Source organism: Carettochelys insculpta, chromosome 7, assembly GCF_033958435.1.
Source record: "Carettochelys insculpta isolate YL-2023 chromosome 7, ASM3395843v1, whole genome shotgun sequence".
In the NCBI taxonomy this organism is placed as follows: Eukaryota; Metazoa; Chordata; order Testudines; family Carettochelyidae; genus Carettochelys; species Carettochelys insculpta.
Genome location: NC_134143.1, coordinates 1,701,914 through 1,842,398, shown reverse-complemented (window position 1 = coordinate 1,842,398; position 140,485 = coordinate 1,701,914). Strand labels below are relative to the sequence as shown.

General features: G+C 52.5%; 14 non-coding genes and 2 pseudogenes across 14 annotated transcripts; 5 read left to right on the top strand and 11 right to left on the bottom strand.

The window, feature by feature from the left end:
* Nucleotides 1-11,997: 11,997 nt before the first annotated feature.
* Nucleotides 11,998-12,071, bottom strand: TRNAT-UGU (transfer RNA threonine (anticodon UGU)). Its single transcript has one exon. It is a non-coding gene; the product is annotated as a tRNA-Thr (tRNA).
* A 3,112-nt stretch (nt 12,072-15,183) lies between these two features.
* On the top strand, nt 15,184-15,256 carry TRNAF-GAA (transfer RNA phenylalanine (anticodon GAA)). Its single transcript has one exon. It is a non-coding gene; the product is annotated as a tRNA-Phe (tRNA).
* Nucleotides 15,257-26,374: 11,118 nt separating this feature from the next.
* Nucleotides 26,375-26,456, top strand: TRNAS-AGA (transfer RNA serine (anticodon AGA)). The gene has a single exon. It is a non-coding gene; the product is annotated as a tRNA-Ser (tRNA).
* Nucleotides 26,457-32,243: 5,787 nt separating this feature from the next.
* On the top strand, nt 32,244-32,315 carry TRNAH-GUG (transfer RNA histidin (anticodon GUG)). Its single transcript has one exon. It is a non-coding gene; the product is annotated as a tRNA-His (tRNA).
* A 10,803-nt stretch (nt 32,316-43,118) lies between these two features.
* Nucleotides 43,119-43,190, bottom strand: TRNAH-GUG (transfer RNA histidin (anticodon GUG)). The gene has a single exon. It is a non-coding gene; the product is annotated as a tRNA-His (tRNA).
* Nucleotides 43,191-50,763: 7,573 nt separating this feature from the next.
* TRNAS-UGA (transfer RNA serine (anticodon UGA)) lies at nt 50,764-50,845 on the top strand. Its single transcript has one exon. It is a non-coding gene; the product is annotated as a tRNA-Ser (tRNA).
* A 1,393-nt stretch (nt 50,846-52,238) lies between these two features.
* TRNAH-GUG (transfer RNA histidin (anticodon GUG)) lies at nt 52,239-52,310 on the bottom strand. Its single transcript has one exon. It is a non-coding gene; the product is annotated as a tRNA-His (tRNA).
* A 9,903-nt stretch (nt 52,311-62,213) lies between these two features.
* TRNAS-AGA (transfer RNA serine (anticodon AGA)) lies at nt 62,214-62,295 on the bottom strand. The gene has a single exon. It is a non-coding gene; the product is annotated as a tRNA-Ser (tRNA).
* A 4,173-nt stretch (nt 62,296-66,468) lies between these two features.
* LOC142016255 (small nucleolar RNA U3) lies at nt 66,469-66,668 on the bottom strand (annotated as a pseudogene).
* An 11,153-nt stretch (nt 66,669-77,821) lies between these two features.
* Nucleotides 77,822-77,893, bottom strand: TRNAP-UGG (transfer RNA proline (anticodon UGG)). Its single transcript has one exon. It is a non-coding gene; the product is annotated as a tRNA-Pro (tRNA).
* An 11,422-nt stretch (nt 77,894-89,315) lies between these two features.
* Nucleotides 89,316-89,515, top strand: LOC142016254 (small nucleolar RNA U3; annotated as a pseudogene).
* An 8,008-nt stretch (nt 89,516-97,523) lies between these two features.
* On the bottom strand, nt 97,524-97,595 carry TRNAH-GUG (transfer RNA histidin (anticodon GUG)). Its single transcript has one exon. It is a non-coding gene; the product is annotated as a tRNA-His (tRNA).
* Nucleotides 97,596-102,624: 5,029 nt separating this feature from the next.
* TRNAL-UAA (transfer RNA leucine (anticodon UAA)) lies at nt 102,625-102,706 on the bottom strand. Its single transcript has one exon. It is a non-coding gene; the product is annotated as a tRNA-Leu (tRNA).
* Nucleotides 102,707-111,494: 8,788 nt separating this feature from the next.
* Nucleotides 111,495-111,567, bottom strand: TRNAF-GAA (transfer RNA phenylalanine (anticodon GAA)). Its single transcript has one exon. It is a non-coding gene; the product is annotated as a tRNA-Phe (tRNA).
* Nucleotides 111,568-120,921: 9,354 nt separating this feature from the next.
* Nucleotides 120,922-120,994, bottom strand: TRNAK-CUU (transfer RNA lysine (anticodon CUU)). Its single transcript has one exon. It is a non-coding gene; the product is annotated as a tRNA-Lys (tRNA).
* Nucleotides 120,995-135,170: 14,176 nt separating this feature from the next.
* On the bottom strand, nt 135,171-135,263 carry TRNAK-UUU (transfer RNA lysine (anticodon UUU)). The gene is given in 2 exon segments: nt 135,171-135,206; nt 135,226-135,263. It is a non-coding gene; the product is annotated as a tRNA-Lys (tRNA).
* Nucleotides 135,264-140,485: the final 5,222 nt, after the last annotated feature.

Genomic DNA, 140,485 nt, shown 5'->3' with positions numbered 1-140,485 from the left:
CGCCTGGAGCCCAAAGCTCGGCCCCACTCGCTCCTCCTGCTCCCAGGGACTCGGCCAGAGCAGCAGCTGCAGCTTTTGGGGGTGTAATGGCCTGAACGCCCAGCAATCCCCCTTCCCCTGGCGGTGGGTCTGTGCACACCCGAGCCCTCCCTCCCCGGGGGGGAACAACTCGTCTGCAGTGTGGGGTGTCCCTCCCAGCTCCCTCACTGCCTGAAGCCCAGGGGTTAGTGATTGTCCCCTGGACTCCCCTCAGCCTGTCAGACCCACACACTGTCAGGCCAGGCAGCCCTTGCTGTGTCCTGCTCTGACCTCCTGCCCATGGCCGGTCCCAGGGCTTCACCCCCCTGTAGCTCAGGGGGACCTGTCACTGGTCACTTGTACCCCCCAGCACCCACTCCCACTGCACCCACCGTCAAACGCGGGAGGAGGAGGAGGGGCAGAGACGGGGCAGGGAAGGGGCAGAGCAAGGCAGGAGGGGACGGGGCTGGAGGCAGAGGAGCAGCTGTTCCAGCCCTTCCCAGGGCTGTGGTGCATGTGGCCAGTGCTGCCCCGATCCCCCTTCACCAGTTGCCTCTGTGCGGTGGAATGGAAAACCCTGAGACAAGGACCTGGGCAAGGTCTGCACCAAAGCTCCCTGTTCCCCGGCTGTGGTGCCCGGCCCTGGGAGCTGCACAGCCCACCCATGGCCATGCTCTGCTCTGCTGCAATTCCTGCCCAGCGGTATCAGTGAGGGAAAAACCTGCACGTAAGGGCAGGGACACAGTTTCTGGGCACTGGCAGCAACACATCTGCTGGGCGCTGCTGCCCAGAGCAGGGTGGGTATTCTCGGCCCACCTAGAGCTGCAGCTGGGGACCAGGGTTGGGGTCCTCTACTCAGCCCAATGCTGCATCCAGGAAGCCAGGCTGGGTGAGGGTCTTGCCCTGCTCTGCCTCCCTGGTGCTGCAGCTGGGGAGTGTACAGCCCCCTTCTCCCATGGCACATGGCATTTCATGTCAGAGGGCACCAGAGCTGGTCCCTGGGAATGCCACGGAGGGAAACGCTTCCAGCCCTGGAGTGCGTGGTGAGCACTGCCCCTATAACTGAGAGACAAGGGAAGCACATCTAGCCCGAAGTGGCTAAGAATGGGGTCAGGGAGCAGGTGGTTGTATATGGGACTGTTGAGGGGCAGGGGAGAGGTAGGGGGGTTTATGGGGTGCTGGGGAGCAAGGGACAGGTGTGAGATCTGTGGGGTGGTGGGGGGCAGGGGGAGGTGAAGGGTTCTGGGGGGCTGGGTGACAGGGGACAGGTGGGGGGGTCTATGGGGCAGTGGGGGTGGCCAGGCCCATCTCTCCACCATGGCCCCCAAAGCCAAGGGATGTCAGCACCCCTGGGCTGGGACCAGGTGGGGGGGACATGAGGGACAGAAACTTGGGGGGGAGTCCCAGGCCCGATCCCTACCCTAATCCAGGCAGGTATGTGCGGCTCAGATCCAGCCCTGGTACTGCCCATGCCTGGCCTGGACCAGATCCCTGCACACCACTGCACACCCCACATAGAGCAGCCTCTTCCTGCCCCGTGAGCCCCCGAGCCATGGCCAGCAGCCTGCTGTGGGGGGCGCCTGCAGCCTGGCAGCCCGTGGTGCAGAGTGGCGAGACCTGGCAAGGAGGGGCTGGGACTAGCAGTGGGGCAGGGGCTGGCCTGGGGGTCAGAGCCAGGCTGTGAGCTGGGGGTGCTGGGGACTGGGTGTGTGCCAGGGTGAGCGCCACCCGGGTGCTTTGCATTTCAGGGGAGGGGCAGAAGGACCCAGCTGACATTCTGGGGTGCACTGGTTATCCAGCTGTCTCGCCTGCAAATGTTCCCCAGCTAAAAACAGGAAGAAACACAATATCTCCTTCTATCCTGGCAGGTGTTGCTGCTTCTCTGGCTGGCCGGTGCCCCAGCATTCCCTGCCCCTCTGAGTGCTGACCAGCAGACAGCCTGGAGAGCCTTTCCGGGAGGAAGGGAACACGTTTGGAGTTAAGGAAACAAAAACAGCAGGCAGCAGACTTGGGCAGGTAGCCTGTCCTCTCCTCCCTGGCTGCTATGGGCAGAGGGGCAAGGAGGGAAAGGAAACAGGCCAAGTGCCTGGCAGGGAGCAAACTAGAGCCCTGATGGGAGGAGACTCCAGCATGCACAGGGGCGTGGATGGCAGCCGTTGGGAACGGCCTTTGACCACCTCCTTCCTTCCCGTCACTCATGTGGAAGTATAACATTGTATAAGTATAACGTTGTATAAGGGGACATGCTGGATACATTGTATATGAGAGGGACATGCCAAAACATGTTACAAAGTATCTGAGGGAGCACACGTAGGGACAGTTAGCTTTTGAATGGAGAAGCAATTAAGATGGAGCCAGCCTGTCTAAGCAGCAGGCATCAGAATGGAAGGTGTGAAGAGCAATTAGTTAAGTTAACTGGAAGCTGTTAAAGGAGATTGTTAAGGGTGGCAGGTAATTGAAGATACGTGACTGGTCTCAGGGATCTCGAAGGGTGGTGACTAAAATATTTTTCTTCTTTTGTCTGTAACTTGTCTGTAACTTGTTCTCCAAAAAAACTGTATAAATTAAGAGACACAAGCCCCACTCGGGGGGCTCACTTCTAAATGTATTAGCAGAGCGGCTTTGCTAATAAAACAGAGTGGTCTGATAAATTGTGAGTCTGAGTCAAACTTTGACACTCAGCTACTTCCTTCACCCTGGGACTGAGAAGGACCAGGCCCTCCACGCAGCCTAGCCAGTCCTTCCCCAATGGCCAGAGAGGGTGTTGATCAGAGGGTTCTCCTCTGTGCCCCATTGCATTGACCCCATGACCCAAATTCTTGATGCCCAGGTACACCTCATGACAGGCAGGCTCTCCAGCCCACGTGGCAGATGAAGGCTTCATAGTCACTACCTCAGCCTGAGGTAGAGGCTTCTTAGTGGACCCGGGCCAGGTGACGCTCAGAGATCCCTGGAGCCAGCCTCCCAAAGCTGAGAGACAGTCACCCTCAGCCCACACTGCACGGCACTCCTCACACAGGAAGGAGCAGCAGGAGAACTCTCCCAAGGGCCCTCAACAGCAGCTCCATTGGCTTTCTCTGCTCCTCATTTCCTTGCCCGGCCTTCTGGCCTCAAGGGCTCCCTCTGTAGGAAGTGGGGAAGTCATAGAAACAGGAATCCAGTACCTCAGCCAAACGTGCACGGCCGCACTTTAGCAGCGACTCTTGTGGCACCTCGAGATCCCATTCAGCCCAGGTGAAGTGCCTCTGGGTATGTCTGTGCTACAAAATTAGGTTGAATAAGTTCAGGTCAATTTTGTGGTGCTGGTTGAAGTAAGAGGGAGACCAACGTTGGAGAAAAGAGAGACATTTGCAGCCTGACAATAGTGGGCTGTCGGGAGAGAGGAAAACCGACAGTGGGAGAGTATGGACATGGAACCGACTCCAGCTCACCAGCTAACATCCCACATACGCAAGCAGTTTGAGGCACCAGCCATGGAAAGTGAAGGCTCAAGAGTTTGAAGGGGAACAGTGTCAGATGGGTGTGGTGGCCACACGCTGGTTTGGGGATGGCCTAGGTGAGTGGGGTCTGCCCCACACTGGCTCTTTATGGAGGCCCTCCGGCAGTCAAGGTCCCCCCTGCATTCCCACACACTGCATTTATGTCAGTGACCCAAACCTCTCAGAGGCTGAACTGCCGTCTGTCTCGTTCATCCAACATAAGGCCTAAGCCCCGCTCCTAAATGTGCATCTGGATGGAGTAGCACAGGCCTGGGAGAGCCAGAGATTTGCAGTGAACCATCACAGCCCTCAGAGATCCCACTGAGATTTGACCTCAGATTGCAGAATTCAGAGCCCTGCTCATTACACCAGGGGACCTGCAGTTGGACTTTTCTTGGAAATCTGTGACTCTTGGCAGGCTGGTGCCCTGTGCTCCTTGCCTCCCTCCAGCTGCTTCACTTCCTGCTCCTTCTCTGCCACTCTCCTCTTCCAGACATCAACCCCAGCCCTTCTCGCTGCTGATTCCACCTGGCTGCAGGGCCACATTTCTCTGACGCCCCAGAGTGACGAGAAAGGGCCATTCTTCTTTTACAATAACCAACTGGAGACAAATAACGGAGTTGCAGAGACTGGAAAGGTCGGTGGTGATTGTCAAGGAATATCCGGCCGAGGGAGGAGATAATGGCCGTGGCTGTGAATTCACAGAGTAACTGACATCCTCTCTGCACACACATGTACAATGTGTGGAGATACCATGCAGCTGAATGTGAGACATTTGATAGACTCTGAATGATCATCCACCAAAACAAGAGCAAGCTGCAGACTTCACAAGGAACCACACAAAGGTCCCACTGAGATCTGAACTCAGATCGCAGGATTCAGAGCCCTGAGTGCTGACCATTACACCAGGGGACCTGCACTTCCAGGCCTTTCTGAGCACATGTAACTTGGCAGGCTGCGACCCTGCACTCCCTCCCACCCTCCAGCTCTGTCACCTCTCACGACACTGCTTCCTGCTCCACTTCTGCTCTCCTCACCAGACGTCCATCTCCACCCTTCCTGCTGCAGCTCCCCAGTGACTAGACAGGGTCATTTTTCTTTGAAAATAACCAGCCAGGAGAGAACTAAGGGAGAAGCAGAGACTGGAGAGGCTGGTGGTGATTGTAGAGGAGTATGTGGCTGAGGGAGGACACAATAGCCCTGGCTGGGAACTCACAGAGTAATTGACATCCTCTCTACACCCACCTTTACAAGCAAACAGATACATGGGGCTGAATGTGACACATTTGGGAAGAGCCCCTCTTAATAGAGATGAGACCCAACATTGCTCATGTCACTATCTACTGCCTGTTTAGGGATGGGTTTATGAGGTTTATGTGCATTGGCACGAGGCAAATGTTGACGGCTCAGCTCCATTTAAGGAATAGAAATCCAGAGTGTGTTTGAGGAAGGGAGATCAGTAACTACCTTTTGAGGGAAGGGTTTGGATTTGAACTAAGGGCATTTGGAGCCACCATCAAATGCTAAACCATTGATCTATCATCTCTTGCACAAATTTAGCTTTGATTCACTGATCTCGAGCTGCCTACAGGACAGGCCGTTTCCCCAGCTCCTTTCCCTTCCTGAAACCACAGCGGCTTTACAAACAGGGTTTGATTAAACTTTATTTCTCCCTGTGCATACAACAGCTTGTGCCCCGCTGACCTGGCTTCTCCCAATCAAGCTGAGTCTACACGTGCACGCTACTTCGAAGTAGCGGCACCAACTTCGAAATAGCGCCCGTCGCGTCTACACGCGTCGGGCGCTATTTCAAAGTTAACTTCGACGTTAGGCGGCGAGACGTCGAAGTCGCTAACCTCATGAGGAGATAGGAATAGCGCCCTACTTCGACGTTCAACGTCGAAGTAGGGACCGTGTAGACGATCCGCGTCCCGCAACGTCAAAATTGCTGGGTCCTCCATGGCGGCCATCAGCTGGGGGGTTGAGAGATGCTCTCTCTCCAGCCCCTGCGGGGCTCTATGGTCACCGTGGGCAGCAGCCCTTAGCCCAGGGCTTCTGGCTGCTTCTGCGGCAGCTGGGGATCTATGCTGCAGGCACAGGGTCTGCAACCAGTTGTCAGCTCTGTGTATCTTGTGTTGTTTAGTGCAACTGTGTCTGGGAGGGGCCCTTTAAGGGAGCGGCTTGCTGTTGAGTCCGCCCTGTGACCCTGTCTGCAGCTGTGCCTGGCATCCCTATTTCGATGTGTGCTACTTTGACTGTAGACGTTCCCTCGCTGCGCCTATTTCGATGTTGGGCTGAGCAACGTCGAAGTTGAACATCGACGTTGCCAGCCCTGGAGGACGTGTAGACGTTATTCATCGAAATAGACTATTTCGATGTCGCTACATCGAAATAAGCTATTTCGATGTTGGCTGCACGTGTAGACGTAGCCTCACAGAGCTACAGCCCCTCAGGGAGGCAGATTTCCGGCATATGTGGGGCAGTTCTCTCCCAGCCACGTGGAGCAACATCAGTGGTTACAAAGAAGAAGGAAACAACCTACGGAAGAACACCCACCAATTGATCAGATATTGTTGGGTTTGCCGTCAGTGGCAGTAACTCCTCTCTCTGGCACACGTGGTGATCCAGCAGCCTGGCTCCCTGAGGTGCTGGACAGTAGAGCTTCTACACTGCTAAAATGTCAGCCCTAGTGACAATATGATGTGTTGTTTTCAGCAGGAAGGTGCTGGCCTGCATTGAACGTGCCCGTACCAGTGAAATTTAACCCATGTAGAGTTTGGAGTTAAATACTTTCACAATGTCACACACCTTTTAAACTGGTCTGGCTGCACAATTTCCAACAATCCCTTTTCCAGTCATATTGTCAGAGGCATGTTCCTGCTTGGAAAGGTGGAGCGGCCTCTACATAGTAACAAAACTCTCCCTGTTGTCCAGCCATAGAGAGCCTGGCTCAGTGGTGGAACATGTGACTGCAGATGAAGCTATCCCACGTGCTCCTGTTTGGATGGTTTTCTGAATGGAAATCCATTTTCATCTCTGGCTCCAGTATGTTGAGGGGTTGCACTGGATGCTTGAAGTGGATTTAAACACTTCACACTTTACTCTGCAAATGTCCGAACACCGAGCAAACCCGTCCCTCAGCTGCCTCATTTCCCAGCTTCCGAGGCTCAGGTGTCTGTTCCCATCGATCACACAAAGGTGCAGTTTGATGCACATGCTCAGGGCTCTGCTTGCCATGGGCTGCATTGGGCAGGAGAACCAGACCCACGGCCGGGGGGCTCAGGAGTCTGATGCAGAAATTCCCTTGGTGCAGGCTGACACACCTAGGCCGTGCCACACTCAGCCAGCAGCAGCAGCAGCAGGGCCTGACTCAGGCCCAGGAACAAGCCTGTGCTCTGAGCAGTAAATAGTCACCAGGCAGGGGTCAGAGCTGGGCAGAGGGCCAGGCAGAGCCCTACCAGAGAGAGAGCTGCAGAAGGGACCAATGCAGCAGAGAAAAGCACCCAAAGAGACATAACTGCTGAGTCTTACACATTGACTCAGAGCTACCTAAGCAAGACACGAGAAAGCCAGGCTGATGCCAGCCCCACAGCCATGGGTCAGTAATGCTCAACACTGCAGTGTTTAGCTCCAGGCTTCAGACTCACCACAAACCCCTCAGGACCCCTTCCCCAAATGTACCGTCTATCCCCCATCTGACACTGTGTTCTGCTAAAGCTGCCCAGCCCTGCACTTCATTCATGGCCCTGACTTCCTCTTCCAAATCCAGCCTCCTGGTCAGAGCTGTTCCCGTTCCCTCCACAGGGAGGGGAGACGTTCAAGATGCTCTCTTGGAACGACTGCCCATGTCCCACTCTGCAGCTGAACATGAGGTTCAATGTCTTTCCCCTGGGCAAGTATCTGCTCTTTTAACAGCTGTGCACTGCCCAGTCCAGCGCAGGAGCTGGGAGAGACCAGAGCCCCTGATTCAGCCTTGGGAACAGGCCCTTCCTCAGAGGCAGCTGCCCATGTCACTGGCTGCAGCTGAACCAGGGCTGCCCCCACCTGGCCCCCATGTCTGCCTGGGTACTGCACCCCTGCACCCTGGCAGTGTTTGGGTCTCTTCTTTCCCCGGGCAGCAGCACTGCAGGGGACTGAGGTGAACACAGCACTGCTGGGCTGACACTGGAGACAGTCTGGGGTCTGTGAGGCAAATGAAATCATCCCACCCCTTGCGGCCAGAGCTCAGCTCAGCCTCACACAGATGGCCTGTGCTTGGAGTCTGCCCAGCACAGGAGCGGGGAGGCAGCAGGCTCAGCTGTAGTGGAAGTGGCATCACACACTAGCCTGGAACTCAACACAGCTCAGCCGGCTGGTGACTGGAAAGGTTCGATAAGAGCTGGATTTGCACACGTGCATTCAGAGAACAATGGATTAGCAGTCCGCTGCCTTCACCGCCCAGCCACCTCACCCAACATGCCTGGAACCTTTTTGTATGGCCCAACTTCACCCTGCCAGGAACCTTTCTGCCACTCGCTGGCCGGCCGGGGACACAGGAGGGGCAGGTTTTGCCCAACAGGGCTACGCTCACTCCTGTACCCTGCAGTGCTGCTTCCTGGGGTGAGCAGGGCCCTGTTGTGCCCTGTCCTGAGAGCAGCACAGCCCGGCCATGGTCAGTCTCTGCTCTGGGGCTGGGCCCTGCACCGGCTCTCTCCATGTGTCCCTGCTGGGTGGATACGGACCAGGGCCATGGCCGGCCATCGGCAGGGTTTGCAGCCTTTGTGTCTGCTCCTGACATGCTCTGCTCCTTTCCAGCTGCTCCGTTAGCACAGCAACTCCAGCTGGCTTGGCCCCTTCTCTGCCAGGCCAGGCTGTGAGGGAGGGGGCGGATGGGGAGCAGGCTGGGGTGGGAGGCAGGTTCAGGAGCAGGCTGGGGCTGGGAGGGAAGGTGTGGGAGAGGGCAGGGGCACTTGCCTGGCACAGCTTCTGTTGGCTGAGAGGCAAAGACAGCTCTGTGGTTCCTCGCCAGGGACATCAGTGAGGGAAAAGCCTCCAGGTACGTGCAGGGACACGGTTTCTGTGCACGAGCTGCAATGCACCTGCTGGGCTCTCCTGCTGCAGAGCAGGGTCTGGTTCAACTCCTGTCACAGGGGCGCTGGGCTTATCAGAGGGAAAGGTTATGGCAGAAAGAGACGAGCCCTTGTGGGCATAAGGGGGAGCTCGAAAAACAGAGGCATTGAGGCTTCTGTCTGGTTTTGAAGGAAGGACCTTTTGTGCGTCAGGTAAATGGAATAACGACTCCACTACAGGAGCTTGACCTGCTGCTGTGTGGTACCTTGCCCTCCCCTCATTCGCATCCTGAAGCCACTGCTTGCCCTGCCACATGCAGGTGGGGGCCCTTATAAAAACTGGGGGGAGTCCTTCACCGGCTCAGCTGCTAGAGGAGAGGGAAGCAGCTGCACTCACAACTGGGACTTTCAATTTCAGCTCTTCCAGAACTGAGGTCCTGAGTGGTTATGCAAATAAGACATGCAATATTTAAATCTGCACCTCATTTGCATTTCCTATTGGCCACTTTTCCATGCCACTTCCAAAAGGGCTAGGCAGTGTAGCCACAGGCTTCGTGTGTCAATGCTCCACAGGACTTTTTGAAAGAGCTGCAGCTTTTTTGAAAAAAAAAAAGCTCTCCAGTGCAGACATAGCTGTGGGGAAAAAGGTAGAAAAGCAGAACCAGGCTCCAGCCTAAACATTTGCAACAGGTTATCACAAAGAAATGTGTGTGTGCAGAACAGAACACGAGAATTCTTTCAACAACTTCAGAACATAGAAATGTTTAAACACCAGATTTATTCTCTCTCCTCACACGTGCTTTAAAAAAAAGTAATTCTCAGCACTATGAAATCGATATCAAAACTTTCTCAGAAGAGCTGATCACTTAGGCCGTGGCTACACTTTCTAAAGGGGGATACTAATGAGCCATTTCAACAGATGCTAATGAAGCTCTGCCATGCATATGCAGCACCTCATTAGAATAATAGTGGTCACATGCGGGGAGTTGAGTTATGGTAGTTCGGGGTGCACAGGGCAGCGGGGGGGTTACGTTTCAGTGGTTCAGGTGTGTGGGAGGCTTAAGCTTGGGGCTGCAGGGCTGGCGGGGGGGTTAAGTTTTGGCAGTTTGGGGTGCACAGGGTGGGGGGGTTACGTTTCGGTGGTTCAGGTGTATGGGATGTTTAGGTTTGGGGCTGCAGGGTTGGTGGGGGCGTTACGTTTTGGCAGTTCAGGGTGCACGGGGCAGAGGGGTGGTTACGTTTTGGTGGTTTAGGTGTGTGGGAGGTTGAGGTTTGGGGCTGCAGGGCTGGCGGCGGGGTTGAGTTTTGGCAGTTGGGGGTGCACAGGACAGCGGGGGTGTTACGTTTCGGTGGTTCAGGTGTGTGGGAGGTTTAGGTTTGGGGCCGCAGGGCTGCCGGGGGGGTTGAGTTTTGGTAATTCAGGGTGCACGGGGCAGAGGGGAGGTTATGTTTCAGTGGTTCAGGTGTGTGGGAGGTTTAGGTTTCACTGGTTAATGCACCTTAAGCAAACTCAAAATCCTGGCCCCTTGGCCCTGGCTCACCACACCTGGCCTTGTGCAGTCTTAGTTCAAGCCCTTGCACGGCTCTGGATCACCACCCACCGTGCAGCTCTGACTCACCCCCACTATGTTCAGCTCCAGCTCAATCCTCTGCAGGGCTGCATGGCCCTGGCTCAACTTCACCACCTGCAGCTTTAACCGCCCCCCAGCCTTCATGCCGCTACTCCCCTGCCACGGCCCCAGCCAACAGCCAGGCTTAATCCACTTCAGCTGCCCCCCAACCCCAGGACTTACCTTTCAAAAGGAGCTCCAGGAGCTCAGATGCTCCTGCTGCTTCCCAGGCTGCAGAAGGGGCCTTCTGCCAGGAAAACAGCCGGTTCCCGACTGACGCAAACTTCACGTTCTGTGGGGGTGCTGGGAACACAATCCTGGCACAGCTGCAGAGACTGCTGGACTTGCTTAGCCACGTGATTTAGCCAGAAACCAGCTACCTGCTGTGGGGTCTGTGGTTGTGACCCCGCCCCCTTCCAAAACACCCATCCATTAAGGACCTTGCTGCCTTGATTCTCTCCGCAAGGCCACGCTGCCCTGCAGACAGCACTTGGACTATGGACTGTGGCCGCAAGTTTACACAGCCCTGTGAAACATAAAGGGGGTTCTGAATACACCACCCCTGACAAGACCATAAATATGAAAACACTATTTACTCCATACAACACGAGAACGAGCATCACTGAATGAAATTAATAGACAACAGCTCTACCAGAACCAAAGAGGAAGCATTTTTCACACAGCTCACAGCCAACCAATGGAACTCCTCACCAGAGGAGGCTGTGAAGGTCGAGATTAGTCCAGCATTCAGTCCAGGATTCAGAAGTCAGAGGAAAGCAGAAGGGAGGAGTCATCCCAGGCTGCAGCCCACCACAACTCCCCTCCTCTGGGAACCTGCAGCAGGGGGCTGCTAATGCTGACAGATCCATGGGGGGGCTTGAAAAACACAGAGTATCAAAGGTGGGGAAAGCCCTGGCCTGCAGGCCCCCAGAGAGAGCCTCCCACCCCCCAGGACCCTGCCCCCACCAATAGAGGAGCCAGGAGCACTGAGCTGTCAGCAGCTCTGCTATGAGTCCCTGTCAGCATCATGGAAATCATCAGAATGTACATTTGGGGGTCATATCTAACATGCACCAGTCCTGTTTACTAACAGTAGCTCTAGTAAGTACAGGCCTAGTATGAGGCCTGAACCAAAGTAATGGTCAAAACTTTGCTAACAGAAAGCAAAGTGCAGCTGTAAGCAGAAGGAATGCATTGCTCACAGAAGTTGGCAAGAAGAGGGTTGATGTTGCAGAAACCTATCTACTTAGCATGTTGAAAAAAGGAACATGGTACCAGAACACCCGACCCTGGACCATTCCACAGATAAGAAAGAACAGGCCGACCCATCCCAATGACAGGGGCAGAAGGGTAATATGATGGATAGAGTTTTGTTCAAACCACCATGTACAAGGTGAGAGGCGGCACCTGATTACGTAGAAGGGTGCACCTCAATACGTCAGGAGTGAGGAGTAAGTTGTTTGTAGCTGTGAATAAGAACGTAATCTTGGGAGGCAGTCTGGGTCCGGCCGAGGGGGCAGTGGAAAGTCCTGCCACTGACTGAGCTAAGTCCATTGACCGTGGGTGCATATTTGTAGTATGCCCTGACTTAGAAATCTACAGGGAACTTCTACTGTATCCAATACAGCAACGTACCTGGCCAACGTGCCTTTGCACCTTACTAAACTCTGTGGTCAGCAGGGGTTCTCTTCAAGTCTGCTGTGTCAGCTATCTGAAGAGCCAGGGCAGCACACAGAGGGAACACATTCACACAGCCAAGTGATATCAGCATTGGAGAGAGCAGAGCACCACACTGGTGGCAACTTTGACAACAGTAGCCAACCCCAAAGATGGATGGTAACCAGGCACCACTGGGACTTGAACCCAGGATCCCCTGCTTACAAGGCAGGTGCTTTGGCCAGCTAAGCCATGGCACCTGTTCTCAGATGAGTTCTCCTGTCTGCCCCCACCTCACTCCTTGCCGCCCCATCTGGGCCTGCTCAGCTCTGCTTGAGTGGAGATCCTGTCAGGCAGAGGAGCCTGTGGAGTTTAACTCCCAAGGGGGGTGACTCTTTGGACAGGTCTGGGCTAGAAAATTCGGTGGTGTCACTCCATGACTCTATGTAAAAACTGTCACCCCCCCGCAACACAATGTAGACCTCCCCCAGTGCACATATCATCCTGGCAATCAGAGAGCTTTTGTGGTCCACGTTGCTTGGGGAAGGGCAGATTTAGAACTCCTAAGGACGAGGTGATTTCCAACACAGAAACAAGAGCCGCTTCTGTGACAAATGATATGTTTTTCACAGGTCCCTCCCATGGCATCCCTGGTCAGAATCCTGCCAGCTGGTCGTATTGGGGTTAACAATAAGACAAAGTCTTCCCCTTTTTTCACACACTCTCAGGCATTGCTTTTCTCACAGCTGCACCTCACGCCCACAAGTTTGGCCCTTGCACTTCAACTCAGCTTTGTCCCTCGTCCCTCTGATGCGAAAGGAAAGAGGCCCAGGGCCAGGCTGACAAGTCAGGGGAAAGCAGGAGGGAGCAGGAGTTGCAGGCTGCAGCCCACCACAGCTCCCCTCCTCTGGGAAGCTGGAGCAGGAGGCAACTAATGCTCACAACTCCATGGGGAGGCTTAAAAACACAGAGAACCAAAGGTGGGGAGAGCCCTGGCCAGGACACAGCCACAAAGAGCCTCCCCACCCCCAGGCACCAGTAGCATGTGGGGTGGCTGCTGACACGCAGGGACCAGCATGAAGGAACACAAACAATAATTACTGACCAATAGACTTGAATCAATGATCCCTGGACCTCAGCAGAGGAGCACTGAAGTGTCAGCAGCTCTCTTACGAGTCCCTGTCAGCATCTTGGAAACCAGCAGAATGGGCATTGGGGGTTATATCTCACATCCGTGTGGTGCAATGTCCTGGCAGGTTTCCTGAAAGGGCAGTAGTTGGGCACCCCTGGGACAGGAAACCAGGGGTTCCTGTTTAGAAGGGAGGTGTTTTAGCCAGCTAAGCCATGAGGCCTGCCTCAGCCTGAGCTCTGCTGTCTGCCCACACCTGACTCCTGCCAGCCACACCTGGGCCTGCTTTGCTCTGCTGGAGTTTAGATCCTGTCCGGCAGAGGAGCTGGGGAGGTTTAGCTCCCAAGGGGGGTGACTCTTTGCACAGATCCGCGCTAGACAATTGGGTGGTGTCTCTCAGGGGTGTAAAAAACTGTCCCCCACCTCCGGAAGACCTACTGCAGTGCCCAGATTGTCATGACAACCACAGGGCTTTTATGGTCCACATTGCTTGGGGAAGGCTCTTGGCCAGTGAAGACCCAGAGGACAGGTGTCCTGGGACTGCTGTACTGGGGAAACTGTGGTCAGCGCTGGAAGCTCCCTAGAAATGGAGAACTGGTCACATCTGAAAGATTAGGTCATCATAGCACATGACCCAGGTTAACCTTTGTTTTAAAGAGAAATCGTTAAGGCCAAGGAGGCCGGGGTCCAGCAGCTTTCGAACCCAAATGGGCTGTTTCTTTGCAGGGAGCAAAATGGAGGGAAATGGAAGAGGGCACTGGAGAAGCTTCGCTCCCGGCCTGACGCGGCCTTGGAAAAGAGGAAAAAAGACACCACTTCTGTTGGAGAACGTGGGCATTTATCCCAAAGCCTCTCGCACGCTAAATGAGCCCTCTGCCAACTGAGCTAATTCCCCTGTGTCTGAACTTAATTTCTGACTCACCGATCTTATTCCACAGGCCACAGCATCCCTGTGGCTGCCCATGGCTATGGCTGAGGGACACAAAGGCTGTGTGTGCACTGCAGTGTTCTGCCTCGATAAGCGATTCCAGAAGAGGGATTCCAGAGTTGTTGATTCTGATATCGCAGAGCTACACACAACATGGGTTTGGAAATACTGCTCTGCTATTTGGACATTCAGCATCTACAAACAATGGAACCTGTTTTGAAGCCCCTTTGTCAAAAGAACTATTTGAACTAGCTAGAATCATGATCCCAGGAGATGCCCAGCCAGGGCTCTGCTCTCCCTCTCTCCCTCTCTGTCTCCTTTGAGCTTCTGGCCTTAGGCAGGAAAAGTCTCTTCTTGTCCTCAGGTCTGGAGAGGAGCAATTGATGTTTCTGTCACCCTCAGAGAGCAAAAGAGGATTTTCTTCTCTTCAGTTCCATCCTCATATGCCCCAAGAGGGCAGAAAAAAACCCTTTGCCAGCTCACCGTCCTCCTCAGCACTCTGTCGTGTCATGTCTTTCCACATCAGCTCCGTTTGTGCCCTGGACCTATAAATGATCTACACATAGCGAGGCAAGGAGGAGCTCTGAATTCGTGTTATTCACTTATACCAGGACAACGGTTTGAGCGCTCTACCACTTGAGCTAACTCCTCTGCCTGGGAACAACTCTCTTAACCCACTCACCTTGTTCCTGAGCCCATACTGGGACTCTTTCTGCCCCTGAATCTTCTCTTTGTTAAGTCATCCCATCTCCTCCTTGCAACGTGTATGCCCAGAAGAGAATCCCATGGTTGAAGAAACCACAGCTCTCTCTCCGACCTGATCTGCACAACCACACATTTATCTCCATGGTTCAATGATCCTGGATCTTTTCCTTCAACAGGGAGAATGGCCGAGAGCACTTGAGGACCTCTGGATGCTTCATCCCGATGGGTCACTTCTTCAAAGACTCTTCCTGGGGTTGCTTTGCTTTGTAACTCTTGGCCTTTACACACGAGTGGCCCTGTTTACTTATTGTCCCTCTTCAAAAGCTTGGGCACCATCCGGTCACACAATGATCTTGAGGCTAAGTGGCCAGGATGTGGTAAGATACTCTTGTGGTGAAAGGGTCAGATCCCATCTTCTTCTTTACCATCAGTATCCTGCAGTCCCCTGCGGCCACTGGGTGAACCAGGAAGTAAGGCAGAAATGGGGCAAAAGAGGAACTCAAGCTGAAGGAAGTTGCCAATATTCCTCCTGTCTCTCAAGGACACTCGCAAAGGCAACAATAGCTGAGAAAAACATTTCCAATAGTGAGGTGGTAGCTTTTGAGCAGCTGCTGAAGTAGCTCAGTTGGGAGAGCATTAGACTGAAGATCTAAAGGTCCCTGGTTCAACCCCAGGCTTCAGCAGAGGTTTTCCTAACATAGGCCCCAGAGCAATTAGTGACTACGTTGGTCCTTGCTGCTGGCAAATGCTCCTGAAAAGGACATTGTCAGACCTTTCCAGACACCTTGGTGCTTGAAGGCTTTTCATTTCTTCTCTTGCTCTTCCTCAGCAAGGGGAGGGTGAAAAGACCCCATTGTGCCCACTCTCATCCAGTCAACTACACAGAACTTGCTGAGAGTTCCCGAAAGTCCACTGCTCCACCCGCTGAGCTAGTGAAAGGCAGCTCTTAGGGCCTCTCACCACCACTTTCTCTAGGTTGGCCTATCCATGTGTCATGGCACATGCCACACAGGTGGATGGCATTGCAGGGGAGGCTCAGAGGAAGCCAGCGGAGATTCTGTGGAGCACTGGTTATCCCAAAAGTTTCCAAGCTGAAATCAGCAACAAACACAGGATGTCATTTGTGTCCTGGCATGTGTTCCTGCTTGTATGGCTGGCCTGGAGCCTGGCATTCCCTGCCCCTATGAGTGCCAGCAATCAGACAGCCTGCGGTACCTTTCAATGAGCCAAGGGAACACTTTTGTTCTAAGTGAAACAAAAACCATCCACCAACAGCCTTGGCCAGGGAGCCTGTCCTTCCTCTCTGGCTGCTATGAGCAGAGGCCCAAAAAAAAGGACACAGGCTGAGTGGCTGGCAGGGAGCAATCAAGAGACCTGATGGGAGGCGACTTCAGCATTCACAGGTGGTGTGGATGGCAAGTTAAAGGAATGTGGATTGGATAAACGGACAGTAAGATGGATAGAAAGCTGGCTAGAAGGTTGGGCCCAGTGGGACGTGATCAACGGCTCAATGTCGGGATGGCGGTCGGTTTCTAGTGGAGTTCCACTTCGGTTCAGTTCTGGAGCCTGGTCTGTTCAACATACTTATCAATGACCTGAATGAGGGGTTGGATTCCACCCTCAGCAAGTTTGTGGATGACAATGAGCTAGGGGCAGAGGTAGATATGCTGGAGGGTAGGGCTACGGTCCAGAGTGACTTCAACAAATTGGAAGACTGGGCTGCAAAAAATCTGATGAGGTTCAATAAGGACAAGTGCAGAGTCCTGCACCGGGGCCGGAAGAATCCCAAGCCTTGTTAAAGGCTGGGGTCTGACTGGTTCAGTAGTAGTTCTGCAGGAAAAGACCTGGGAGCTGAAGTGGATGAGAAACTGGACATGAGTTAACAGTGTGCCACTGTAGCCAAGAAAGCTAACGGAATATTAGGTCGCATCAAGAGGAGGGTTGCCAGTAGATGCAGAGAAGTGATTATTCCTTTTTATTCGGCTTTGGTGAGGCCGCATCTGGAGTACTGTGTCCAGTTCTGGGCCCCCAGTTATAGGAAGGATGTGGATACACTGGAGAGGGTCCAGAGGCGGCGACCAAAATAATTAGGGGGCTGGAGCATGTGACCTATGAAGAAAGGTTGAGGGAACTGGGACGGTTTAGTCTGCAGAAGAGAAGACTGAAGCAGGACTTGATAACAGCCTTCAGCTTACTGAAGGGAGGCTGCAAAGAGGCTGGAGAGAGGCTGTTCACAGTGGTCACGGATGGCAGAACACGGAACAATGGACTCAAGTTGCATTTGGGAAGGTGCAGGTTAAACATGAGGAAAAACTTTTTCACTCGGAGGGTGGTGAAGCATTGGAACGGTCTCCCCAGGGAAGTAGTGGAGTCTCCACCTCTGGAGGTGTTTAAGTCTCGTTTTGACAAAACCTGGCGGGGCTGATCTGATGGGTCTGGTCCTGCCTTGGGCAGGGGGCTGGGCTTGATGGCCTTTTTAGGTCTCTTCCATCCCTGTTCTATGGTTCTAGTGCAGCCACCCCCCCTTTGTCCTATGGATTGAACAGCTCTGATAATAGACAAACCCCCAAAGGACCATCACTCCTTTGCTTTCACTTAACCCAGCTCTGCCCTCTCCACCTCAGCTGCTGCTCTTCGCATGGAGTCTTTTCCAGGAGCACACACCCAGCTGGCTGCAGTTCTCTCCCAGAGGCCAAGGGAGGAGGGTTGATCTCACATCACAGGAGCTGAAGAGGGAGAGGGCGGGAAAGGGCCTCTGAGAGAAATCCTGAGCACGGACTTTTCTCATGTGACTGGGGAGGTTGAACTGAGGCTGTTTCTTGTGGCCAAAAAGTGGGTGTGTCAGGAGAGGAGTTTGAAGCTGTGTCTCCCGACAGACACCTAAGCACCCAATTGAGGGCAGGGGAGACACTTTGGTCAGGCACTTGTGAACACTTTGCCACATGCATTTGACTTTTACAAACTTAACTCCTTCAACTGTGTGACAGAAGGTTGGAAAGCTTTTTCTTGGGGCCTGGCTAGCTCTATTGGTTGAGAATGAGCTGTTTCCATGCAGTGTCATGGGTTCAAAGCCCATAGTGGGCAGTTTTCTTCTTGCATTGATTGTCTCATCCCACACAGCAATCTTCTCACACCTTTCACTGACATGTTGGCCTTTGGTAGCAAATGACTGTTCTTGTCCTCAGCTCTAGCAGAAGCGACTACATTACCAATTGCTATTTCCATCATCTTTGGAATGTAGAAGAGGATTTTCTTCTCTTCACTTCTGTTTCCACCTGCCCAAGGAGAGAAGAAAACCTCTCACCAGCTGACTCTCCCCCTTGGGTGCTCTGTAGCTTCATGCCCTTGTGCATTCGCTCCAGCTGTGCACAGGGGGTATAAATAAGACACACCTATCCAGGTGAGGGTAAGGAAATGTGGAGCTCACAGCTCATGTTACTCACTTCCAGAAGGGCAAGAGAGTCAGGGTTCAAACGTGTTCTGGGAAAAGCCTTATTGAGAAGGGGAAGATGATAGTTGTGTTAAATAAACATTGGTCCTGCTTGAGGGCCTGTGGCTGTCTGTGGGGCAGACATGATGGTAAACCTCTTCACAGTGTGTACCATGGATGATTTTGGGGGGAACTTTTGCACATTCTGGGAACAGGAGCAGAGAAGTCACAGGACCTGCAGCTCATAAGCCATTACCCGTGCACAGGCGTAGAGCTGGGTAGAGCAGCAAAGGCGTAACAAGCCTGCACTGCTGTGTGGAAGGGGAAACTGAGGCAGTCCTACTGAGGAGTTTACCTCAGACTGCAAGAGTCTGAGTCCTGAGTGGTGTCCATTACACAAGAGGAGCAGCTGCTTGTGCTTAATTGACACTTTTCTCCCCCAGCTTAATGTGCTCTGTATTTATGCCTTGTTTCCATCTGCTCCCTCTCCTGAGCTGGCAGGGCTGTGACTGTGCTGCTGGGCCTCCTGTGCACTGGGGATGGAGCCTGGGAACACCGTGTCTGCCTCTCCTAAGTGCTGTGGGTGCAAGCAGTGGCTAGAAGAGAATCCATTGATGGTCTTGCATTTTGGTTTCCTGTTTTGTTGAAGGAGTCCCTGGGCAGTGGCAGGAAAGAATGAGTGGATATGGAAATTGATGGTTGGAAGGTCTGGCTGTGTTTCGTCTCCTTGTGAAAAAGGAAATTGGAGAAGCTATTGCACCATTGTTATTGGCAAAGTTTTGAAAAGTTCTTGGTGCCCTTTGCTTGCCCATTCTTCAAAGAGAATCTGGCTGATGCACTGGCTCCTGAGAACATTTCAGAAAAGCACCAAACTGTCAGTGTGTGCTGCAGTGTTGTGGTTACCACTATGGGCTAACCTGTAAGTAGCCACTTGTTGAGGAACAGTGCTCTTTTCTCTCGTTTTTTCTTCTCTGGGGCCAACTCATTTCTGGAAGAATCCTTAAGAGCGCTGCCTTCCTCCTCAATGTGGTTTCTTTCCTTTCATGAAACTTTATCATCTAAAGATGGGGCAGAATAAGAGCCAATAAGAGCTCCCATCTCTTGGGTGCTTGGTTGCCACCTACTTTGCAAATATGAGCACAGAAAAATTCCACCCCTCAGTGCGGCAAACTGGCGGTTTCTTCTCAGCTAATGCCAAAGCACGTCCCAGTATTAGGTCAGGGTGATTGTGTGTAAAAACCAGCTGTGCTGGAGAAGGGCTGCTGGGTGTTGACAGGGACGTGCTGCAGTTGGGTGCAGAAAGTTGTCAACCTGACTCATAAAATATTAAAGAAAACTAGGGTAGAGTAAGTGTTGCTTTCAGCTCTGTGAGGATGGCTGAGTGGGTGAAAGCAACTGATTCGATATATTATCTTCACTTTCCATGGGTGTTCTGCTTTCTAAAGAGAAGTGTAGGTTCAAATCCCACTAATGACATCAATTTGATTTCTTTGACATCCCCAACTGGCCTCTTTTCAATGTCTCTCCTGACATTGCCCCAGCCCCTGCTCCAGGTTTCTGTGAGAGCAGTGGCAAGACTGACGCATAATTCAGACATGAACTTCTTGGGAAAGTGACGGCGAACCTCCTACTCTGGCAGTGTGACCACACAGTCAAGTGGCTAAGACCCCCCATCTGTACCAGGCTCCTGCTCTCTGCTCTGAGGACTGCACAAATGCCAGGCTTGTAATGCACCAAAGGGGTTGTATCCCCTTGTGTCACCAGCCCCACCCTGCAGTTGAGCCTTGGGTTCGTTATTTGGGCTCAGGCTGTGGCCAGAACAAGGCTATGGAAAGGGGATGGAGCCACATGCCTGTCTGTGGTGCCTGCAGCCCCCTGAGGGGAGAAAGGAAAACAGGCTCAGTCCCTCTCTGCTCACACAGGGGATGGAACTGCTGTGCGGAGTTTCATAACATCAAGGGGCTGAGAAAGAGCCAAAGGATTAACTTGATTCCATCAAACTCCCTTTTACACTTCCCTGTTTCCGTCCCTCCCCTATTGCTCTGCCGCTGGCTTTTAAAGCTGCTCACCGAGCTCAGGCCTTCCCCCTCCTCAGCCACACATGGGCAGGCTGAGCCTCAGGCTGATCAAAGGCAACCAAGGGAACAAGGGATCAAACCCTCCCAGACACACAATCCCACCTGACACCATCACTGACATGACCCCCAATCAGAGTCAAACTTCACACAGTCCAGAAAACTCACTTCACTCCCACCAGCCCATAGTACACTCACGGGCACCTCTTCAGCAGCACCATCTCCTGCTCTCCCTCTTACGCTCCCCTGGCTGCAGCCCCCTGTCCAAGACCTCATATAGAGTGGAACCCTGCTGATGGAAGGCATTGGGAGCAACCAGGGCTGGGTTCAACAGCTAGGGCTTCCTTTTCATCCATCTCACGCAGAACCAGCTTGAGCCCAACCCAGTAGGCTGGGAAATTCTCACACCCCCTGAGCACCTCGCACAGGCAATGCTTCCCCACTCGCAAGCACAGAGTCTGAGTGTAGAAAAGGACTTTTAAGAAAAGAGGCAGAAAAGTCAACTAGCAACAGCTTGGGAAATTTATCACACCCAGAGTTCATAACCAATCCCGAAGTAACTGGCCCAGGTCAACTGCCTTGAGCAATGTCCTTGGCCTCTCAGGCTCACCAGTCCAATACAGTCAAGCCACACACCGGACTTTCTCTGCACCTCCGAATTCAAATGCCCCGCTTATGACTTGGTCCAGTCCATGTGGGCACTGACACCTCACACTGATGCATTCCCTCATGTCACCTTTGCTCCCGTCCAGTGTTCTGCTTGCTCCTACCAGCCATGCGCCAGTTGTCCACTTTTTACTTCTCCTTCCAGCTGCCCACTGGTGATGCCACCTGTTTGTCCATGCGGGTCAAGCTTGAAGTAAAAGCCTCTGATTTAAGCTCTTGATATCTATAAAAACACAGCCTCATAGAAAATCACTAATACCCAACTCTATTTTATAACAGGCAAAAAAAGTTGATCAAACACAACTTTTATTTACATATACGCATATACAGAGCACCAACTTATACACAACACAAAGAACTGCATTATACTTTAATTGAAACCCCACCCGCACACAAAGCTTTAAACCAGGGAGCCCTGTGCAATCCATGTCTTAGGCAGTTACATCGACTGCCCTGTCCCCCACAATGACTTGGGGCATTGGTGAGATTTCACAATTCTTCTGCTGAGTGTTAGTATAAATTGTGATTTTACAACAATGTGTTTACAATTGGAAAAAGCTCATTGCTTCCTTGCTACCCATCAGGCTTTGTTTGCAAGGTATCACACATGCACACCTTTGCATTCTCATGCAAATGATCTCTGGGCGATACATTCCTCCCAGCCTTCAGCAGCATTGAGTTCCCACTGGCACATTCCTGAAGTAAGGAACCTAAATTGTTCTATCCAAAATCAGGCCTAATTGGTCGAGAAAACCCTGAGGGGTACCAGAAATTATCCCCTTTTTGGTGCCTTACAAAAAGAGACTTGCGGAGAAAAATCACCAACTTGAGCAAGTTCCATATTTGTGCTGCAGCCGCAGTTGGTGTTCTGTGTAAGGTGTGGGCTTGTGTGAGTGCTCAGCAGAGATTCCAATGCTTCCCATCTGGTTAGCAGAGCATGTCCACCTAGGTTTCTTGTGTCTACTCATGGTGTGCATTTGCTCAGACATAAGGTCCAGGGGCAGGGCTGGGGGGGCAACAGAACTGTGAGAGGTCTTTAGGGAAGGGACATGGGGCCATACTCCACATTCCCACCAGGGTTAGGCTGGGATTATGAGGAGGTGGGGGCAAGGGAGGGGTCCAATAAGCTTGGGTTAACTGGGGGCTGCAAGAAAGGAGGGAGGGGTTGGGGGCAGATTGGGTGGGAGCAGGGCAGCAATGTTAGCGTAACCCTTCTATTAATGCCAGATGCCTGCCAGAAAGGCCGTGTTCAACTCTTGTGGGGTTTTCCTGTCAAGGATACAACCAGCTGGCTCGAGCCCCCACCCAGTGGCCTGGAACAATTTCACCCCCGTGCTGGGTGCCTGTAAGGCAGTTCTCCCGCCACCTCACTAGCACAGAGTCTGAGATAGAAATGGCTTGTTTAATGACCATAACCTACCCCAGGTTACAGTGACAGATGCAGTGTATCTAAGCAAAGAAGAGACAAACCCCCTTCACCCAGATCCCATCCCCACATGCAGTAGAACCCAGTCTCTTGCTGGGGTCTTGGTCCTTTACCCCACACACGGTTACAGGATGTACATTCTGCCATGCAGTCCTGAACCCAGAGTCCACAGATATATCACAAGGGCAGTACTAGCTGTTCACTTGTCTGCAGCCTCCCTTTGCTGCCACCAGTCATAGCCTTCTGCTCCTCCTACCAACCATCCTCCATCATGATCCACCCAGCCCCACTGCTTGGAACTGCTCTTAGACAGAACCATGCAATTTCTGCTCTGTGTGGCCTCAGCTGCCACTCTATGATTTTAGATCCAGGTATCTTTTACATAGGCTTTCACAAACACCTGAGCAGCCAAATCTATTTTTTAACAGGTGCAGAGAATAAGTGTAATGAGGCTTATAACTATAGAGACAAAACAAACACAGGAACATAACAATCAACAAACCTGCCCAACCAACATCCCTTTTTTTTTTTCTCCCAATGCTTTAAGCCAGGGAGTCCTGTGTAATCAATGTCTTCTACAGCTATGGCGACTGCCCTGTCCCCCACAACAACCCAGAGCATTGGTGAGATCTCACAACTCCCACATTAAGTGTCAGCTTAAATTGTGATTTTACAACTACATGTTTACAATAGACCAAATCTCATGGCTTACTTCCTACCCATTAGGCTTTGCCTGAAAAGGTATCACACATGCACACCTTTGCATTCTCATGCAAATGATCACTGGGAGACACGTCCCTCCCAGCCTTCAGCACCATTGCGTTCCTTCTGCCACATTCCCTACATTAGGGACTGTGGGCGGATGTGTGGGGAGAGCTGTGGGACACTGTGGAGGACATGTTGGGCAGGGGCTGTAGAAGTGGCTGGTGAGAGAGTGGGCGGCTGGGCCAGCTGGGTGGTCACAGGCTGTGTGAGGGTGTCCAGACAGCCTGTTATCCATTTGGGCTCCATCTGACCTGGTGGTATCCCAGGTGGCTCCCAGGAGGCTGTTCAGCTCCTGGAGGTGGGGCAGATGGTGGCAGCATCATGGGCTTGGTAGTCGACTTGCCACAGTTCCTTCATTTTGCTCCATCGTTGGTCTGCTTTGCAGGTGGGGTGTCCCTTGGAGCTCAGGCTAGTCAAGAGGTAGCTGAAAACTGCAGCATCCTGGCACCAGCTTGTCATGTGGAGCAGTAACTCCTCATCCCCTCAGAGCACCAGAATTCCTTGGCCTTGGCCTCACTCCTGGCTGGGTTTCTGAAACCCCTCAGATGGGTTGAAGGGGAGGGTCTGGGGGATTCAAGGCTCCAGGTCATTGGCCATGGATTGCCACAGGATTGCTCTGGGGATCCATAGAGTGCACTGGATGGTATCCTGGTGGGAGCTTGTGCTGTCTGTGGTGCTAGCACCCTCTCAGCTTCAACCCACGGGGTTTCTGGGTCCCTGCATCTTTTAATGCAGCTGAACACACTGAACACAGAGCCCTGCTTGTGCTGGCAGAGGCATCTCCGCGTGACAGCCAGCCAGCACCATGGAGGACCCCCTCTTTCAGAAGAGCGACGCACAGCTCATCTCCATTCATTCTCTTTCAAAAGAGCCTTTCAGTGGAAGCGGCTCTTCCTGGAAGGGGAAGGGAGGAGGGATTTTGAAAGGAGCACCGTGTTCTGTCCAAATTCCTCTTCAATTTGCCCCATTGAAGCCCTATTGAAAGACTGTGTTCTGTGTGTAGATGCTCCACAGCATCCCTCAGAAGAGCCCCTCCTTTCAAAAACTATTGCAAAAGCACATGCTAGTCTATGTCTACGCATCAGCAGGTTTTTAAGGCAAAGTTGGGGCTCGTTTGAAAAATCCCACAGGGCAGCTCCACACAAAATACTTTCCTCCCATGTTAAATGAGAAGTACACAGCACTTTCCCTGGCATCCGTCTCCCTCTCCCAGATGAGGAAGAGCGCCTCTGCCAAAAGAGTCTTCCAGAAATAAGGCTGTGGCCACACCTGGCCAAAACTTCAAAATGGCCATGCTAATGGCCAGATCCAAGAATACTAATGAGTAACCCCCCCATATAGCTGTGCAGAGCCACACACGTTTGAAAGCCACACTTTACACGTGCTACAGCCAGAAGCGTGCGAATGCTAACGAGGTGCTAACCATTCAGTTCAGTGCCTCATTAGTATTCTTTGATTTGGCCATTTGCATGACAATTTCAAAGTTTTGGCCAAGTGTGGTCACAGCCAGAATGTGGGTAGATGCCTCAGGGGCCCTTTTTCCGAAAACGTTGTCCTCATGGTGCTGGATTTTTCAGTCCCTGGCCCTTTCCTTCCTCAGAGTGGGGATTGTGCGGCCACTCTCCAGAGGAAGACGGGATCAGTTATTTTGAGCCCCCTTTTTTGTGGCTCTGATTAGCATGGACGTGGCCCTCTGCAGTCGCTCAGAGATGAACCAATGCAGTGCTGGCCTCCATTAACCCCTTCCTCCATTGCAGCACTCCTAGTGGGGCGAGGTACAAGGGTTTTAGTTGGAGGGAGGTACCATGGCCCCAGTGGTGGGGAGGTACAAGGGCCCCAGTGGAGGGGAGGTACAATGGCCCCAGTGGGGGGAGAAGGAGGTACAATGCCCCTGGGCGGTGGGTAGACGTGCAATGGCTCCAGCATGGGAAGGAGGTAAGTTGTCCCCAGAGTGATGAGCTACAATGATCCCAGTGGGGGGAGGCACAAAGGCCCCAGCAGGGATGGAGGTACAGTGGCCCAAGAGGCAGGGGGAGGGAGAGGTACTATGGTCCCTGTGGGGGAGGGAGGTACAATGTCCCCAGCAGGGGAGGGGTGGAACAGTGTCCCCAGCATGGTGAGCTACAATGGTCCCAGTGGGGGGGAGGTTCACTGGCCCCTGTGGGTGAAGGGGAAGGTGCAATAGCTCCAGGGAGGGAAGGGGAGGTCCAATGGACCCAGCTGGGGGAGGGGGAGGTACAATGGTCCCAGGGGAGGACAATACCCACCCCCCGTGCCCCTAGTGTGTTGTTCTCAGACACCCCCGTTGGGCCGCTCTGTCCCTGAATGGGGGGCTGCCCAGGGCCCTGCTGCGATGGCCAGACAGGATTGGGCTCTCCCCAGCCAGGTCAGAGCAGGTCTGAGAGAGGAGAGAGAAAGTGAACAAGGAAAATGATTGACTTGTTCCCATCATATCAGAACTGGGGGCCACCAAATGACATGAATGAGCAGGAGGCGTAAAACAACTAACAGGAAGCTCTTCACCCGGCACACAGCCACCCCGCGGCTCTCCCCACTGGGGGAGACTGGGACGGCCAGGGCTATAGCAGGGATAAAAAAGCTCGATCAGTTCATGGAGGTTCGGTCCAGGCTGGGAAGGAATGTTGTCCCTCGGCTCTGTCTGTCAGGGGCTGGGCATGGATGGCAGGAGAGAGATCGTGACCTGTCCACTTCACTCCCTCTGGGGCACCAGGTATAGACCACTGTTGGCAGACAGGATACTGGGCTGGCTGGACCTTTGGTCTGACCCAGTACGGCCGTTCTTAGGTTCTTATCCATGTGGGGCTCCCCTCACCCCACGCACTGCCAGCCGGAGTCTGCAGGCACTGCTGGGGAGCCAGTCGGAGTCAGACCCATGCCAGGAACCAACCACCGCCTGCCTCTGTCCACGGCACTGCCCAGGGTGTGGTCACTGACAGCCACTGCTGTGTCTGGTCGGGGAGCAAAATGAAATGAAATGAAAATGTTCTTCTATTTGCACCTTGTTGCAACAATATTTTCTGAATTAGAAAGCTGTGATTATTCCGATTTTACATTGAACTTTCACCGGGCAGAATGATCCCCCTCCCCCACCATCTGCTGCCCCAGGGCCACAGTTCCCTCGAATGTTCCCTGGGGACGTAGAATACATTTTGCTCTGTGCACCAAGGCCTGGGCAGATGTGCACCTCCAAGAGAAACAACAGCTGCTGCCTGTGGGACTCTACTAATTAGCCAGGCAGCACCTGCATCTCTCCTGAGCAGCCGCCCAAGCACACAGCTTCCAGGGACACTGCCGGGGCCGGGGCTGAGGAAAGGGGAGGGCAGCAAACCCCACCAGCTGTCTGGTCGTGTTCCTGACCAGCCTCGGCCCACTGAGCATTCACCAGGGTCTCTGGCCTGGGGGCAGAGATAGTCTCACAGCTGTGATGGCCGAGCAGTTAAGGCGTTAGACTAGAAATCCAATAGGGTTTCCCTGCGCAGGTTCAAATCGTGCTCACAGCGAGGGCTGTGTTTTAGCCACATCCTGGAACCAGGACAACACAGCAGCACAGGCCCTGAGACACTGCCCAGGGGCTGTCTGTGACCAGTGTGTGGAAGAGGTCAGGGGAGTCTGTGCCTGGGGGAAATGCTGACCCTGGGGTGTGGTCACTGCTCTGGCTGATGCTGGGCCCAGCCTGTCTCCTATGTCAGCCCAACAGTGCGAAACTCACCTGTGTTATGCCCTGGCAAGGAGTGGGCAGCCCTGGTTCAGCTGCAGCCAGTGATAGGGCAGCTGCCTCTAAGGGAAGGGCCTGTTCCCAAGGCTGGCTCAGGGGCTCTGGTCTCTCCCAGCTCCTGAGCTGTGCAGTACACAGCTGGGAAAGGGACAGACACTTGCCCTAGGGGGAATGAATGTCACAATCTCCTCTCTGCCCCAACCGCAATAGACTGATCTGCAGAACCAGACACAAGGCCTGGGGCAGCTCTCCATGTGCCTGTGCCTAACCTTGGGCAAACTCTGGCTTGTTTTGTACTTGTCTCCAGCTGGGGCAGAGCCTCTTCAGGACACATCTCCTGCCCCACAGCTGAAATGAGCCCCACAGTTATGAGACCTCACTGAGGGACTGGCTGATTTTCTCCCACCTTGTGATGCTGGCTGCAGACCACATGCTGTTTTGGGGTGTCCTCAGTGAGGGTTTGGTGGTGGGGAGCAGCCTGGCTCAGAGACGTTATGAAGATTCTCAGGCCACATGCAGTCATGGTCCTCCCCTCCTCTTACACTGCCCTCTGTGGCTTTTGAGCCTTCCCCTTGAGGTGTCAGTACCAGCTGCCCCACCTCCAGGTGCCCAGAGGAGGACAGGTGAGCTGGGCTCCAGCCTGGGACTTCTCATCTCCCCTTCTGTTTCGTGAATTTTTAGCCTGGTTTTGATGCTCCTTCCTTTAAGCGCCATGTGTGCAATAGGAATAGCCTGGCAGCTCCAGGACCAGTTGTGAGGGCATCAGGAGAAGCCATGAGAAACACAACCTCAGACCACATCTATCTCTACACACACTGGTGAGTTCTGGGGCCCCAACCTTTTGCACTCAGGTTGACGAGCCAGCCCAACCCGAGACCTGGCTCCAGTGGGCCTCATTCATGCAGCAGGGGGGAAAAGACCTCACTCAGGTACCCCTGGGGACAAAATAGCCCAGCCCTTGGAGAAAACGAGATTTACAGTAGAGCACCACCAGGTCCCACTGAGATTGGAACTATGGCAAATACCAGACACCAACCTCTAGGGTCGGGGGAGCTTCTCTCCTGTCTCAGGGCTCCTTCTCGATGGCGTGTTGCTGACTCACAGTGAGGCACCAGAGATGGAGATGACACAACAGAGACAAAGGGGAGTGGAGGATGGTTGTACCCTCTAGGTACAGAATGTGCTGAAAACAAGGGTTGTGAAGTCTCCCAGCAGCCACCTCACAGCAGGGGTCCTGACCAAGAGACAGCTGCCCCATGGAGAAGACTCCCCATAGCAGAGGCTGTCTCCCTGAGTAGCAGCTTGCCAGGGGCTGAGGCAGTTCCCCCACAGAAGATCTCCCTGGCAGCAGAGTGACTGACAGAAAAAACAGCCCAAACACAAAAGAAGAAACAACTGCAGGAGCAACACTGACAGAGTGGGCAGAAATGAGGCCCCTCAAGTGTGTTTGCCGACTGCTTCAAGAACCTGCCCCACTGCCTTTCCCAAGATCCCATTTCCCTCCCTGGATTTTACCTCACAATGCTTCCATGGAGGGAGCCCTGCGCAATCCATGTCTTACACAGCAGAGATGACTGCCCTGTACCCTCACAACAACTTCAAACATTGATGAGACTCCTCAGTTCTTACACTGGGTGATAGCCTAAATTGTGACTTTACAACAACATGTTGTTTACAGTAGACAAATTCTCATTGCTTTGCCAGTTCCCATCAGGCTTTGTTTCCAAGGCATTACATAAGCACACCTTTGCATTTTCATGCAGACGCTCTCTAAAGGACACATTCCCCAAACCCTTCAGCAATACTGAGCTCCTGCTGGCACATTCCTTACATCTAAAAATAATACTCAAAGTGCTCATATGAGAACCAAAACTAAAACCTTTTCTGTTCAATATATTCATGAACGGTTTAGATATTGGCAAAGAAAGTACGCTTATTAAGTTTGCAGATGATACCAAGCTGGGGGAGGGGTTGCAACTGCTGTGAAGGACAGGGTCAAAGTTCAAAATGATCTGGAGAAATTGGAGAAATGGTCTGAGGCAAACAGGATGAAGTTTAATCAGGACAAATGCAAAGTGCTCCACTTGGGAAGGAACAATCCGCTTCACACATACAGAATGGGCAGAGACTGTCTAGGAATGACTACAGCAGAAAGGGGTCTAGGGGCTCTAGTGGACCACAAGTTAAGTATGAGTCAACAGTGTGATGCTCTTGCAAAACAAGCAAGTATGAATCTGGGATGCGTTAACAGGTGTATTGTGAACAAGACACAAGAAGTCATTCTTCCGCTCTCCTCTGCGCTGGTTAGGCCTCAGCTGGAATATTGTGTCCAGATCTGGACACCGCAGTTCAAGAAATATGTGGAGAAATTGGAGGAGGACCAGAAAAGAGCAACCAGAATGATCAAGGATCTAGAGAACATGAGCGATGAAGGACGGCTGAAAGAATTGGGCTTGTTTAGTTTAGAAAAGAGAAGATTGAGGGGGACGTGAGAGTGGTTTTAAGTTATGTAAAAGGGTGTCATGAGGAGCAGGGAGAAAACTTGTTCTTTTTGCCCTCTGAGGAGAGAACCAGAAGCAATGGGCTTAAACTGCAGCAAGGGAGGTTTAGGTTGGACATTAGGAAAAAATTCCGAAGGGTCAGGGTGGTCAGACACTGGAATAAATTGCCTGGGGAGGTTGTGGAATCTCCATCTCTGGAGATATTTAAGATCAGGTTGGATAAATCTCTATCAGGGATGGTCTAGACAGTACTTGGTCCTGCCATGAGGGCAGGGGACTGGGCTCGATGGTCTCTCGAGGTCCTTTCCAGTCCTAGTGTTCTATGATTCTGTGATTCTATGAAAAAAGCAGTTCAGTCGCACTTTAAAGATTCACAAAATAATTTATGAGGTGATGAGCTTTTGTGTCCCATGGAAGCTCAGCACCTAATCAATTATTGTGTCAGTCTTTAAAGTGCTCCTGGACTGCTTTTTGGCTTTGATAGCGCACAGACTAGCCCGGCTTTCTCTCTCTTCCTATTCAATAGGAGTAGCAACTGTGACTTCTCCTCTGTACCCAGATCTCAGCCGAGGGACAGGTTTGCTGGGCTGATGTGCATTGCCATAACTGTGACCCGACCAGCCCAGGGCTCAGCACCATCCCCTGCCCCCTCCCCCCGCAGCTACTGCTGTGTCGCCAAATCTCAGCCTCTGCACCAGAGCGCAGGGGACAGAGCAGAAGCTGGGGGATGGGAGCTGTTTGTGATGGGCCAAGCAGGGGGAGGCGGCAGGTGCACCTGTGACAACTTCCCTGCTGCTGGGCTGAAGCGGCCAGTTCCTGGCTGGCAGATGCCCCAGTGGGGTGCACAGGATCCCCCAGGGGCACTGCAGGCGGCCTGGCTTCATAGCACTTCCCCCTCCCCCAGAGAGGAGCCACTGCTGGCCCAGCACCTGAGCCCCCACCAGCACGCGCCCCCCAGCCTCCCTTCCTATGGTTCTCCCACAGGTTGTGGGGAGCAGCTCAGTGCAGGGCCAAAAAGGTGGCACAGCATAAAAACTGTCATCACCCCTGTTCTGGGGCAGCCGCCACAGCTGGGAGACCCCGGCTCCTCTGCTCTCTGGGGCAGAGTCAGTGATGCTCCTTTGCATACCCACAATGCATTGCGTGGTGTGTCCAGAGTCCCTCATCCACGCGCTGCCTTTGCTCCTGGAGCCTCTGGTTCTGGTGCTGAAATTCGGCTGGAAGCACCTCTGGGCAATGGGCTGCACAAAGGGGAGGCTTTGCAGGTTGTCTGTATGGACACTGTGAGGTGAGAAGAACTTGCTTGTTCCCTGCCAGCTCCTTCACAGGGTTGCTGTCTGTTTTAGTTTCTTTTTTGTTTTGGTGTCGTGTTCCCTTCCCCCCCCCTCCCTCTTTTTTTTTTCTGTAAGAGGTTTTTGTGTGCTGAAGTGGGTAAAAGTTTTTACTTTGTTTTTAGTGTTATTTTTTTGGTTCTATCTGCACTAGCCCCAAGCTTTTAAGGACTATGCAAAAGAGCAGATAGGAATAAGGGAACTTTGAAGTAGGGGGGGTACTTTGGAAAAAGAGCTGTGTTGGGATGAGCTGCCAGGGGTGTCAATTTTTAAGTGCTGCAGCTGCCCTCATGCTAAAGTCGGGAATGTGGCAGAAGGAAGGCAATGCTGCTGAAGGCTGGGAGGAATGTGTCTCCCAGAGATCATGTGCATGAGAATGCAAAGGTGTGCATGTGTGATACCTTTTCAGGCAAAGCCTAATGGGTAGCAAGGAAGCCATGAGATTTGGTCTATTGTAAACATGTAGTTGTAAAATCACAATTTAAGCTGACACTTAATGCAGGAGATGTGAGCTCTCACCAACGCTCTGGGTTGTTGTGGTGGACAGGGCAGTCGCCAAAGCTGCATAAGACATTGATTACACAGGGCTCCCTGGTTTACCACATAGTGGAAAAAAAAAAAAGTAGAGCACTTTTTGAGTCAGCTTGTTAAGTCCTATGCTCCTGCCTGTGTCTTGGCTGTATAATTTGAAGTCTGGTTTGAGTAATTCTTCTCTATTGTAGAAAAGTAGAGCTGGATACTAAGATGTTTATAAAATGGAATTTGCAAAATACCAGAGACTGAAACTACACTGTGGTAGCAGAGGTTATGCAGAGTTGAAATCACAGGGTCTTGCCTCAGGGTCATCCCAAACAGTTGGGTGGGGAGTGACTGTGGCAGCTGGTGGGAACAGTGGTAGACAACTGGGGGTGCCCAGCAGGCAAAGCAGCGGGGAGACAGGAGGGTGGCTGGTGGCAGCAACGGGAGACTGCAGACAAGTGGACAGCTAGTACTGCCCTGGTGATGTATCTGCGGGCTCTGGGTTTGGGACTGCACCGCAGAAGGTTCACCCTGTAACTGTGTGTGGGGTAAAGGGCCAAGAGCCCCAGCAAGAGACTGGGTTCTACTGCATATGGGGATGGGATCTGGGTGAAGGGGGTTTGTCTCTTCTTTGCTTAGATACACTGCGTCTGTCACTGTAACCTGGGGGTAGGTTATGGTCATTAAACAAGCCGTTTCTATCTCAGACTCTGCGCTTGCGAGCGGGGGGGAGAGAACCGACTTACAGGCACCCAGCATGGGGGTGAAATTGTCCCAGGCCCCTGGGTGGGGGCTTGAGCTGGTTGGTTGTATCCTTGACAGGAAAACCCCACAAGAGTTGAACCCGGCCCTGGCAGGCATCTGGCATTAACAGAAGGGTTACACTAATGAGGAGCTGAATATGTATTTCAGCGCTTCATTAGTAAACTTCAAATTGGCCTTTTACACGGCCATTTCGAAGTTTGGGGCTAGTGTAGACATGGCCCACTTGTATCGAGGGCCAAAAGGAAAAGCCCCTTTTACCAGCACAAGTTGGATGAGCATCAGGCTCTTTATCTGGCAGTGCCGGGCTCAAGCCCTTCTGTGGGCAGCTGGCTGTTAATTTGCCTTGTGCCCCAGGAGCCCAGAGAGTCCTGCCTGCAGCTGGAGCAGTGGCCCAGGTCCCAGAATGTGGGATAATGCCCTAGAAAGGAAAGCTCACAGGATTGCTTTCCTCAGCTGGCCATGATCGTACAGTGGTTAGTACTCTGCACTGTGGCTGCAGAAACCTTGGTTCAAATCCAAGTCATGGCAGTGATAGCCCAGCTCAGGGCTGGTACTGCTCTTAGTTTCCCCAAAAGGGCGGTGAAGCACTGCAATGCGTTACCTGAAGAGGTGATGAAATCTCCATCCGCGGAGGTTTTTAAGCCCTGGCTTGATGAAGCCCTGGCTGGGATGATTTAGTTGGGGTTGCTCCTGCTTTGGGGAGGAGGCTGGACTCAATGATCTCCTGAGGTCCCTTCCAGCCCCAGGATTCTGTGGTTCTAAGCCCATAGCCACAGGAATGGGCCTGGAAAACACAGGGTCTGGCTGGTGGAAGCTTTGTGGGGCCAGGTGCTGAGAAAGCCCCGGGCAGAGAGAGGGAGTCCTGGGAGACACAGGATCTCCAGAGAAGCAGTGACAGAGTCCATGCTGCCAGCTGAGGGTGAGAGGTATCCAGAGGGCAATGCCAGCCAGCCCCAAAGGGTGAGCGGCAGGTGGGGAGGGCTGGAGCTGGCAGCTGGGGCTGGAGCCATTGTTCAGGGCTCTGCTTCCCTCAGTCTGAGTTCAATGTCAGAGGCACCTCCTGGGGCTGCCTTACTGAGGCACAGCCCTAAAGCTCTCTGAGGTGCTTCCCTCTCCTGTCCTGCGTGACAGTGAGTGGGGTGACTGGTGGCTGTGGGAGCCAGGTCTTTGGCCCAGCCAGATGGAAGGGTTCAGGCAGGTCATTCAGTTCTTTTCTCAGAGCTCTGCTTGTAAAAAGGTGACCCCAGAGGGGAGGAGCAGGAACCTGGGAAAGATGCAGCTCCCTCTGACCTTCCTGGTGCCGTGTGGCTTGTGTTTCCTCTGTCCCAGCCACAAACTGCCCAGCATGGTGCCTGGAAGCCTCAGGGTTATGTGCACAGGAATGGCCAAACAGATCTGCTGAGCCTTCAGCTGTACCCAAAGTTTGCATTACCCCTGGTTCAGCCAGGGGATGCATCCAGGGCTACTTCTAACACTTGACTCTTCCTTTCGGTAGGGGTGTGGTGATGAGCGAGGCTGGAAGATGCTACTGAGCTGCTGCCATGAATATGCAGTGCATCATTAGCATAATGGTGGACATGGAATTTGAAAAGTGCCACTTTCACATCATGCACCGCTGTGTAGACGGGGGCCTATCAAAAGGACCCCCCCCCACCCCCGTCTTCAAAAGCACCATCTTCCGCTTTGGTTTTAGGAAGGGGCTGGTGCAGGCACAGCTAAAGTGATGTGTCAGGGCCTGCCCGCACTGCACAGAGTTGTGAGTGGAGCATTTGAAGTGGATAGGGAGAAAGTTTGGGTGTGTGGATTGGCTGTTTACAGTGTAGGACTGCTGCGCCTGAGAGGCAAAGGGCACTGCTCCATCTACTTGAGCTGGGACATTTAATTAACGGTTGGTTATGAACTGTGGGTGTGGTATTTTCACCAGCTTACGCCGTATGACTTTTCTGACTCTTTCATTAAAAGTTTTTTTCTACACTCAGATGCTGTGTTTGCGAGTGGGGGAAGCACCCGGGGGGGGGGTGACTTTCCCAGGCTACTGGGTTGGGGCTCGAGTTGGTTCTATGTGAGATTGATGAAAAGGGACCCCTAGATAATGAACCCGGCTCTTATTGCTGCCGACTCTTTGTGACCAAAGGGTAACATTACAAAACTGTAGCCTCTCTGATCAGACTGAGCTCCTTCGTGAGCGCCTCAGAAATCAAAAGTGTGACTATGCACCAATCTGTTTCATGGAGTACTGGAACAGGAAGGGTGAGACCTGAGCTGCCACCACCACTGCACCTGGGGCAAACCTGGAGCTACCACACGGGGCCCAATTCTGTGCATCCCACCTGCATTGACTCCCCCAACACCAAGCAAAACTGTAGCAGCTTAGATGAAACATTTTGAATAATTTATTCCCACAAAAAGATCAGTTGTGGGTGTTGAGCGGTGGTATTGATACAGGCGTCCAAAACTGTTACAAAAGAAAGAAAAGGCAACTTCTCATCTAATTCCTAAATCTTCTCATGCTGAGCTAGATGGGAAAGTTTCCCTTCCCATAACTTCTAGTAGTCTGTGCTTATTGGGCTGCTTTTCCAGTTAGGTCAAATCAAAGCTGTCTTTGTCTTGCCAACATTGCTGTTGCCTTCAGTGAAGGTGCAGGAGGACAGAAGAAATGATGACGTCATTGTCCCTTATTTTACACTTTCCTCCAGGTGCCAGAAAGATCCATGGTGTGTCCGAGAGCCAGGCAGCTCCTGGTGTCCAGCCCAGCGAGCAGCTGCCTTTCGTGGGAATTGTGAGCCTGTTTCCTACAGCTCCCTGGCTGGCCAATGGCTGGGGATGGTGAGTTAATATCTGGTGGGTGTGGGTCACTCCTTTGTTGCTACTGCAGAGTTAGTCCATGAGGCATTTCTCAGATTCACAACAAAGAAAAAACAAATCCAAAGGAAGAGCAAAATTTTGTCCTCCAAGGTAAGAAATGTACATTGGTGAAAGAGAATTTTATCCCTCGTTATTCCTAAGTTTCGTACCTCTGTTGCCCGATAGGTAATGCCTTAGCTGCTTATCCTTGCAAGTGTGGGTTCAGATCCTGTCTGGGGTAAGCCCACTCCCCTTACTGGGAGTCACATGGTAAGTGGGGAGAAGGGCTTTTGAAAACGAGGCCGGGTCTTTTCAAGCGGGGCCTGGAATGTCATTTGTTTCACCACTGGCGTTTTTGAAGTTCATGAGGCTGCCAGTATGTTAATGAGGTGCTGCATATTCCTATCACTGCCTCATTAGCATCTTCTCAACTGCAAAATTATCATAAGCCCTCTAAAAGGAGGGCCGAGTGTGCCCACAGCCTGCTTGTATCAGATAGAAGTGGGGAAGGAGAACGGGGCTGCCTGAGAAAAGCAGATCCTGACAATAGGCCACAGTGGGAAAGGAAGAGACTCAAATCTGTGGGCAGTCAGGAGTGTGAGACTCCGGCTACCACCTGCCCCCAGCCTGAGGGAGACTGATGGAGTGAGCTCTCTTCCACAGGTAGCACAAGCACTCGCCTGCTCCTGCCATGGGCTTTGCTGTACCACTGCATGGAAGCAACAGACGCTCTCTTTTGAGTCATTGATCTTCGGGCCCCTGCAGGACAAACCCTCCTTCCCCAGCTCCTTTCCCTTCCCCCGTCCAGAATGGTTTCACAAATGGTGTCTAATTAAACTTTCTCTCTCCAGATGCACCCCACTGCTGCCCCCCCACTGACCTGGCTTCTCCCACCCACAGAGCTACCGCTGCTAGGGGAGGCAAATGTGCTTGTAGGACAGCTCTGTCCCATCTGCCTGGAGCCTCATCAGTGATGACAAAGGAGGGGAGAACCTCCTGAAGGACACCACGAAATCCATCAGGTGTTTCTGGGTTTGCTCTCAGTGGCAGTGACTCCTCTTTGGGTGTTATGCATATGCAGCACCTCATTAGCATAATGGCTGCATTGGGAACTTTAAAGCTGTTGACTTTGAAGCAGTGACAGGCAGTGTCCAGTGGGCACTTCACAGTACCTGCTGAAATGCCAAGTTCCCTGACTCCCAAAGGTAGACTGCAGTTGCTATTTCGTGGTACAGCAGTACAGCTATTTTGAGTGTGGTGTTCCGGTTCCACTTCCCCTCATTGTGAGAGGCGAACGAACCCTTCGGAATGGGCTGCAAATTTGAAATAAGGTGTCTCCAAAGATGCAACCTGTGTCAGTTATTTTGAGATGCACCTGCAGCCTTTCTCTCAGTTACACCTGCTCAGCCTGTCAGGGCCTTTCCTCTTAGTTTGGTGCCACTCCCAAAATAGCCCATCCAGAGCAGAAAGCAGCTGGCCGTGCGACACTTACGTGAGGTGTGACTGGTGCAGAGTCCCTGTCAAAGTCCCACCTGAGACTGTCCAAGCGGCAGCCAGACCAGAGCACGTGCCTGAAGCCAGCCCCAGAGCCTTTCGGAGTAAGTGAAAATCCAGCAGGGAGATGATTGAACTGCACCACGGGCACTGTGGCTGCACTTGTGGTGAAGACGTGCTCAGTGATCCATGTGTCTGGGTTTTGTAGGGGCTGACTAAGAAGGTGCTGCTGGTGTAATAGTTTGCAGGGCTCCTTCCAAGCAGTCGGTCTGGGTCCAATTCCCAGTCAACACAACCTACCCTCTTTCCTTCTGTTGCCACAGGAATTGAGCTTTCGGCAGTGGAAAGAGGAGGTGACCCCCTCTGGGGGCAATGGAGGGGTATTGGGGTTCTAAGCTACGGTGCCAGAGCTTGTGGGCAGCTTTCCTGGAACACACAACTCCTTTAATGTGGCCAAATGGCCCCAGGAAAGGGTAAAACGAGGCAGCTGGTCGCTTGGGTCTCCAAGGGGCTGCCCAGCAGGGAGGTGGGTCTGAACCCCCTGCACACGCAAACAAGCGAGAAGTGGGGAGGAGAAAAGGAAAGTCCAGCTGCCTGCCGGGGACTGCGGCTGCTCAATGCCATCTGGGGCTGCTCTGCTCCAGGGGTGTAATGGTGGAAATGCTGCTGCTGCTTTCCCAGCTGTGCCTCTCACTGACAGTCAGGGATGGTCTTTGTTGCTGCCCTGTCTCCATTTCCTACATCAGCTCTTTCCCCTCCCCTGGCCCAGAGACCCTCAGTTATGCCGGTGTGTTTCCCATCCAGCCCAACGTGCTTCTCCCAGCCAGATGCTGACAGAGGTGAGAAGTGAAAAGACGCGACTTACCCCTCCCCCACAAATGGCTGCAGATCACTTTTCCCACACTCTGCCCCAGGGCTGGGCTGGGTCTCGCCTCACGCGCTGCACAGGGCTGTGACGTCGCCATTTGCAATGCGGGCGCAACGAAAAAATAGTTCACAAACTGAGAAACCTTTTCTCTTTGTCACAAGGGGCAGGAGCAGGAGGAGCTTCCTGTGCAGGGCAACTTCTCAACAAACCCAGAAACGCTCCTGGGAAATCTCTGAGCTGGCCACACAGCGTCACTTTTCCCTCTTCACATCACAGATTTCCCATAACACCTTTTAACACAGAACCCCCTGTTCTTCTTCCAGCACTGAGAACACCAGCTCTGAGCAACTCATCTCCTCACTGCCCTCACCCCTTCATACTCCAACCACAGGAACCTGATGTGAAGGAGAAAGAAAAACTGGGCTCTTGGCACCACCACCTTTTCTGCACACCCACAGGAGGAGGCCAGAGCCCTCTCCCAGCAGGCTGGAGACCATTCCCACCAGCTTCTCTTCCCTGCTCAAAGCTGTGAGCTAAGTGAGAACATTGGACTCTCTGAAGTCTACCAAGTGGCCAAGGGAGGTTAAACCCACCACCCTCTTCTTATGAGCACAAGGAACCAAAGAGCTGAGCGGGCCAGGCCACCTGAAGAGTAGCTTGGAAGTGGCACTTTCAGAAAGGACTCGGAGGCAGGGACAGTCCCATTGAGGGCTCAGGAAGAAGGTGGCTGAATTAGGAGAGTTTCTGCCACGCAGAGGAGTCAGCTCAAGGGGCAGAGGGTTCAGTCCCTTGTCACAGCTGCCCTTCCCCAGCTCCAGGCTCTGACTGGATTCTTTTCAGTGCTCGTGTTCCTCTCCCTTACCCACAAGAAGAAAACATATGTGGGCAAAGACCTTAAGAGAGGCACCCCTGCAAGTTGCACCCAGGCTTTCATGTTTACAAGGCAGGTGCTTTTGCCAGCTAGGCCATTGGTGCCGACCTGCATTTGCTAGAGTTTTGTAAATCATCTCTAGGACTGTCTACAACAACACCTTCTAATTCCCCAGCACGGACACTGGGGTGGAGGGAAGCTGGAGTTACAGGCCGGGGGACAGAGAGGGTGGACGGGGTTAAAAATGCCCCTTTCACTCACTGTCCCCTCTGCAGAGTGCAGGTCAGAACCCACCAACCTCCCCTCCTGCCCCAGTGCCAGGATATCTGCAGCAGAGCCTGGGGTCCTGCCCGTCCTTTGCCCCCTTGGCCTGAGTCCCCACAACTCACTTTCATTCGGTGCTCCCCACTCCCTCCTTTCTCCCTGTTCATGCCCCAGGGGCAGGTGGTGGGACAAGGCGTCACCAGGCTCTGAGACAGTCTCTCCTGTCACTCCCTGGGCAGGGGATGGGCTGAGCTGGAGCTTTTCAGGGGTGAGAGTTTGATGAAGAGTAACTAGAAGAGAATCTCTTGGCAGGTCTGTCTCCTTCTGCCCTTCAGTCCCACTTGCTATACTCCATACAAACCTTCGGTCTGTTACCAGCCCAGGGAAATCATTGCTCCCCAAGGGCGAAGGCTGACTTCACCAGCTTTCTCGGTGTGAGACCTTTGAGCAGGGCCAGGGGCTTGGCAGACAATCGACTGCCTCCCCGGGGCTCTGGGCTTTTCCATGAGATCCCACTGGCAGCCTGGGCCCAGATTCCCCTTATGGGCCCAGATGCCCCACAGCCCCTCTGCACTGACAGTCACTCCCCTGCAGGGAGTGCGGAGCTTTGTGGCTGGGACTGGCACTGGGGGCCCAACTCAGCGTCCTTCACCCTGAGGGGAGGCGATCTCTGTGCCCCTCCACCAGCCTGGCGCTTTGGTTTTGTTTCACTCTAATGGTGCGTGAGTGTTCATGAGCAGGGGTTTCTTAGCACTTCCACTGTCCCAGACCGAGTTGCTGATCGGGAGCCAGCGAACTGGAATCCAATCACGCCCTGAGAGGTAGCCAGTGCCTGCAGCAGGGGAGCCATTCAGCATTGCCAGGGAGGGCTGCCCCAGGCTCACCACATCACACCAGCTTCAGAAGCACAGGGATCTCTGGGCACCCTGCCAAGTTCCAGACCACCAACCGATTCCCCAACCCCTGCAGCCAGTTAAGCCAAAGACCTGGCTGCAGCCGGCGGGAGTCACCCCCATCTCACTCTTACATGGGATGAGAGAGGGAAGCAGCACGGAGAACTTGCCAAGGCAGCACCAGCAGTTCCCTTTGAACTTGGAGTGCAGGGAGCAGAGCCCAGAATGGTGGCCTCCAGCCGGCGAGTCACCCCACTCTCACTCTCACACAGGACAGGAGAGGGAAGCCGCTCAGAGAGCTGCAGGGCTGTGCCTCACACCAAGGCAGAGGCAGGAGGTGGGCCAACAAGTCAGTGACAGGTGAGAAGATTGCTGTGTAGAATGAGAATATGAAGGCAAGAAGGAAACTGCCCAGCCAGGGGGTTGAACCCATGACCCTTTATTTAAAGAGCACATTGTCTTCCAACAGAGCTCACCAGAGAAAGCTTTTCTCTTTTCTGTCACACAGTCAAAGGAGTTAAGTGTGTGTAAGTCAATTGCATGTGGCAAAGTGTTCACAAGTGCCTGACCAAAGTCTCTCCCTTGCCCTCAATTGGGTGTTCAGGTCTCTGTGGGGAGACACAGCTTCAAACCCCTCTCCTGACACACCCACTTTTTGACCACAAGAAACAGCCTCAGTTCAACCTCTCCAGTCACATTAGAAAAGTCCGTGCTCAGGATTTCTCTCAGAGGCCTTTTCCCGCCTTCTCCCTCTTCGGCAGAAGAAAACGTGGCATTTCCGCACACACCAGAGTGTTAGAAGAGGCAGAGCTGGGTGACTCCAACGGCCCATCTCCTCCCACTGGGGTGTAGAACTCAGAGAATCTCTCTGAACACACCCCAAGACCACAGCACCAATGTCCTGTCGTGGATGTACAAACAGTGAGTGTCTCTAACTCCTACCTGGGTTTTTCCGAGCCAGTCACCTGCACAGAGGGCCCCGAGTTGTCAGAGATGGGCTGGAACTGACACAGGGGCTCCCCGGTCCCCCTGCTCTGCACAGAGCTGACAAGTGAGGAGAAAGGCTGGTGGAAAGGCAAAGCTGAGGGCCCCATTCCATGGAGTCGAGCTCCTGTCGGCTCCTGAGATCTGAGATCGACCCTCCTCCCTTGGCCTCTGGGAGAGAACCGCAGCCAGCTGGGTGTGTGCTCCTGGAAGAGACGCCAGGGGTAGAGCAGCAGCTGAGGTGGAGGGGGCAGAGCTGGGGTAAGTGAAAGCAAAGGAGTGATGTTCCTCTGGGGGTTTGTCTGCTATCAGAGCTGTTCAATCCATAGGGCAAAGGCGGGGGTGGCTGCACTAGAATCATAGAACAATAGAGCTGGAAGAGACCTAAACAAGCCATCAAGTCCAGCCCCCTGCCCGAGGCAGGACCAGACCCATCAGATCAGCCCCGCCAGGGTTTTGTCAAGTTGAGACTTAAACATCTCCAGGGATGGAGACTCCACGACTTCCCTGGGGAGACCGTTCCAATGCTTCACCACCCTCCGAGTGCAAAAGTCTTTCCTAATGTTCAACCTGGACCTTCCCAACCGCAACTTGAGTCCATTGTTCCATGTTCTGCCATCCGTGACCACTGTGAACAGCCTCTCTCCAGCCTCTTTGCAGCCTCCCTTCAGTAAGTTGAAGGCTCTTATCAATTCCCCCCTCAGTCTTCTCCTCTGCAGACTAAACAGTCCCAGTTCCCTCAACCTTTCTTCATAGTGTGGCGAACTGTGTAAAGTTAGCGTAACTAACATGGCTTCTGTAAGGCTAAGAGCCCATGTGATTAGCTCTGCTCACTTGCTGGCAGATCTGCAGACAATGGTATGACCTCACACAGGAATGTGCAGAACGGACTGTAAGGAGCTGGAAAGAAGTGGATCTAACTGAACTGGGAGTACTGGTTCGTCAAAGCTAAGATGTTGAAGAATTACCGCTTGAGAGTTGGAACATACCTGGTTGTTCATCCGTTACTATAGTCTGTATCCAATCACAAATGTATCCCAGTAACTGTGTTTGACCAATCAACTGTATGCAAGTTAAGACTATAAATGATCCATTACTTTGTTATACGGGGTCCCTCTCTCTGGAGAGGTACCTTATGTTCAAAATAAACACCTCGTAATTCTACCCCAGAGAAGCCTCTGTGTCTCTCAGTTAGCCGAACACTGTTGGTTCTGTGACACTGACTCACCCTGCAGCCTGTGGGCCCCCTGCTCAGTGATGCCCAGAGAAAGGCTGTTCAATGCTCGTTTCTCTCCTGCTGCCTGGTAAGGAGCTGGGCACTTCCCAGCTGGCACAACAGTACAGGCAGAATATGGCCCCTGGCTGCCCTAAATGCTGTGCGGGGAGATCCTGAGAAAGAACAGTGGTGAGCACACAAGGCTTGGTGCAAGGGGCAGGTCCTGGGTGGGTTGGGCAGTGGTGGGCTCGAGGGGCTCGCGGTGATTCTTGGGGCAGCAGGAACCACAGTCCCTTTGTGGCTGAGACAGGGATGTGGTTCATGGCTTTGGATCTGGCTGGCTCTGAGCACCTGGGACCACAAAGCCTCCACCTGCTTGTGTAATGGGCAGATCTGAAGCAGTTGTGGTAAATATGGCATGAGAGGTAGTTGGGGGAATGGTTTATGTGTCAAATAGCAGAACCTCATTATGTGTGTGCACAGCCTTTGTAGTTTAGGTGCGGGGTCTGTCTGTCCGTCTCTGCTACAGAACTTCTGCCAGGTTTCTGGGTCACACTCACAGGAGACTGGGCAATACACTGGCTACCCTGCTTGATGGTCCATCCTGTACCACCTGCTATCTTGTTAGCCCATTGGGAAAACAAGGGGTACAGCTGAAGGCTCAGCAGGTCTGTTTGGCAGTGCCCATGCACATAACCCTGAGGCTTCCAGGCTACATGCTGGGCAGCTTGTGGCTGGGACAGAGGAAACACAAGCCACACGGCACCAGGAAGGTCAGAGGGAGCAGCATCTTTCCCAGGTTCCTGCTCCTCCCCTCTGGGGAAACCTTTACTACAAGCAGAGCTCTGAGAAAAGCACTGAACGACCTGCCCCAGATGGGGGTGTGCTGCAGAGGGAATATCAGGCCTGCAAACTCCCCAGCACGGCGTGGAAGAAGGCTTCTGAAGGCTTTGTATGCCTGTGACCTGCCTTGTAACACCTCCCGTCCTCTTCATGTGCATTCTCTTGATCACAAACTTTTGTTTCCCACACTGCAGGGGTGGGCGGCAAGGGGCCTATTGGGGTCAGAAGAGCGCTGTGGACATGCGAGTGGGGAGTTTAAATCACTTCTCACTGCACCAGAGCCTTCAGCAGGAGAGATACGGCATTTCCAGGGAGGGCTGCCCCAGGCTCACAAGATCACACCAGCATCAGGACTGCAGGGATCTCTGGGCACACAGCCAAGTTCCAGCGCACCAGCCGATTGCCTGAACCCTTCCATCTGGCTGGGCCAAAGACCTGGCTCCACCAGGCGCCAGTCACCCCACTCACTCTCGTGCAGGACAGGAGAGGGAAGCAGCTCAGAGAGCTTTAGGGCTGTGCCTCAGTAAGGCAGCCCCAGGAGGTGCCTCTGACATTGAACTCAGACTGCAGGAAGCAGAGCCCTGAACAATGGCTCCAGCCCTCCCCACCTGCCCCTCACCCTTTGGGGCTGGCTGGCATTGCCCTCTGGACACCTCTCACCCTCAGCTGGCAGCATGGACTGTGTCCTCATTGCTTCTCTGCAGATCCTGTGTCTCCCAGGACTCCCTCTGTCTGCCCGGGGCTTTCTCAGCACCTGGCCCCACAAAGCTTCCACCAGACAGACCCTGTGTTTTCCAGGCCCATTCCTGTGGCTATGGGCTTAGAACCACAGAATCCTGGGGCTGGAAGGGACCTCAGGAGATCATTGAGTTCAGCCTCCTCCCCAAAGCAGGAGCAACCCCAACTAAATCATCCCAGCCAGGGCTTTGTCAAGCCAGGGCTTAAAAACCTCCAGGGATGGAGATTTCACCACCTCTTCAGGTGACGCATTGCAGTGCTTCACCGCCCTTTTGAGGAAAATAAAAGCAGTACCAGCCCTGTGCTGGGCTATCACTGCCATGACCTGGATTCAAACCAAGGTTTCTGCAGCCACAGTGCAGAGTACTAACCACTGTACGATCATGGCCAGCTGGGGAAGCATTTTAGTGAGCTTTCCTTTCTAGGGCATGTAGCTTTTGTCTGGCCCTGTCGACTTGTTTTTTTACTTCTCCTGGTAGGTAATTCAGGTTTATGAACATTTGGTAAAGTTCTTGTAGTTTTTGGTCTCTGTCAGTTGGACCAGAGCAAATGCGATTGTACCTAAGAGCTTGACTGTAAACAATGGATCTAGCCACGTGTGCAGGATGGAAGCTAGAAGCGTGTAGGTAAGTATAGCGATCAGTAGGTTTTCGGTACAGTGTGGTACCGATCAGGCCATCCTTGATTAGTACTGTAGTGTGCAGGAAATGTATCTCTTGCATGTTGTAATCGAGGTATAAGTTGATGGTGGGGTGCAGATTATTAAAGTCGCTGTGGAATTCCTCTCCATGGTACAGAGATTCTAGAAGAATTCCACAGAGACTTTAACAATCTGCACCCCACCATCAACTTATGCCTCGATTACAACATGCAAGAGATACATTTCCTGCACACTACAGTACAGGGAAAGGTTCCAGGACTGGTGTTCCTGGGGTATAGACTGTGGCTGTTAGTGAGGATCCTCATGAGGTTGGGAGGTTGTCTGTAGGAGAGAACAGGCCTGTCACCCAGGGCCTTCTGGAGTGTAGCATCCTGATTAAGGATAGGTTGTAGGGCGGTTGTCAAAGGAGTCACTTGGGAGAGGGCTGTGCTGAAGCTCGAAAGGTCTGGGGCCCATTGCCGGGCTTGGGGAGGACCCTTTCCTCCTGGGCGGAAGCAGGGCTTTGGCTGCTTTTGGGAGAGTACAGCTGCCTCTTCCTGGATTGGCTGGTTGAATTCCAACTCGAAGGAGAGGCTCTTTTTGTCCTCCCCTTTGCCAAACAAGAGAAGAAAGGAAACACCCCCTGACAGAGCTATCGAAAGGCGGGGAGAGGGGAGCCGCCGCTCTGCCCAGCTAGGCCCGTCTGCATGCGTCGGGGCGAGCGCCTCCCGAGCGGATGGCATTTCAGGGAAGAGGCAAAAGAAGAACGTGGAGGTTCTGTAGCCCACTGGGCTCTCGTGTTAGCCAGGCCTGCAAAATGGCTCCCGCTTGAAAGCAGACAGAAACACGGCATCTCATCCTTGCTCATCCCTTTTCTCTTCCGGCAGGCGCTTCGGTTTCTCCCGCCGGCCTGTGCTCTACCATCACCTCCCGGCCCAAGACAACGCCCCTTGGTGCCATCGGGAGCAAACTAGAGGCAAAAGGCCAATCAGCTCTTCCCAACAGCTTTCAGCCTTGGCCTCCTCTGCCCTTGGAGGCCAGCTTTTCCCCCGGCCTGTTTTCCTATACTTGCCAAAGAGGAACTAGAGGAAAGAAGCAAGCACCACTAAGAAAGATGGGGTGGCTTTCGGCTCAAGACCCAGCGCCAAAGCTGCAGCTGAGCCTCTGTTGCTCTCCTGTCGCCTCCGCTAAAGCTCCAGGGGAGAATCCAGGTCTCGATGGAAAAGGCTGGAAGGGACATTGTCTGTGGGTGTCCAGCAAGGTGAAGGGAGGGCTGGTCATAGTGTGATGGACCTCAGTGGGAATTTTGGGAAAGCCAGCTGGGGCTTCCGAGCTGGGTGTGCGGCTGGGTTTGTTGGGTTACATCACAGTGGTTTTCTCTTCTGAGGTGTGGTGCTTTTTGTGGGGGGAACTTTTATCCCCATGACACACCTCATGCAGGAGCCGTTGCTCTTTGTGCCAAGGCATGTGGCTGGGATCCAGGACTCAGGACCCTTTCCCAAATGTACATATTCCCCTTCCACCACACACATCTGACACTGTTCCACTTCAGACTCTGCAGCCTTCACTTTCCCTGGCTGGTGCCTCAAACGGCTTGCATATGTGGGGGCTTAGCTCAAGTGGTACCTCCTCCCCTTTCAGGTGCGGCGAGAGTCGGTTCCATGTCCATATCCTCCCACTGCTGGTTTTCCTTTCCCAGGAGCCCAGAATTGTCAGCCTGCAAATGTCTCTCTCTTCTGCAACATTGGCCTCCCTCTTACTAAAACCAGCCACAACAAACTTCTTCAACCTAATTTTGTCGTACAGACATAGCCAGAGGCATTTGAACCAGGCTGAATGGGATTTCTCGGGTGCCACGCAAGTCTCTGCTAAAGTGTGTCCGTGTTTGTTTGGCTTTGGTAGTGGATTCCTGTTTCTATAACTTTCTCGCTTCCTAGAGAGGGAGTTCTTGAGGTCAGAAGACCTGGCAAGGAAATGAGAAGCAGAGAAAGCCAATGGAGCTGCTGTGGAGTGCTGGTGCCCTTGGGAGAGTGATCCTGCTGCTCCTACCTGAGTAAGGAGTGCTGTGCAGTGAGGGCTGGTAGCTCTGGGAGGCTGGGTCCAGGGATGTCCAACCCTCACCTGCTCTGCTTTCTTCTTCATAGGTTTTTTTTTTCCCTTTCATGAAACTTTAACACTTGAGGGATAGTGGGGAATAACAGCCGAAAAGGATCTGGGAGTTGGAGTGGACGAGATGCTGGACAAGAGTCAACAGTGTGCCCTTGTAGCCAAGAAAGCTAATGGCATATTAGGTTGCGTCAAGAGGAGCGTTGCCAGTAGATCCAGAGACCTGATTATTCCTCTTTATTCGGCTTTGGTGAGGCCGCATCTGGAGGACTGTGTCCAGTTCTGGGCCCCCTTTTAGAGGAAGGATGTGGATACACTGGAGAGGGTCCAGCGGAGGGCGACCAAAATAATTCGGGGGCTGGAGCAAATGACTTTTGAAGAAAGGTTGAGGGAATTGGGACTGTTTAGTCTGCAGAAGAAAAGACTGAGGGGGGACTTGATAAGAGCCGTCAGCTTACTGATGGGAGACTGCAAAGAGGCTGGCGAGAGGCTGTTCACAGTGGTCACGGATGGCAGAACATGGAACAATGGACTCAAGTTGCGGTTGGGAAGGTCCAGGTTGAACATTAGGAAAAACTTTTTCCACTCGGAGGGTGGTGAAGCATTGGAATGGTCTCCCCAGGGAAGTCGTGGAGTCTCCATCCCTGCAGGTGTTTAAGTCTCGCCTTGACAAAGCCCTGGCGGGGCTGGTCTGATGGGTTTGGTCCTGCCTCGGGCAGGGGGCTGGACTCGATGATTTTTTTAGGTCTCTTCCAGCTCTTTTGTTCTACGATTCTGTGATTCTACGACCACACACGCTCAGAGCCTCCTACACTCACACGTTTACCCAGATGAACCCCCACTGCTCTTAGTGACAGCTCTGTGGGAAGCTTTACGATATATTTCAACAACAGAGAACAATTTTTCTCTTCTGAGCTGTGAAAACTTCGTCTTTCTAAGGCTACGTCTGCACAAGCCAAACACTTCGAAATGGCCATGCAAATGGTCATTAACAAAATGGCCCACTCCATTAAAGTGCCGGCTGACAGCTCAGCAGCTCCAGCTCGAGCAAGAGTGTATCAGATTCACACTGGTGTGTCAGTTCGAGGGGACTGTAACTGCGCCTGCTGAGTCGCATGGGAGGGAAACCGGCATCCATTGCGTCTGTGAGCTCCAGCTCAGACAGAGAACTTCTGCCTGGTTCTTCTCTCTCCTGCAAGTTGTTCAGGGACAGAGCTCATCAGCGCCCTTGCTAAGAAGCTGTAACGTTTGCAAGTTCACCCTGGTTATTGACACAACTTTTTGTTTCTGCCGCTGCCTAAAGCAGGGTCAGCCAGTCAATCAACTGCTCTGGGACGCTGCCAATAGGGCTGCAGAAAGGAGTCTCAACTCGGGGCTAGACACCATGGGGAAGCGGACAGGGCGCTGCAGACAGGGGAGTTTCGGAGGCAGAGCAAGTGATCCTGCCGCCGCAGAAGCTACCAGGTGAGAGCGCTGGCTTTTGGGGCGGGTGAGTGCGTGAGTGAGTGAGTGAGTGCGTGTGCTTAACTGTTTGAATTTGAACTGCCATTTTGATTTCACGTGGGTGAGTTTCAGTTTCAGTTTCTGAGGCGGGTGGGATGCCTGTCTCACCTTTGTTCCCTTGATTGCCTTGATCAGCCTTCCGCTGTGTGACTCCCAGGGGAGAGGGCCTGACGCAGGCCAGTCGGCTTTGAAAGTCAGAGGCAAGGGTGACCAGGGGAGAGACATGGACAGGGAGCTGCAGACGGGGACATGAAGAGGGAGTGTGACAGAGGGAGGCCTACGATGGTTAGGAAGACCCCCAACACCTGTGCGAACACGACTCCTGTCTCCTCCACCTGCGCCTGTAGCCAGACAGACTGCCTGGCCATGGGTGCCTCTGCCCAGATGCTGGTGCGGCTTTGCAGGGACTGTGGCTTGCAATTCCCACTCACTGATACCCAGGCTGGGGGCACCATCCAGCGTGAAAGGTGCCTGCTGGTGGAATCTCTCAGGGGGCAGGTGGGAGAGCTACAGGAGGAGATGGCCAGGTTGAGGAGTACCCGACTCCACGAGCAGGTCCTGGACAGTATTCATGTGGAGACAGCTGAGGTGACTGTCCCAGGACACAGGACGGCTGATAAACCACTGGTGGAGGAGAAGATAGATCGGGGGCACCGGCAGCTGGTTACTGCTGGCAGCAGGCAGTGTTCCACCCCTGCTCCGAACCCTCCCGCCGTGGTACTAGGAAACCGTTACGCGCTGTACTTGATACAGGAGACAAAGAATCGCCCCACACAGCAGAGGAGAAGCCTCGTGCCCCCATGGCTGGGAAGTCTGCTTCCACCCCTGCGAGGAGGAAGTGCAGATTAGTGGTGCTCAGGGACTCTCTTCTAAGGGGGAAGGAGGTGCCCATCTGTCACCCTGACAGTTCATCTCGGGAGGTGTGCTGCCTGCCGGGGGCCCGTATCCAAGACATTACAGAGGTGTTGTCAAGGATAATCCGTCCCTCTGACTACTATCCTGTGCTTCTTATCCACGTGGGCACTAATGATATGGCAAAGTGTGATGCTGAGCAGGTCAAGAGCGACTTCAGGGCTCTGGGGGCACGGGTGAGCGAGTTTGGGGCACAGGTGGGTTTCCTTCCAGAAGATCCCCGCAGGCCACACGTCTGCATATGTACTTCGGAGTCAGGAAGAGCTTCTTCTGGACTCCGAACCATGTGCTGATATGCTAATGAGGTGTGGAAAATTTGCATCCATGCCTCATTAGCATTTTCCAGATAACTCATTAGCCTGAGGCTTCCAGAAGAAGCGGCACCTGTCGACACAGCCAAAGGCTATGTCTGCACAGCAGCATTATTCCTGAGTGAGCTATTCCAGAAGAGGTATTCCAGAATAGCCGATTCCAACATAGCACAGCTACACACAATATCAAAACAAAAAGCAGTCAAGTAGCACTTTAAAGACTAGCAAAATAGTTTAAAGTGCTACTTGACTGCTTTTTGTTTTGATAGTGTATAGACTAGCTCGGCCTACTCCCTTTTACTACACATAATATGGATTTCAAAATATGGCTCAGCTATTTTGACATACAGCAGCTGCAGACACCGAAGCCTATTCTGAATACAGTCATTGGAAGGACTATGGCTTATTTTGAACGAGGCGCTATTCCCTCTCTACACAGTCCCTATGTCAAAAGAGCTTTTTGAAATATTCAAAATAGCTGTAGTCATGACCCCAAGACACACTCAGCCAGGGCTCTGCTCTCTCTCTCTCTCTGTTTCCTTTGACATCCTGGCCTTAGGCAGGAAAAGTCTCTTCTTGTCCTCAGCTCTCGTAGAAGTGAAGAGAGGAGAAATTGGTATTTCCATCATCCTCAGAGAGTGGAAGTGGATTTTCTTCTCTTCAGTTCTATCCCCACCTGCCCAGAGAGGAGAGAAAATAACCCTTCCCCAGCTGACTGTCCCCCTCAGCACCTCTGGGGCACCTGGCATTGGCTACTGTCAGCAGACAGGACACTGGGCTCGATGAGACTTTAGTCTGACTCAGTATGGCCGTTCTTATATCTTATGTCTTTCCACATCAGCTCCATCTGTGCACTGGGCCTAGACATGAATTACGTATATCCAGGGGACGGTAAGGAAATGGGGAGCTCAGCATTCCTGTTCCTCACTTACACAAGGACAAGAGATGGAGGGTCAAAAAGGTGATGGGAAAAGTGTTACTGAGACGGGGGAGGGGATGGTGTGTGTTGAAGGGCTGGATGGAGATTTCTGCTTGGAGAGTTCTGATTCTTCACACCTGACACTTGTCTAGCCAGGGCAGTCGGGGCAGGTGAGCATCAGTTACGAGATTGGTCTCACATGAAAGGGCACCAGAGGCTCTCTGTAGGTATTTGGAAAGAACAGAAAGAGGGGAACTGCTGGCTGGGTATTAAATATTCAGGAGTTTTCTGCTGCCAGTTTTCTTGAGAAGCCGGCAAACACCCACAGCCTGGTGGTGACGGCATTTCTACCACTACTCCACTGGAGCAGAGCAGCTCGACTTGACTTTTCCCCTCCCACATCTCATTTCCATGTGGGAAGGTCTGTTTTGGAGACACCTGAAGCTCCTGGTGACCAGCTGCTTTGCTCTCCCCTTGTTCTGGGCCCCTTTGACCACAGTAAAGGGGTTGCACTTAAGCTGTCTGAAAGCTTTGGCCAACAGATCTTTGCTCACACCAAGCACCACAAGTTAGAACTCCAACACCCCCCATCTCACCAAGCAGCAAATCATCCCTGCTCTCCAATTCCAACAGAGCACTTGCTGGGGGAAGAGGAAGTAAGAAGCAAAGCTGTGCTAGCTGGGAATTGAACCCAAGCCAATTCCATGGAAAGCAGCCATGCAAACCCCTACACCACCAGCACCTCTTTGTGGGTTGGGAGGGGGGCTAAAAGGGCAACATGCAGAAATATGAATTACTGACCATGTGGTTTCCATCCCACCCTGGCTCTTTTTTCATTAGTTGTAGGCATCCTTCGATCCCAAGGGATCCTGGGTTTGCGCCCCAGCTGGACTGATTCGCGCAGTGTCTCCTGTGGCTGTGCAATCCAAGGCGGGAGTGGCAGTCCTTTCCGCACAGTGAGCAGCAGGAGGCAGACGTCGCTCTGGGGTCACGGGCACGGACCTCTCTGAGGGCTCTCCTGCCTTCCGCTTCCTTCACCAAGGTAGTTTCATACATAACAAGCGCTTCCTTCACTCTCTGTTTCCAGACATGCCTGTCTGAGGCGAGCGAATGCCAGGTGTTCGCACTGATAGAGAGAGCGCTGAGGTCACACTTGCACGTGTCCTTGTAGCGCAATTTAGGTCACCCTTTCGGCCTCTTTCCAGACGCCAGTTGGCCGAAGAGGAGGCGCTTCGGTATTCGGCCATCCGTCATGCGTGAGACGTGGCCCAGCCAGCGCATACGCCTCTGTTTGAGAAGGGTGACCATGGAGGCGGTGCCCTCTCAAGCACTGCGCTACTGGGGACCTTGTCCTGCCATGAGATACCGAGTATGCGCCTAAGGCAGCGCATGTGGAATGTGTTGAGCCGCTGCTCTTGTTTTGAGTGCAAAGTCCATGTTTCACTGGTGTACAGCAGTGTGCTCAAAACACAGCTATCAAGTGACAAGTTGCCCCAGGGCCAGTGAACCTCCTTCTCCCCCACCGAGCATTCACCAGGGTCTCTGGCCTTCAGGAAAAAAAAGCCTTGGAGCTGTGATGGCCAAGTGGTTAAGGCATTGGACTTGAAATCCAATAGGGTTTCCCTGCGCAGGTTCAAATCCTGCTCACAGCGAAGGCTGTGTTTTAGCCACATCCTGGAACCAGGACAATGCAGCAGCACACACCCTGAGACACTGCCCAGGGGCTGTCTGTGACCAGTGTGTGCAAGAGGGCAGGGGAGACTGTGGTGGGGTCACTGCTCTGGCTGCTGCTGGGCCCAGCTGAAGGCTCAGCAGGTCTCTTTGGCCATGTCCATGCACATAACCCTGAGGCTTCCAGGCTACATGGTGGGCAGCTTGTGGCTGGGACAGAGGAAACACAAGCCACATATCACCAGGAAGGTCAGAGGGAGGCTGCACCTCTCCCAGGTTTCTGCTCCTCCCCTCTGGGGTCACCTTTCCACAAGCAGAGCTCTGAGAAAAGCACTGAATGACCTGCCCCAGCTGGGGGTGTGTTGTAGAGGGAATATCAGGCCTGCAAACCCCCCAGCACGGCATGGAAGAAGGCTTCTGAAGGCTTTGTATGTCTGTGATCTGCCTTGTAACACCTCCCGTCCTCTTCATTTGTTTTCTCTTGATCACAAACTTTTTTTTCCCCACACTGCAGGGATGGGCGGCAGGGGGCCTATTGGGGTCAGAAGAGCCCTGTGTACATGCGAGTGGGGAGTTTAAATCACTTCTCTCTGCACCAGAGCCTTCAGCAGGAGAGATACGGCATTGCCAGGGAGGGCTGCCCCAGGCTCACAAGATCACACCAGCATCAGGACTCCAGGGAGCTCTGGGCACACTGCCAAGTTCCAGTGCACCAACCGATTGCCTGAACCCTTCCATCTGGCTGGGCCAAAGACCTGGCTCCACCAGGCGCCAGTCACCCCACTCACTCTCGTGCAGGACAGGAGAGGGAAGCAGCTCAAAGAGCTTTAGGGCTGTGCCTCAGTAAAGCAGCCCCAGCAGGTGCCTCTGACATTGAACTCAGACTGCAGGAAGCAGAGCCCTGAACAATGGCTCCAGCCCTCCCCACCTGCCCCTCACCCTTTGGGGCTGGCTGGCATTGCCCTCTGGATACCTCTCACCCTCAGCTGGCAGCATGGACTGTGTCCTCATTGCTTCTCTGCAGATCCTGTGTCTCCCAGGACTCCCTCTCTCTGCCCGGGGCTTTCTCAGCACCTGGCCCTACAAAGCTTCCACCAGACAGACAGTCTGCTTTCCAGGCCCATTCCTGTGGCTATGGGCTTAGAACCACAGAATCCTGGGGCTGGAAGGGACCTCAGGAGATCATTGAGTCCAGCCTCCTCCCCAAAGCAGGAGCAACCCCAACTAAATCATCCCAGCCAGGGCTTTGTCAAGCCAGGGCTTAAAAACCTCCAGGGATGGAGATTTCACCACCGCTTCAGGTAACGCTCTGCAGTGCTTCACCGCCCTTTTGGGGAAAATAAAAGCAGGACCAGCCCTGTGGTGGGCTATTACTGCCATGACTTGGATTTGAACCAAGGTTTCTGCAGCCACAGCGCAGAGTACTAACCACTGTACGATCATGGCCAGCTGGGGAAGCTTTCTCGCAAGCTTTCCTTTCTTGGGCATCACCCCACAGTCTGGAGCCTGGACCACTGCTCCAGCTGTAGGCAGGACTCTTTGGGCTCCAGGGCACAAAGCAAATTAACAGCCATCTGCCCAGAGAAGGACTTGAGCCCAGCACTGCCAGATAAAGAGCCTGATGCTCATCCAACTTCTGCTGGTAAAAGGGGCTTTTCCTTTTGGCCCTCGATACAAGTGCAGTCAGGGCAGCATTAGAGGAATGTACAATGTTAAAGACGCCCACATTAGAAAAGGCTGGGGGAGTTGCCTCAGGTGGGAAGCAGATGGTTCTGTCTTTTGCTGCACTTCTACATAACACACGTTCTCTGTGCTAGAAAGTGCCTCATTCTTCTGGAAAAAGAGAAACCTCTGGCTTTTTACAATGTGTCTCCTTTGACGCAAATAGAGCCCTCAGCCTACTACCTACTGTCAAAGTTTGACTCAGACTCACAATTTATCAAACCACTCTGTTTTATTAGCAAAGCCGCTCTGCTAATGCATTTAGAAGTGAGCCCCCTGAGTGGGGCTTGTGTCTCTTAATTTATACAGTTGTTTTTGGAGAACAAGTTACAGACAAGTTACAGACAAAAGAAGAAAAATATTTTAGTCACCACCCTTCGAGATCCCTGAGACCAGTCAGGTATCTTCAATTACATGCCACCCTTAACAATCTCCTATAACAGCTTCCAGTTAACTTAACTAATTGCCCTTCACACCTTCCATTCTGATGCCTGCTTCTTAGACGTGCTGGCTCCATCTTAATTGCTTCTCCATTCAAAAGCTAACTGTCCCTACGTGTGCTCCCTCAGATACTTTGTAACATGTTTTGGCATGCCCTCTCATATACAATGTGTCCAGCATGTCCCCTTATACAACGTTATACTTATACAATGTTATACTTATACAACGTTATACTTCCACAATCCCCTCTTTTGGTCAAGGCTACGCCCATGACCAACGACTTACTGGATTCCATACATCAATCGTTCTTTTTCATTACTTTCACTGGTGACATTTAACAACATTAGATTAGCACTCTGGTTAGGGGTAACCTGATGGATGGTGTGTCTTGTGCAGTTTTGGATACAACAAGAAATCAATTGAAAACACACAAAGATTATTAGAATTCCAAATAGGATAGTCAGGATTCCTTGAAACAACCAGTTTCCCAGACTAGAGAAATTGAATAAGTTACTTATCCATTTCCACAAGGAACTTGGTTCTTCGTGGGGAAGGTATGCAATTTGCTCCAGATGGCTAGCACGATTTAGTACCTCATTAGTATTATCAGGTATGTATATGCAGCATTCTGTTCCAATTAGAGCACAGGTCCCTCCTTTGGCTGCTAGTATCATATCTAATGCCCGACGGTTTTGGAGGGCCACTTGTCGGACCGCTCCTGCTTCTTTGGCTAGAGCTTTTAAGCTCTCTCCTGTTTCATTGGCCATGATCTCAACCACCGCTTGTAACCTTAAAAGCCTTTTTGCATGGTGGATTACCCCCCCTACTGGGACTAAAGAAATGCCAACAGCTTCTTCCCAAGTTAGGGGGCTTATGTTATCCACATACCATTTAGCATCTGGCAAGTCCCTCCTTTTTCGCCTGAAATTACGGAGGCGATTTCGTGGGAGGGATTGAAGCACCCGGAATTGTGGGAAAAGCTGAGCAGGATAACAGATACCTGACCAATTTGCTGGTAACACAGTGTAAGCATTTTCCCCACAAACCCAATGATGTCCCATTAAAGCTGGGAAGGGTTGACTGCAACCCTTTGACATGTAAGAATTTACAAAGGAGGAATAGTATCCCCCAAAGGGCACAGGATGATTTTCACTGGGAGAAGAGGTAGCATTTACATGACATTTGTAGATGGTGCTGTTTTTCTCAGGGAGGCTGTAGGGGGAGCAAGAGATTGAATCTTTGGTTTGATCCCAGGTTGAGAGGAAGTTTATCTTTCCATACCCGGTTCGCCATTCTCCAACCTTGTTGGAATAGTCCCATACACCATGGGACACGATGTATTGGAGACAGCTGCTCCTCCCTAGATTTAGCCCTGTCCCATTACACACCCAGCACCAGTGGCCCTTTCCTTTCACCACACTTATAAGTTTAGGAACATATGTTTTTCCCAGCCCCCAAGTGTCATTTTCCTTCCATGTCCTTTTAAGTGGATAGGGTTCTCTAGCAAGCTCTGAGGAATTCAAAGGGATTGCCATGGTGGGGATACTAGCTTGTGAGTGAGCTGGGATGTGGCTGCAGACCCAGCAATTAGAAATATTCAGGATCTGGGCTATCTGCACCTGTTGTTGGATGAAAGAATTGTCACTGTCACTCTGGACTCCCCAGACCCTCAGGACACAGTAGCTGAGGATTAAGCTTCTCAAAGGACACATGTTGGAAGCAGGACCCTTTCTGGTTCCGACAACCCCTTTCGAGGGAACCGCAGTCACGGTTTTACGTCCACCAGGCAGCAGGCGCTAGGCTCACTACTGCTTCTTGTTTGTTGGGTCCTGCTGTCTGCTTACCCTCTGCTTCTGGCAACCCTTACGAGAGCGCAGATTGTAAGGTATTGCAGGCTGTTCCTCTTTGTCTTCTGGGGTTGAAGCTGGTTCTGCGTGGTCTTGCAGAGGTGCTTGGTCCCCTGGAGGTGGCGCTGGCTTACACTGTGAGGCGTGGATCCATGCAGCGATGCCGGATAATTTCACTGCTGTCTGGGTGGTGAGCAGTACCTGGTATGGACCCTTCCACCGGGGTTCCAAGGCAGGCTTCCGAAGGTGGTTCCGCAGGTAGACCCAATCACCAGGCTCAAGAGTGTGACAGGCAGCAGAGGTGGGTTCCGTCGGCCAGGCTGCTCGCACCTGCGAATGGAAGGAGCTCACAGCTTGCATTAACCCTTTGCAGTACTGGAGGAGCGTGCTGTGAGTTAGGTTTAGGTCTGGGGCTGGGGTAATAGTACCATTGTTCGCATAGGGCGTCCCATGATGATTTCAAATGGACTCAATTTGTGTCTCTGGGATGGGGATGACCGAATTTCCATAAGGGCCAGTGGTAAAGCAGCTGGCCAGTTTAACCCTGTGGAACTACAGATTTTTACCAGCTTATTTTTAAGCACACCATTTCGCCTTTCAACTGCCTCTGCACTCTGTGGATGGTAAGGGCAGGGCAACAGGTGGGTGACATGTAATACCTGGTTTAGATGTTGAACAATTTTTCCAGTAAAATGTGTTCCCCGGTCACTAGACAAAGTGGCAGGAATTCCCTTGGTAGGGATAATGTGGTTTAACAGACATTTTGCAACAGACAATGAATCAGCTTTGCGACAGGGAAAGGCTTCAATCCAACCCGAAAACAGACATATTATAACTAAAATGAATTCATATTTCTGACACTTTGGCATTTGTACAAAATCAAGTTGCCAGTGTAGGAAAGGTGCTTGAGGCAAACCCCGGAACCCTTGTGTTACTTTTACAGATTTGCCTACATTGTGGCTTTGACAAGTAACACAAGCGGCACAGTGGCGGGTTGCAAAGGAGCTGAAATGGGGAGCCCACCACCCCGCCTTACTCATAGCAGAGACCATCCCCTCCTTGCCGACATGAGAAACACCATGTAGCAGGGCGGCTAGAGATGGGTAGAGTGAGAGGGGGGCTACAAAGGTACCGGTGGGCGATCGCCAAAGGGAATCAGAATGCAAAGAGCAACCCAAAGCACTCCAGGAGTCTTTCTCTGTTTCTGGGGCAGAATCCTGGAGCTGAGCGAGATGAGACAGGGATGGTGGCGTTACAGAGACAGAGAGGGGACCAAGAAATGCTTCTGGTGAAGGTTTTATAGTGGCGGCATGTTTTGCAGCAGCATCAGCAAGTGCATTACCTTTTGCCACCTCGGTGTCTGCCGCTGAGTGGCCAGTACACTTAACAATTGCCAAGGCAGACGGTAGTAAAACTGCATACAGGAGGGCGGCAATGTAGGGGCCATTCTTGATAGGGGTACCAGTAGAGGTAAGAAAACCTCGAGCCTGCCAGAGGGTGCCAAAGTCATGCACAACCCCAAAGGCATACCGAGAATCAGTAAAAATAGTGGCAGAGAGCCCCTCGGCTAGAAAGCAGGCACGGGTTAGAGCAATCAGTTCAGCCACCTGGGCAGAGGTCACAGAGGGTAAGGGCGCAGCTTCTATGGTCTCAGAGAGAGAGACCACAGCGTACCCTGCAAGAAGGTGGCCTTGGTCATTTCTATAACAGGACCCATCAGTGAATAATACCTAGTCAGAGTTAGGGAGAGGTACATGTGAAAGGTCGGGGCGCGGGACAGTGATAGCGGAGACAGTTGCAAGGCAGTCATGCGGTTCACCATCACTAGGTAAAGGAAGGAGGGTAGCAGGGTTTAACCGGGAGCAGCGCTTAATAGTGATATGTGAGGCTGAAAGCAGCAAAAGTTCATACCTAGTGAGGCGAGCAGAGGAGAGGTGAGCAGTGTTGCGTTGCAGAAGGAGAGTTTCCACAGAATGGGGAACCATGAGAGTGAGAGGAGAGCGGAGGACAAGGGACTCAGACATCTCGACCAGGCGCGCTGCAGCAGCTACAGCGCGTAGGCAAGGGGGTAAACCCTGGGCTACAGGGTCCAAGGTTGCAGAGAAATAAGCCACCGGGCGATTTCTGTCACCGTGCTCCTGAGTAAGAACCCCGAGGGCACAAGCAGATTGTTCGTGACAGAAAAGGGTAAAAGGCTTGTCATAGTTAGGTAACCCTAAGGCAGGGGCAGAGGCTAAATTCTGCTTAAGGGAGATGAAAGCAGCATTTGCCTCAAGTGGCCATGGCATGGGGTTAGGTACAGAGGATCGAGTGAGTTCTTGGAGTGGTTTAGCCAGAGAAGCATATTGGGGAATCCGTTGCCTACAGAACCCTGTCGTGCCTAAGAATTTTCTGACCTGGCGTGGAGAGCAAGGCTGGGGAAAGCTAAGGATGGCTTGGACCCGGGCTGGAGAGAGTGTACGGGAGCCCTGGGAGAGAAGGAAGCCTAGGTATGTGACAGAGGTTTGGCAGAGCTGCAATTTTGTGCGAGAAGCCTTATGACCCTTGTTCGCTAAAGCTGTGAGAAGTGTTAGTGAATCAGTTTCTGAGGCAGACAGAGAGGGGGAGCACAGGAGTAAGTCGTCCACATATTGGATCAGTGTGGATCCTGATGGGAAAACCAGATCAGCGAGATCCCTGGCTAGGGCTTGAGAAAAATAGGATGGACTCTCTGTATACCCCTGGGGAAGGGTAGTCCATGTATATTGCTGACCCTTGTCGGAGAAGGCAAAGAGATACTGGGATTCAGAGTGAACTGGGACAGAGAAGAAAGCGGAGCACAAATCTACAACAGTAAAGTGGGTTGCATTTGGAGGAATAGACGCGAGTATTGTAGCGGGGTTAGGAACCACTGGAAAAGAAGGTATGACAATACGGTTAATAGCTCGAAGGTCTTGAACAAATCGCCACGATTTGCCATCAGCCTTTTGAACTGGGAGGATAGGGGTGTTACAGGGGCTGGAACAAGGGACAATAATTCCTTGTTCTTTTAATGCAGATATTACTGGAGCAATCCCAGCCTCTGCCTCAGGATTCAAAGGATACTGAGACAGGCGAGGCAGAGGTTTGGAATTGTCTACAGTAATCCGAACTGGGTCAGTATTTAATCGGCCCACTTCAGATGGGTGAGATGGCCATAGGGAGGAAGGAACCTGAGAGATTAGGTGCTCTAGGGACGGAGTTAAGGGACAGCAAGGGACCGGAGTGGAGAGGGAAGTTTCAGACAGCAGGGAGGCTACAGAATCACATAAGGAAGACTGAGGGATTTGCAGATAGACACCATCTGGGGAGCAGTAAATAGAACAGCCAAGTTTGCATAGCAAGTCCCGTCCCAGCAGGTTTGCAGGGGTGGAATCATAGAGGAGGAATGCGTGCTCCTCAGAGAGGGGACCGACCTGAACAGACAAAGGTTTTGAGAGGGGAAAAGAGGTAGGGATCCCTGTAATGCCAACAGCAGACACAGATTTTCCAGATCGGGAAACCACAGGCAAGTCAGTGGTGCGGATTGTAGAAAGAGAAGCTCCAGTATCAACAAGGAAAGGGAGAGAGAATCATTTACAGTCAGGACACATTCTCCAGTAGGGGACAGAGGTAATAAGGGAGCTAAAACTTTCTGAGGTTCCCCAGCATCCCGTCATTGTTGGGGTGAAAAATAGGGTTGGGGATCAGCTGGAGGAACCAGCGGGGGGTTCACTTGATTTCCCATACAATTATTAGGTCGTCTTGGACACTCTTTTTTCCAGTGTCCAGGCTGTTTACAGTAGTTACAAACCCCAGTTAATCCAGCCCCCCGCCCCCTTCCGCAACCCCGTCCCTGTCCCCGGTGTGGTCTGCTTAGTCCTGAATAATGCTGTATCTGCAGAGCCATTAACTTTTGGGAGGACTGTTCCTCGTCTCCTTTTAAAGTGCAGTGGCAATGCTCTGCTACTGCCAGCAATTTGTCCATGGTTTCAGTCTCCCATCCCACACTTATTCGTTTTAACATGCTGCCTGTGGCAGGGAGAAGACCATCAACAAATGCATGTGCCAAGGCCCCCTGCCCATTTACATCGGGCTCTTGTATTCCTGAATGTTGTAGGAAAATATCAGTTAGCCGGGACCTATAGTCGCCTGGGCTTTCTCCTTGCCCTTGCTTACAGCAACGTATTGCTCTCCAGTTTGTTTTAGGAGACCACACTTTGGGAATGGCTTGATGCAGGCGCTTCCAAAGAGCCATACACCGGTCTCTGTACGCCGAATCTGGGCCAGTACTTTTTATGGTTGAGTGGCGTGCCTCAGCTGGCCAGTCTGCGGCAGCCAACCATTTTTCATAATAACTGGCAGGAGCTAACAATTTACACAGTTGGAGGAGATCTGTCTCAGAGGGTTCATAGGTTTCACAGATTAACAGAAACTCCTCAGCAAATTTGACAGAGTTTTCCTGTGGTTTGGGAAAACCTTTAACTATAGATAAAAGTTCCGTACGAGTCCAGGGCTTATAATCCCATATGGACTCACTTTCTCCCATCTTAAGGACTCGTAAGGGTGCCACAACAGTTTGATCAGAGTCTCTCATTAACCTCCCATCAGGTTCTCTTTTCCAAGAAGAGATGTCAAGAGAATCTTTGCAGTCTGCTTTGGATTTCTTCTTCATTATATTTTGCAGAGCTGCGAGGCCAATGAGGGTATCTTCTTCACTTTCATTATCTGTAGTCACTGAAGATTTTTCTTTTTCTGATTTCTTATTTGCGCAGGAGTATGGTGGGGGTCGGGTTTGATCCGGATCATTGCACAGGACTGGGCAAAGGGGAGCGCTCGGACTAGTGGTGGGAGAGACTGCATCCAATTGAACTGTTAGTTTTTTGATAGAATTTTTAAGAGAGGTGAGTTTTGACTCAGTCCATCTACGATTTGCCTCTTCCCACCACTGCATGAAGCAGTCTACTTCTCCTCTCTCCAATTTGGTTTTTGGGAGGACGAGTTTGCTTTTTAAAGCGTCCACTCGATCCTTGTCCCAAGAACCTAACAGTGGCCACTGTAATTTGGGGTTCTCTAGAGCTAATTTGGACCATTTTTCAAGAAACCTACAAGAGTCCGGACCCCTCCTAAAATACATAAAATAAGCCGGAGTTCCCTTAGGGAACTGTTCTACCTTAGACTTTCGATTACCCATTTTAAGAGGACTTCACACAGCACTCACACAAGAAGGAAATTCGGGCTCGGCAGAGCGGTACCCGGTGCAACACACAGAAAGGAGCCCACAGGCTACTGCCTCAACTGCCCTTGCTTTCACACCAGGGGTTATACCCAAGGCGTGGTGCGGCTGCAGCTGTGCAGATTCCACTTATTCAGACCATGGGGACAGGGACCCCTTGGTCAGCCAGTCTCCGGACAGAGATGGCTCCCAGATTCACACACACACCACAGGGAAGACGGATAGACACAAAGACAAGACAGTCCTCAAACCGGTTAAAGCACAAAAATAATAATTACCTGAGATGTCTGATTCCAGAAGCTGGATCCAAAGACCCCTACCCGAACAGAGTGGGAACCAACAAGTTCGATGGCGTAGACTGCGCTGCTGCTGTGTACCTTTCTGTCTTGTGGAGGATCGCTTGGACTAAGCGTCCAGGCGCCGGCTGCCACGATCGTCCTGCAAGGCAGTCAGGGATCACACAGCCTCAGCGAAGCCACTTGCCATCTCGGTGGAACCTCCAAATTGTCAAAGTTTGACTCAGACTCACAATTTATCAGACCACTCTGTTTTATTAGCAAAGCCGCTCTGCTAATACATTTAGAAGTGAGCCCCCCGAGTGGGGCTTGTGTCTCTTAATTTATACAGTTGTTTTTGGAGAACAAGTTACAGAGAAGTTACAGACAAAAGAAGAAAAGATTTTAGTCACCACCCTTCGAGATCCCTGAGACCAGTCAGGTATCTTCAATTACCTGCCACCCTTAACAATCTCCTTTAACAGCTTCCAGTTAACTTAACTAATTGCCCTTCACACCTTCCATTCTGATGCCTGCTTCTTAGACGTGCTGGCTCCATCTTAATTGCTTCTCCATTCAAAAGCTAACTGTCCCTACGTGTGCTCCCTCAGATACTTTGTAACATGTTTTGGCATGTCCCTCTCATATACAATGTATCCAGCATGTCCCCTTATACAACGTTATACTTATACAATGTTATACTTCCACACTACCCACCCTGGTCCTCCAGAATACAGTGACCCACAACTTAAAAGAGCAAAAATTATACAACACACAAAAAGTTTAATAAAATCACAGAATATCCAGACAACACAGCAAGTACATTTGAAAAAAAATGGTGTTAAACAGCAAGAAACATTCAAGGAAATACACATAAAAATCAAGCTATTAACAAACATCAACCACAAACTGGATAAAAACTCTCACATGCCTCTTTGCACAGACAGCTTTATAAACAAACAGACAAAAATTAAACAAGCAAGAAAGAGAGGACACACCAAACCAGCTGAAGGAGCTGGAGCGGGGGGAAAGCAAGTTCTTCTCACATCACAGTGATGACACAGACAACCCACAAAGCCTCCCCTTTGTGCAGCCCATTGCCCAGAGGTGCTTCCAGCCGAATTTCAGCACCAGAACCAGAGGCTGCAGGAGCAAAGGCAGCGCGTGGATGAGGGACTCTGGACACACCACGCAATGCATTGTGGGTATGCAAAGGAGCATCACTGACTCTGCCCCAGAGAGCAGAGGAGCTGGGGGCTCCCAGCTGTGGCGGCTGCCCCTAGAACAGGGGTGATGACAGTTTTTATGCTGTGCCCCCTTTTTGGCCCTGCACTTAGCTGGTCCCCACAACCTGTGGGAGAACCATAGGAAGGGAGACTGGCCTGTGTCGGGTTGTGCAGATCAGTCTATTGCTGTGGGGGCAGAGAGGAGATTGTGACTTTCATTCCCCCTTGGGCAAGTGTCTGTCCCTTTCCCAGCTGTGTACTGCACAGCTTAGGAGCTGAGAGAGACCAGAGCCCCTGAGCCAGCCTTGGGAACAGGCCCTTCCCTTAGAGGCAGCTGCCCTATCTCTGGCTGCAGCTGAACCAGGGCTGCCCACTCCTTGCCAGGGCATTACACAGGTGAGTGTAGCACTGTTGGGCTGACATAGGAGACAGGCTGGGCCCAGCAGCAGCCAGAGCAATGACCACACCCCAGGGTCAGCATTTCCCCCAGGCACAGACTCCCCTGACCTCTTAGACACACTGGTCACAGACAGCCCCTGGGCAGTGTCTCAGAGTGTGCGCTGCTGTAGTGTCCTCGTTACAGGATGTGGCTAAAACACAGCCCTTGCTGTGAGCAGGATTTGAACCTGCACAGGGAAACCCTACTGGATTTCTAGTGCAACACCTTAAACACTCAGCCATCACAGCTGCAAGAGCATCTCTCCTCCTAGGCCACACACACTGGTGAATACTCAGTGGGGCGAGGCTGGTCAGATTGGATTTCTTCAGCCCCGACCCCGGCAGTGTCCCTGGAAGCTGTGTGCTTGAGCAGCTGCTCGGGAGAGATGCAGGTGCTGCCTGGCTAATTAGCAGAGCCCCACAGGCAGCAGCCGGTGTTTCTCTTGGAGGTGCACATCTGCCCAGGCCTTGGTGCACAGAGCAAAATGTATTCTACGTCCCCAGGGAGCATTCGAGGGAACTGTGGCCCTGGGGCAGAAGATGGTGGGGGAGGGGGATCATTCTGCCCTTTGAAAGTTCCATGTGGCAATCCATGACCAATGACCACAGCCCTGTATCCCCCAGACCCCCCTTCAACCCATCTGAGCTGTGTCAGGAGCCCAGCCAGGGGACGCAGACGAGGGCCCCTCCTGGAGTGAGACGGACTTTAAGGACTTCTGACACTCTGGGGAATGAGGAGCTGCTGCTCCACATGACTGGCTGGTGCCAGGATGCTGCAACCTTCAGCCACCTGTTCTCTGGCCTGAGCTCCGAGGGTCACCCCACCTGAACAGCTGAACTACTGGGGAGAAAAGTGAAGGAACTGTGGCAGGCCAACTGCCAGGCCCAGGATGAGGCCAGCCACTCGAGGGGCAGTGGCCGCTACCTGCCCCACTTCCAGGAGTTCAACGGCCTCCTGGGACCCAAGGAGGCAGCACTGACCACATACGTCGTACACACGACCAGGTCAGATGGCGCTTGCCAGGGGGCTGCAGGAGGTGTCAGGACCAGTATCAGGCAGCAGCTCCCACCCAACAGGCACAGGAACAGAAGCCCAGAGCCAAGACAGGGGTTCCAGCAATGGGGCCCTCATCATCTCTGTGTCCTCAGAGGTCTCCATCTGGGCCCCCTCCAGCTGGCCTCCCTTCAGTTCCTCTAGGGACACCAAAGTAGGTTTCGTGCATGTTGGATGCCTGGCACAAGGGGAGGGGAGGCCAGCAGTGGGCCACTCACACAGCCACCAGCTCCAGTCTGGATGCACCCCACATGGCTGTGCTCCCTGAGCCTCAATGGGGGCCTCATGCAACACTCAGCACCTGCCCCTGAGGACAGCACCACAGGCTGCATGCCCAGGGAGGGAGGCTGAGCTACACTGCATATGTCCCACCCTCGCAGGGACCTCCCAGCCACACAGATCCCTCAGGGACCCCGGGCCAGATGGGGGGACAAGGTGGAGGGGGGCACACAGCCCCCAGGGCCAGGTCATGGTACTGATGGCCTTTCCCTGGGTCCCCTTCTGTCTCCAGAGCTGCACCATCCAGGGGCCAGACAAGGCCTGTACACAAGCCAGAAAGGCCCACACCAGAGGGCGAGGGGGCTGGAACTGCACCCCTAAGAGCGCCCACATGGGGCCAGTGCTGGGGCATGTGCTGGTGCCACTGTGGGGAGGAGGAAGCTGCTGCTGTCACTGCTCACACCACCCACCTGCAGGACGTGACTGCTGTCATGCAGGAGAGGCTGGTGATGGAGCAGGAGGCCTGGGGCTGGGTGGCAGGCAGCCTGGACACCCACACACAGGCTGTGACCACGTGCCTGGCTCAGCCTCCCACCCCATCACCAGTCCCTCCCACAGCCCCTGCAGTTCCTCCCTCCACATGTCCCTCACAGTGTCCCACAGTTCCCCCCACCCCTCCACCCACAGTCCCTGACATTGCTGCGCTGCTCCCACCCAACCTTCCCCCATCCCCTCCCTCCCTTCCTGTAGCCCCCAGTGAGCCCAAGCCTGAGCCCACTGGACCCCTTCCTTGTCCCTACCTCCTGATGGTCCCAGACCCATCCCAGCCCGTGTGAGAATATGGACTGTGGCCTCCCACCTGCTCCCCAGAGCCCTTTCTGAGTTCTGTTACCCCAACCCCCTCTCCAAGACCTCCTCTAAGTTCCATTGCCCCCACTGCCCACCCCAGGACCCCATTGTCTATAGTCCCCCATCCCTCTTGTCAATCGTTTACTGTTCTGTTTATGCAGTTTGGAATCCATTGCCAGAGTTTCATGAAATACTTTCCTTAGCAACACTCCCTGTCCCTGGTGTATATTGGGAGGCCGGGAGGGTATGGGAGTTTCGGGGGGGTGTTGATAGTGAGAGGTGGGTGCGTGGGAAGGGAGTTGTGGTGGTGGCTGTATGTTGGGGGGTCACATGGTCCCCCGGACAAAGGCCTCCCAGAGGAACTTACTGACCTGCACCCTGACCCTCTGTGCCTGACAGCATGGGAAAGCAGCCAGCTGCTTGGAGCCGTGGCCAGACCCAAAACCCACCCCTGCATGAACGGCTCTTGCTTTACCTCCACAGTGTTGTGGAGGGAGCAGCATGTACCCACCACATCTGGTACATTGCACGGGATGACCTCCAGTATCCTGAGGGGGCTCTGAAAGTGCCCTTCAGCCACCTAATATTGCAAGCCCAGTTTAGGAACTAAATAAAAACATCCTGGTTGGGCTCAGTGTGTCCCATGTAGGGCCGCATCAGCCACTCATGCAAGGGGTAAATGGCATTGGGCATTATATCGGGGGGCTGGTGGTGTCCCCATTTGGTAGTTCCCAGGTTGGGATGGATGTCTTCTCCCGCATGCTGCAGCAGAGCCATGAGTTGCAAAAGATACGGGCATTGTGGGCTCACCCAGACAAACCCACACAGAATGCCATAAATCGTCCCTTGGTGTCCATGCGGGTCTGGAGCACCCACAAAATGGTACCCCTTGCAATTGATGAAGACGCCTGTGCTGCATTCTGGGGCCTGGATAGCAATGTGGGTCCCATCCAGAGCCGTGAAGCACTTGGGGAAGTCTAGCTTCTCAGCCCCATTAGGGTGACTTGCAGATCCCAGACATGGAGAACCCAGTAAAGTAGGTTGTTTTCGATTGCCCAGAAGACCTGAATGGTGTGTGGGGAGAACGGGTCCATGTGTGCGTGGTGGGGTGCTCCATGCATCCCCTTCCCCTCCTGCCACCAGGTCCCAGCGACCCCACCCTGCCCCTCTCCCCTGTCTCCGAGGGTCCCGCTTGCCTGGTAGCCCTCCTCCCCGTGGTGGGGAGGTGCCCCAAGCATGCCCTACCTCCAGCAGAACAGCCGCAATGGTGGCCCTGCCCACCCCCAATTGGTGGCCAAATGACTGGTGGCTGTGCAGGGCAGTGAGCCTCCACGTAGCAATGGCTACCCCCTTGTGCAAGGGGAGTGTGGGCGGCACCTGTGTGTCATGGTGCTGGGGGGCCGGGGAGGGCCAATGACTGAGCTCCAGAAATAGCCACTTTCTGGTTCTGAAGTTCTGGGGCCAGCGGGTGTCGTTCCAGTCCCCCAGAACCAGCCTGTCCCATCACTCGCTGCTGGAGGGCTCGTCCCACAGGGCCGGACAACCCAGGGGAGGCAGAACAAGCGTCGCCCCAGGGAAGTGGCCTGTGCCAGGGCAGCCATTAGGCTAGAGCCCTGGAGCTGCTGGAGGGTGGCAGCTCGGAGCAGTGCCTACAGGCTGACCATGGCCTGGATGGGTCGGGCACCAGGGAGTTTCTGGGGGACATTGTGTGCCACCGAGTGGCTTCTCCATGTGGTTGAGTTCTCGGTGCTCTGGGTACAAGCCAGCCCTTGGCATGTGCAGAATGAGTGTGTTTTGGAGGAGCCCTTTAAAGGAGCACCAGGCTGCAGCCCCCAGAAGGGCTTATCTGCCTTGCTAGCGCAGCCACGGCATTTTCTGCCCCTTTTCTCCCAAAAGAGCAGCCTGTGACATGTGGCTGCTTCCTTGCAAACCAAGGGCCTGGTCTTTTCAAAGAGCAGCTCACAATCTCCTTTTGCTTTCGGCGTGTGGACGCTCGCTTTCGAACGCTGATCTGTCAGAAGAGGGCTTTGGAAAGTTTGCCTTTTGACATCACACTGTGGTGTAGGCTCAGCCAACCACGGAGAAAAGCAGAACCAGGTCCCCACGTGAAAAGTGCAGCATAGTGTAACAAAGGAAATGTGTGTGTATTTTAAAAAAGGATAAAATTCTTTTAACAATTAAGAAACAGAAACTTTTAAACACCATTTTCACTCTGTCTGCTCCTGAACATTTTATGTAAAAGCAGCTAACGCAATTCTCCCCACTCTCAAAACTTCTTTTAAATTTTACAATAAGAACCAACCACTCAGACGAGGTTCTTTTTTTCTTGTTTCCAAGAGAAAACAAGAACAGTCACCAAGAGCAAACAGCGGCACAGCTTGCTTATCTCATGCTCAGAAGAGAACACTTCAATTCATCATCATGGTTGGTAAGACCAAGAACACCCACATGCACTTCTCTAGCTACACACCACAGAAATGATCCCTAAAAGTACAGTCTGAACCACATGCTTCTCAGCTGCACACCCAGCAGAACAGGCACAAGCTTCCTGCCCATGGGGAACGTTTTCAAACAGCTGCTTCCACCCTCCTCCAACTACGGGACAAAAGTCTAAAACCAACCACCCTTTTGCTGAAGCCCAATTCACCTGCTTTGGGACGCAGTGTATCAGAGGCTGTCGCATGTGGCTGTTTGCAGACACACCCCTCCTGATTAGCATACAGCGCCCTTTGGAGTCAATCAAACCCTCTCCCTTTTACTTCCCCAATCTGCCACTTTTCTTACAGGCTCTCATGTGACAGGTATCAGGCACAGAGGACTCTGACAGGTTAGTTCCTTCTGCCAGCTGTGCAGGTGATGTAAAAGGAAAGTAGAGAGGCACTGAAATCAACAGGCACCTATTGAAATGAAAACAAAAAAGCAGTCAAGTAGCACTTTAAAGACTAACAAAAGAATTTATGAGGTGAGCTTTGGTGGGACAGACCCACTTCTTCAGACCACAGCCAGCCCAGAACAGACTCAATATTTTAGACACAGAGAACCAAAAACTGTAATCAAGGTTGACAAATCAGAAAAAAACTATCAATGTGAGCAAATAAGAGAGCAGAGTGGCAGGGCGGGATGAGGGTCAAGAATTAGATTAAACCAAGTATGCAAAAAAGCCCCTATAATGTCCCAGAAAATTCGCATCCTGGTGGAAACCAAGTGTTACTGTGTGGAATTTGAATATGAAAGAGAGTTCAGCAGTTTCTCTTTCCAAAGCAGACTGAAAATTCTTCTTCAATAAGACGCAAACTCTTCACTCATTAACAGAATGGCCCACTCCATTAAAATGTAGACTAACTGTTTTGTGGATCAGGAGTGTTTTGATGTCTGTTTTGTGCCCATTAACTCTTTGTCGCACAGAGTTTGAAGTCTGTCCAATATACAAAGCACCCGGGCATTGTTGGTACATGATGGCATAAATGATGTTAGCAAAGAAACATGAGAATGTGCCTGTGATTCTGTGAATAATCTGGTTAGGTCCAGTGATGGTATCTCCACAATAGATATGTGGATAAAGCTGGCAGTGGGCTTTGTTGCAAGGAAAAGTCCCAGAACTGGTGTTCCTGCGGGATAGACTGTAGATATTGGTCAGAATCCTCGTAAGGTTGGGAAGTTGTCTGGAGAAGAGAACAGGCCTGTCACCAAGGGCCTTCTGGAGTGTGGCATCCCGATTAAGGAGAGGTTGTAAGTCTTTGATAACGCATTGCAGTGGTTTGAGTTGGGGGCTGTAGGTGATGACCAGTGGTGTTCCGTTCTTGGCTTTTTTGGGCCTGTCTTGGAGTTGCTGGTCTCTGGGTATTCGTCTGGTCCTGTCAATTTGTTTTTTTTATTTCTCCTGGTGGGTAATTCAAGTTTATGAATATTTTGTAGAGATCTTGTAGTTTTTGGTCTCTGTCAGTTGCATCAGAGCAAATGCGATTGTATCTGAGGACTTGACTGTAAACAATGGCTATCGTTATGTGTGCAGGATGGAAGCTAGAAGCGTGTAGGTAAGTATAGCGATCAGTGGGTTTCCGGTACAGTGTGGTACTGATCAGACCAGCCTTGATTAGTACTGTAGTGTCCAGGAAATGTATCTCTTGCGTGGCGTAATCCAGGCATAAGTTGAAGGTGGGGTGCAGATTGTCAAAGTCTCTGTGGAATTCTTCTAGAATCTCTATACCATGAGTCCAAATCATAAAGATGTCATCAAGGTATCACAAATAGAGGAGGGCTAATAGGGGATGAGAGCTGAGGAATCGTTGTCACTTCCACAGCTAGATCAGTGCAGGGCAGCTGACGTTAACGTAATGGTGTAATATAGACAAGGTCTTAGTCTCACTTCCCAGGTGGTGTTTTCAATTCAGCCGAAGCTGGTGGTGGTGGTCGTATTTGGCTAAAATCAAGGCACCTCATCTTTTAGGCTCTTGTGAACCCAGCTCAGGCATCCTGATGCTCATGGTCTTCCAGCCCCAAATGGTGAAAGCCTGGTCTGTGCCCTTTGCCTTGGGCTGGAAATATTATTTACTAAGCGATGATCCGGCTCTTTCTGGTCCAACCCAATCTGATGAGGCCATTTTTCAAGGTTGGGATGAAAATGGTGTCGGGTCCCAGGATTTGGGGGGTCAATGTTCCCTCTGACCTTTTCCATCCAGGTGTGGAATGCATTTTATGCACACTCAGGTGTGAGCAAATGTGCACCATCAGTAGAAACAAGAAACCGAGCTGGGGATGCTCTGATAATGGGCTGGGGAGCACTGGAAACAATGCTGAGCACTCGCACGAGCCCACAGCTTACAGGGAACACCGACGGCAGCTGCAGCACAAAGATGGAACTTGCTCAAGTAGGTGATTTTTCTCCCCAAGTCTCTTTTTGTAAGGCAGCAAAAAGCGAACGGTGGCTGGGACCCCCCAGTCGTTTGTCTGCCAACTAGGCCTGATTTGCAACAGAACAAATTAGGTGACTTAACATGAAGTCTTGGCCAGGGGCCTGAGACTGGGGAGCGTAAGATGGGGAGCAGCAGAAGGCGCTGCTGGAGAGGTGCCAGTGAGTGCACTGTGGTTTGGTGGAGTGAAGTGAGTTTGCTGGGTGTTTGCTGTTTGATGCTGATTGTAGCTGATTTCTGTGATGGTGTCAGGTGGGATTGTGAGTCTGGGAGGGTTTGATCCCTTGTTCCCTTGGTTGCCTTTGATCAGCCTGAGGCTCAGCCTGCCCCTGTGTGGCTAAGGAGGGGGAAGGCCTGAGCTGGCTGAGCAGCTTTAAAAGCCAGAGGCAGAGCAATAGGGGAGGGAAGGAAACAGGGAAGTGTAAAAGGGAGTTTGATGGGATCAAGTTAATGCCTTTGGCTCTTTCTGAGCCCCTTGATGCTATTGAAATCTCCACAGCAGTTCCCATCAACTGTGTGAGCAGAGAGGGACTCAGCCTGTTTTCTTTTCTCCCTTCCCTTCCACACCCCCAGGGCATTGCACGCACAACAGACAGGTGTGTGTCTCCCTCCCCTTCCCGTGGCATCCTTCTGGCCACAGGCTGAGACCAGCCAACTAACCCAAGGCTCAGCTACCAGTGGAGCTGGTGACACAGCTCCTGTGCTGCGTTACAGAGCTGGCATTCATGCAGTTCTCAGAGCAGAGAAGAGAAGGCCTGGTACAGATGGTGGGTGTTGGCCCCTTGACTGTGTAGTCACTCTGCCAGAGTGGGAGGTTCACCTTCACTCTCCTGAGAGGTTCATATCTGAATTCTGCCTCACTCTTGCCCCTGCTCTAACAGAAATCCAAAGCAACCACTGGTGAGTTGTTCGGAGAGGCATTGAATCAAGGCCAGTTCAGCATGTGGAGAAAGCCACTTGCCTCAGGAAGGGGATTTGAACCCACCTTTCCTTCTGGAGGCCAGAACATCCAGGGAAAGGAAATACAGTATCTTACAGCAGGCACCTTAGACCACGCAGCCATCTCGACACTGCTGGAAAGAATGCTCTTGAGCCACTGATTTTCTTTTACATTTTATGAGTCAGGCAGACAGTTTCCGTACCCAACTGTAGCACAACTCTTTCAACACCAAACAGCCGTTCTTCAGCACAGCAGGTTTCTATACATAGTCACCCTGACCTAATGCTGGGACGTGCTTTGACATTAGCTGAAAACAAATGAATGAAGGAGAAACTGCCAGTTTCCCACCCTGAGGCCTGGAATTCTTCTATCATCATCTCTGTAAAATAGGTGGCAACCAAACACCCAAGTGATGGGAGCTCTTTTTGGCTCCTATTCTCCCCCATCCTTAGATATGAAAGTTTCATGAAAGGAAAAAAAAACCAATGAGGAAGAAGGCAGAGCTCTTAAGGATTCTTCCAGGAATGAGTTGGCCCCACAGAAGAGGAAGCAGGACTGTTTCTACCTGGCTGAGAACAAGCGACTAGTTACAAGTTAGACCCATGTGCTAACCACGACACTGCAGAAAATACACACTGGTGTTTTGGTGCTTTTATGAAGTGTTCTCGGGAGCCAGTGCATCAGCAAGTTTCCCTTCGAAGAACGGGCAAGCAAAGGGCACGAAGAACTTCTAAAAACTTCATCAGTAGCAGTGGTGCAACAGCTTCTCCAATTCGCCTTTCTCACAAGGAGGAGAAACAGAGACAAACCCTCCAACCAACAATGTTCAGATCTGCTCAATGTTTCCTGCCACCGCCCAGGGACCCCTTCAACAAACCAGGACAGCAAAATGCAAGACCCTCAATGGATTCTCTTCTTGCCATTGGTTGCACCCACAGCACTTAGGAGAGGCAGACATGGTGTTCCCAGGCTCCATCCCCAGTGCACAGGAGGTCCAGCAGCACAGTCACAGCCCTGCCAGGCCCAGGAGAGGGAGCAGATGCAAACAAGCCCTAAAGGCAGAGTGCAGCTTGTAAGCTGGGGGAGAGAAGAGTCAGTGATACACAAGCAGCCGGTCCTCTGGTGTAAAGCACAGAGCTCAGGACTCTGCCTCTTGCAATCTGAGTTAAACTCCTCAGTAGGACTGCCTCAGTGTCCCTTCCTCACAGCAGTGCAGGCTTGTTCCACCTTTACTGCTCTACCCAGCTCTGAGCCCGTGCACAGGTAATGGCGCACAAGCTGCCTGCTTCAGTGACTGCTCCGCTCCTGTCCCCAGCGTGTGCAAAAGCTTTCTCCCAATAGCACGTATGTTCCATACTGTTCAGGGGGTCACCGTCATGCCTGCCCTGCAGACAGCCACAGACACCCCAGCCAGGCTGCCACCTCCCCTCCGGCAGCCCCAGGTTTATTTAACACAAACCATCACCTTCCCCTTCTCAATGACACTTTTCCCATCACACTTTTGAACTCTCCATCTCTTGTCCTTGTGTAAGTGAGTCGGGTGAGCACCGAGCTCCACATTTCTCACCGTCCCCTGGATAATCATAGCTCATGTACATGCCCAGTGCACAGCTGGATCGAATGCAGAAAGCCCTGAAGCTGCAGAGCACTGAAGGGGGACAGTCAGCTGGGGAAAAGTTTTCTTCTCTCCTCCTTGGGCAGGTGAGGATAGAAACGAAGAGAAGAAAATCCTCTGCCACACTCCAAAGAGGATGAAAATATCCATTTGTACTGTCTTTGCTTCCACCAAATCGGAGAACAAGAACAGCCGTGTGCTACCAAAGGCCAAGACATCAGTGCAAGCTGGGAGAGACCTGCTGTATTGGCTGAGAAAATCAATATCAAGGCAAGAAAGAAACTGCCTAGGATGGGATGTGATGGGAACCCCTTACACTGGGAGGGTAGAAGCCTTTCCACCATCTACCACAGGTCACAATCACTTCACCAATTCACCTCACATTCTGCTACCCAGCAGATGGAGTCAAGGGTGTATAAATGTAGGTGTGTATAAGTGTGTTGCAGAAAGTCCAGGTCTCCTCAGGGTCTCTCACAACTACTGAGATGGAAACACAGGTAATATCAGGAAATTCTATGATATAAATCACTGATAGCAACTCCAGTTCCCAATTTCCTCTCCTCCAGCCCAAAGGCAGCTCTCTGGCGTAAACCACCCCCCAGCCCTTAGGATTTAGCCTCACTGTCCCTTAACCCCTTCCCCTTGGTCCCAAGCGGCCCCAGTTTCCCAGCGGGGGCTGCCCTGCAGAAGGGTTTAGTACCTCACAGGAAGTGCCCCACACCAGCTCTCCTTTGACACTGGAGAGTTTGCCTCTGTTCCCGCACTGAGAGATCCGTTATTTCCTTACAGCCTCTCCTGCGCCAGGAAGGCTTCACGGGCTGAATGACGAGTGTGTCAGGAAAGTGCCAATCAAACCAGCCAGTGATTCGATTTAAATGTAAGACTGAATTTCCTGACCTTGTGCTCCTGGGCAGCCTCCTCTTTGGGCAGCACCGTGTGAGCGCGGTGAGCCCAGGGTCCATCACAGACCACACAGATGGGGCTTTGATCCTCTTCACAGAACAGTTTCAGAGCCTCCTGGTGCTCCCCACACACCCCGTCCCCTCCGGCTCCCTTCACTGCCAGCAAACTCAGCCCTCTGAGCAGTTCCACTATGTTTGCAGCTGCCTGTTGGGCCGGAGGTGTCTCTGCCACACAGTCTCTCTGCACTGAGGGCAGGAGGGGGCTGGATCGGGCCCCCCCCAGCACTGGCTGAGGCAGGCTGGGCAGAAGTTGTACCCACACTCTGTAATCACGGGGTCCTTGAAATGCTCCAGACAGACGGGACACGTCGCTTCCTCCTGGAGACTTTTCACAGGGCTCACTGCAGCCCTGGCTCCCTCTGGGCTGGGGAACAGGGCTAGTTTCAGCTTCCTCAGTTCAGACTAGGCCCGGCCTGCAGCAAATACTGGGCATTCCCCTTCCTGGAACTGACTTGGCTCTTGGCTGGAGTGGGCAGAGCCAGCTGGTGTCATTGCAGCCCTGGGGGCTTTGGGGAAAAGCCAACCACACTTGGGTACCCAGCCTGCAATCTGCCACTTGTGCTGCTGTGGCAGGTCACTGGGGCTGCACGTGGAAACCAGAATCCCCCACTCTTGATAAGCTGCCATACCTGGGGGTGTCTAAGGGGTGATATTCAGCCCTAGGCAGAATTCAGTGAATTTAATCCATAGTTCTGACAGAATTAATATTTATAATATTTTACATTTATCTCCTGACACGCTCCCTGCTGCGAAGATTTTATCCATTTCAATGGGCAGAGCCGTGGGAAGCTCTGCATGGTAGGAGGTGAGACAATACGGTGCTCAGACAGTAATTACTGAACGGCAGCAGACACCCACTCCAAACTCCAAACCTTGTAACCGTTAAAACCAAAACTGTCAAGAGCAGATCTGGAACCCTCAGAACTCCACAGCCTGAAATCCAACTCTGCCAAGGGCTCCCGTCGCCTCATTCCTCTGGGCCCTGTCTGTGCCCTTCAGTAATTCCAAACTGGAATTTCAGTTTCTGGAGTGAAATGGATATTTACTGGCATCTATTGATCACAGAATCATAGAGTGCTAGGACAGGAAGGGACCTTGAGAGGTCATTGAGTCGAGCCCCCTGCCCTCATGGCAGGACCAAGTACTGTCTAGACCATCCCTGATACACATCTACCTAACCTGTTCTTAAATATCTCCAGAGATGGGGATTACAGAACCTCCCTTGGCAATTTATTCCAGTGTCTGACCACCCTGACAGTTAGGAACTTTTTCCGAATGGCCAACCTAGACCTCCCTCTCTGCTCTGTTCATCAACAGTTAAACAGGCCGACTATGTAAGATCGCATGGAAGGAAGGAAAGTCCAGTAAGGAATGGGCAACATCCATGCTGGTGACAATACACAAGAAGGGAAGTGCACAGAAGGATTGCCCTCACAAGTCATCGACGCAAGCTGCTGCTGCTGGTACTGATGGAGAGACTGAGATCAAAGATAAAGGAACATCTAACAGACAAGTAAGTGGGATTTGGGAAAGATAAAAGTACCATACAGCATATTCAGACACTAAGATTAATAGCAGAGAACGCTCGCTGAAAGACCAAGGACATCTACAACTGCTTCATTGGTTGGGAAGGAGGCGCTTGAAGAGTTCCACCAGGATTTCAACAGTTTCCACCCCACCATCAGCCTTAGTCTGGACCAGTTCACACAAGAGATCCACTTCCTGCACACTACTATGCAGATAAGCGATGGTCACATAAATAGCACCCGATACCGAAAACCCACAGACCTCTATGCTTATCTACACGCCTCCAGATTCCATCCAGAGCAGACTACACGATGCGTTGCACACACCCAGGCACTAAGGTACAACCGGATTTGCTCTGATCCATCAGAGACAAACATCTACAAGACTTTTACCAAGCTTTCCTCAAACTACAATACCCACCTAAGGAAGTGAGGAAGCAGATTGACACAGCCAGATGGGTACCCAGACGCCGCCTGCCTCAAGACAGGCCTTGCAAAGAAAACAAGAGAACCCCACTGGCTGTCACATAGAGACACGACCTAAGGCCTCTCCAATGTATCAATTGTGGTCTGCAAACCATCCTGGACAATGATCCTTCACTCTCACAGCCCTTGAGAGGCCTGTCCTTGCCTGCAGACAGCCTGCCGACCTGAAACAAAATGTCACCAGCAACTAACAAAAGGTCACAACACAGTAACTCTAAACTGGGCACCAAGCCCTGCAACAAACCTTGCTGCCAATTGTGCTCGCATATCTACACCATAAATATCATCACAGGACCGAACAGCAAGCACACTTTCAGGGGTTCCTTTAGCTCACATCTACTAATATAATATATGCCATCATGCACCAGCAATGCCTCACTGCGATTCACATTGACCAAACTGGAGACTCTCAATGGCTGTGTCTACACTAGCCAAAAACTTCGAAATGGCCATGCAAATGGCCATTTTGAAGTTTAGTAATGAAGCGCTGAAATACATATTCAACCCCTCATCAGCATGCGGGCGGCCGCGGCACTTCGAAATTGACGCGTCTCACTGCCACACGTCTCGTCCCGACGGGGCTCCTTTTCGACAGGACCCCACCTGCTTCGAAGGCCCCTTGTTCCCATCTGCTCATAGGAATGAGCAACTGAGCGAGCCGGCCTGCCCAGTGACAGCTCACAAGGGCCCTTTCAGAAAGGAGCAACAGGGAGCTGCAGGGTCACGGGGGCTCTGGAATTAGCTTGCTACCCCTCCCCCACTGCTCAGAATCCCAACTGGGCATCCCCTCTGCCCCTCCCCCACCACCCTGAACCCCAACCTGGCATCCCCCCCTCACACTCTGTCTTCCATTCCCCACTACCCTGAGCCATGGCTGGGAATTCCCTCTGACCCTGCTGCCCCTCACCCGCTGTCCTACGCCCCTGCCGGATGTCCCCACAGACCCTGCCTATCCCCTCCCTCCGCTGCCTTGATCACGAGATTAACACAGCCCATGTTCCCTGGCAGAGGGTAACACCGTCACCCCCTGCTGCAACGTCCTTCCCATGGAGGGACCCCCAGCATTCTGCCTGCTCCTGAGTTCAGCTGCTCCAGCTCACCCAGAGCACATGGCCTTGCACCAGCAGCTGTCCTGTCTGCTCTCCTACCCACAGGCACAGAGCCCAGAGGAGCAGACCCCACAGCTGTCACCCCAACTCCAGAACCTTCTGCCTGTGTAGTGCTGAACCTGCCCACCACAATGACTGACCTACAACTCACTGCTACCCGCTCTGGGGCATCACCATACTAGGTATATGGCTCACATGTGCATCACCACTTTCTCTCACCTGAGGCAGCCCATGGCCGTGGCTTCCTCCTTCAAATTCAGCCTCCAGGTCAGAGCTGTTCTTCTCAGCAGGTGGGAGAGGAGATGTTCAAATGCTCTTTTGTGCCATTGCACACAGCCAAGCAGAGACAGCTCCAAAAGCCCCCTCTACATTGAGAACTTCCTGGGCAGCAGCCAAGCAGAAGGAAGGGGGGCCCTGGTCGCACATTGCCTTGGAAGAAAAGGCTGCAGAAAATGGCTTGCAGTGGAGAATGTGGGTATCGATCCCACTACCTCGCACATGCGAAGCAAGCGCTCTGCCATCTGAGCTAACTCCCCTCTGGGTAAGTAGAAGCTCTGCCCCACTCACCTCATTGTTGAGTCCATCTGTCCCTGCCGCTCCCCTGGCTCCTTTCCTAAGATGACACTTGTAAAACCAGTTCCTATCAGCTGGCTGAGCTCTTTAGACACAGCTGCTAACAAGGCCACGGTGGCGGTTTCAAGCTCTAGGTGAGCCCTTGGGGCATCTTGACTAAGTGGCCTGGCTGCTGTGGATGGGGAGGTTCCAGCAGGCACAGGGAGCTGTGCAGGTCCAGTCTTGTGGGAGGGCTCTAAGGGAGTCCCTGCCTGCATCACAATGCCACTGCCTGGGGGTGCTGGTGCCTGGCAGCCTGGCTTTACAGTACCTGGTGTCCTCTGACCAGGTTCTGCTGCCTGTATCACCTCCCTGGGCTCAGACTTTCATTGAGCTGCCTGGGCAGGTGAGATACATGGAACAGGGGTGGCTCTGTGAACTGCAGAGGTCTGTAGCACGCGCTGCTTTGGCAGACGCTTCATTTCTGAGAGCAGCTGCAGAGGAGATGGTGGACAGTCAGTGTCTGTGGGAGGAGGGGTTCACATTGGGGCTCTGGGGCATATTTTTACGCTTTTAATTACTGACCATGTCTGTGATTTATTTGTGGAGCTGTTCGGGGAGTGCCCCATCTGGGTGTGTTCACGAGCCAGAGCTGTTTGAAGCACCCACCCGGGCTGAGGGGTACGACCAATGAACGAGCAGCACCCACCCGGGCTGAGGGGTACGACCTGTGAACGAGCGGCACCCACCGCTCTCCAAAGGGAGAGGCTAAACAGGGGTCCTTCCCCTTGTAATGTTGGGGCTTCCCTGGGCATTGGGCAGCCCCTGGCGTAGGGCAGGGAGAGCCATGAGCAGCAGGTGGGGAGGCCTGGGGGGGATAGGGGAGAGAGCAGCAGATGGGTGGGCCGGTGGGAGGAGAGGTGGGAGCAGCAGGCAGACTGCAGTGGAAGAGGCAGAGCAGGGATGGGAGGAGGTGAACCGGGAGTGAGGGGAGAGCACAGGTGGGGCCTCAGAGGGAGGAGGCCGAGCGAGGAGTGTGGAGGGGACGGGGCCCAGTGAGCAAACCAGTGACCCCCCCCCCACTTCTACAGAGCTCCAAGTGCTCAAATGAAGGTTCCACTTCTCAGGAGCTTCCAGCGCTGGCAGCAGCTGTTTGTGAAGAAGGGCTTTGGGAGCCTGGGGGCCCCAATCTGCGTGTGCAGCCTGCACGTCCAAAGCGGCACTATCACAAACTGAACGTCCTTCATTATGCTAATGAGGCTCTGCATATTCATGTCAGCACCTCATTAACATGTTCCAAAATCCCTCATTGTCCTGCCCCTTCCAAAGGGAGGGGGTAGGGGAGATGTGCCCTGTTTGTGCCTCTGCTCAGGGCTGTGAAAGTGACCTCTGGCACAAAGGGTGTAGTCACTGGGAGAGCCTCATCTTCACAGAGCTGAGCCATCCAGTGGCAAGTCCCTGATCCATTGCACTGAGCAAAGGAAGAGGAAGGACACAGCTGAGGATTTGGGACCCCAACTGCACAGGTGAGTTATTGGAGAAAGGCAGAAGAAGGGTTTGTCTGGGACTTGAACCCAGGACCTCTCCCACCCAAAGGGAGAATCATACCCCTAGACCAACAAGCCACCCTTGAAAAGACTTCCTCCAGAAACAGGTTTGAACAAACAGCCAGTGCTCAGCTAAGTGCTGCTTCCAAATTCACCTTTCCAAGGTCTCTTCACAGTCCTGAAGCAAGAAACCAACTTCACACTCTGGACAGTTCACAAACAAGACCGTGTGGGAGAAACACATGGGGACCTATCCAGGAATTATACAGGAAGATACCCCCAAGAGACCCTGCTCCAGAAGGTTACACAACGGAAGTTACAGCTGTTTGGGTGGATCTGCAGAATGAACGATGAACCAGCAATCACGCCCCTGGTATTTGCAGTATCAGACTGTTTCTGTAGGAGAAACAGAGCCCACAGAGATTGGGGGGATGACACAGTAGATGGGTGCAGAGGTCGTCTACACAAACTGAGCCACTCCACACTGGACAGGGAAAGACGGAAGGAAATCGTGAGGGAGGCGTTGGGCGGCAATGGGCGCTGAGCTCATGGCTGTTGATGATGACGGCCTCTATGAATTAGTTGGTTAAAGCAGGTGCCTTGTAAAGAGGAGACCCTACGTTCCACTCCCAGTACTGCCTGGGTGTTGGGTTTTGCTGCACTTGGCTTTGGCCACTATAAGGCCACTTGCCTTTCTGATCCTTTTCTGTGACCCATAAGGGCTGTTCTGATGGTTTACATCAGGCAGGAGCAAACTTTCGACATCAGGACCCACTTTTTCTCTCTGCAGTCAGCTGAGACCCCCACCCTGGAAGGGATGAGCTGCGCTCCCTTGTTGAGCACAGGGGGGCTGGTGGGGGAGGCGGAGGACACCGGCTGTGTGTGATTGCCTGGGTCAGTGTTTCCCAATTTTACTTGGCCACAGAACCCTTTTAAACTTGAAAGAATTTTACAGAATCCCAAATAACCCCTTAACCCCTCTCAGCCCCAAATCTGCCCCCCCATCCCCAGGCTTAGCCCCTCTCAGACCAAATCTGCCCTCCCCATCCCCAGGCTTAATCCCTCTCAGACCAAATCTGCCCCCTTCTTCCCCAGGCTTAATCCCTCTCAGCCAATATCTACCCGCTCATCCCCGGCTTTAACCCCTCTCAGACCAAATCTGCCCCGCTCATCCCCAGGCTTAATCCCTCTCAGTCCAAATCTGACACCCTCACCCCCAGGTTTAACCCCTCTAAGCCCCAAACCCTCCAAAATACCTCACCCAATCTGAGGCTTGAATATACCCCTGCTCCTCAAACTCTAGTCCGGAGGGCCCGACATAGGACAACGCAGAAGCTGCCTGACTCCCCTTCCAGCAGTGGCAGAGGAGTCAGCAGTGGCAGCATCCAGACCAGCAAATGATGCGTTAAGTCCCGTGCAGCTCTGGAGCCACAGGTTGCTGACCCCGACCGGGGAACCCTGACTGTCACTTTGGGGAACAACGATTGGGGAACACTGGCCGTGTGAGAGGTGACAAATAAAGACACGTCAGTGACAAGACTGGAGCTGAACTGAGATCTTTGGGAAGTGGGTGGAAGACGTCTCTGGTGAGCCCCAAAGTAGCCGTGCTGGGACTTGAAGCCTTTCATCGGAGCGGGTGTTTACTCCCTGGTGTGTGAGGGTTGCAACCTGGCACTTAGGGAACTGGCCTTGGGAGGGATAAAAGGGCTCAGTGTGCGGAAGCTGGTGTCACGCTGGAGAAGTGGTTCCATCTAAGGGTGGGCAGTTTGGACTCCCCGGAGACGGAGGAGAGGGAAACTGGGACAATGTAGAAAGGGAACTCCAGAGAGTGACCACATGGCCCTCTGGCAAACACCAGACACCAGTCTCTGGGGATAGGGGAGCTGCTCTCGTGTGTCAGGGCTTTTCCGTGATGGGGGGGCTGCTGCCTCATGATGATTCCCCAGAGATAGAGGTGCCACAGCAAGATGAAGGGGAGCAGAGAATGGGGGATCCACAGCCTCTTCGTGGGGGGTGGTGCTGAGAATCGGGTCCCTGAAACCTCCCAGGAGGGGGGCCAGGGAATGCAGCAGCCACCCCATGGCAGGGATCCCTCGTAGTGGGGCTGTCACGTTGGGTAAAGGTGCAGCTGTCCCATGGAGGAGTTTCCCCATAGCAGGAGCTGCCCCCTGAGTTGTGACATGCTGGTGAATGAGGCAGCTGCCCCATGGAGGAGTTTCCTGGCAGCAGAGTGACTGGCGGAAATAACAGCCTAAACATGTGGCAACTGTGGCAGTACCAGTGAGGGAGTGGACAGAGCTGAGGTCTCTGGAGAGTAGATCCCTGCTGTGTGGAGGACCTGCCCTTCCATCTTCCCCAGCCCTCCCAACAGGCCATGTGCATTACAGTGACTCTGGTGGCATTTCAACCCACAGCCTTTGAATGACTGTCCTTAACTCCACACAACCATGGCAGCTTAGGAGTCCAACTTGTTTTCCATTGTACCACCTAGCCCTGTGTGTTATACAGCACATCCTCTCCTCTGGCACTCAGATGCCAGGGGCACCCAGCATATGGGGTCTCCTCCCTGACAGTCCTGGCTAAGAGCCATCAATGCACCTCTCCTCCAGGGACTTAGCTCATTCTTTTATGCACCCAGCTGGGGTTGTGCCCTTCACAGCACAGTGACACACCTCTGAGACCCCAGCATTTAGGAAAACTATTCAAAAATGAGATTGATCCATGCAGGGCATAAGATTTTCAGGAGAAAGACAGACAGACAGACAGATTATATTTTATGTTCCTTTATTGTTCCAGAGTCTTAGGGTGGATGACTTCTTTGTTTTGGTCTTCACTGACAAGTCTGAGGAAGGATTGCCTAACACAGTGAATGCCAGTGGGAAAGGGGTAGGGTTAGATGTTGAAATATAAAAAGAACAAATTAAAAATCACTTCAAAAAGGAGATGTCTGCAAGTCACCAGGGCCTGATGAAATGCACCCTAGAATACTCAAGGAGCTGATAGAGGAGGTATCTGACCTTTAGCTATCATCTTTGGAAAAATCATGGGAGACAGGAAAGATTCCAGAAGACTGGGGAAGGGCAAATATAGTGCCCATCTGTAAAAAGGGGAAAAAGAATAACCCAGGAAACTGCAGGCCAGTCAGCTTAACTTCTGTTCTAGGAGAGATAATGGAGCAGGAAATTAAAGAAATCATCTGCAAGCACTTGGAAGGTGGTAATGTGGTAGGAAACAGTCAGCATGGATTTGTAGAGAACAAATCACGTCAAACCAATCTGATAGCTTTCTTTGATAGGATAATGAGCTTTGTGGGTAGGGGAGAAGTGGTAGATGTGGTATACCTAGACTTCAGTCAAGCATTTGATACGGTCTCACATGATATTCTTATAAAAAAACTGGGCAAATACAACTTCGATGAGGCTTCTATAAGGTGGGTGCATAACTGGCTGGATAATCGTACTCAGAGAGTAGTTCTTAATGGTTCTCAATCCTGCTGGAAAAGTATAACAAGTGGGGTTCCGCAGGGGTCTGTTCTAGGACCGGTTCTGTTCAATGTCTTCATCAATGATTTAGATATTGGCATTGAAAATACACTTATTATGTTTGCAGATGATACCGAGCTGGGAGGGGTTGCAGCTGCTTTGGAGGATAGGGTCATAATTCAAAATTATCTGGACAAACTGGAGAAATGGTCTGAGGTAAAGAGGATGAAGTTTAATAAGGACAAATGCAAAGTGCTCCACTTGGGAAGGAACTATCAGTGTCACACACACAGAATGGGGAGAGACTGTCTGGGAACGACTACAGCAGACAGGGATCTATGGGCTCTAGTGGACCACAAGCTAAATATGAGTCACCAGTGTGATGCTGTTGCAAAAAAAAAAAAACACACACACACATGATTCTGGGATGTGTGAACAGGTGTGTTGTGAACAAGGCATGAGGAGTCATTCTGTTCCTCTGCTATGCGCCGGTTCGGCTTCAGCTGGAGTATTGTGTCCAGTTCTGGGCACCGCAGTTCAAGAAAGATGTGGAGAAATTGGAAAGGCTCAAGAAAAGAGCAACAAGAATGACCAAAGGTCTCGAGAACATGAGCTATGAAGAAAGGCTGAAAGAATTGGGCTTGTTTAGTTTGGAAAAAAAGAAGATTAAGGGGAGACATGACAGCGGTTTTCAGGTATCTAAAAGGATGTTATAAGGAGGAGGGAGAAAACTTGTACTTGTTAACCTCTGAGGATAGAACAAGAGGCAATGGGCTTAAACTGCAGCGAGGGAGGTGTAGGTTGGACATTCGGAAAAAGTTCCTTACTGTCAGGGTGGTCAGACACTGGAATAAATTGCCAAGGGAGGTTGTGTAATCCCCATCTCTGGAGATATTTAAGAACAGGTTAGGTAGATGTGTATCAGGGATGGTCTAGGACAGTGCTTGGTCCTGCCATGAGGGCAGGGGGCTGGACTCAATGACCTCTCAAGGTCCCTTCCTGTCCTAGCACTCTATGATTCTGTGATCAATAGATGCCAGTAAATATCCATTTCACTCCAGAAACTGAAATTCCAGTTTCGAATTACTGAAGGGCACAGACAGGGCCCAGAGGAATGAGGCGACGGGAGCCCTTGGCAGAGTTGGATGTCAGGCTGTGGAGTTCTGAGGGTTCCAGATCTGCTCTTGACAGTTTTGGTTTTAATGGTTACAAAGTTTGGAGTTTGGAATGGGTGTCTGCTGCCGTTCAGTAAATACTGACTGAGCACCGTATTGTTTCACCTCCTACCATGCAGAGCTTCCCACGGCTCTGCCCATTGAAATGCATAAAACCTTTGCAGCTGGGAGCGTGTCAGGAGATAAATGTAAAATACTATAAATATTAATTCTGTCGGAACTATGGATTAAATTCACTGAATTCTGCCTAGGGCTGAATATCACCCCTTAGACACACCCAGTTCTGGCAGCTTATCAGGAGTGGGGGATTCTGGTGTCCACGTGCAGCCCCAGTGACCTGCCACAGCAGCACAAGTGGCAGATTGCAGGCTGGGTGCCCAAGTGTGGTCGGCTTTTCCCCAAAACCTCCAGGGCTGCAATGACACCAGCTGGCTCTGCCCACTCCAGCCAAGAGCCGAGTCAGTTCCGGGAAGGGGAATGCCCAGTATTTGCTGCAGGCCGGGCCTAGTCTGAACTGAGGAAGCTGAAACTAGCCCTGTTCCCCAGCCCAGAGGGAGCCAGGGCTGCAGTGAGCCCTGCGAAAAGTCTCCAGGAGGAAGCGACGTGTCCCGTCTGTCTGGAGCATTTCAAGGACCCCGTGATTACAGAGTGTGGGTACAACTTCTGCCCAGCCTGCCTCAGCCAGTGCTGGGGGGGGCCCGATCCAGCCCCCTCCTGCCCTCAGTGCAGAGAGACTGTGTGGCAGAGACACCTCCGGCCCAACAGGCAGCTGCAAACGTAGTGGAACTGCTCAGAGGGCTGCGTTTGCTGGCAGTGAAGGGAGCCGGAGGGGACGGGGTGTGTGGGGAGCACCAGGAGGCTCTGAAACTGTTCTGTGAAGAGGATCAAAGCCCCATCTGTGTGGTCTGTGACGGACCCTGGGCTCACCGCGCTCACACGGTGCTGCCCACAGAGGAGGCTGCCCAGGAGCACAAGGGCGGGAAATTCAGTCTTACATTTAAATCGAATCACTGGCTGGTTTGATTGGCACTTTCCTGACACACTCGTCATTCAGCCTGTGAAGCCTTCCTGGCGCAGGAGAGGCTGGAAGGAAATAACGGATCTCTCAGTGTGGGAACAGAGGCAAACTCTGCAGTGTCAAAGGAGAGCTGGTGTGGGGCACTTCCTGTGAGGTACTAAACCCTTCTGCAGGGCAGCCCCCGCTGGAGAACTGGGGCCTCTTAGGACCGAGGGGAAGGGGTTAACGGACAGTGAGGCTAAATCCTAAGGGCTGGGGGGTGGTTTATGCCAGAGAGCTGCCTTTGGGCTGGAGGAGAGGAAATTGGGAACTGGAGTTGCTATCAGTGATTTATATCATAGAATTTCCTGATATTACCTGGGTTTCCATCTCAGTAGTAGTGAGAGACCCTGAGGAGACCTGGACTTTGTGCAACACACTTATACACACCTATATTTATACACCCTTGACTCCATCTGCTGGGTAGCAGAATGTGAGGTGAATTGGTGTAGCGATTGTGACCTGTGGTAGAAGGTGGAAAGGTTTCTACCCCCCCAGTGTCAGGGGTTCACATCACATCCCATCCTAGCCAGTTTCTTTCTTTCCTTGATATTGATTGTCTCAGCCAATACAGCAGCTCTCTCCCAGCTTGCACTGGTGTCTTGGCCTTTGGTAGCACACGGCTGCTCTTGTTCTCTGATTTGGTGGAAGCAAAGACAGTGCAAATGGATAATTCCATCCTCTTTGGAGTGTGGCAGAGGATTTTCTTCTCTTTATTTCTATCCTCACCTGCCCAAGGAGGAGAGAAGAAAACTTTTCCCCAGCTGACTGTCCCCCTTCAGTGCTCTGCAGCTTCAGGGCTTTCTGCATTCGCTCCAGCTGTGCACTGGGCATGTACATGAGCTATGATTACCCAGGGGACGGTGAGAAATGTGGAGCTCGGTGCTCATCCGACTCACTTACACAAGGACAAGAGATGGAGAGTTCAAAAGTGTGATGGGAAAAGTGTCATTGAGAAGGGGAAGGTGATGGTTTGTTTTAAATAAACCTGGGGCTGCCGGAGGGGAGGTGGCAGCCTGGCTGGGGTGTCTGTGGCTGTCTGCAGGGCAGGCATGACGGTGACCCCCTGAACAGTATGGAACATACGTGCTATTGGGAGAAAGCTTTTGCACATGCTGGGGACAGGAGCGGAGTAGTCACTGAAGCAGGCAGCTTGTGCGCCATTACCTGTGCAGGGGCTCAGACCTGGGGAGAGCAGTAAAGGTGGAACAAGCCTGCACTGCTGTGAGGAAGGGACACTGAGGCAGTCCTACTGAGGAGTTTAACTCAGATTGCAAGAGGCAGAGTCCCGAGCTCTGTGCTTTACACCAGAGGACCGGCTGCTTGTGTATAACTGACTCTTCTCTCCCCCAGCTTACACGCTGCACTCTGCCTTTAGGGCTTGTTTCCATCTGCTCCCTCTCCTGGGCCTGGCAGGGCTGTGACTGTGCTGCTGGACATCCTGTGCACTGGGGATGGAGCCTGGGAACACCACGTCTGCCTCTCGTAAGTGCTGTGGGTGCAACCAATGGCAAGAAGAGAATCCATTGAGGGTCTTGCATTTTGCTGTCCTGGTTTGTTGAAGGGGTTCCTGGGCGGTGGCAGGAAACATTGAGCAGATATGAACATTGTTGGTTGGAAGGTTTGTCTCTGTTTCTCCTCCTTGTGAGAAAGGCGAATTGGAGAAGCTGTTGCACCACTGCTACTGATGAAGTTTTTAGAAGTTCTTCGTGCCCTTTGCTTGCCCGTTCTTCGAAGGGAAACTTGCTGATGCACTAGCTCCTGTGAACACTTCATAAAAGCACCAAAACACCAGTGTGTATTTTCTGCAGTGTCGTGGTTAGCACATGGGTCGAACTTGTAACTAGTCGCTTGTTCTAAGCCAGGTAGAAACAGACCTGCTTCCTCTTCTGTGGGGGCCAACTCATTTCTGGAAGAATCCTTAAGAGCTCTGCCTTCTTCCTCATTGGTTTTTTTTTCCTTTCATGAAACTTTCATATCTAAGGATGGGGGAGAATAGGAGCCAAAAAGAGCTCCCATCACTTGGGTGCTTGGTTGCCACCTATTTTGCAGAGATGATGATAGAAGAATTCCAGCCCGCAGGGTGGGAAACTGGAAGTTTCTCCTTCATCCATTCATTGTCAGCTAATGTCAAAGCACATCCCAGCATTAGGTCAGGGTGACTGTGTATAAAAACCTGTTGTGCTGAAGAACGGCTGTTTGGTGTTGAGAGAGTTGTGCTACAGTTGGGTGCGGAAACTGTCTGCCTGACTCATAAAATGTAAAAGAAAATCAGTGGCTCAAGAGCATTCTTTCCAGCAGTGTCGAGATGGCTGCGTGGTCTAAGGTGCCTGCTGTAAGATACTGTCTTTCCTTTCCCTGGATGTTCTGGCCTCCAGAAGGAAAGGTGGGTTCAAATCCCCTTCCTGAGGCGAGTGGCTTTCTCCACATGCTGAACTGGCCTTGATTCAATGCCTCTCCAAACAACTCACCAGCAGTTGCTTTGGACTTCTGTTAGAGCAGGGGCAAGACTGAGGCAGAATTCAGATATGAACCTCTCAGGAGAGTGAAGGTGAACCTCCCACTCTGGCAGTGTGACCACACAGTCAAGGGGCCAACACCCACCATCTCTACCAGGCCTTCTCTTCTCTGCTCTGAGAACTGCATGAATGCCAGCTCTGTAATGCAGCACAGGAGCTGTGTCACCAGCTCCACCTGGTAGCTGAGCCTTGGGTTAGTTGGCTGGTCTCAGCCTGTGGCCAGAATGATGCCACGGGAAGGGGAGGGAGACACACACCTGTCTGTTGTGCGTGCAATGCCCTGGGGGTGTGGAAGGGAAGGGAGAAAAGAAAACAGGCTGAGTCCCTCTCTGCTCACACAGGGGATGGGAACTGCTGTGGAGATTTCAATAGCATCAAGGGGCTCAGAAAGAGCCAAAGGCATTAACTTGATCCCATCAAACTCCCTTTTACACTTCCCTGTTTCCTTCCCTTCCCTATTGCTCTGCCTGTGGCTTTTAAAGCTGCTCGCCCAGCTCAGGCCTTCCCCCTCCTTAGCCACACAGGGGCAGGCTGAGCCTCAGGCTGATCAAAGGCAAGCAAGGGAACAAGGGATCAAACCCTCCCAGACACACAATCCCACCTGACACCATCACAGAAATCAGCTGCAATCAGCATCGAACAGCAAACACCCAGCGAACTCACTTCACTGCCACCAAACCACAGTGCACTCACTGGCACCTCTCCAGCAGCGCCTTCTGCTGCTCCCCATCTTACGCTCCCCAGTCTCAGGCCCCTGGCCAAGACTTCATGTTAGGTCACCTAAATTGTTCTGTCCCAAATCAGGCCTAGTTGGCAGACAAACGACTGGGGGGTCCCAGCCACCGTTCCCCTTTTGCAGCCTTACAAAAAGAGACTTGGGGAGAAAAATCACCTACTTGAGCAAGTTCCATCTTTGTGCTGCAGCCGCCGTCGGTGTTCCCTGTAAGCTGTGGGCTCGTGCGAGTGCTCAGCAGAGTTTCCAATGCTCCCCAGCCCATTAGCAGAGCATCCCCAGCTCGGTTTCTTGTTTCTACTGATGGTGCACATTTGCTCACACCCGAGTGTGCATAAAATGCATTCCACACTTGGATGGAAAAGGTCACAGGGAACATTGACCCCCCAACTCCTAGGACCCGACACCATTTTCATCCCAACCCTGAAAAATGGCCTCATCAGATTGGGTTGGGCCAGAAAGAGCCGGATCATTGCTTAGTAAATAATATTTCCAGCCCAAGGCAAAGGGCACAGACCAGGCTTTCAGCATGTGGGGCCGGAAGACCATGAGCATCAGGATGCCTGAGCTGGGTCCACAAGAGCCTAAAAGATGAGGTGCCTTGATTTTAGCCAAATATGACCACCACCACCAGCATCGGCTGAATTGGAAACACCACCTGGGAAGTGAGACTAAGACCTTGTCTATATTACACCTTGAGGTTAACATCAGCTGCCCTGCACTGACCTAGCTGTGGAAGTGACAACGATTCCTCAGCTCTCATCCCCTGTTAGCCCTCCTCTCTTTGTGATACCTTGATGACATCTTTATGATTTGGACTCATGGTATAGAGACTCTAGAAGAATTCCACAGAGACTTTGACAATCTGCACCCCACCTTCAACTTATGCCTTGATTACTCCACGCAAGAGATACATTTCCTGGACACTACAGTACTAATCAAGGATGGTCTGATCAGTACCACACTGTACCGGAAACCCACTGATCGCTGTACTTACCTACACGCTTCTAGCTTCCATCCTGCACACATAACGAGAGCCATTGTTTACAGTCAAGCCCTCAGATAAAATCGCATTTGCTCTGATCCAACTGACTAATTCCAAAAACTACAAGATCTCTACAAAATATTCATAAACTTGAATTACCCACCAGGAGAAATAAAAAAAACAAATTGACAGGACCAGACGAATACCCAGAGACCAGCAACTCCAAGACAGGCCCAAAAAAGCCAAGAACAGAACACCACTGGTCATCACCTACAGCCCCCAACTCAAACCACTGCAATGCATTGTCAAAGACTTACAACCTATCCTTAATCGGGATGCCACACTCCAGAAGGCCCTTGGTGACAGGCCTGTTCTCTTCTCCAGACAACTTCCCAACCTTACGAGGATTCTGACCAATATCTACAGTCTAGCCCGCAGGAACACCAGTTCTGGGACTTTTCCTTGCAACAAAGCCCGCTACCAGCTTTATCCACATATCTATTGTGGAGATACCATCACTGGACCTAACCAGATTATTCACAGAATCACAGGCACATTCTCATGTCCCTCTGCTAACATCATTTATGCCATCATGTACCAACAATGCCCGGGTGCTTTGTATATTGGACAGACTTCAAACTCTCTGTGACAAAGAGTTAATGGGCACAAAACAGACATCAAAACACTCCTGATCCACAAAACAGTTAGTCTACATTTTAATGGAGTGGGCCATTCTGTTAATGAGTGAAGAGTTTGCGTCTTATTGAAGAAGAATTTTCAGTCTGCTTTGGAAAGAGAAACTACAGAACTCTCTTTCATATTCAAATTCCACACAGTAACACTTGGTTTCAACCAGGATGCGAATTTTCTGGGATATTATAAGGGCTTTTTTGCGTACTTGGTTTAATCTAATTCTTGACCCTCATCCCGCCCTGCCACTCTGCTCTCTTATTTGCTCACATTGATAGTTTTTTTTCTGATTTGTCAACCTTGATTACTGTTTTTGGTTCTCTGTGTCTAAAATATTGAGTCTTTTCTGGGCTGGCTCTGGTCTGAAGAAGTGGGTCTTTCCCACCAAAGCTCACCTCATAAATTCTTTTGTTAGTCTTTAAAGTGCTATTGGACTGCTTTTTTGTTTTCATTTCAATTGGTGCCTGTTGATTTCAGTGCCTCTCTACTTTCCTTTTACATCACCTGCACAGCTGGCAAGAAGGAACTTACCTGTCAGAGTCCTCTGTGCCTGATACCTGTCACATGAGAGCCTGTAAGAAAAGTGACAGATTGGGGAAGTAAAAGTGAGAGGGTTTGATTGACTCCAAAGGGCGCTGTATGCTAATCAGGAGGGGTGTGTCTGCAAACAGCCACATGCAACCACCTCTGATACACTGCGTCCCAAAGCAGGTGAATTGGGCTTCAGCGAAAGGGTTGGTTGGTTTTAGACTTTTGTCCCTTAGTTCGAGGAGGGTGGAAGCAGCTGTTTGAAAATGTTCCCCATGGGCAGGAAGCTTGTGCCTGTTCTGCTGGGTGTGCAGCTGAGGAGTATGTGTTTAAGACTGTACTTTTATGGATCTTTTCTGTAGTGTGTAGCTAGAGAAGTGTATGTGGGTGTTCTTGGTCTTGCCAACCATGATGATGAATTTAAGTGTTCTCTTGTAAGCACGAAATAAGCAGGCAGTATTGTTGTTTGCTCTTGATGACTGTTCTTGTTTTCTCTTGGAAGCAAGAAGAAGAGAACCTAGTCTGAGTGGTTGGTTCTTATTGTAAAGTTTAAAAAAAGTTTTTAGAGTGGGGAGAATTGTGTTAGCTGCTTTTACATAAACTGGCAGTGCCGGGGTCAACTCCTTCTCTGGGCAGCTGGCTGTTAATTTGCTTTGTGCCCCTGGAGCCCAAAGAGTCCTGCCTGCAGCTGGAGCAGTGGCCCAGGTCTCAGATTGTGGGGTGATGCCCTAGAAAGAAAAGCTCACTAGAAAGCTTCCCCCGCTGGCCATGATCGTACAGGGGTTAGTACTCTGCGCTGTGGCTGCAGAAACCTTGGTTCAAATCCAAGTCGTGGCAGTGGTAATAGATGGCTGGTACTGCTTTTGCTTTCCCCAAAAGGGCGGTGAAGCACTGCAATGCGTTACCTGAAGAGCTGGTGAAATCTCCATCCCTGGAGGTTTTTAAGCCCTTTCTTGACAAAGCCCTGGCTGGGATGATTTAGTTGGGGTTGCTCCTGCTTTGAGGAGGAGGCTGGACTCAGTGGTCTCCTGAGGTCCCTTCCAGCCCCAGGATTCTGTGGTTCTAAGCCCATAGCCACAGGAATGGGCCTGGAAAACACAGTGTCTGTCTGGTGGAAGCTTTGTGGGGCCAGGTGCTGAGAAAGCCCCGGGCAGAGAGAGGGAGTCCTGGGAGACACAGGATCTCCAGAGAAGCAATAAGGACACAGTCCATGCTGCCAGCTGAGGGTGAGAGGTGTCCAGAGGGCAATGCCAGCCAGCCCCAAAGGGTGAGGGGCAGGTGGGGAGGGCTGGAGCCATTGTTCAGGGCTCTGCTTACTGCAGTCTGAGTTCAGTGTCAGAGGCACCTCCTGGGGCTGCCTTACTGAGGCACAGCCCTAAAGCTCTCTGAGCTGCTTCCCTCTCCTGTCCTGCACGAGAGTGAGTGGGGTGACTGGCGCCTGGTGGAGCCAGGTCTTTGGCCCAGCCAGATGGAAGGGTTCAGGCGATCGTTTGGTGCCCTGGAACTTGGCTGTGTGCCCAGAGATCCCTGGAGTCCTGATGCTGGTGTGATCTTGTGAGCCTGGGGCGGCCCTCCCTGGAAATGCCGTGTCTCTCCTGCTGAAGGCTCTGGTGCAGTGAGAAGTGATTTAAACTCCCCACTCGCATGTACACAGCGCTCTTCTGACCCCAATAGGCCCCCTGCCGCCCATCCCTGCAGTGTGGGAAACAAAAGTTTGTGACCAAGAGAAAACAAAGGAACAGGACGGGAGGTGTTACAAGGCAGGTCACAGGCATACAAAGCTTTCAGAAGCCTTCTTCCATGCTGTGCTGGGGAGTTAGCAGGCCTGAAAGTCCCTCTGCAACACACCCCCAGCTGGGGCGGCTCATTCAGTGCTTTTCTCAGAGCTCTGCTTGTAGAAGGGTGACCCCAGAGGGGAGGAGCAGGAACCTGGGAAAGGTGCTGCTCCCTCTGACCTTCCTGGTGATATGTGGCTTGTGTTTCCTCTGTCCCAGCCACAAGCTGCCCAGCGTGTAGCCTGGAAACCTCAGGCTTATGTGTATGGACATGGCCAAACCGACCTGCTGAGCCTTCAGCTGTACCCTTGTTTTCCCAATGGGCCAACAAGATAGCAGGCGGTACAGGATGAGCCATCAAGCAGGCCAGGCAGCCTTCCAGGCCAAGCCACCCGAACCATTGGCTGCCCAAGCCCCACCCTGCTCGGGCCAGCCACCCACCCTCTAGCCTGAGCTGCCCGAGCCCCACACTGCCAGTAAGTTTCCCACCCTGTCAGAATGGTCCTTCCTTTGTTCCTATATGTGTGACCTTAAATTGGGCTGTACAGAAACACATATTTCATTGCACTTTGTTCATCAAGGTGTCCAGATTGGTTTGGGTTAGTGACCTGTCTGTCCCCTTCATTGTTTACTGCTCCCGCAGTCTTTGCCTGTGTCTACACTACAAAAATAACCATGAAGTTGAGTATGGACACACACCAGACTGCGAAGCTGGGCACTTCTCCATCCCCAGGAATAGAGTAAAGACGTCGACGTTAGCTCCCAAAGGGCAAATGTGTGCAGACTCTCTGCTGCCTACTTCGAAGTCGTGCCTAACTTGGAAGTTAACTCTGAAGTTAGTTTCTAGTGCAGATTCACCCTTTGTGTCCTCTCTTAACTTGGTCCGTGATAATTTGATGTTTCCTTCCAGGTCACTCCTAAAAATGTTAAATAGCGGTGAGTCAAGAGTCCCTGTAAGGCCTCATGAGAAACACCCTCAGCTTGACTAGGACTCCCTGTTTACACTTACATTTTGAAACCAATTGGCGAGACAGTTCTTTTAATCCATGTCGTGTGTGTTATGTTTATATTGGATCATTCTCGGTTCTTAATCAAAATGTTGTGTGGTGCCAAGGCAAGTGCTTTACACCAGAATAAGTCAATTGTATCAACTCTATGATGTTATTCAACCAGCTTTGTAATCTGGTGAAAATCTCAGGTTAGCTTCACAGGAGCTGTTCTCCACAAACCCATGTGATTAGCATTACCTTCCTGTTATTTTTTATCAAGTCCCATACCAGAAGCTCCATTATTTTTCCTGAAATAAGTTTCTGGCAAACAGGCCTATAACTACCCAGTTCATTCTGTTTTCCCTGTTTAAACATTAGCACATTCACTTTCTTCCAGTTACTCACAATCAACATTCATAGTTTAGCAGGCTCCTTGGCTAGCTCTTTTAAAACTCTTGGATCGTTTCAGATTTGCTGCATTTAAAATGTCTAAACTTAGTAGCAACAAGGTGGGCAAAGTAAGAGCTTTTATTGAATGAATGGATGCTCCTGTCACGAGTGCAGGGGACTGGACTAGCTGTCCTCTCTAGGTTCCCTTCAGTTCTGTGATTCTGTGTTGGTGAAAGAGACAAGCTTACGCACAAAACTTCATGTTTTTCTCCATTTCAATCTAGCAATAGACAAATACTGATTCTTTTTTAGCCTAAAGTGCTTAAATAACTCCCTCTTATTGTCCTTAAATTTGCTGCCCATAGAGTTTTCTTTATCATTCTGCCATCTGATTTCTATTTATTGCTATCAGTTCTTCTCCAGGCGGTTGCTCGTGTCCATTCAGTGGAGGTGTGTGCGCTTGCTGCATGCGCAGGTGCAGCTGGTGCACCGAAGGTAGCTGGCCCGTGCAGGAGGTGCCCCTCCACAGAAATGTCAAAGCGTTACAGGTGGGTCACAGAGCGTGCGAGATCTTCCGCCCTCACCTTGCAGGTAAAGTGGTTTGGGTCTTCATGGACAATACAGCCATGATGTTTTATGTCAAGCACCAAGGGGGAGCTCAGTCCAGAGGGCTCCGTCAGGAGGCCGTCCGTCTCTGAGCCTGCTGCGCCCAGCACGGCGGTCACTGGGAAGCCGGCCATCTCCGGGTGCGAGGAGTTCCTTGGCTGACCAGCTGGCAGACAGTTCTCCTCTCCTGGGCTCTGAGATGGCCCTATTGTTCTGGACTGTCTGAGGTCACCGCCTCCCCACCTCCTTTAACCAATCAGCTAAGGTCCTTCAACAGGCCCTTGTGATGTCACTGCCACACCCACCCCTGCCCTGCAGGGCTCATGTCCTGCCCCTGGCAGCCCCTTGTGTAAACACCCCCTAAGGATCTGGAGCAAAAAAGGCACATAAGAAACCCAACAACTCCTCCCATCCTCAGTGCCCTCTGGGCTGCAACTCCAGCTCCCCTTACGTCTGTGCTGGGGAGCTGGAAGGTGTTGCTATGGGCAGTCCACGTCGGTCAGCCCCACTAAAGCTCATCACTTCATCAATTATTTCACTCGTCTTTAAAGTGCCATAGGGCTGTTGTTTGGTTTAAGATACAGGCTAACACAGCGACTTCCAGTCACCAAAGAGCACCCCTGAGAGAGGGGCGCCCTGGCTTAACTGATCACCATATCTACCGCATAAGTAGGAGATCTGGGGTTTAATCCCTAGTGGTGTCTTGTTCTACGTATTCCCTAAAGTTCTCCTATGCTTGGCAGGGGAGCAGAGGAGACCCCCCTTGGCAGGCCCAGCCCATGATGGGGCAGGAAAAGGCTGATGAGAGAGGAGGGGTGGAGAGAATCCAGTTGCAGCCTGGAGCTTGGGAAAAGGCGTCTGTGACAGCTGCTTGGAAGATGGCAACCTCTGCAGGTGGGGCAGGGCAGGACAAGAAGGGTCACTCTCCTCCCGTGTCCCTTTGTCACTGACAAAACCCAAATGAGTTGGGAGAAAAGTCCCAGCAAGGCACTGTGGCTCCCCTGGCCGTGCACCTGCCAGGCAAATGGAGGGGAGGGAACCAGCACTCACTGGTGCCTGGCCAAATATTTCTGGCAGCCTCTCAGCTGTTTTGCAGAACCACTGGGCTGTGCTGGAGAGTTCAGAGAGGGGGGAGCTGTTCCAGTGGTTCCCAGGGGTGGGGCACCCAGGGCCAGGGCTGTCCCTGAAACCCCTTCACCCATTGCCTCTGCAGAGCGGAAAGGGAAACCCTGAGGCACGGCCCTGGGGCAAGGCCTGGAGCAAAGCTCCCTCCTCCCCTCCCTCTGCTTCGATCGTAACCCTGGAAGAGAGAGATACGAGCGGCACATCTCGCCCAGCACTGCTCAGAATGAAGGGAACTGCCTCTTCTCTCACCCACCCCAGGCAAAACCCTCCCTGCCAGCCTCTTGCTCCTGGCCACAGCCTTCTATCTGGTCCGGCCAAGTGCCACCTCCCCCACCCCCACCCATTCAGGAGGTGACTGTGCTGGGCCTTCTCCTGGGCTGCTGCTCACACAGCAGGGAGCCATGGAAGGAAACAGTGAGGGAGGCATCGGACACCAACGGGCGCTGAGCCCATGGTTGATTATGATGGTGATGATGATGCCAAGAGCCTCCCTCGTGTGTTCCCTCAGCAGCCGCACACCCACCTTTCTGAGCAGGAAAAGAGCACCAGGAATTGGTGATACCCCAACAATGAACATCTACCCCACATAATTGCCTACCCCTAGCCTCTTCCAGGCCGGTACTTACCTGGATGGAGCTGGAGTTCCCCATGGCTGTCTGCACCCAGCCAGGAGGGACACCACCACTCAGGATCCCGTCTCCACTTTACCCCAAGACCTGGCACTTGGTGAGCATGTTCAGAGCAGCCTGCAGGCGAGAGGCCATGAGCAGAGACAGCAGAGTGTGGTGGCGGGAATGAGCCCTGTCGAAATGACCTGCCCTTCCCAGGGGAGGGACGGGACAGACAGACACCGAGGCACCGAGGCATGTGCGGATCAGCACCGCCAATGAACACACACACTGCCAGCTGGGCGCGCTCTGCTAATCAGCTGGGCGGCATTTGAATTGCTCCTGGGTGGTGACCCAAGCGCTCAGCCTGTAGGAAACACTCGTGTGAAGAAAACGCTCGTGTGAGCTGCATTCTCTGATGCGCTGTGCGAGGACAGCAAGCCACAGAGATGCGGGTGTAGCCGCACTTTGATGAGCCCCTGACGGTGAGGCCTCGAGTGATCAGAGACCGGTGAGCGCACCTGAGAGCATTGCTGGCGCTGCTCTCAGTTCTGCAGGATCGGGGTGTGGAGGGGAAAGTGGAAATGTGACATTGATGCTCCTTTGGGTTCCCCCAGAGCTGCACCAAGTGCAGCAAGGATCTGGCCCCTTGCATTGAGTGGGGGATGGTCTCTAAATGGGGAAAGTCCACCTGTCGGAGGAGGCAGAGTTCATAGTTCTGCAGTGGTGTTTCCCTGAGCTGAGACTGGCTACAGACAGAATTTCAGTCTCTTGGTCGTTTAACTCTATGACTTTTCCCCGAGGCATTTTCAGAGCTGGAGCTCAGGAGGGTGTTTGTGCCCTGCCTTGCATAGAGAACCAGCCCTGACGGGAGAGCGGCTGCACATGAGGTCGCTGTGGTGTCTCTGGCACATGTACATTGTCGCTGCACAGCCCAGGCTGACCATTTAATCCTTGTTTTGTTTGGATCCACGTGTGGGATCTCTAGAAATGCTGCCGTTGACATTCAAAGGAGGCCACCGGGAGAAGTTCCACCTGGGGAGAGATGTGAGGGAAGAATAACAAAGGAAGTGATTCCACTGTGAGAAGTGTGTCTAGGTGCCGGCTTTTGGAAAGCTGCTGAGCGTAAATGAAAATGTTCTTCTATTTGCAACTTGTTGCAACAATATTTTCTGAATTAGAAAGCTGTGATTTTTCCTATTTTACATTGAACTTTCACCAGGGCAGCATGATCCCCCTCCCCCACCATCTGCTGCCCCAGGGCCACAGTTCCCTCGAATGCTCCCTGGGGATGTAGAATACATTTTGCTCTGTGCACCAAGGCCTGGGCAGATGTGCACCTCCAGGAGAAACACCGGCTGCTGCCTGTGGGGCTCTGCTAATTGGCCAGGAAGCACCTGCATGTCTCCTGAGCAGCCGTCCAAGCACACAGCTTCCATGGACACTGCCGGTGCCGGGGCTGAGGAAAGGGGAGGGCAGCAAACGCACCAGCTGTCTGGCAGTGTTCCTGACCAGCCTCGGCCCACCGAGAATTCACCAGGGTCTCTGGCCTCCAGAAAAAAACCGCCTTGTAGCTGTGATGGCTGAGCAGTTAAGGTGTTGGATTTGAAATCCAATAGGCCTTCCCTGCGCAGGTTCAAATTCTGCTCACAGCGAGGGCTGTGTTTTATCCACATCCTGGAATCAGGACACTACAGCAGCACATACCCTGAGACACAGCCCAGCGGCTCTCTGTGACCAGTGTGTGTAAGAGGGCAGGGGAGTCTGTGGTGGGGTCACTGCTCTGGCTGCTGCTGGGCCCAGCTGAAGGCTCAGCAGGTCTGTTTGGCAGTGCCCATGCACATAACCCTGAGGCTTCCAGGCTCCATGCTGGGCAGCTTGTGGCTGGGACAGAGGAAACACAAACCACATATCACCAGGAGGGTTAGAGGGAGGCTGCATCTATCCCAGGTTCCTGCTCCTCCCCTCTGGAGTCACCTTTCTACAAGCAGAGCTCTGAGAAAAGCACTGAATGACCTGCCCCAGCTGGGGGTGTGCTGCAGATGGACTTACCTGCCTACAAACTCCCCAGCACGGCGTGGATGAAGGCTTCTGCAGGCTTTGTATGCCTGTGACCTGCCTTGTAACACCTCCCGTCCTGTTCCTTTGTTTTCTCTTGCTCATAAACTTTTGTTTCCCACACTGCAGGGATGGGCGGCAGGGGGCCTATTGGGGTCAGAAGAGCACTGTGGACATGCGAGTGGGGAGTTTAAATCACTTCTCTGCACCAGAGCCTTCAGCAGGAGAGATACGGCATTTCCAGGGAGGGCCGCCCCAGGCTCACAAGATCACACCAGCATCAGGACTGCAGGGATCTCTGGGCACACAGCCAAGTTCCAGCGCACCAACCGATTGCCCTGAACCCTTCCATCTGGCTGGGCCAAAGACCTGGCTCCACCAGGCGCCAGTCACCCCACTCACTCTCGTGCAGGACAGGAGAGGGAAGCAGCTCAGAGAGCTTTAGGGCTGTGCCTCAGTAAGGCAGCCCCAGGAGGTGCCGCTGACATTGAACTCAGGCTGCAGGAAGCAGAGCCCTGAACAATGGCTTCAGCCCTCTCCACCTGCCCCTCACCCTTTGGGGCTGGCTGGCATTGCCCTCTGGGCACCTCTCATCCTCAGCTGGCAGCATGGACTCTGTCCTTATTGCTTCTCTGGAGATCCTGTGTCTCCCAGGACTCCCTCTCTCTCCCCAGGGCCTTCTCAGCACCTGGCCCCACAAAGCTTCCACCAGACAGACCCTTTGCTTTCCAGGCCCATTCCTGTGTCTATGGGCTTAGAACCACAGAATCCTGGGGCTGGAAGGGACCTCAGGAGAACATTGAGTGCAGCCTCCTCCCCAAAGCAGGAGCAACCCCAACTAAATCATCCCAGCCAGGGCTTTGTCAAGCCAGGGCTTAAAAACCTCCAGGGATGGAGATTTCACCACCTCTTCAGGTAACACATTGCAGTGTTTCACCGCCCTTTAGGGGAAAATAAAAGCAGTACCAGCCAAGCATACAGCTATTACTGCCATGACTTGGATTTGAACCAAGGTTTCTGCAGCCACAGTGCAGAGTACTAACCACTGTACGATCATGGCCAACTGGGGGTACTTTTTAGTGAGTTTTCCTTTCTAGGGCATCACCCCACAATCTGGGACCTGGACCACTGCTCCAGCTGCAGGCAGGACTCTTTGGGCTCCAGGAGCACAAGTCAAATCAACAGCCAGCTGCCCACAGAAGGGCTTGAGCCCAGCACTGCCAGATTAAGAGCCTGCTGCTCATCCAACTTGTGCTGGTAAAAGGGGCTTTTCCTTTTGGCCCTTGACACAAGTGCAGTCAGGGCGGCCTTGTAAGAATGTAAAATGTTAAAGAAGCCCACGTTGGAAAAGGCTGGGGGAGTTGCCTAAGGTGGGAAGCAGATGGTTCTGTCTTTTGCTGCGCTTTTACATAACAGATGTTCTCTGTGCAAGAAAGTGCCTCATTCTCCTGAAAAGAGAGAACCTTCGGGTTTCTTTTACAATTTGTCTCCTCTAAGGCTGATAGAGCCATCAGCCAACTGCCAAACCACCATGTTCTTCCAGAACACACAGCTCACAGATTAGCAAGGCAAAAATTGTACAACAGATAAAATGTTTAAAAAAATCACTGAACCATCTACACAACATAACAAGCATATTTTGCAAAAACCAGAGTCAATGCAAAAACCAGAAAAAATATGTACATGAAACACAAACTGCTAACGTGCATGAACTATACAGAGAATTTTTTCTGTTACTCACAAGCAGCTGGAAAAGCTCACAAAAAAAAGACACCAAAAACCAGGAAAAAATCTTATGTGTTTCACTGCACCAAAATATTTAACAAAAGAGAAAAGATGTACACAAATTGAAAAGAAACCAAACCACACAGCACCCCCTGTAAAAGAGCTGACAGGGAAAAGAAAGTCACAAGGAACCCCTAAGAAATGGGCACTGAAGAATTGGGTAAAAATTTTACAAGTTGCCCAGCACAAAAACTTTTACAAAAAAGCAAAAGAGATACGTGAACTGAAAAGAAAGCAGATTATTCAGCACCCCCTGTGAAGGAGCTGACGGGGAAAAAGCAAGTTCTTCTCACATCACAGTGTCCACAGGGACAACCCACAAAGCCTCCCCTTTGTGCAGCCCATTGCCCAGAGGTGCTTCCAGCCGAATTTCAGCACCACAACCAGAACCAGAGGCTCCAGGAGCAAAGGCAGCTGGTGGATGAGGGACTCTGGACACACCACGCAATGCATTGTGGGTATGCAAAGGAGCATCACTGACTCTGCCCCAGAGAGCAGAGGAGCCGGGGTCTCCCAGCTGTGGCGGCTGCCCCAGAACAGGGGTGATGACAGTTTTTATGCTGTGCCCCCTTTTTGGCCCTGCACTGAGCTGCTCCCCACAACCTGTGGGAGAACCATAGGAAGGGATGCTGGGGGGGCGTGTGCTGGTGGGGGCTCAGGTGCTGGGCCAGCAGTGGCTCCTCTCTGGGGGAGGGGGAAGCGCTATGAAGCCAGGCCGCCTGCAGTGCCCCTGGGGGATCCTGTGCACCACACTGGGGCACCTGCCAGCCAGGAACCAGCCGCCTCAGCCCAGCAGCAGGGAAGTTGTGACAGGTGCACCTGCCTCCTCCCCCTGCTTGGCCCATCACAAACAGCTCCCATCCCCCAGCTTCCGCTCTGTCCCCTGCGCTCTGGTGCAGAGGCTGAGATTTGGCGACACAGCAGTAGCTGAGTGGGGGAGGGGGAGGGGATCGTGCTGAGCCCTGGGCTGGTCGGGTCACAGTTATGCCAATGCACATCAGCCCAGCAAACCTGTCCCTCGGCTGAGATCTGGGTACAGAGGGGAAGTGACAGTTGCTACTCGTATTGAACAGGAACAGAGAGAAAGCCGGGCTAGTCTGTGTGCTATCAAAGCCAAAAAGCAGTCCAGGAGCACGTCAAAGACTGACACAATAATTGATTAGGTGCTGAGCTTTCATGGGACACAAAAGCTCATCACCTCGTAAATTATTTTGTGAATCTTTAAAGTGCGACTGAACTGCTTTTTTCTCAGAATCACAGAATCATAGAACACTAGGACTGGAAGGGACCTCGAGAGGCCATCGAGCCCAGTCCCCTGCCCTCATGGCAGGGCCAAGTACTGTCTAGACCATCCCTGATAGAGATTTATCCAACCTGTTCTTAAATATCTCCAGAGATGGAGATTCCACAACCTCCCCAGGCAATTTATTCCAGTGTCTGACCACCCTGACCCTTCGGAATTTTTTCATAATGTCCAACCTAAACCTCCCTTGCTGCAGTTTAAGCCCATTGCCTCTTGTTCTATCCTCAGAGGGCAAAAAGAACAAGTTTTCTCCCTGCTCCTCATGACACCCTTTTACATAACTTAAAACCACTCTCACATCCCCCTCAATCTTCTCTTTTCTAAACTAAACAAGCCCAATTCTTTCAGCCGTCCTTCATCGCTCATGTTCTCTAGATCCTTGATCATTCTGGTTGCTCTTTTCTGGTCCTCCTCCAGTTTCTCCACATATTTCTTGAACTGCGGTGTCCAGCTCTGGACACAATATTCCAGCTGAGGCCTAACCAGCGCAGAGGAGAGCAGAAGAATGACTTCTTGTGTCTTGTTCACAATACACCTGTTAACGCATCCCAGATTCATACTTGCTTGTTTTGCAAGAGCATCACACTGTTGACTCATACTTAACTTGTGGTCCACTAGATCCCCTAGACCCCTTTCTGCTGTAGTCATTCCTAGACAGTCTCTGCCCATTCTGTATGTGTGAAGCGGATTGTTCCTTCCCAAGTGGAGCACTTTGCATTTGTCCTGATTAAACTTCATCCTGTTTGCCTCAGACCATTTCTCCAATTTCTCCAGATCATTTTGAACTTTGACCCTGTCCTCCACAGCAGTTGCAACCCCTCCCCCAGCTTGGTATCATCTGCAAACTTAATAAGCGTACTTTCTTTGCCAATATCTAAACCGTTCATGAATATATTGAACAGAAAAGGTTTTAGTTTTGGTTCTCATAAGAGCAGTTTGAGTATTATTTTTTACATGTAAGGCATGTGCCAGCAGGAGCTCAGTATTGCTGAAGGGTTTGGGGAATGTGTCCGTTAGAGAGCGTCTGCATGAAAATGCAAAGGTGTGCTTATGTAATGCCTTGGAAACAAAGCCTGATGGGAACAGGCAAAGCAATGAGCATTTGTCTACTGTAAACAACATGTTGTTGTAAAGTCACAATTTAGGCTATCACCCAGTGTAAGAACTGAGGAGTCTCATCAATGCTTGAAGTTGTTGTGAGGGTACAGGGCAGTCATCACTGCTGTGTAAGATATGGATTGCGCAGGGCTCCCTCCATGGCAGCATTGTGAGGTAAAATCCAGGGAGAGAAAGGGGATCTTGGGAAAGGCAGCAGGGCAGGTTCTTGAAGCAGTCGGCATGCACACTTGAGGGGCCTCATTTCTGCCCGCTCTGTCAGTGTTGCTTCTGCAGTTGTTTCTTCTCTTGGGTTTGGGCTGTCATTTCTGTCAGTCACTCTGCTGCCAGGGAGATCTCCTGTGGGGCAGCTGCCTCAGGCCCTGGCATGCTGCTACTCAGGGAGGCAGCTCCTGCTATGGGGAGTCTTCTGCATGGGGCAGCTGCCTGTTGGCCAGGACCCCTGCTGTGAGGTGGCTGCTGGGTGGCTTCACAACCCTTGTTTTCAGCACATTCTGTACCTAGAGGGTACAACCATCCTCCACTCCCCTTTGTCTCTGTTGTGTCACCTCCATCTGTGGTGCATCACTGTGAGTCACCAACACACCATCGAGGAGGATCCCTGAGACAGGAGAGCAGCTCCCCCGCCCAAGAGGTTCGTGTCTGGTACTTGCCATAGTTCAAATCTCAGTGGGACCTGGTGGTGCTCTACTGTAAATCTCGTCTTCTCCAAGGGCTGGGCTAGTTTGTCCCCAGGGGTACCTGAGTGAGGTCTTTTTCCTCCTGCTGCGTAAATGAGGCCCACTGGAGCCAGGTCTTGGGTTGGGCTGGCTCGTCAACCTGAGTGCAAAAGGTTGGGGCCTCAGAACTCAGCAGTGTGTGTAGAGATAAATGAGGTCTGAGGTTGTATTTCTCATGGCTTCTCCTGATGCCCTCACAACTGGTCCTGGCGGTGCCAGGTTATTCCTATTGCACACATGGCACTCAAAGGAAGGAGCATCAAAACCAGGCTAAAAATTCAGGGGACAGAAGGGGAGAGGAGGAGTCCCAGGCTGGAGCCCAGCTCACCTGTCCTCCTCTGGGCACCTGGAGGTGGGGCAGCTGGTACTGACACCTCAAGGGGAAGGCTCAAAAGCTGCAGAGGGCAGTGCAAGAGGACGGGAGGACCATGACTGCATGTGGCCTGAGAATCTTCATAACATCTCTGAGCCAGGCTGCTCCCCACCACCAACCCCTCACTGAGGACACCCCAAAGCAGCGCGTGGTCTGCAGCCAGCATCACAAGGTGGGAGAAAATCAGCCAGTCCCTCAGTGGGGTCTCATAACTGTGGGGCTCATTTTAGCTGTGGGGCAGGAGATGTGTCCTGAAGAGGCTTTTCCCCAGCTGGAGACAAGCGCAAAACAAGCCAGAACTTGCACAGGGTTAGGCACAGGCACATGGAGACCTGCCCAAGGCCCTGTGTCTGGTTCTGCAGATCAGTCTATTGCTGTTGGGGCAGAGAGGAGATTGTGACATTCATTCCCCCTTGGGCAAGTGTCTGTCCCTTTCCCAGCTCTGCACTGCAAAGCTCAGGAGCTGGGAGAGACCAGAGCCCCTGAGCCAGCCTTGGGAAGAGGCCCTTCCCTTAGAGGCAGCTGCCCTATCACTGGCTGCAGCTGAACCAGGGCTGCCCACTCCTTGCCAGGGCATTACACAGGTGAGTGGAGCACTGTTGGGTTGACATAGGAGACAGGCTGGGCCCAGCAGCAGCCAGAGCAGTGACCACCCCCCAGGGTCAGCATTTCCCCCAGGCACAGACTCCCCTGACCTCTTACACACACTGGTCACAGACAGCCCCTGGGCAGTGTCTCAGGGTGTGTGCTGCTGTGTTGTCCTGGTTCCAGGATGTGGCTAAAACACAGCTGTTGCTGTGAGCAGGATTTGAACCTGCACAGGGAAAACCTATCGGATTTTAAGTCCAATGCCTTAACCACTCAGCCATCACAGCTACACAGCTAAATTTTCTTCAAGGCCAAAGACACTGGTGAATGCTCAGGGGTCCGAGGCTGGTCAGGAACACTGCCAGACAGCTGGTGCGTTTGCTGCCCTCCTTGTCCTCAGCCCCGGCCCCAGCAGTGTCCCTTGAAGCTGTGTGCTTGGGCGGCTGCTCAGGAGAGATGTAGGTGCTGCCTGGCTAATTAGCAGAGCCCCACAGGCAGCAGCCGGTGTTTCTCTTGGAGGTGCACATCTGCCCAGGCCTTGGTGCACAGAGCAAAATGTATTCTACGTCCCCAGGGAACATTCGAGGGAACTGTGGCCCTGAGGCAGCAGATGGTGTGGGAGGGGGATCATTCTGCCCAGTGAAAGTTCAGTGTAAAATCGGAATAATCACAGCTTTCTAATTCAGAAAATATTGTTGCAACAAGGTGCAAATAGAAGAACATTTTCATTTCATTTCATTTCTCTCCCTGACCAGACACAGCAGTGGCTGTCACTGACCACACCCTGGGCAGTGCCGTGGACAGAGGCAGGCGGTGGTTGGTTCCTGGCATGGGTCTCACTCCGACTGGCTCCCCAGCAGTGCCTGCAGCCTCCGGCTGGCAGTGTGTGGGGTGAGGGGAGCCCCACATGGATAAGAACCTAAGAACGGCCGTACTGGGTCAGACCAAAGGTCCAGCCAGCCCAGTATCCTGTCCACCAACAATGGTCAATACCCGGTGCCCCAGAGGGAATGAAGTGGACAGGTCACGATCTCTCTCCTGCCATCCATGCCCAGCCCCTGACAGACAGAGCCGAGGGACAACATTCCTTCCCAGCCTGGACCTAACCTCCATGAACTGATCGAGCTTTTTTATCCCTGCTATAGCCCTGGCCGTCCCAGTCTCCCCCAGCAGGGAGAGCCGCGGGGCGGCTGTGTGCCGGGTGCAGAGCTTCCTGTTAGTTGTTTTACGCCTCCTGCTCACTCATGTCACTTGGTGGCCCCTGGTTCTGATATGATGGGAACAAGTTAATCATTTTCCTTGTTCACTTTCTCTCTCCTCTCTCAGACCTGCTCTGACCTGGCTTGGGGGGAGCCGAATCCAGTCTGGCCATCGGAGCAGGGCCCTGGGCAGCCCCCCGACTCAGGGACAGAGCGGCCCCACGGGGGTGTCTCAGAAAAACACACTAGGGGCACAGGGGGTGGGTATTTTCCTCCCCTGGGACCATTGTACCTCCGCCTCCCCCAGCTGGGTCCATTGGACCTCCCCTTTCCCTTCCTGGAGCTATTGAACCTTCCCCTTCACCCACAGGGGCCAGTGAACCTCCCCCCAACTGGGACCATTGTAGCTCACCATGGTGGGGACACTGTTCCACCCCTGCCCTGCTGGATCCATTGTACCTCCCTCCGCCACTGGGACCATAGTACCTCTCCCTCCCCCTGCCTCTGGGGCCATTGTACCTCCGTCCCTGCTGGGGCCTTTGTGCCTCCCCCCACTGGGGCCATTGTTCCTCCCCACCACTGGGGCCATTGTACCTCCCTCCAACTAAAACCCTTGTACCTCGCCCCACTAGGAGAGCTGTTATGTAGGAAGGGGTTAATGGAGGCCAGCACTGCATTGGTTCATCTATGAGCGACTGCAGAGGGCCATGTCCATGCTAATCAGAGCCACAAAAAAGGGGCTCAAAATAATTGGTCCGGTCTTCCTCTGGAGAGTGGCCACACAATCCCCACTCTGAGGAAGGAAAGGGCCAGGGACTGAAAAATCCAGCACCATGAGGACAACGTTTTCAGAAAAAGGGCCCCTGAGGCATCTACCCACATTCTGGCTGTGGCCACACTTGGCCAAAACTTCAATATTGTCATGCAAATGGCCAAATCAAAGAATACTAATGAGGCACTGAATTGAATGGTTATCACCTCTTTAGCATTCGCACGCTTCTGGCCGTAGCACATGTAAAGTGTGGCTTTCAAACGTGTGTGGCTCTACACAGCTCTATGGGGGGGTACTCACTAGTATTCTTGGATCTGGCCATTAGCGTGGCCATTTCGAAGTTTTGGCCAGCCCCCAGTTAACCCAAGCGTATTGGACCCCTCCCTTGCCCTCACCTCCTCATGATCCCAGCCCCATCCCAACCCTGGTGGGAATGTGGAGTATGGCCCCCTGTCCCTTCCCTAGAGACCTCTCACAGTTCTGTTGCCCCCCCCCACCCCCCCGGATCTTATGTCTGAGGAAATGCACACCATGAATAGACACAAAAATACCGAGGTGGACATGCTCTGCTAACCAGCTGGGGAGCATTGGAATCTCTGCTGAGCACTCACACAAGCCCACACCTTACACAGAACACTGACGGCGGCTGCAGCACAAAGATGGAACTTGCTCAAGGAGGTGATTTTTCTCCCCAAGTCTCTTTTTGTAAGGTGCCAAAAAGGGGATGATTTCTGGTACCCCTCAGGGTTTTCTCGACCAATTAGGCCTGATATTGGATTTAGGTTACTTATGTCATTTATGTGCCAGGGGGAACTCAATGCTGCTGAAGGCTGGGAGGATTGTGTTGCCCAGATATCATTTGCATGAGAATGCAAAGGTGTGCATGTGTGATACCTTGCAAACAAAGCCTGATGGGTAGCAAGGAAGCAATGAACTTTTTTCGATTGTAAAGTCATTATTGTAAAATCACAATTTATGCTAACACTCAGCAGAATTGTGAAATCTCTCCAATGTCACAGGTCATTGTGGGGGACAGGGCAGTCGATGTAACTGCATAAGACATGGATTGCACAGGATTCCCTGTTTTAAAGTCTTGTTTGACCAGTCCCTCTTGCCTGTTATAAGGTAGAGCTGCGTATTAATGACTTTCTATGAGGCTGTCCTTTTATAGATATCAAAATTTTAAATCACAGGGTTTTGCCTCAGCCTAGACCCACAGTGGCAAACAGGTGGCATAACCAGTGGGCAGCTGGTAGGAGGAGTAGAAGGTGGACGACTGGCAGATGGCTGGGATGAGCAAGCAGAACACTGGACTGGCGCAAAGGTGACATGAGGGAATGCATCAGTGTGAGGTGTCAGTGCCCACATGGACTGGACCGAGTCATAAGCGGGGCATTTGAATTCAGAGGTGCAGAGAAAGTTGGGTGTGTGGATTGATTTATTGGACTGGTGAGCCTGAGAGGCCAAGGACATTGCTCAATGCAGTTGACCTGGGCCAGTTACTTGAGGATTGGTTATGAATTCTGGGTGTGATAATTTTCCCAAGCTGTTGCTAATTGACTTTTCTGCCTCTTTTCTTAAAAGTCCTTTTCTACACTCAGACTCTGTGCTTGCGCGTGGGGAAGCATTGCCTGTGCGAGGTGCTCAGGGGTGTGAGAATTTCCCAGCCTACTGGGTGGGGGCTCAAGTGTGAGGGATGAAAAGGAAGCCCTCGATGATGAACCCAGCCCTGGTTGCTCCCAGTTCCTTCCATCAGAAGGGTTAGACTCTGTATGAGGTCTTGGACGGGGGCTGCAGCCAGGGGAGCGTAAGAGGGAGAGCAGGAGATGGTGCTGCTGAAGAGGTGCCCGTGAGTGTACTATGGTCTGGTGGGAGTGAAGTGAGTTTTCTGAACTGTGTGAAGTTTGATTCTGATTGGGGGTCATGTCAATGATGGTGTCAGGTGGGATTGTGTGTCTGGGCGGGTTTGATTCCTTGTTGCCTTGGTTGCCTTTGATCAGCCTGAGGCTCAGCCTGCCCCTGTGTGGCTGAGGAGGGGGAAGGCCTGAGCTGGGTGAGCAGCTTTAAAAGCCAGCGGCAGAGCAATAAGGGAGGGAAGGAAACAGGGAAGTTTAAGGGGCAGTTTGATGGAAGGAGTGACGGAATCAAGTTAATCCTTTGGCTCTTTCTCAGCCCCTTGATGTTATGAAACTCCGCACAGCAGTTCCATCCCCTGTGTGAGCAGAGAGGGGGACTGAGCCTGTTTTCCTTTCTCCCCCTCAGGGGGCTGCAGGCACCACAGACAGGCGTGTGGCTCCATCCCCTTTCCATAGCCTTGTTCTGGCCACAGCCTGAGCCCAAACTAACCCAAGGCTCAGCTGAGCTCATGGGAATAAGGGGACTTCGAAGTAGGCAGCATCCTTTCGAAAAGGAGCCCCGTCTGGACGCGTCGCGCGGCGGCAAGGAGCGTCAATGTCGAAGCGCGGCTGCCGCCCGCATGCTAATGAAGCGCTGAATATGCATTTCAGCTCTTCATTAGTAAACTTCGAAATGGCCATTTGCATGGCCATTTCGAAGTTTGGGGCACGTGTAGACACAGCCAAGGGGATACAACCCCTTTGGTGCATTACAAGCCTGACATTTGTGCAGTTCTCAGAGCAGAAAGCAGGAGCTTGGTACAGATGGTGGATGTTGGCCACTTGACTGTGTGGCCGCACTGCCAGAATAGGAGGTTCACCATCACTTTGCCAAGAAGTTCATGTCTGAATTATGCCTCAGTCTTGCCACTGCTCTCACAGAAACCTGGAGCAGGGGTGGGGCAATGTCAGGACAGACATTGAAAAGAGGCCAGTTGGGGATGTTGAAAAAAATCAAATTGATGTTGTTAGTGGGATTTGAACCTACACCTCCCTTTAGAGAGCAGAGCACCCATGGGAGGTAAACACAATATTTTGAATCAGGTTCTTTCACTCACTCAGCCATCCTGACAAAGCTGAAAGCAGCACTTACTGGGCCCTAATTTTCTTTAATATTTTATGAGTCAGGTTGACAACTTTCTGCACCCAACTGCAGCACGTCTCTTTCAACACCCAGCAGCCCTTCTCCAGCACAGCTGGTTTTTACACACAATCACCCTGACCTAATACTGGGACGTGCTTTGGCATTAGCTGAAAAGAAACAAATGAAGAAGAAACCGCCAGGTTGCCACACTGAGGGGTGGAATTCTTCTATGCTCATATTTGCAAAGTAGGTGGCAACCAAGCACCCAATAGACGGGAGCTCTTATTGGCTCTTATTCTGCCCCATCTTTAGATATTAAAGTTTCATGAAAGGAAAAAACCACACTGAGAAGGAGGAAGGCAGAGCTCTTAAGGATTCTTCCAGAAATGAGTTGGCCCCACAGAAGAAATAACAACACACAGGAGCACTGTTCCTCAACAAGTGACTACTTACAGGTTAGGCCAAAGTGCTAACCACGACACTGCAGCACACACTGACAGTTTGGTGCTTTTCTGAAGTGTTCTCAGGAGCCAGTGCATCAGCCAGATTCTCTTTGAAGAATGGGCAACCAAAGGGCACAAAGAACTTTTCAAAACTTCGTCAATAGCAATGGTGCAATAGCTTCTCCAATTCCCTCTTTCACAAGGAGTCGAAACACAGCCAGACCTCCCAACCACCAATTTTCATACCCCCTCAATGTTTCCTGCCACCACCCAGGGACTCCTTCAACAAAACAGGAAACCAAAATGCAACACCATCAATGGATTCTCTTCTTGCCATTGGTTGCACCCACAGCACTTAGGAGAGGCAGCCACGGTGTTCCCAGGCTCCATCCCCAGTGCACAGGACACCCAGCAGCACAGTCACAGCCCTACCAGGCCCAGGAGAGGGAGCAGATGGAAACAAGCCATAAATGCAGAGCACAGCCTGTAAGCTGGGGGAGAAAAGTGTCAATTAAGCACAAGCAGCTGCTCCTCTTGTGTAATGGACACCACTCAGGACTCTGACTCTTGCAATCTGAGGTAAACTCCTCAGTAGGACTGCCTCAGGTTCCCCTTCCACACAGCAGTGCAGGCTTGTTCCGCCTTTACTGCTCTACCCAGCTCTACGCCTGTGCACAGGTAATGGCTTATGAGCTGCAGGTCCTGTAACTTCTCTGCTCCTGTTCCCAGAATGTGCAAAAGTTCCCCTGAAAATCATCAATGTTACACACTGTGAAGAGGTTTACCATCATGCCTGCCCCACAGACAGCCACAGGCCCTCATGCAGGACCAATGTTTGTTTAACAAAACTATCGTCTTCCCCTTCTCAATAAGACTTTTCCCATAACACTTTTGAACCCTGACTCTCTTGCCCTTCTGGAAGTAAGTAACATGAGCTGTGAGCTCCACATTTCCTAACTGTCACCTGGATAGGTGTGTCTTATTTATACCCCCTGTGCACAGCTGGAGCGAATGCACAAGGGCATGAAGCTACAGAGCACCTGAGGGGGAGAGTCAGCTGGTGAGAGGTTTTCTTCTCTCCTTGGGCAGGTGGAAATAGAATTGAAGAGAAGAAAATCCTCTTCTATATTCCAAAGATGATGGAAATAGCAATTGGTAATGTAGTCGCTTCTGCTAGAGCTGAGGACAAGAACAGTCATTTGCTACCAAAGGCCAACATGTCAGTGAAAGGTGTGAGAAGATTCCTGTGTGGGATGAGACAATCAATTCAAGAAGACAACTGCCTAGTATGGGCTTTGAACCCATGACACTGCACTGTAACAGCTCATTGGTGACCAATAGAGCTAGCCAGGCCCCAAGAAACAACTTTCCTTTCTTCTGTCACATAGTTGAAGGAGTTAAGTGTGTGAAAGTCAAATGCATGTGGCAAAGTGTTCACAAGTGCCTGACGAAAGTGTCTCCCTTGCCCTCAATTGGGTGTTCAGGTCTCTGTGGGGAGACACAGCTTCAAACTCCTCTCCTGACACACCCACTTTTTGGCCACAAGAAACAGCCTCAGTTCAACCTCTCCAGTCACATGAGAAAAGTCCGTGCTCAGGATTTCTCTCAGAGGCCCTTTCCCGCCCTCTCCCTCTTCAGCTCCTGTGATGTGAGATCAACCCTCCTCCCTTGGCCTCTGGGAGAGAACTGCAGCCAGCTGGGTGTGTGCTCCTGGAAAAGACTCCATGCGAAGAGCAGCAGCTGAGGTGGAGAGGGCAGAGCTGGGTTAAGTGAAAGCAAAGGAGTGATGGTCCTTTGGGGGTTTGTCTATTATCAGAGCTGTTCAATCCATAGGACAAAGGGGGGGTGGCTGCACTAAAATCATAGAACAGGGATGGAAGAGACCTAAAAAAGCCATCAAGTCCAGCCCCCTGCCCGAGGCAGGACCAGACCCATCAGATCAGCCCCACCAGAGTTTTGTCAAAACGAAACTTAAACACCTCCAGGGATGGAGACTCCACTGCTTCCCTGGGGAGACCGTTCCAATGCTTCACCAACCTCCGCATGAAAAAGTTTTCCTAAAGTCCAACCTGGACCTTCCCAACTGCAACTTGAGTCCATTGTTCCGTGTTCTGCCATCCGTGACCACTGTGAACAGCCTCTCTCCAGCCTCTTTGCAGCCTCCCTTCAGTAAGTTGAAGGCTGTTATCAAGTCCCGCTTCAGTCTTCTCTTCTGCAGACTAAACAGTCCCAATTCCCTCAACCTTTCTTCATCGGTCACATGCTCCAGCCCCCTAATTATTTTGGTCGCCCACCTCTGGACCCTCTCCAGTGTATCCACATCCTTCCTATAACTGGGGGCCCAGAACTGGACACAGTACTCCAGATGCGGCCTCACCAAAGCCGAATAAAAAGGAATAATCACTTCTCTGGATCTACTGGCAACCCTCCTCTTGATGTGACCTAATATTCCGTTAGCTTTCTTGGCTAAAGTGGCACACTGTTAACTCATGTCCAGTTTCTCATCCACTTCAGCTCCCAGGTCTCTTCCTGCAGAACTACTACTGAACCAGTCAGACCCCAGCCTTTAACAATGCTTGGGATTCTTCCGGCCCAGGTGCAGGACTCTGCACTTGTCCTTTTTGAACCTCATCAGATTTTTTGCAGCCCAGTCTTCCAATTTGTTGAAGTCACTCTGGACCGTAGCCCTACCCTCCAGCGTATCTACCTCTGCCCCTAGCTCAGTGTCATCCACAAACTTGCTGAGGGTGGAATCCAACCCCTCATTCAGGTCATTGATAAATATGTTGAACAGACCAGGTTCCAGAACCGAACCGAAGTTGAACGCCACTAGAAACCGACCGCCATCCCAACATTGAGCCGTTGATCACTTCCCGCTGGGCCCATCCTTTGAGCCAGCTTTCTATCCACCTTAGCATCCGTTTATCCAATCCACATTCCTTTAACTTGCCATCCACACCACCTGTGAATGCTGAAGTCACCTCCCATCAGGTCTCTTGATTGCTCCCTGCCAGCCACTCAGCCTGTGTCCTTTTTTTAGGGCCTCTGCTCATAGCAGCCAGAGAGGAAGGACAGGCTCCCTGGCCAAGGCTGTTGGTGGATGGTTTTTGTTTCACTTAGAACAAAAGTGTTCCCTTGGCTCATTGAAAGGTACTGCAGGCTGTCTGATTGCTGGCACTCATAGGGGCAGGGAAGGAAAGGCTCCAGGCCAGCCATACAAGCAGGAACACATGCCAGGACACAAACGACATCCTGTGTTTGTTGCTGATTTCAGCTTGGAAACTTTTGGGATAACCAGTGCACCACAGAATCTCAGCTGGGTTCCTCTGAGCCTCCCCTGCAATGCCATCCACCTGTGCGGCATGTGCCGAGACACATGGATAGGCCAACCTGGAGAAAGTGGTGGTGAGAGGCCCTAAGAGCTGCCTTTCACTAGCTCAGTGGGGGGAGTAGTGGACTTTAGGGAACTCTCAGCAAGTTCTGTGTAGTTGACTGCATGAGAGTGGACACAATGGGGTCTTTTTAGACTCCCCTTGCTGAGGAAGAGCAAGAGAAGAAAGGAACAGCCTTCAAGCACCAAGGTGTCTGGAAAGGTCTGACAATGTCCTTTCCTGGAGCATTTGCCAGCAGCAAGGACCCAAGTAGTCACTAACTGCTCTAGGGCCTTTGTTCGGAAAAGGTCTACTAAAGCCTGAGATTGAACCAGGGACCTTTAGATCTTCAGTCTAACGCTCTCCCAACTAAGCTACTTCAGCAACTGTGCAAACACCATGACCTCACTATGGGAAATGTTTTTCTCAGCTATTGTTGCCTTTGCGAGTGTCCTTGAGAGGCAGGAGGAATATTGGCAGCTTCCTTCAGCTTGAGTTCCTCTTTTGCCCCATTTCTGCCTTACTTCCTGGTTCACCCAGTGGCCGCAGGGGACTGCCGGATACTGATGGTAAGGAAGAAGATGGGATCTGACCCTTTCACCACAAGAGTATCTTACCACATCCTAGCCACTTAGCCTCAGGATCATTGTGTGACCGGATGGTGCCCAAGCTTTTGGAGAGGGGCAAGAAGTAAGCAGGGCCACTCGTGTGTAAAGGCCAAGAGTTACAAAGCAAAGCAACCCCAGGAAGAGTCTTTGAAGAAGTGACCCATCGGGATGAAGCATCCAGGGGTCCTCAGGTGCTCTCGGCCATCCTCCCTGTTGAAGGAGAAGGTCCAGGATCATTGAACCATGGAGATAAATGTGTGGTTGTGCAGATCATGTCGGAGAGAGAGCGAAGGTTTCTTCAACCATGGGATTCCCTTCTGGGCATACACGTTGCAAGGAGGAGATGGGATGACTTAACAAAGAGAAGATTCAGGGGCAGAAAGAACCCCATTATGGGCTCAGGAACAAGGTGAGTGGGTTAAGAGAGTTGTTCCCAGCAGAGGAATTAGCTCAAGTGGCAGAGCGCTCAAACACTTTTCCTGGTATAAGTGAATAACACGAATTCAGAGCTCCTCCTTTCCTGGCTATGTGTAGATCATTTATAGGTCCAGGGCACAAACGGAGCTGATGTGCAAAGACATGACACGACAGAGTGCTGAGGAGGACAGTGAGCTGGCAAAGGGTTTTTTTCTGCCCTCTTGGGGCATATGGGGATGGAACAGAAGAGAAGAAAATCCTCTTTTGCTCTCTGAGGGTGACAGAAACATCAATTGCTCCTCTCCAGACCTGAGGCCAAGAAGAGACTTTTCCTGCCTAAGGCCAGGAGCTCAAAGGAGACAGAGAGGGAGAGAGAGAGAGCAGAGCCCTGGCTGGGCATCTCCTGGGATCATGATTCCAGCTAGTTCAAATAGTTCTTTTACACCCCTGAGAGACACCACCCAATTGTCTAGCGCGGATCTATGCAAAGAGTCACCCCCCTTGGGAGTTAAACCTCCCCAGCTCCTCTGCCGGACGGGATCTAAACTCCAGCAGAGCGAAGCAGGCCCAGGTGTGGCTGGCAGGAGTCAGGTGTGGGCAGACAGCAGAGCTCAGGCTGAGGCAGGCCTCATGGCTTAGCTGGCTAAAACACCTCCCTTCTAAACAGGAACCCCTGGTTTCCTGTCTTGGTGGTGCCTAACTACTGCCCTTTCAGGAAACCTGCCAGGACATTGCACCACACGGATGTGAGATATAACCCCCAATGCCCATTCTGCTGGTTTCCAAGATGCTGACAGGGACTCGTAAGAGAGCTGCTGACATTTCAGTGCTCCTCTGCTGAGGTCCAGGGATCGTAGATTCAAGTCTGTTGGTCAGTAATTATTGTTTGTGTTCCTTCATGCTGGGCACTGCGTGTCAGCAGCCACCCCACATGCTACTGGCGCCTGGGGGGTGGGGAGGCTCTTTGTGGCTGTGTCCTGGCCAGGGCTCTCCCCACCTTTGGTTCTCTGTGTTTTTAAGCCTCCCCATGGAGTTGTGAGCATTAGTTGCCTCCTGCTCCAGCTTCCCAGAGGAGGGGAGTTGTGGTGGGCTGCAGCCTGCAACTCCTGCTCCCTCCTGCTTTCCCCTGACTTGTCAGCCTGGCCCTGGGCCTCTTTCCTTTCGCATCAGAGGGACGAGGGACAAAGCTGAGTTGAAGTGCAACGGCCAAACTTGCGGGCGTGAGGTGCAGCTGTGAGAAAAGCAATGCCTGAGAGTGTGTGAAAAAAGGGGAGGACTTTATCTTATTGTTAACCCCAATACTACCAGCTGGCAGGACTCTGAGCAGGGACGCCATGGGAGGGACCTGTGAAAAACATATCATTTGTCACAGAAGCGGCTCTTGTTTCTGTGCTGGAAATCACCTCGTCCTTAGGAGTTCTAAATCTGCCCTTCCCCAAGCAACGTGGACCACAAAAGCTCTCTGATTGCCAGGGTGATATGTGCACTGGGGGAGGTCTCCATTGTACTGGGTGGGGACAGTTTTTACACTCCTGAGTCATGGAGTGACATCACCGAATTTTTTAGCCCAGACCTGTCCAAAGAGTCACCCCCCTTGGGAGTTCAACTCCACAGGCTCCTCTGTGTTACAGGATCTTCACTCAAGCAGAGCTGAGCAGGCCCAGATAGGGCGGCAAGGAGTGAGGTGGGGCAGACAGGAGGGCTTGGTTGGGGACATGCACCATGGCTTAGCTGGCCAAAGCACCTGTTTTGTAAGCAGGGGATCCTGCGTTCAACTCCCAGTGGTGCCTTGTTACCATCTCTCTTTGGGGTTGGCTACTGTTAGCAAACAGGACTGGTGCATGTTAGATATGATCCTCAATGTACATTCTGATGATTTCCATGATGCTGACAGGGACTCATAGCAGAGCTGCTGACAGCTCAGTGCTCCTGGCTCCACTATTGGTGGGGGCAGGGTCCTGGTGGGTGGGAGGCTCTCTCTGGGGGCCTGCAGGCCAGGGCTTTCCCCACCTTTGATACTCTGTGTTTTTCAAGCCCCCCCATGGAGCTGTCAGCATTAGCAGCCCCCTGCTGCAGGTTCCCAGAGGAGGGGAGCTGTGGTGGGCTGCAGCCTGGGACTCCTCCTCCCTTCTCCTTTCCTCTGACTTCTGAATGCTGGACTGAATGCTGGACTAATCTTGACTTTCACAACCTCCTCTGGTGAGGGGTTCCATTGGTTGGCTGTGAGCTGTGTGAAAAATGCTTCCTCTTTGGTTCTGGTAGAGCTGGTGCCTATTAATTTCATTCAGTGATGCTCGTTCTCGTGTTATAAGGCGTAAATAGTATTTTCATACTTATGTTCCTGTCAGGGGTGGTGTATTCAGAACCCCCTTTATGTTTCACAGGGCAGCGTAAACTTGCAGCCACAGTCAATAGTCCAAGTGCTGTCTGCAGGGCAGCGTGGCCTTGCGGAGAGAATCAAGACAGCAGGGTCCTTAATGGATGGGCGCTTTGGAAGGGGTTATGGGGTCACAACCACAGACCCCACAGCAGGGAGCTGGTTTCTGGCTTAATCACATGGCTAAGCAAGTCCAGCAGTCTCTGCAGCTGTGCCAGGATTGTGTTCCCAGCACCCCCACATAACGTGAAGTTTGCGTCAGTTGGGAACCGGCTGTTTTCCTGGCAGAAGGCCCCTTCTGCAGCCTGGGAAGCAGCAGGAGCATCTGAGCTCCTGGAGCTCCTTTTGAAAGGTAAGTCCTGGGGTTGGGGGGCAGCTGAGGTGGATTAAGCCTGGCTGCTGGCTGGGGCCGTGGCAGGGGAGTAGCAGGATGAAGGCTGGGGTGGGTTAAAGCTGCAGATGGTGAAGTTGAGCCAGGGCCATGCAGTGGATTGAGCTGGAGCTGAACATGGTGGGGGTGAGTCAGAGCTGCATGGTGGGTGGTGAGCCAGAGCCATGCAAGGGCTTGAAATGAGACTGCAGAAGGCCAGGTGTGGTGAGCCAGGGCCAAGGGGGCGGGATTTTGAGTTGTGCTTAAGGTGCATTAACCAGTGAAACCTAAACCTCCCACACACCTGAGCCACTGAAACATAACCCCCACTCTGCCCCCTGCACCCTGAACTGCCAAAACTCAACACCCCCACCAGCCCTGCAGCTGCAAACCTAAACCTTCCACATACCTGAACCACCAAAACATAACCCCCCCACTGCCCCCTGCACCCTGATCTGTCAAAACTCAACCCCCCCGCCAGCCCTGCAGCCACAAACCTAAACCTTCCACATACCTGAACCATCGAAACATAACCCCCCCCACTGCCCCCTGCACCCTGAACTGCCAAAACTCAACCCCCTGCCAGCCCGGCAGCCACAAACCTAAACCTTCCACACATCTGAACCACCGAAACGTAACCCCCCCACTGCCCCGTGCACCCCGAACTGCCAAAACATTACCCCCCCACCAGCCCTGCAGCCCCAAACCTAAACCTCCCACACACCTGAACCACCGAAACGTAACCCCCCTCTGTCCTGTGCACCACCAGCTGCCAAAACTCACCTCCCCACCAGCCATGCAGCCCTAAATCTAAACCTCCCACAAACCTGAACCACCAAAATGTAACCCCCCCACTGCCCCGTGCACCCTGAACTGCCAAAACTTAACCCCCCGCCAGCCCTGCAGCCCCAAACATAAACCTTCCACACACCTGAACCACCAAAATGTAACCCCCCCACCCCGTGCACCCTGAACGGCCAAAACTTAAGCCCCCGCCAGCCCTGCAGCCCCAAACCTTAACCTCCCACACACCTGAACCACCAAAACGTAAACCCCCGCCCCGTGCACCCCGAACTGCCAAAACTTAACCCCCCCGCCAGCCCTGCAGCCACAAACCTAAACCTCCCACACACCTGAACCACCGAAACGTAACCCCCCCACCTCGTGCACCCTGAACTGCCAAAACTTAACCCCCCCACCAGCCCCGCAGCCCCAAACCTTAACCTCCCTCACACCTGCACCACTGAAACATAACCCCCCCCGCTGTCCTGTGCACCCCAACTGCCAAAACTTAACCCCCCACCAGCCCTGCAGCCCCAAACCTAAAGCTCCCTCACACCTGAACCACCGAAACGTAACCCCCCTCTGCCCCTTGCACCCCGATCTGCCAAAACTCAACTCCCCGCATGTGACCACTATTATTCTAATCAGGTGCTGCATATGCAGGGCAGAGCTTCATTAGCATCTGTTGAAATGGCTCATTAGTATCCCCCTTTTGAAAGTGTAGCCACGGCCTAAGTGATCAGCTCTTCTGAGAAAGTTTTGATATCAATTTCATAGTGCTGAGAATTACTTTTTTTAAAGCACGTGTGAGGAGAGAGAATAAATCTGGTGTTTAAACATTTCTATGTTCTGAAGTTGTTGAAAGAATTCTCGTGTTCTGTTCTGCACACACACATTTCTTTGTGATAACCTGTTGCAAATGTTTAGGCCGGAGCCTGGTTCTGCTTTTCTACTTTTTCCCCACAGCTACGTCTGCACTGGAGAGTTTATTTTCAAAAAAGCTGCAGCTCTTTCAAAAAGTCCTGTGGAGCATTGACACACGAAGCCTGTGGCTACACTGCCCAGGCCTTTTGGAAGTGGCATGGAAAAGTGGCCAATAGGAAATGCAAATGAGGTGCAGATTTAAATATTGCATGTCTTATTTGCATAACCACTCAGGACCTCAGTTCTGGAAGAGCTGAAATTGAAAGTCCCAGTTGTGAGTGCAGCTGCTTCCCTCTCCTCTAGCAGCTGAGCCGGTGAAGGACTCCCCCCAGTTTTTATAAGGGCCCCCACCTGCATGTGGCAGGGCAAGCAGTGGCTTCAGGATGCGAATGAGGGGAGGGCAAGGTACCACACAGCAGCAGGTCAAGCTCCTGTAGTGGAGTCGTTATTCCATTTACCTAACGCACAAAAGGTCCTTCCTTCAAAACCAGGCAGAAGCCTCAATGCCTCTGTTTTTCGAGCTCCCCCTTATGCCCACAAGGGCTCGTCTCTTTCTGCCATAACCTTTCCCTCTGATAAGCCCAGCGCCCCTGTGACAGGAGTTGAACCAGACCCTGCTCTGCAGCAGGAGAGCCCAGCAGGTGCATTGCAGCTCGTGCACAGAAACCGTGTCCCTGCACGTACCTGGAGGCTTTTCCCTCACTGATGTCCCTGGCGAGGAACCACAGAGCTGTCTTTGCCTCTCAGCCAACAGAAGCTGTGCCAGGCAAGTGCCCCTGCCCTCTCCCACACCTTCCCTCCCAGCCCCAGCCTGCTCCTGAACCTGCCTCCCACCCCAGCCTGCTCCCCATCCGCCCCCTCCCTCACAGCCTGGCCTGGCAGAGAAGGGGCCAAGCCAGCTGGAGTTGCTGTGCTAACGGAGCAGCTGGAAAGGAGCAGAGCATGTCAGGAGCAGACACAGAGGCTGCAAACCCTGCCGATGGCCGGCCATGGCCCTGGTCCGTATCCACCCAGCAGGGACACATGGAGAGAGCCGGTGCAGGGCCCAGCCCCAGAGCAGAGACTGACCATGGCCGGGCTGTGCTGCTCTCAGGACAGGGCACAACAGGGCCCTGCTCACCCCAGCAAGCAGCACTGCAGGGTACAGGAGTGAGCGTAGCCCTGTTGGGCAAAACCTGCCCCTCCTGTGTCCCCGGCCGGCCAGCGAGTGGCAGAAAGGTTCCTGGCAGGGTGAAGTTGGGCCGTACAAAAAGGTTGCAGGCATGTTGGGTGAGGTGGCTGGGGGGTGAAGGCAGCGGACTGCTAATCCATTGTTCTCTGAATGCACGTGTGCAAATCCAGCTCTCATCGAACCTTTCCAGTCACCAGCCGGCTGAGCTGTGTTGAGTTCCAGGCTAGTGTGTGATGCCACTTCCACTACAGCTGAGCCTGCCGCCTCCCAGCTCCTGTGCTGGGCAGACTCCAAGCACAGGCCATCTGTGTGAGGCTGAGCTGAGCTCTGGCCGCAAGGGGTGGGATGATTTCATTTGCCTCACAGACCCCAGGCTGTCTCCAGTGTGAGCCCAACAGTGCTGTGTTCACCTCAGTCCCCTGCAGTGCTGCTGCCCGGGGAGAGCAGAGACCCAAACACTGCCAGGGTGCAGGGGTGCAGTACCCAGGCAGACATGGGGGCCAGGTGGGGGCAGCCCTGGTTCAGCTGCAGCCAGTGACATGGGCAGCTGCCTCTGAGGAAGGGCCTGTTCCCAAGGCTGAATCAGGGGCTCTGGTCTCTCCCAGCTCCTGGGCTGGGCTGGGCAGTGCACAGCTGGGAAAAGAGCAGATACTTGCCCAGGGGAAAGAATGTTTCTCTGCCCCAACTGCAATAGGTCCTTCCACAACACCAGCTACAGGCCCTGAGGCAGGTCTCCATTCAACTGTGCCACCCTGGGCAAGCCCTGAGTTCTTCTGTGCTTCTCAGCAGCTGGGGATGCCTCTTTGGGACATATCTCCTGCCCCACTGCTAAAAGGAGCCCTGCAGTAAAGAGGCCCCACTTGGAGATTGGCTGATTTTGTACCACCTTGTGATGCTGGCCTCAGCATGCAGGCTGCTTTTGGGGTGGGTTTGGTGGAGGGGAGAAGCCAGGTGGGGGGGCTCTTTATGGAAGTCCTCTGGCCACATGTAGTCATGGTCCCCCTTCTTATTAAGCTGTGCTGAGGTGCTCTGTGGCATTGGAGCCACCCCCTGGATGTGTCAGTACCAGCAGCTGCACCTCTGGGTACCCGAAGGAGGACAGGTGAGCTGGGCTGCTGCCCGCAGCCATCAGGCCCACCAAGAGTGGGTCCATGTCTGTGAGGCCCTATGGGAGTACTTTGACTGGGTTGGTCCCAGTAAGCACCACCCAGGCCACCCCGGTGCACCCCCTGCACACTCACACCACCGCCTGCACACCGCCCCCACCACCCACTGACCACCCACACCACCCGCTCACTGTCCCCATCACCCACACACCAGCCCCACCACATGCACACCGCCCGCACCACCCACTGACAACCCCACCACACCCTCACTGTCCCCATCACCCACACACCAGCCCCATCACATGCACACCGCCTCCACCACCCGCTCACCGCCCCCAAACATAACACGGGTGTGTGTGAAAATAAAACTGATTCCTTGTTAAACAGCCAAAAATCTCACCTCTGAGTGTGGAACATAACAAACACCATCATAACTCAGTATGGACATGGGGGAAACGAGATACACTAACTATTTACATGGGGGGACGGGGCACATGGGACTGCCCAAGGGTGTGGGTGCTGATGGGCGCTGGTGGCCGTGGCCTAATCCGTGGGCTGTCGTCTGCCAGGCCCAGGCATGCCAGGGTCATGCCCTGGGGGGTGTGTGCCCTGTGGGGTACATGCCTGACAGTCCAGCGCCATGGTCAGGGAACGCCCGTTGGGCAGATGCCTGGCTGGAGCCGTAGGAGGGGATGTCCAGCACAAGCTCAGCCTCATTGTTGGACCACTTGGACGGTGGGTGACTGGCTCCTGCTCTGGCCCTGGGGGTGCGGGGCTGGGCTCCGGTCCAGACTCAGGCTCCACGTCCTGCTGGGTCTCCTCAGCCATGGCGCCAAGGAAGGCCGGGGAGAGGAGGTGTCGCTGGGGCCCAGGATGGCTAGGAGCTCGCAGTAATAGGGGCAAGTGGTGGGAACAGCCCCACAGCAGCTGGCCGAGTCCTGCGCCCAGGCGTAACCCTGCTGCAACTCCTTGACCTTACTCCTGATACGGTGAGGGGTGCGGGCAGGGTGACCGCGGGTGGTCAGGCTCTTGGCCAGCTGGGGAACACTTCTGCGTTCTGCTGCTTGCTCCCCATTACGTGGAGCACCTTCTCCTCACTCAGAGCCCCAGAGGTCACGGAGCTCAGAGTCAGTCCAGGAAGTGCTCCTAACAGCCGAGTGCTGCCATTGCGGACCCCACTGTTTCGAAGTAGAGGGGCGTGGAATGTCTACACACGTCCTACTTCGATGTCAGATGTCGACGTAGGGCGCTGTTCCCATCTTCTGATAGGAGCTGCAGTTTTGACATCACACTGGCTAACATCGATTGCAGCTTTGAAGTAGCGTGTCTCACGTGGAGATGTGGCACGTGCTATTTCGAAGTTGTGCTTGCTACTTCCATCTCGCTTTCTCGTGTAGACGCACCTTTTGTGCTCTTTCCAAATAACTGCAAATTGCCCCATGTGCCCTTTCCATGTGAGAGCCATCTAGTGACTGACACTCACCTTTCCACTGCCCTGGCGAGACGGGCGGCAGGAGTGAAGAATCAGAACATTCCAAGCAGAAATCTCCATCCCTCCATTGAACACAAACCATCACTGCCCCTGTCCAATAACACTTTTCCCATCACACTTTTGAACCCGCAATCTCTTGTCCTTATGTAAGTGAATAACAAGAGCTCCTCATTTCCTCACCATCCCCTGGATAGTTGGAGCTGATTTGTTCACCCAGTGCCCACCTGGAGCCAATGCAGAAAGATGTGAATCTACCGAGCACTGAAGAGGGACACTCAGCTGGGGAGAGGATTTCCTCTCTTGTCCTTGTGCAGGTGGGAATAGAGACGAAGAGAAGAAAATCCTCTTCCACTCTCTGAAGATGATGGAAATACCAGTTTGTACAAGAGATGAGAACAAGAACACACATTTCCTGCCTTTGGCCAGGACATCAGGAAGAGCTGTTTGAGAATTGCTCAATCAGCTGAAAACATGAGTGCAAGAACAGAAGCGCCCAGCATGGGGCTTGAACCCATGACCCTGAGATTAAGAGTCTCATGCTCTGCCAACTGAGCTAGCCAGGCCCCAAGGGTAAAAGTGTCTCATGACCTATCACTGAGGAGAAGGAGTCAAATCTGCATGTCAGGTGGGTCAAAGACAAATGTGTGTGGCAAAGTGCTCACAAGGGCCAGACTCCAGTCTTTCTTCTTGGGGCTGCCGGAGGTGAGATGCAAAGAAAACAGACTGTGGTGAGGCTGGCCAGCCTGTTGGAAAGGGGCTTTGGCCATCTCCATCCCTCCCCTCGCTTGGCTACTTACTTCATAGGGTGTCATAAGGAAGAGGGAGAAAACTTGCTCTTCTTGGCCTCTGAGGATAGAACAAGAGGCAATGGACGTAAACTGCAGCAGGGGAGGTTTAGGCTGGACATTAGGAAAAAGTTCCTAAGTGTCAGGGTGGTCAAACACTGGAATAAATTTCCTGGGGAGGTTGTGGATTCTCCATCTCTGGAGATATTTAAGAACAGGTTACAGAGCTGTCTGTCAGGGATGGTTTAGATGGTACTTGGTCCTGCCATTGGGGCAGGGGGCTGGACTCGATGGCCTCTCAAAGTCCCTTCCAGTCCTAGTGTCCTATGATTCTATCACTGATTCACCTGACTGAGAAGCACTTGGGCCCTGGGCACAGCCTGGCCAGCCTTTCCCCATCCCAGGAGATGATGTTGATCACAAGGTTCTTGTCCAGTCCTCATGGTGTTGACCTGATGGACAAAATTCTTGCTGTCCAAATACACCCCACCGGGGCAGGGTCTCCAGCCCATGAGGCAGAGGAACGCTTAATAGTCACCACCTCTACAAAAGGGACAGGCTTCCAAGTGGGTCTGGACCAGGGGAGGCTGGGGCTTGCCTGGACACAGCTTCCCAAAACACAAAGCCAGCCCCCCAGAAGCTCGCACTGCACCTCACACTACCCCAGGAAGGGGCAGCAGGAGCACCCTGCCAAGTGGCACCTGCCCTCCACAGCAGCTCCAGTGGTTTTCTCTGCTCTCCATTTCCTCCCCAGTTCTGCTGGCCTCAAAGCTCTAGGAATCAGGGAAGTCATAAACACAGGAGACCACTGCCCCAGCCAGTCATGGCCCCCAGCACTTCTGCAGAGGTTGTTGTGGAACTCTGCAAATCCTCTTCAGAGATATTCAAGTGTCCAAGTGTCTGGCTGTGCTACACAAATTAGTTCAGAGATGTTAAGGGTGGTGGGACCTCATTCCTCTGCTGGGTGGGATGCTCAGCAGGGTCAGGTACGTACCCTACAGGGGACACACCTCCGTGCTAGAGGGCGGGGGCACCAGACATGACCTGGAGCCCACACACCCCCAGGGGACCCCAACCCGCAACTGCCCAGCCACAGCACGGTCCCAGGATGGCGGCATGGCCAACAGCACCCTGCTCAAATTGCCACACATTCTGGGTGCACGTGGCCCAAGCTCAAAGACCCACCTGGCCCTGTGTGAGCCAGGGCTGCCCATTGCAACAGCCTGTCCCTGGAGCAAGAAGCTGGGACTTGGGGCATGTGCTTCAGTGCCGTGAGCTCCACCCCAGAAAGTCCCTTGCTGCATTGCAGAGCTTGTCTGCATGAGCCGGTGGCATCAACTCAGTTCCATTCTTATTACAGCAGCCCAGAGGCTTTCCAATTCAGGCGGCCTGGATTCCCCCTCTGCCAGCTGCCAACTCCCCCCAGGGAGCCACAGATCTGATCCCAGGGCAAGAGGCAAATCCCCTGGGACCATATCCCAGCCCCAGCTCCCCCGTGTGGGGCAGACACAGCAGGGCTCACACTCAGCAGAAGAGCCACCCTCGGCCTCAGCACACACTGTCTGTGCTGACCAGGGAGTGAATTGCACTAAGGGAGCCTGTGAAGCGAAGGGGCCTCACCACAGAGTACTGCTTTGCTGATGTGGCGTTGTCTCTAGCTTACTAACTAATAGTGTAATGGGAAGTAAATGTGCAAACTGAAGATCACACTGTCACTATGGAGATGTTCTAGATGGGAACCTGAGCCAGGAATGCTCTAGATGAAGCCTGTGCTCTTGTGGAGTGCACAGTTAATGGAGGAGCAGGAACCATGGCCACAACATAGCAAGTTCTGATGCAAGCCATAATCTAAGAGGAAGACCTTTGGGAGGAGACAGGAAGGCCTTTCACCTGTCAGTAATGGCAATGAACAGCTTGAAAAGTGGCACTAAAAACACGTGAGAGAACTCTCGTAGGAAAGGCAGAAATGGATAGTGACAAGTCAGCTGTTGTGAACTACACAGCATGTGCTATGTTTGTCTTTCTCCCAGAAGATAAAAGTGATTTTGTCTATACCAGGTGCAAGCTGGTTGCCATTTTGGAAGAAAAGATTAGAGGACCTGAGGCGCTATTATCAACCTTGTGGTCCATCAGAGAAAGTGAAGACTTCCTCGACAGAAGGCAGCATTTATTCCAGCAGAGGCACATCAGGCTGAGCAACCTGTGTGGGCACTATGAAACAAGGAAGAAAACTGGAAGTCTGTAACCTCCAGGACAAGAAAGCCAATTTAGGTATCTCCGACTCCAGTGGAGATAAGCAACCACTTTCAAGCTCTCTGCACCAGTACTATGGTGGAGAGTGCTGGGGCAGAGACCTCTCAGAGAAGGAATAAAACCATCCCACTGACTGGAATGCATTGGATGCATGGTCCTAGGGATGGGGGTTCTACAACCACCATACCTAAGAGAAGAAGATGGGAGGTGGGGGTCAGGGACTCCCTCCTTAGAGGGATGGAGTCATCCATCTGCCATCCAGACCTGGAATCTTTGGAAGTTTGCTGCTTACCAGTTGCTTGAATCCAGGATGTAACAAAGAGTCTTCCAAAAACCATCAAACCTGTGGATTATTACCTCTTCCTACTTTTCCATGTAGGAATCAATGACACAGCAAAGAACAACTCTGAGCAGATCACCACAGATTATGTAACTCTGGGAAGACAGATCAAGGAATATGGAGTACAAGTGGTGTTCTTGTCCATCCTCTCTGTCGAAGGAAGGGGCCTAGGTAGGGATTGTCAAATCATGGAAGCAAATGCATGGTTGTGCAGGTGGTGTCATAGAGAAGGCTTTGGTTTCTTCATCCATAGTATTCTGTTTTGGGAACAAGGATTTCTAGGACAAGATGGGATCCACGTAACAAAAAGAGGGAAGAACATTTTTGCGGGCAGGCTTGCAAACCTAGTCAGGAGGGCTTTAAACTAGGTTTGTCGGAGGGAATGGTGGTGCCACATGAGTCTCTGCTGAAGTGTGGCTGTGCGTGTTTGGCTTAGGTACTGCATTCCTGTTTCTATGACTTCCTCACTTCCTAGAGGGGGAGTTCTTGAGGCCAGAAGACCTGGCAAGGAAATGAGGCGCAGAGAAAGCCAATGGAGCTGCTGTGGAGGGCTGGTGCCCTTGGGAGAGTGATCCTGCTGCTCCTTCCTGTGTAAGGAGAGCTGTGCAGTGTGGGCTTAGGGCAGGTAGCTCTGAGCTTTGGGAGGCTGGGTCCAGGGATGTCCAAACCTCACCTGCTCTGCTTTCTTCCTCATTGGTTTTTTATCTTTTATGAAACTTTAACACTTGAGGGATCGTGGGGAATAACAGCCAAAAAGAGATCCCGTCACTTGGGCGCTTGATTGCCACTTATTTAACAAATCTGAGCAGAGGAGAATTCCAACCCTCAGACTGCGTCTGCATTAGCAAGTTCTTTCGAAAGATGCTTTGAAAGAAGGGGGCTCTTTTGAAACAGCCCATGGATCATCTGCACTCTGAAACCATTCTTTTGGAAGTCAATGGAAAGAATGCAGGGCTCCTTTTGAAATCAGTCTTCCTTCCTGTTCCAGGAAGAGCACCTCCGGGGACGCGCATCTACACGGCGTTTGGAGTCCGGAAGAACGGTCTTCCGCACTCCAAATCACGTGGCCGTATGCTGATGAGGCATGGGGAGTTTACATCCATGCCTCATTAGCATATTTCACGCTGTGTATTACCAGGCCACTTTGGAAGAAAGTGGTCTGTGTAGAAATAGCCTTTGAAGGGCCTTTCTTTGGAAAGAACAGTTTTCATTTAGGATCCCTGGGGCGTTCTTTCAAAAGAGCGGGAGCTGGGTGGATGCTCTCTTTTGGAAGAGCAGATCACGCTTTTGATTCTCTTCTTTGTGTGTGGACACACTCTTTGAAAGAAGCTCTATCGGAAGAGATCTTCTGGAAGGGCTTCTTTCACAAGATCCCTGTAGGGTAGACAGAGCCTCAATGTGGCAAACTGGCAGCTCCTCCTTCATCCATTTCTTTTCAGCTAAGGATAAAGTACCTCCCAGCATTAGCTCATATCAGAGTGATTATGGGTGAAAGCCAGCTGTGCTGGAGAATGGCTCTCTGGTGTTGAATGGGTTGTGCTGCAGATGAGGACAGAGTTAAATCTGCCTGACTCATAAGAAGATTAAGCAAAGCTAGCATTGAAAGAGCTTTACTTTCAGGCCCATGAAGATGGCCAACTGGTGAAAAGCCTGAGCCTCAAGACATTTTCCGCCCCCCCACCCCTTGGGGGTTCCGGTCTCCCCAAGGAAGCATGGGTTCAAATCCCATTCATGGCATCAGTTTCATTTTCTGCATGCCAAACTGGCCTCCAGAGGCTCCTGGAAAGAACCGATCTATCAGCCCACTTCCACTTGCTGGACTCTTCTAAGCTTGCACCAAGCCTTGCTTTGGATTTCTGTTAGAGCTGTACCAAGACAGGCATAACTCAGTCATGAACTTCATGGGGAAGCGATGGTGAACCTGCAGTGTCAGTATGACACTTGGAAGTTGCTGAAGGGGAGAATTGGCCTAGTGAAGTGGTGCGTGTACACAGCAGCCCTTCCTTAGTAATCTCCCCTGGCCCTGATTACCGTGTCCCCTTTTTAGTTAGGGGAAGTGTAGACAAGCCGCTTGAGGCACCAGCCAGGCAAAGTGATGGCTCTAGAGTCTTGTCACATGGGTGTGTTGGGAGGAATGTGTCGATTTGGGAAAGGGTCCTGAGTCCTGATCCCAGCCACATGCCTTGGCACAAGGAGCAATGGCCCCTGCATGAGGTGTGTCAGAGAGATCAGTGTTACCGTCTCAAAAAGCACCACATTGTTGAAGCAAAAGACTTCTCTGTGTGTAGGCAGCTAACATTCAGCTTTATTGAATTCAACAAGGCAACAGATGAGCCAAACTGGACACCAGTAAAGCCAGGTCCAGCAAGGCTGCTTGATGCAGCTAACTCCAGTATTTTATACCCTCACACAAACAAGTCCAGAGCCAGAAGGAATTAGTGAGAGAAACCAATTCTTTTCAGAGAGAAAAATGTTATCAGCCAGGAGGAGCAGGTACTAGGGAGTAAGAGCCCCAAATCCAGAGTTCATTAACGCATTGCACTCAGCTCACCCTCCCTGCCGTTCCCAAATAGGCCAGGAAAAGCTGAAGCTCTTGTGTACGTGCAGAACTAAGAAGCAAGAAACGGCGTCTATCTAAGATGGCTTCCACAACACCGCAGAAAAGAAAACCACCGTGACGTAACCCAGCAAACCCAGCCGCACACCCAGCTCTGCAGCCCCAGCTGGCCTTCCCCAAACTCCCAGTGAGGCCCAGCACACAACAAACTGCCCTGCCTTAGCCTGGCTGGACACCCACAGACGATGCTCCCTCCAACCTCTTCCACCCACGTGTGGAATAAATTTTATATGCTCTGAACTATGCACCAATGTGCACCACCTATGGAAACAAAAGCCTCAGTGGTGAGCGCTCTGCTAATCAGCTGGGCAACACTCGAGTCTCTCCGAGCAGCCACACAAGGGCACAGCTGATAGGGAACCCAGCCACAGACACAGCACCGCACCCAGCCCTGCCCTGCCCTGACTTGCCTCACTGCAGGGCACAAGGGCTCAGCTCCCTGGGGTGCACTGAGTGAAGGAGCCGACTGGTGGAAGGGGTCCGATGCCCTCTCAGCTGTAGGGCAGGTCACCCACCTGCCCCTGAGCTCAGCCCATGCTGGAGGCGGCCGGACAGCTGAAGCAGAACACAGTGTCCGATGGGGGGTAGATAAGAGTATTTGGGGAAGGGGTCCTGAGTGCTGCATCCCAGCCAAGTGCTTCAGCCATGGCCCTGACCTCCTCTTCCAGACCCAGCCTCCAGGGCAGAGCTGTTCCCGTTCCCTCCAGGGGGAGGGGAGATGTTCAAGGTGCTCTCTTGTGCCATTGCACATGGCTGAGCACAGAGCGCCCCAGATCCCCTGTGTGCTGGGAGCCAGGCTGCTGGGTGAATTCTGTGGTGCTGAGGACGTCAGGCCTGGGCCCTGTGATTAGTTTCCAGTGTCTCTGGCTTAACACCAGGTGCCACATTTCAGCTGTGATGGTTGAGCGATGAGGGTGTTGGACTAGACCCCCAATCGGGTTTCCCTGGGCAGGTTCCAATCCTGCTCACAGTGAGGCCTGTGTTCGCCACACTCCTACCCTGGCAGTGCAGGCAGGCGCTCTGAGCACAGCCTGAGCTTGCCACACAAAGGTGCCTGTGCCGGGAGCAAATGCTGAGGCTGTGGTGCGGTTGCTGCTCCAGACACGCACTGGCTGCTGCTGTTTGGGGGAGCTCGGAGCAAAGCTCCAGGCAAGTCGGTGCCCCCCTCATGCCCCACTGCGCTCTGCCCCTGAAATGGTGTCCTGCTCTGCTCTGTCTCTGCCCACCCTCCTCTACCTCATCCCCAGGCCCTGCCGCTCTCTGCCTCTTCCTGTCCCTGCCCCAACTCCTCCCCTCCGGCCACCTCCTGCTCCCCGCAGGCAGGAAATAGTGACAGGCCTGGCCCTGGTAGCTCCACAGACAGGACAGGGCTGGGGGAGCCAGAAATGGGGCAGTGGAGCCTTAGGGGATGAGCCAGAGAGTCACTCAGAGTCCTGTCTCGATTCACACAGCGCCCTTATGGAGCATCCGATCCGCGCGTCCCTGGCATTGTGTGTGTCACTGCCGTGTGCAGGAGTCCAGCCTGGGGCTCTTGTGCTCGGGGCTGTACAGACACAGACAGAAAAGCCGCCCCTGCAGCCGACAGCTTCCAGGCCCAGCTGAGTGACTGCAGCTGCAAACAGACAGGCAGACGGGGAGCAAGGGAAGAAGCAGACAGCCCTGCCCAGCAGTGCAGGCGGGGATCTCCCAGCACCCGCAGCCTCTCTGCCGTACCGCTTGCTGGAGGACCGTGGTGCAGACGGGTTTGAAGGAGGCGGCTGGGAGCTTTGTGGATCTCTCTGGAAAGCTGCTCCCAGGTGGGAGGGCCTGCGAGGGAGAGAGCAGGAAACGTGTGTGCGGCTGGTCCAAGAGGCGATGGAGGCTGGGGTGAGGCTGACAGGAGGTGGGACCTGAATGGGGGTAGCAGTTGTGCAGGGCGGTCGCTCATGAAGGACCAGGTGAGTGCGGAGCTGCAGCCTGTGTTTGAGGAGGTGAGAAGTGGGAGTCAGCGGAGGCTGCGAGGACAGGGGAGCTGTGTGAGCAGCAGGCCAGGAGAAGGCCCATTTTGCAAATGCTGCGCTAACGGAGCAGCTGCAAAGGAGCAGAGAGTGTCGGGGGAGACACAAGAGCTGCAAACCCTGCCCAGGGCCGGCCACAGCCCCTGTCTGTACCCGTCCAGCAGGGACACATGGACAGAGCTGGTGCAGGACCCAGCCCCAGAGCAGAGCCTGCCCCTGTCCGGACTGTGCAGGTCCCAGGGCAGGGCACTACAGCTGGGTTTTGTTCTAAGCAGAAGCAGGGGAAGAGGGAGCTTCGGTCCGGGCTGTGCCCAAGGTCCATGCATCAGGGTTTTCCTTCCGCTGCACAGAGGCTGTGGGTGAAGTGGGTTCAGTGGTGACTGGGGAAGTGTTGAAACAGCTCCCCTCTGCCCCACGCCCTGCCCTCGCCTCCGGCTCTGCCCCTCTCCTGCCCCTGCCCCACCTCCTCCTCCAGCAGCGTTGATGGTGACTGCGGTGGGAGTGGAAGCTGGAGGGTGCGAGTGACCCCTAGTGCACCCCCACGTCACTCTGCACTGCACGTTGGTGAGGCCCTGGGACTGGCCGTGGGCAGGAGGTCAGAGCAGGGCACCAGCAAGGGCTGCCTGTCCTGACAGTGTGTGGGTCTGACAGGCGGAGGGGAGTCCAGGGGACAATCACTAACCCCTGGGCTGCAGGCAGTGAGGGAGCTGGGAGGGACACCCCACACTGCAGACGAGTTGTTCCCCCCCGGGGAGGAAGGGCTCGGGTGTGCACAGACCCACCGCCAGGGGAAGGGGGGTTGCTGGGCGTTCAGGCCATTACACCCCCAAAAGCTGCAGCTGCCGCTCTGGCCGAGTCCCTGGGAGCAGGAGGAGCGAGTGGGGCCGAGCTTTGGGCTCCAGGCCCTGTGTGTGTCTCTGCACCCCAGGCACTTTCTCCCACCCCCGGGGTTCGTCTCCTCTCTCTGTGCCCAGCCCCAGGTGCTCCCCACTGGCGCTTTCTCAGGAGCTCCCCACACGGCATTTAGTGCAGGCAGGGGCCATGTTCTGCCTGTGCTGTTGTGCCGGTGGGGAAGTGCCCAGCTCCCAGGGCAGCAGGAGAAAACGGCACTTTCAACAGCCTCTCTCTGGGCACCCCTGAGCAGGGACCCCGGGGGCTCCAGGGCGGGATGCACACAGGGACGCCTGCCTCAGGCCCTGTGGCTGGTGCTCCAGACTGATCTATTGCTCTCAGTGTCAGAGAGGGGAGTGTGACATTCATCCCCACAGGCCAGTGTCTGCCCCTTTCCCAGCTGTGCACTGCCCAGCCCGGCCCAGCAGCTTGGACAGAGCAGAGCCCCTGAGCCAGCCTCGGAGACAGGCCCTTCCCTCAGAGACAGCTGCCCATGTCAGTGGCTGCAGCTGAGCCAGGGCTGCCCCCACCTTGCCCCTGTGTCTGGCTGGGGCACTGCACCCGGCTGTGTTGGGGGCCCTGCTCCCCCGAGGAAGCCGCAGTGCAGGAGACAGGAGTGAGTGTAGCCCTGTTGGGCCAAACCTGCCACCCTGTGTCCCCGGCTGAGCAGCCAGTGGCAGAAAGGTTCCTGGCAGGACTGACGTTGGTGGAGGTGAAAAGCCCATAGAGGTAGCAGGGGAGGTGGCTGAGTGGGGAAGGTGATGCACTAATAATCCGTTGTGCTCTGCATGCCTGGGTTCAGATCCCCTCCTCCCTGCACCTTCCTAGTCACAGGTTTGCTGAGCCCCAGCCTCAGGGTGTAATGTTGCTTCTGACACACCCCCTCCCCTGAGCATGCTGCCTCCCAGCTCCTCTGCTGGGCTCATGCAAAGCACAGACCAGCTCTGTGAGGCTGAGCTGAGCTCTGGCTGCCAAGGGTGGGGGTGGGATGATCTCATTTGCCTGACAGGGCCCAGCCTGTCTCCAGTGTCAGCCCAGCAGTGCTCTGCTCACCTCAGTCCCCTGCAGTGCTGCTGCCAGGGCCTCAGCAGGGCCCCACGTGCACCCAGGGGTGCAGTGCTCTGGCAAGGAGGGGGCAGCCCTGGCTCAGGTGCAGCCAGTGAGGGGGAAGGGCACCTCTCCAAGGCTTGAGATGGGGCTCTGGTCTCTCCAGGCTCCTGGGCTGGGCAGTGCACAGCTGGGAGAGGAGCAGGTACTTGCCCAGGGGAATGAATGGTGCTCTGCCCCTGACAGCAATAGATCCAGCCACAGGCGGAGGGGCAGGTCTCCACTCAACTGTGCCACCCTGTGCAGCCCTGAGTTCTCCTGTGCTTCTCAGCAGCTGGGGAAAAGCCTCTGTGGGACTCATCTCCTGCCCCACAGTTAAGAGGCCCCTCTGGGGGAGTGGCTGATTTTCTGTCCCATTTTGAGGCTGGCTGCAGAGCACATGCTGCTTTGCAGGGGGGAGCAGCCAGGCCCTGTGATCTTTAGGGAAGTCCTCTGGCCACATGGAGTCCTGGCCCTCCCCTCCTCTTGTGCTGGCCTTGGGTGCTCGGTAGCTTTAGGGCATCCCATGAAGGTGTCAGAACTAGCAGCCCCTGCTCCAAGGGCCCAGAGGGGGACAGGTGAGTTGTGCTCTAACCTGGAACTCTCCCTCTCACCTGCTGTCCCCTGACTTTCTCAGCCTGCTCTGGATGGTCCTTCCTTTAAATGCCGTGTGTGCAATAGGAACAGCCTGGCAGCTCCAGGTACAGGCACCACTTGTGTGGCAATCAGGAGAAGCTGTGAAAAACACAACCTCAGTGCTCATGTATCTCTACACAGACTGGTAAGTTCCAGGGTTCCAACCTATTGCAGCCATGTTGGTAAATCAGCCCAGCCAGAGACCTATCTAGCTCCAGTGGGCCTCACTCATCCAGGAGGAGGAAAAAACACTTCCTCAGGTGCACCTGTGGACAAAGAAGCCCAAGCTTTGGGGAGACAGAGATTTACAGCAACAACACAACCAACAAGGAGACCACTGAGATTTGAACTCAGATTGCAGAGATCAGACTCCTGCTGTTTACACCCCAGGACCTACCAAATGGAACTTCTTGGGGCACCTGTGACTCTTGACAGGCTGGCACCCTGCACTCCATGCCACCCTCCAGCTGTTTCACCTCTCAGGAAACTCCTTCCTGCCCCATTTCTACCACTCTTCTCCCCGAGACATTGAGCCCAGCCCGTCTTGCTGCCGGCTCCACCTGGCTGTAAGGTGACATTTCTCTGAAGCCCCCAAAAGGATGAAAAGGGTCAATTTTTCTTTTACAATAACCAGCCTGCAGAGAATTAACAGAAATGCAGAGACTGGGGAGCTTGGTAGTGCTTGTGTATGAATATCTAGCTGAGGGAGGACATAATGGCCTTGGCTGTAAATTTCCAGAGTAATTCATGTTCTCCCTCCACACATATTTACAAAGTGTGCAGAGACCTTTCCTGCTGGAAGTGAAATATTTGATAGACTCTGAATGAGAACCTCTTTATGGAAATGAGACCCAAAATTCCTCATTTCAGTATCAACTGTCAGTTTCCGTGTATAGCCAGATTTCAGCAGAGGGAGGGGTTTGCTAGGTTTATCTGCATTGGCACTGGCAAATGTTAAGGGTTCATCTCCATTTTCAGGATCCCCACACTATAGGAATGCAGAGTATGGTGGTTAAGGTGAGACAACTCTTGTCATACAAGTGGCTGCCTTTTAAAAGGGGAGCATGGATTAGAAAGAAGATCACTTCATCTGAAATCAAACACTCTACCACTGGCCCACACCCACATTTCACTCTTGCTTGAATCACTAATCTTCAGGTTCCTGTAGGACAACCTCTTCTTCCCCAGGCTCCTTTTTCTGTCCCAGCCTAGAGTAGTTTTTCAAATGGGGGTTGATTAAATTTCCTCTGCCCAGCTGCACAACACAGCTTCTCCACTGACCTTGCTTCTCCCACTCACAGAGCTACCATCAGTCAGGGAGGCAGATTTCCTTTGTGTGTGGGACAGTGTTCTTCAATCTGCTTGGAGTCTCTTCAGTAATTATAAAGAAGTAGGAGAAAATCTACTGAAGGACATCAGCTCATCTGGCAGGTGTGGCTGGGTTTGCATTTAGGGTAGGTAAGTCTTCTATCTGGAGCATTTGATTATCTAGCTTGCCCTGTGAGTGATAGATAATAGAGCTTCTACTATATTAATATGTCACAGCTTATGAAAATCTAAACATGGGGTTGAAAACACATGTAGTTCAAATCCATTGTAAACTTTCCCACAGAGCTGTCAGTACCAGCAGTGGGAGTTCATCTGTGTAAACGTAGGAGTGTGGAAGGCTGTGAGTGTGTGTGATAACCCTTAAAAGCTCGCTTGTTGGTCTAGGGGTGTAATTTTCTCTTCAGGTGGGTGTGATCTTGGGTTCAAATCCCCAATAAGCCCTTTTGGGGCCGGGGCTGGGGGGGAAGCTGTTCTAGATTTGATTTTCCCAAATAGGGAGGAAGCGGTCAAGAACTTGAAAGTGGAAGGCAGCTTGGGTGAAAATGATCATGAAATCATAGAGTTCACAACTCTAAGGAAGGAAAGAGGAGAAAACAGCACAATAGAGATAATGGATTTCAGGAGGGCAGATTCAGAAGAACTTAGAGAGCTGGTAGGTCAGGTCCCATGGGATTCAAAACTGAAGGGAAAAACAGCTGAGGAGAGTTCGCAGTTTTTCATAAGGATATTATTAAGGGCCCAAAAGCAAGCTATCCCGCTGCACAGGAAAGAGAGAAAATATGGCAAAAGACCAGCTTGGCTTCACCAGGAGATCTTGCATGATCTCAAATAAAAAAGGAATCATATAAAAAATGGAAGCAAGGAGAAATTCCCAAGGATGAATATAGGCAAATGACACAAGAATGCAGAAGCAAGAAAGGCTAAGGCACAAAATGAGCTAAAATGAGCTACAGAAATAAAGGGAAACAAGAAGGCTTTTTATAAATATTTTAGAAAGAAGAGGAAGCCTACGAACAGGGTAGGGCCATTGCTCAGCGAGGAGGAAGAAACAGTAACAGAGAACTTGGAAATGGCAGAGAGGCTTAATGACTTCTTTGGTTTGGTCTTCACTGAGAAATCAGCTGAACGGAGGCCCAACATAGTGAACGCAAGTGGGAAAGGGGTCGGGTTAGAAGTTGAAATGAAAAAAGAAAAATTTAAAAATCACTTAGAAAATTAGATGTCTGCAAGTCACAAGGGCCTGATGAAATGCATCCCAGAACACTCAAGGAGCTGATAGAGAAGGTATCTGACCTTTCGCTATCATCTTTGGAAAATCATGGGAGACAGGAGAGATTCCAGAAGACTGGGAAAGGGCAAATATAGTGCCAATCTATAAGAAGGGGAATAAGAAAAACCCAGAAAACTACAGGCCAGTCAGCTCACCTTCTGTGCCAGGAAAAATAATGGAGCAGATAATTAAAGAAATCATCTGCAAACACTTGGAAGGTGGTAAGGTGATAGGGAACAGCCAGCATGGATTTGTAAAGCACAAATCATGTCAAACCAATCTGATAGCTTTCTTTGATAAGATAACAAGCCTTGTGGATCGGGAGAAGTGGTAGATGTGGTATACCTAGACTTTAGTAAAGCTTTTGATATGGTCTCGCATGATATTCTTATTAAAAAAACAGGCAAATACAATTTAGATGAGGCTACTATCAGGGGGGTGCATAACTGGCTGGATAACCGTACTCAGAGAGTACTTCTTAATGGTTCTCAAGCCTTCTGGAAAAGTATAACAACTGGGGTTCTGCAGGGGTCTGTTTTCAGACTGGTTTTGTTCAACATCTTCATCAACAATTTAGATATTGGCACAGAAAGTACACTGATTAAGTTTGCAGATGATACCAAGCTGGGAGGGGTTGCAACTGCTTTAGGGGACAGGGTCATAATTCAAAATGATCTGGATAAATTGGTGAAATGGTCTGAGGTAAACAGGATGAAGTTTAATAAGGACAAATGCAAAGTGCTCCACTTAGGAAGGAACAATCAGTTTCACACGTACAGAATGGGGAGAGACAGTCTCGGAATGACTACAGCAGAAAGGGATTGAGGGGTTATAGTGGACCACAAGCTAAATATGAGTCAAGAGTGTGATGCTGTTCCAAAAAAAGCAAACATGATTCTGGGATACATTAACAGGTGTGTTGTGAACAAGACACGAGAAGTTATTCTTCCGCTCTGCTCTGCGCTGGCTAGGCCTCAGCTGGAGTAGTGTGTCCAGTTCTGGGCACCACACTTCAAGAAAGATGTGGAAAAATTAGAGAGGGTCCAGAAAAGAGCGACAAGAATAATTAAAGGTCGAGAGAATGTGACCAATGAAGAAAGGCTGAAAGGATTGGGCTTGTTTAGTTTGGAAAAGAGAAGACTGAGGGGAGACATGATAGCGGTTTTCAGGTATCTAAATGGGTGTCATAAGGAGGAGGGAGAAACCTTGTTCTTCTTGGCCTCTGAGGATAGAACAAGAGGCAATGGACTTAAACTGCAGCAAGGGAGGTTAAGGTTGGACATTAGGAAAAAGTTCCTAACTGTCAGGGTGGTCAAACAATGGAATAAATTGCCTGGGGAGGTTGTGGAATCTCCATCACTGGAGATATTTGAGAATAGGTTAGATAGTTGTCTATCTGGGATGGTCAAGACAGTATTTGGTCCTGCCACAAGGGCAGCTGCCTGGACCTGATGGCCTCTTGAGGTCCCTTCCAGTCCTAATGTTTTCTGATTCAGAGTCTTCCAGGTGAGTCTCTTTTTTTTTTGGAAAAGCCACACTCCAGGTGAGGCTTGAACTCACAACCTCAGCATGTCTATTGCAGTACTGCTCTAAAAGTACTGTGCGCTAACCCATTGCGCCACTGGAGCCATGTTTTTGGGGGTGGCCCACATGACTTAGGGGTCAGGTCGTATTTCAGCCCCAGGACCTGTTTGGACAGGTCACAGCCCCTCACCTCCACCACATCCATGTTGCCGAACACCACTATGGCCTTGAGACCCAGCAGGGGAGTCACACAGCGGAGACTGTCTGCAGGGCCAGTCTGGGGCAGATCACAAACCCTCTCCAAGGCTGTGACATGGCATCAGTATCCTCCCCCTCTTAACACCAGGGCAGCAGTTTGAGTCCAGTTTCCCCACAACACTGGCAGCTTGGGGCCCATCCCCACTTACCCCTGCTCAGCCCCCTTGGCTGCCTCTCCTCCAACTCCAGCTCATGCTTCTGCTGTTTGTAGCCAGACAGAATTCCCCTGCTCTCCTCTATCCTGCCCCTCTGAGGTGCTCCAGAGCACAAAGGACCAAAGGAAACAGCCCAGTCTTGGAATGCCTGAGAGCACAGATGCACTAATCTCAAGCACAGTCTTTGATGCCTCAGAGCACAGATGTCCTGCCTCATCATGACCCTGAATGGGCTAAAACCAGACAACAAAAGACCAACGGGCTAGCAGACGACCAGGGCCTCAGGCTGCCCTTGGCTTGTACCGGTGACTGATACGCCTGCACATCGTCCCAGGAGAGGAATCTCACGTCCATAGGAAAAGAATGTCTAAATTATCTCCACCTCACAGGTGTGAATTAAGCCCTTGAAACTCCTTGTGAGAACTGGCATCACGAGACAATCTAACATAATTGGCATCTTTAAGATAAGGAAGAGTGAACTTGACCCAAGTGGTATAAAGAAGGGGCCAGCAGCCCCGTCTAATTGAGCCCTAACTGCCTATACCTGCCAGTCAGGAAGGTCTTTGCCTCCCGAGGTCCCAGGGGACTCCATCCTCGTTCTCTTCTTCCCGAGGGATTGAGTGACAGACGCTGGCCACGCCAAGACAGGTAACACAGTGGTGAGAATAATACCTGCTATGTGTTTTGCTTTTGCGGTCATTTAATAACAGATCTATGAATTAAAGTACTTTTGTTATATGCTCGCTACTTGTAACTGCGAAGTGAAAATATAAGCCTTGTAACTGTAAGAGTTAAGCTTTTTTATCAAATAAATAGTAACTGCTTAAGTTTTAACCTGACTCCTCCTGTTACTGTGCAAACGGAACACAAATAAAAGAACCCAGCTGGTTTTCGGCTGCATTAGCATGGTCACTGGTGAGGCGCACTGAAAGGTGAGCACTGGGTCGTGCCGCCTCCTTGGGGCAGACTCTTGGGGCACCTGTCAGCCTCCCTGGCTGCCCTCTGTGAAGGGACTGTCTGTCCTCGCAGTCAAAGTCTCGGGTGGAGGAGGCTCTCAGTACAACCTTTGGGGCACCCTTCAGCCTACCTAGCTGCCCGTCGCGAAGGGACTGTCTGTCCTAGCAGTGAAAGACTTGGGTGATAAATCCTTGGGGCATCCGTCAGCCACTCCTGGCTGCCTGCTGCGAAGGGACGGCCTGTCCTAACAGTTAAAGACTCGGATGAAGTGAGGGGACACGTGGTATCTCACCAGACCATCGACTAACACTGTTCCACGCAGTTGCTGTGGGTAAGGCACTAAAAAGATGGAGGTTTAATTCCCAGCCCTGCTCCAGACTCCCTGTGGCACTTGGAGAAAATCACTGACAATTACTGTTGCTCAGCATCTCTCGGTGTAAAATGAGGTGTAGGAGAAAGGGGCTCCTTGTAGGAGAAAGGGGCATCCATCCTCAATAGCACAAGGCTCAGAAAGATTGTGCTTGGTTGGCTGGTGTGAGGCAAAGGGATTGTTTTCCCTGCCCGGGTGCTCCTGCGCAGCTGCTCAGCATGGACAGGGGAACCAGCCCTTTTCTTCCTTTCATCTTCCTGGGGCATTAACATTCCCCCCTTTGCGCACAAAGCTGGCCTGGCACCCAGCACAGCAGGTTCTGGTCACTGGGCTTCTGAAGGTTCTGGGGAGCTTGGATCCCTGGTGCCTAGAATTTCCCATCAGTATTGTGCTTCTAACCGCTGCCTGCCCCCAAAGCCAGACTCCAAACCTGCTCTGCTGAAGGAGCTGCGAGAGACCCATTTCCACACCCCAGGGAAACAGGAATTCAGCCCGAGTTTTCTGGAAGGACAAAGTGATGCAGATGAACCTTTGTTTTGAACAGAAATCTGTAAGGCCCAGGAGGGCCAGGTCCCAGCAGCTTTCTGCCCCAAATGGGCTTCTTTTGCTGGGGGGCAAGCAAGCAGGAAGAGGGAGGGGGCACTGGAGAAACTTAGCTCCTGGCCTGACACTGCTTTGGAAAAGAAGGAATAAGGACACCAGTTCCACTGCAGAACGTGGGCATTAATCACACTGCTCTTGCATGCAGAGGAAGTGCTCTACCCATTCAGCTAATTCCCCTCTGCCTGTTTGAGCATCCTGACCCACCAATCCCATTCTGGAGGCCACAGTATCCTCGCAGCTGCCCATAGCTCTGGCTCAGGCACACAAAGGCTGTGTCTGCACAGCAACGTTAGTCCTGAATAAGCAATGCCAGAACTGCTGAATCTGATGCAGCGCAGCTCCACACAACATGGATTTCAAACTACTGCTCAGCTGTTTTGACATACAGCATCTGCAAACAATAGAGACTGTTGTGAATTCGAGCTCTTGGATGGACTTTGGCTTATTTTGAACAAGGCTCTATTCCCTGGCTGCACAGCCATAATTTCAAGAGAGCTATTTGGAATATTTGACACAGGTGGAATCATGATCCCAAGAGACGCCCAGCCAGTTCTCTGCTCTCTCTCTCTGTTTCCTTTGGGATCCTGGTCTCAGGCAGGAAAAGTCTCTTCTTCCCTGCCCTAGAGAGGAGAAATTGATATTTCCATCACCCTCAGCGAGGAGAAGAGGATTTTCTTCTCTTCCCTTCCATCCCCACCTGCCCAGAGAGGAGAGGAAATAACCCTTCACCAGCTGAGTGGCCCCTCAGCACTCTGTAGCTTCATATCTGTCCACATCAGCTCCCTGGGCCTATCAATGAGCTCCATGTATCCAGGGGAGAGGAAGGAAATGAGGAGCTCGTCTTACTCACGCCTACTTCTTTATAATTCCTGATGAGGCCCCAAGCGGATGGGAGAGCTGTTCCCCTGAGTCCTAGGCATCTTCCGCACCCGGAGCTCCCTTCTGGCAGCCCAAATCCCAGTTTTCCAGCACCTTCCTAAAGCCCGAACTCCCAGGCAGAGCCCTCACACTGCTGCACCCCAAGCCTCTGCCACAGCCCACAGCCCCTCCCCCTCAGACCCTTGGCCGCACTCCCACCACAGGAGTTGTGTTCTGTGCACCAGGGTGAAGCTGAGGTGTCACACATCAGCTGTGTATTGCACTGCCCTCTGCCTCGCGACGCACAAGCAAATTCACACCACTCAGGGGAGGAGAAATTTGAAGAGACTCCAGCTGGGCCAAGGGCTTAACTCGGCTCTGCCTCTGGGCCCCTTGTGTCCTGGGTCACTCCCAGAGAAGGCTCCCCCCTCGCTCTACTTCCCCCCCCCAGGCCCAACCGCCAGTGGATGAGAGCATACGGGGGATGCTGTATGTGCTCTCTGCGCTCTCCGAGGACAATGGAGCCTTTGTGAACTGGAAGGGAAAGTTCTTCCCTGGTGAGATGCTCCCAGCCCTGCGCCAAAAGCCCTGGGCCAGGCCGTTCCAGTGACCGCGCTGTCAGCTCTGCCTGTGTTCTCAATCCAACCACAGAGCTAACGCAGCAGCCGTGCCTGAGCCTGGCCAGGTCTGTCCTGCCCTGGAAGCCACCTCACCCTTCTGAGTGGGAAAAGGGGATGAGGAAGCACTCGTGCTTCATAACGGCTGAGGAGACAGGAGGCCTTCATCTCTCACACTTGTGCTTGACTTCTGGGCAGGCAGCCACACCCCTTCACGGCCTAGGCCAATGCTTAACAATCTGTGTCCCGTCGCTCACGTGCCAGTCCTTGGGGTTCCACATGTGCATCCCATCAGACCTTCTGTTTATCATCGCCCACGCGCAGGGTGTCCACATTCCACTGGTTTCGCTCCACCCACTGTTTCTTCCGACCGTTCTTACCAAAGCAACATACACACAGAGCAAGGACAGGAAAAACGAGATGCGTGTTCCCAGCACATCCCACTGACGCTCAGAGCCGTGTGCTCCCTCTGCATCTATTCCAGGGGCTGCTCTGGTTCAATGGGCACACCCCAGAAGGCCTCAGGAGGCAAGCGCATTTAGCCAGAGTACCTATGTCAGCAGACCATAGCTGTGTCTACACGTGCACGCTACTTCGAAGTAGCGGCACTAACTTCGAAATAGCGCCCGTCACGGCTACACACGTCGGGCGCTATTTCAAAGTTAACTTCGACGTTAGGCGGTGAGACGTCGAAGTCGCTATCCTCATCAGGAGATGGGGATAGCGCCCTGCTTCGATGTTCAACATCGAAGTAGGGACCGTGTAGTCATTGCGCGTCCTGCAACTTCGAAATAGTGGGGTCCGCCATGGCGGCCATCAGCTGAGGGGTTGAGAGACGCTCTCTCTCGAGCCCCTGCGGGGCTCTATGGTCACTGTGGGCAGCAGCCCTTAGCCCAGGGCTTCTGGCTGCTGCTGCGGCAGCTGGGGATCCATGCTGCAGGCACAGGGTCTGCAACCAGTTGTCGGCTCTGTGGATCTTGTGTTGTTTAGTGCAAGTGTGTCTGGGAGGGGCCCTTTAAGGGAGCGGCTTGTTGTTGAGTCCGCCCTGTGACCCTGTCTGCAGCTGTGCCTGGCAACCTTATTTCGATGTGTGCTACTTTGGCGTGTAGACGTTCCCTCGCAGCGCCTATTTTGATGTGGTGCTGCGCAACGTCGATGTTGAACATCGACGTTGCCAGCCCTGGAGGACGTGTAGACGTTATTCATCGAAATAGCCTATTTCGATGTCGCTACATCGAAATAAGCTATTTCGATGTAGGCTTCACGTGTAGACGTAGCCCATGTGCGTTAAAAGCCTTTTGCAGCCCACTAAGATGAAGGAGGGGCAATCATGCATCCAGTTCGCTAGCTTAGGTTACACGGCTCTGGGTCTTGGGCCCCATCAGTAGGGCATCTTGTATACAGTTAGCAGAGAATGGTTTTGACTCATCAATCTCTGGGTTATGGGTACAGAACACGTCTGCTCTACCACTCTGCTCAGCTGAGCTGGTGCTACCCAGCATGCAGTC